Source organism: Camponotus floridanus, unplaced genomic scaffold, assembly GCF_003227725.1.
Source record: "Camponotus floridanus strain SB8 unplaced genomic scaffold, Cflo_v7.5 scaffold7, whole genome shotgun sequence".
Lineage (NCBI taxonomy): Eukaryota > Metazoa > Arthropoda > Insecta > Hymenoptera > Formicidae > Camponotus > Camponotus floridanus.
In genome coordinates this window covers 3,621,200-3,753,403 of record NW_020229838.1, presented here as the reverse complement: position 1 = coordinate 3,753,403, position 132,204 = coordinate 3,621,200, and the positions used below count along the sequence as shown (strand labels likewise).

Sequence of the window (132,204 nt, the reverse complement as noted above, 5' to 3'; positions counted from 1 at the left end):
AGTTCCGATGTTTAATGTCACTGTTATGTATGCTGCGTTGCTTTTTGTACTCTTGTCATTACATATACACATGTGTGTCTAATATGTCGTTACGATACAAAACGCAAATTTATACGTCCGATGTTATTCGCTTAACGTAATAATCTTGCTAGTAATGCTCTGTACAATAATGATTGATGTAAGTTGCTTTCATTGAAATTCAAATTTTGTTTAACACAGTTTTATATTTTTTACAGCTAGAGTGCAAATCCTGACCTTCATCCACTGATCTGCTAATCAAGATAATAAAATGAGACGTAAATTTTTCCAAATTGCAACCAATTTTTGACACGTAAGTATAAAATATAATAACTCCAACACACATACGTTTATATCTAATATATCTTTTCAATTATTTTTCCCACTGATTATGTAGATGTATATTTCTGATATCGGAAAAATATCTCTGATTTGTAAAAAATCAAAATTTAGAATATAGTTTGAATTTGTGCCAAGCAAAGAGGGCAAATGTTTTATCTTGAGAGAAAACATTTATGAAATGTATCAAAATATGTATGAAAAATATAGATTTGTCATTGAAGTCTAATTAATTTTCAAAAAATAACTTAAATATCGATGACATGAAATAGTCGAGTTGGCAAGAAAGAACAAAACGTTTAAAAAAAAATCGTCTTGCAATTTCTCGTTCTCGCGCTTCAACATCTTCTGATGCGAGGATAGAGCGAGGAGAAAGAGAGAGAGGAAAGCCAGAGAGCATCCCATCCGATCTTACACGATTGGTCCAGGCAGAACACAATGACATGGCTCTCGACCAATGAAGCAAGGTTGGGCGTCTCTGTTCGGGTCCGTTGCTTGCAATAATATTTGCACTGGCACGTCTAATTCCATTAAGGCCGCCGCCGTCTTTCGGACATAGTTTGATAAATTATTTATCGAGTCTTTTCCTCCCAGTTCTTTTCCTCTCTTTTCCCTCGTTCTTTCTCTCACGCGTAACCGCAAATGTATCCTTTTTTCTACAATCTCGTGTGAATTTTTTAAATGAATATATCAGTACAATTAATTAATTAAATATATCAATATAATTAATTAAAATCAATCAAAACATCTTAATATTTTTATAGGGCGGTGTACGACGGCTTGATTTTAAGGGAGATGGAAAGAAAGAAACATATTTGAATATTTTTTCCACCATCTTTTTTCTCATTTATCGAGTATAAAAATATTGTACATTACAAATGTGCGAGCGAGAGCGCTCGGATAAATAAGCAAAATGCATCTGAATAGCATCGAATCGACGGAATGGATATCGAGATATCATCGTCAAAAGCTCCGTTAAAATCTATCATGTTGCTATTTACAGAATACTATTTACGATCGTTACATAGTAACACAGTATATACAAATGAAAAAAAAAGATACATGTGTATATTAAGTTGTGATACACACAACACGCTCGCGAGGCTCGCATGGGAATAATATTGCATTATCCGGCCACTTGCTGCAAGTTGCACTCGCAATATTATTTTTCTACATGTATATACCTTCGTGCTATCTAGTAATATGTAAAATATTTAATTTATTTTCGAAGCGTAAAAATCGTGTGATGCTGACAACAGATTTGTAAATTTTTTTACTTTGTACAAATTTTTAAATTCTAAATACATATATATATGTATATTTTTTATTGTTATTGAAAAGTTAAAATCTATATTATTGATGTTTCGAATTGTGATAGATGATGAAGTGTTATGAATTAGAGAGTGCGCCAATTTATTACATCGTCAACTGTAGACATATTTAAAATGCCTAGATCGAAACGTAAATAATTAGTTTCATGAACGCTTAGTGCACGCAAAAGTGCATACTTGACAGAAGATATAAAAGAGCACGTAAATATAAAACAAGTGATTACAAATTAATATCGATATATCAATTAGTTATTATTAACATCTCCGAGTCGGCCTCATTCTTGCTTTTGTGCAATTAACCGAGATCTAACAGGCGCGCCTAAAATTCGCGCGATTAGCACCGGTAACGATAAGCTGAAGCTCTCCGCCGGTTCTACTAACGTTAATTGGCCCGGTAAAAACATTTATCAACGTTTCGGCCGGGGCGACAGTCCAGAGAAGGAATCCCGACAGCGGGAGAAGCTCAATGCGCGCGTGTTTCTGTCGTTTTTATTCGTCGCGTAACGCGCTGGTGGCGACCATAAATCTCTTTGAATTCAATTAGCCAAGACACATCCAACATTCGGTGTCTCCCGACGGGAGGACCTTTTCGGGAAGTCTCCCCGATGTGTATGACGTTCTATAAAAACAAACTCGATGCCCCCAAGTTGACCGCGTCTGATGCATCTACCCGATTTAAATCTGAATCGATCGCGAAAAATTCGTCTCATGAATATAATTTTTAATATGAGTCTGTCTTGTTGATTCACGAAGTAAAAAACGATACTACGACTTTAACAATCAAATGTTGAAAAATTAAGATTCCAAGTTTGCATACGTCTCTCAAACAATTTCGCTCTCCTAAAACCGATTTATTTTGACGATCGCGATCGCGATTTTCCCAACAGTTTTACCGAGAGCGCCGACTTTTTTTGAGATACTCTATGCATCCGTGATGGCAGTAGCAAAAGAAAGATGTCGAGAATGACCATGACAGCTGCTTCGTTTCGCGGAGGCCTAGACAAGAAGCCGAGCAATGACGTACACTCGTTCAAGGACGATCCGAAAAGAGCCCCTCATCTTCTTCCTCTTCTCCCATCCCGTTCCTCTCGCGTTGATATAATTGCCGGTATTCCCAAAAATAATTTTCCCGCAAAGAGATCTATCTGATGCCATTTTCAACAAAATGAAAATAGAAAATTTAACTATCAAAAACGCGTCGACGATTGTTCGATATATATTCGATATGTATTCGTATATTAGTGTAAATTATTTTTCGCTTGACGAAAAAACATTCTATTCCTTTTAAACTAATTCCGTACTTTGTGTATTTTTATCTTTTAATATAAATATGGCTGATGTAAATAATAACTATGAGATTGTTATATTTTAATTTGTAATTTATTTTACATTCACGTGCTTTTATAATTTTTATTAAGTTTACAAGCAGCTTTACGTGTTTATCGAATTTCAAAGAATACATTTATTAGCAAATATTAATGTGTTTTACATGATTAAGAACATCAATGACAGATTATCACATCGCACTTTATAATTTCTTCATCTATTTTTGTAAATTCAAATTCTGATATATATCTACTCTCCCACTACACATTTGTCATGTTTGATCACATATAGAGCGAGAAACTAAATAAGAAATGCGCGAAGGCGATATTCCATCTTGCGTATATATCATTAAAATAAAAGATTGAGGGAAGAATAGAGAAATAGCTCGATCCCGATGATTTTAAGGTAGAAAAATAGAGATTTTTATTGTTTCTATTGCGCCGAAATTGCACTCGTCGGCCGCGTTTTTTTTTTCTCCTTCCCGCCAAGATTCAGTGCTGTAATAAAGAGTCGGAGAGCGATTCTTTAACGCGGCGCGTCTTCGTTAAGCGGCTCAAAAACGCGGCCGAAAGAGTTTGCTTTGACCGGTTTAAAATAACTAACGTCATTCGGAATATTCACGGTGCCGGTGCCGTGAGTACCGAAGTCGCGACGGATATTTTATATTATACGATACGCGATGAAGAAGCCGACGATGGGGTCCGTCGGGGCGATTCTATCATCTTAGGAGAGAAAAAAAATAATATTGTGCCCGACTGATGGGCGCCAAAGTACTCGTTAACTTCTTCCCCTCTTTACTGTTTCTTTAAGACGATCTCGAATCCGGCGATTATCAAATCCGGCCGGACGCGCGATCGTCCTCTTTATTCCTGGGGTAAAGTATATTGTAAACGAGCGACGAATTAATCATTTACAAAAATTACTAATAGTATAGTAAACTGTATAAGTTGAAACTTCACGCGATAAAAATCCACTTAAGGATGTCGAATTCGAAATTAGCTCGAATATTTTAACAGAAGATCAACTATGTCAAATAATATATAATATATGAGATAAGTTTTCAGGAGTTTATCTTATATTTGGTATACGCAAAATTGAAATGCCTTGCAAAATACACATTTGCATTTTCCCCGGATTATCTTGTAATAATTTAAGTATAACTTTGAGTAAAGTTTGATATTAATACAATTTTTATACACAGATATACATGCATATATATGCATGTATATAAAATATTCAAGTTACGTTAAGAGACAATGGAATTTACAGTTTATCGATACAAGTTCGCGATGAACGCTTCGAAGGGAAGTTTAGCGAAGCTTGTAAGATTCAATAAATCAACTATGCAAAAAGATTGTTTGGACAGACCGGGTAAACGCTCGTAAATTTGGCGTTAACGGGGTGCAAGACGCGCTTTCGAAAGGTAGCCAAAAAGAAGATTAGAAACGCGAGTGAGGGAATCTCCCAGCAATAATCGATTACCCGTCGTATTTTATTGTTATCGAGATATACCCCGCGTATTATAAAGAAACGAAATATATACATTTTTTGTCGAAAAAGCCGGGGAAAAAAATATATATATCTTCATTTTCCCGCGCAACAACACCGGTTGTTTTCACTCTAATTTAAATCCACGCAAGCGGGGACAAAGATCCATCATGTCACGATCGTTGTCGGGCTCGCGAAGAGATAATTTCGTTGATTGATGCAGGTGCGTGACGCGACGTCGGTTAATAAGCACGCTTTGCAGCGATGCGATGCGGTACACGAGGAGTTGTCTCGCTGTTAATAGTCCGATGAGAAGACGTAAATGATTGGCTTGCATTATTGCGAGAACGTGAGCGAGCGGCCGGGCGGTGCCGCGAATTAACGGGGACAGAATTAACTGCCACGATTTTAGATTTCAAAGCGAGCCGGAAGAGAACGTTATTATTTCGTACGTGAGTGAGATCGCAATTCTATATATATATATATATATAATAATTTATTTATTTCCATATAAAAAAATAGTTTCCGAAAGGACCGACGAGAGTAACATTACGTACGTAGCAAAGCCGCAGGAGTGTCTAATTCACTTCCTCTTTTCTTCTCTAATTAACTCTAATATCTCTTTTATTTAAAAAAAAATTATCATATAATATTTGTACTCTAATTATCTATAGCTTTTATTTTTTCGATGAAACAGACATTCTTGCGGCGTACATTAAATTTACGAATGTCTCGCAATTTTCTCGCGATCTTACCTTATTGAACTCTAATGTAATATGTTATCCTAACGGCCACTTATTTTACAAACTCGAACTCCAATCGCCTTCCATCCGCCAAACGCTGAAAGCGTAGGATAATCTTTCATGCGCCATAAAAGTACTGGGCGACGATGCGATTTCCCTCGCGGCCAAAATCGCACTTCTGGCGCTCCTCTCTCCTGAAACAGATATTTTTATCAGCGCCTCGTTATCATCTAATGTAATGTAAACAATCGTGTATATACAATATTTTTCTCCTGTAAATTGTTAAAAGAAAAGTAACGTATTAAATAGTACATCGAATCTTTTCACACACCTGAAATGCCGAGGAGGCTATCGAGGTGAATAAAAAAATTGGAGGTTGTTATAATTTTATAAAAATTATGTAAAAACTGATCAGCACTTATAAATGAAAATAAATCGGCCTTTGTTACAGAATTTTTAAATTTCTTAAATCTCTAAATTCTTTTATATTATTTTTTCAGGAAACCCCGGTCTTTATTTCGACAAAGAGATACGAGGGCGAAGATTGAGAAGAAGAGCCAGCGAAGAAATTGAAGAGAAGAAGTTGCAGAGAGATATTATACGATAATTCTGCGCGAGTTTCAAAATAAAAGGGAAGCGAGATATCCCGAGGCACCGGATCGAATAAAAGAAATGAGCGGTACGTATTTCCGTCTCGCGAAACTCGTCGCAAAAGCCGGGAACACAACGACCCAATCGACACTGTTTCGAAGCAGTTAATGTCCCGATATCGTTAATCAGAGTTACAGATGCATCGTTGAGCTATTTGACGTGTACCGGATGATTTATGTCATTCCCCGATTGAGATAAGAATGAATTGAATGATTTATAGATCTGTACTCCACAGGATTGGTAATGAATCTTATCGCAGAATTTTAAGAGAGTTTATTCTTCTTTCGTTTTAAAGAATTTTATATAAACATTGAGTCAAAAATATTTTACATTATAATTGGCTTAATTTTAAAATGCGATTCTTTCCATCTTGGAGACAAGCTTGCGATATTACAAATATTTAATTTAATATTCTATGCATTTCATATCTATCTTACTTTAGCAAAATTAATCTCGATGAGTTTTGTCATGTTGTCAAATTTGATCACAATTTATTAGACTTTTATATGATACACTTTTATTTTCACATAAGTAAAAATTGAGTTGGAATAAAAAGCACAGCTAGCACATATAAATAAATTATATTATAATATACCGCTGACTTATTTTTAAACTTATTGTTATACATCAACAGCGAATCTGCTATTATTGTCGCGTTTAATATTTTTATTATACCTTTTAATAAATTATTTTCTTGAGTCAATGTTTATATAGTATTTATTTTTTTTTCTACTTATAAAATTATCTTACACATCGGTCAAGTTTCAATCGTTTAACTTTAGAAGACATAATAACAAAATATATATCGCGCGCGAGCTGCGTATCGTTTATTATTTTAGTTTATTGTTTGTTATCTTAAATATCGCATATTAAAATCTCTCTTTACACGGCTACTTATGACTGATTACAACTATTATGAAAACAATGAAAACATAGGCAGCAAGACGCGCGATATGAAGAGCGAGCGCCTTCGAAAACACTTACACAACGTAAGTGCTCTACTGAGGCTCGTCCGTAGCGTGTAAATTACAGGAATCCGCAGGCGGGAGTCTGTTTAATTAGGCTGCACTGTAAACAAGCCAGGGTCACCCCCAGCTCACTGGTGTAAACACGTACCTACCGCTCTACGGAAGAGGTGCCGACGGAGACAATCCTCGAGCGTCTCTCCAAATAATGTGCAGTTGGTACCGTAAGCTTGCAGCATCCCTTTGCTGCAAGATGGTTACTCACATTATACACACTAAAATAACTACAGTCGAGCCTACGTATTCTTAATATATATCGAAACACCGAACAATCCCTTATACTTCTTTTTCCATCTGATTCCAGATAATGTCATGCGCACACGACGACACAAGATACACAAAACGCACAAAGTAATAGAGAAAGAAGCGCAGAATGGGCGAAGAAGAAAGATGTTAGGAATACGAAAGTTCGACTGTAAAGAATGTTGCATAAACACAGGTCGTGTGTACATATTTTCTGAATTATGAAGGGCTGGAGCGGATTTGGCCGAGAGCTCACTGGCCCGACTGGCGCGTGAGAATGGTTTTGCTTCAGAAATAGCGAAATTATTTGTAAACATTGGATCGAAGCATGCTTGCAAGGTATTTCGGAGCGAAAGACGAACGCGTCTCGGGCTTTAGGAGGTATACGACCTATGTTCGTACACATTTTATCTTCAGTGTGTAGATCTCTATTCCCTGAGATACCACCGAGCATGCATTCTTACGAACGTGTGACCTCGTACGTATCACCACATAAACATTACGCTCGTTGAGGTAACCGTACCAATATGCTAATCTCGAAATTACCTATGTTTTCAGCGTTTTCGCTGTTATCGGTGCTATACTTGAGCACGTGGAACAGGAAGTCGATGTACCTAGCGGCTAGCTTGAGAGTCTGAATCTTGCTAAGCTTGTCGCTGGGAAGAGTAGGTATGATCCTCCTGAGCGCGGCGAACGCCTCGTTGAGACTCTGCGTTCTCTGACGTTCACGGACGTTCGCCATTGCTCTTTGACTCTGAGTCTCCTCGTCGCTCTGGCCATTCTTACGACGTATCTTCGTCCTCGTCGAGGAGGCCGCCATCGTAGTCTCGCCCTCGGACTCGTTGTTGCTAGTGCCGCTGAGCTTTCTCTTCTTCCTGACAGCCGGCCTGCCGTCCGCGGCACCGTAGCTTCTCGTCGACGACGAAGGCTCCGTCCCATGACCGAGTTCCGAGGTCTGCTTGCAGTACCTCGGGATATGATCGACCATACCTCTCTCGGGCTTGTAATCGATCACCTCGGGCTTGTACTCGATTACCTCCGCCTTGTATTCCACTACGGGAACTCCCCCATCCACAGGATGGAAGGATTGGCTCTGAATCGACTGGACGGAACCAGGAGCGACCATTTCCTCGGCTCCGCAGCCGCCGGGCGAATACACGTCGTGATGATGGTACCTCGAGTCTTCGAGGTTCTTATAGACGTGCGGGAAACTGTAGCCGACCGTGACTTGATGATGATAATCGGACGACAGGAGGTTACTCCGATGTTGCTCCGGCGCCGGGCCGCTGAGGTCCATCAGATGAGTCGCGGACGGCGTGAAACTCTCGTAACACGCCACCGGCGAGTTACTGGCGGAATTGCAGCCATCGCTGCCGTGCGCCGCGACGCTGGCATTGTCATTGCCACCGTTTCGCAGCGTGTAATAATTGCTCTGGATCGGTATGCACTGGGGCGTCTGCTGTAGTGTCGGCGTGGGCGCCGGTGCCGGTTGCGGTGCTGCTGCGGCTCCTCGCATCTCCTCGCTCGACGCTGCCTTAGCACATCGAGGGACGACGACTCGACACGATGCGGGTGACGCGACGTTTCTCTATCATCCGACACGTCGCCGGACATACGCGGCGATACAGGCTTCCTTGGTCAACAGCCACCATCCGCCCATCCACCGCTACGTCAATACGTGAATTACGTACCGGCCCATATTTGCACTCTCGAATCAACGGGATGGATCACTCTGCTCTCGAATATATACAGGGCGACGCGGAGTATTTCGAGTTTCTTGTTTTTATCTCGGGGAGAATCGACATGAAAAAAAAAAATGGATTCGCACGATCTTACGAATGTCCGGAAACTCCGTTTACGTCGCAATCGCCGTTGGCGGCGTGGGCTTCGTTCTCTCTCCTCTCTGAATGTTACTACTCGTCTGACGAAGAAAGCTCCCGGTAAGAAGGCTCCTCGTGCCGGAGGAACCCCGCCTCCGACGACGAGTGTGACTGGTCCCGATTATCACTTTGTCCCCACCTATGGAAAGAGGAGAAATACATAGAGATTGAAAATATGTACATGTATATGTGTGTGTGTGTGTACATATATTTTGTGTGCGTGTGTTTGTGTATATATATGTATGAAATAGATCAAGTGACGGGGAGAAAGAGGGGAAGCAACGAAGAGAAACGAAAGAGTTGTCTGCGATGAAGCGATGAAGATTATCGCGCGATTGCGGGAATATTGAATGGAGACATTAATTATTTCTAAAAGAATTTCCGTAAATTGTTGTTGATCGCGAAGTAATATCGACGTATCTTTTTTAAAATTTAGAAGAATTTTGTCGTCTCATTTATTTGTATTAAATTCTTGTTTTAGATACATACTTGTAATACTCTTATATCCAGTATTACACTAAGATGCTTGCACAAAATCATAGAAAAAAATAGAAGCGCAGTTTTCATCAAAATTGCTCTTATTTGTGTAAAAGAAAAATTATTGTTAAATTATCTAAGAATAAAAAATAAAGGAAGAAAAAGTTAATTCCTGTACACTTAATGTCACTTTTTGCAATTATTTTTAATAAATGAGACTACAAAATTGTGTATTATTTAATAAAGAGGATAAAATTATCAAAAGATATTGATAAATGTGTGATTATGTGTGTGATCTGTTTTTATCAAGTTTACGCGAGTCTACATTTAATCATCATGAAATGCCGGGTTGGAAAAGTGACGTATCGACATTTTTCAAGCTCCTGCAATTCGGAAGCTGAGCGAGGATGAAAAATCAGTGAGATGAGAGTTACGACGTGGCCAAAAATAAGGGAGCCCGCACAGCAACGTAAAAAGTACATTCCCGAGTGAGAAAGGAGTCAACAGGAGGGAGGAACAGAAATACTGTGAGTAGTTTATAATAAAAAGAAACGGTACGATATTTTATAAATATTTCCTTGCATCAAATTTGACAATGTGCATAAACCGCATAGACAATATATAATAAAAACGATAAAATAATAATAAAGATCACTAATTTTATCATATATATATGTCGCGAATAGAAGTGTATCAATCGAAAATATCGCGAAACAGAAAACTAGAAGCAATTATTATCTTTTTCTTTTCTTGGACTTAATAATTATGTATCAATCATGTCCCTAATAATTATAAATTTGTAATAATAAAATATCCGTGTATAATTATAAAATATACTACTCGAGAGCTGACATTGTTGCGTGCAAATTAAATAAATAACGATATAAATTGATGCGGCGGCGCTCGATCGTTTGCCGAGGATGATGGCGCCTGATGGATGGCCGTGTTAAATACACCGCAACGTGTTTGTTGTGACGGACGAAAGCTCTTTTGAGAATGTCTATAAATTCCGCGTTTCCAACTTTCTCGCTCGCTTCCCTCGCGTCTTTCGCCCGTGATTTAGAATTTCGTTCGACGTCGCGCCACGCCTTTCGGTTACGAGGGTGGCTTAGAGGGAACGAGGCCGTCTTTGTTCGCCGTTTTCATGCATCTCGATCACGAGGATCGATCGATTAAAGACTATTTCGGGTGATCGAGACAGGGTGACAAGAAAAGTGAACATTACATTATCCGCGCACTATATATAATTGTAGCTTGAATTTATGATATTTATCCTAACGTAAGACATTTGGTCTTATCCCAGTGGCTTTGTTTAAACAACTCAATCGTCATATCGCGGTATTAGCGGATGAATATTCACCGTTTGTCCGCGTTCCGGGAATCAAGACGGCCGTAAGTTGCGTCCTGGCGATGGTCCAATCGAAAATCAGATCACCAATAGGCAGGCTGATAAATAACGCGGTCAAATACCAAAATAATACCCAATGCTGATCAAAGAGGTAAAGTTGCGCTGGCTTTCTGACTTTCTAGCGAAACGCATCATTCTGTAATTTTCCAAATTTCTTCTCGGATCAAATTTTTCCGTCATTAATTAGTTTTCACGTCAATCTTGGCGTAATCATTTTCTCAGGGCAGGACTAAGCTTTATTATCGAGGAAATGAAGAGAAATCTGACAGCGCGCGAAACATATCTTCTAATTTTCCAAATTTTTCGATCTTTATAATTATAATTAATTTTTTATTTTTGTCTTATCTTGTGGCATGATCGTTTTGTTTTCTCAGGACTTTAAGCTTTATTATGATTCGAGGAAATGATTTGAGAAATCTGACAGCTCGCGAAATTTATCTTCTATAATTTTCCAAATTTCGTATTAGATCAAATTTTTCAATCTTTATAATTATAATTATAATTAATTAGTTTTTGTTTTAATCTTGTGATCGTTTTGTTTTTTAAGGACTTTAAGCTTTATTATCATTTAAAGAAACGATTTGAGAAATTTGACAATTCGCGAAATGCTCTATAATTTTCTATAATAATCTTCTATAATTTTCCAAATTTCTTGTTAAATCAAATTTTTTGATCTTTATAATTATAATTAATTATATTAATTAATTATATTAATTATAATTAATTTTTGTCTAAATCTTGTAGCGTGATCGTTTTGTTTTTTTCAGGACTTTAAGCTTTATCATTTAGATCATCAAGAAACAATTTGAGAAATTTGACAATTCGCGAGATTGACATGGCGCATTGAAGGACAAGAGCGTCGAAAAATCGTGACCCTCGATCCACTTGGTCACTCATCAAACCTTCAAAGTAGAATACTGACATTCGCCGATTCTCTTGGCGGCCACGTTTGCGCGCGATATCATCCCGGGTACGCGCCGTTTAACGATATTAACGTGGCTGTAATTGCGCGTGCCGGCGTGCAAGTTTAATCGTCGAGAGCAGCGCTTGTATCTTGGCGTTGTGGACTGTTGCAGGTTAAAGCGACCTTGTCGGTACTCTTCGGCGTCGGAAATGTGACGTAAAAAAGTCAAGGTGTTTCAGTCAGCGGATGCGACAAAGTAAACAGGCGTACCGATGAATTATCGTCGGGGACACAATTCAGGAAAACTCATGATCGGAGTGCGTACGCTTCCCGCCTCTAATATATCAATAAGCATTTCATAATGAGAAACACCTTCATTGTGCAATTTTCTCTCTGGTTTCGCATCTGGTTTTACTAATATCTGCTGAATGGCCATAACTATCATCTTAAGATAATGTCATAAAAGAATGAACATCACGAAAGGATAAACTTGGCCGTAAAATACGTGTCACAAATTAACGCGTCTATATGTTTACATTGGTTATTAATAGAAACAACTTGCATTGTGAAAAATTATTTTTGTAATCTATTTTTTATCTGTTTTCTTAAGCCTGGTTTAATAACAAAGGATTTTTATTTCTATTCATAATCGCTCATGCCGCTATTTTATAAAGCTAACAAAGCTAACATGTAATTTTGAATAATAGGATTAACTGGACAGATAATCCCATTGACGATCCAATATGGTGAAATCCAGTGAAATGCAAATAATTAGAAATAATAATTCTGAAACAAAAGAATGGACAGGTCTATTTCATATTGATTTAATTCCTCCATACATCAATGCATAAAAATAATATATATAATAATATGTTATTTTATAGAATCTTTTTTTAATTTTTACCACAATTTTTTCAACATAGCATTATGATATAAAAAAGAAAAGTGTTATTTTGAGAAAGGATTAGAAGAGAAGAAATATATATATAAAAATTACATTTGTAACTCGATTTTCAAGAATACAAATAAATTTTTATATTCTTAATATTTAGAATATTTATGAAAAAATTTGATTTTTATTTCCTATCGTAAATTTAACGTTTCTTTTCCACATATGTCTGATTTCTTTTCTTTTCCACATATGTCCGATTTCTTTTCTCTTTTCCACATATGGAAATTCCTTATTATGTAGATGTACTTACACATATGCCTTATTGTGTAGGTGCACTTACACATATGCCTTCTTGTGTAGATGTATTTACACATATGGTTTCTTTGTATGGCATTTCTATTTGATTTCTATAGAATTATCTAAATTTATCCTTTCGATCGTTTTTGATGCGTACATAGCACTTGATTCTATGTACAAGTATTATTTTTTGTCAATTTTTATATTTACTTATTATATTGGTATATTTACTTTTGTCACCTTTTCATAGAAAAGGTGTTTTTTATGATATTTATATACATTGTATAATAATTTGACGTACGTGATAGATATTTTATGTTTATGAAGAGAAGACATATATTGTCGATTGAATCGCTGAACAAATATTTTCATAAAAGAATGCAGTAAATTAATCATAAATTAACAGAGCACGATAATAATTATAATAAAAATTAATTCGAAAGACTCTACGAGAAAGAAATTAAAATAATAATAATAAAATGATCTGTATGATATTCGTTCTCCAGATACTCGATGATAACAGCTTCCACTCTAAGCTCGTCGAAGAAAATGGCGTTTCGGCCATTATTAGATAGAAAGGTGGGATTCTCGAATAGCAACAAGTGCAGTAAATCTAGCAGGTCTTTGATCATGGCGCGATTTGTCAAACTATAAGAAAAGAAGTCTAGTTGGTGCCTCTCGAAGCCAATTGCACCCTGTATTTTTCACAAAGAAAATTTTTTTCACCTGTGAACTCAGATTTGCCGGTCGCATTGATCGCGTGTTACGCCCTATCATTTTATAATAAGTTATTTTACGCAACATTTGAAAGATATATAAGATATAAAAGATATAAGGCAAATTTTTTAAATGTCGTGTTGCGCACAAAAAGTAAAATAATAAAATAATAAAAATGTATCCATGCATAATATATCGAACAGAGAAGGCTATATATCTTGAATTCTCGTAAGATTAAGATTTCGCAAATTTAATATTACATTATTTCCTCTTTTCAATTCATATATCTATCCTGCCGCAGGAATATCAATGAGATTTTCTTCGTCTTCAATAACTGTCTCCTTACTATAAGTTGTTTTAAAATTTTTTACCTCTGCTGTCACGTATGTATAGTTCTTTTACTAGTAAATGTAAAGATTCTCATCAGTTGAACAATTTTGAAAAATTAATATCATACATATTATTCTTAATGATTGTATATAACAATTATGTTTGCATTTTCGATCCCATATCATGTCAATGAACAAATTTTTTTTGCGTTTTCTGCGATTCTTTCTTAGTATTTTATCATAAAATCTATTTATTATATATGTACTTTAATCACATTTATGCAAGATTAATTAACATAAAAACTTGCCCTTGAATTAATTATTTATTTTTTAACAATAAAATTGCTTGAACATTTTATCAAATATTTAAGATATCATCTCTCGATAGATTAAAGAATTACTTTTTTTGAAAAATTAATGTAAGACTTAAATATACAAAGTTTGTCTAAGAGAAACATAATATAATTAAATTGTTGCTTATACAAGATGATAAGTATAAAATTAAAATAAATTTGACAGGGAGAAAATGTGCTTTTGAAAAATGAATCAGCGGTTGCAAAAGAACTTATTCTGGGATTTTCATTGACTCGATGAGTTTTACGATTTCGGAGTACGACGAATGCGCTCCGGATATTGCCGAATAATCGGTGCGATATTTATGTCGCAAACGATGAGGGTGGTCTCGCGATTCGAGAAACTATTTTCTTAACATCGCAATGAGAGGTGCTGATAAAGAAAAGCTGAAAACTTCCACAAATCTTCCTGTCTTTTTTGCGCTCCTCGTCCTTGCAGATATTATCACTCGTAGACTAATACTAGTACATATATTATATATGCATATAATGCTTAAAATGCTACTGCCTATAAAAACCGACTTTTTCTACTCTTTTTAGAAATTAAAAAAGCGGTAGTTTTCAAATTGATATCGAATTTATTAATAATACAGTATTTTTATTATTTTTATTAGTTTTTTCATTTTATATTTGTGGAATAATTTGATAATTCTTTTTATAAATTTGAATAACTTTTCAGTGTGTCCAGATGTAATCTTTCTACTTTATTGAAGAGAAAAAGATAAATTGTCAGTTGCAATTAACTCTTGATATGAATTTTGTGTCCAACATAATTTGTTTTTGTCCCTTTATTGCAAGAATATTAGCGACGTTTAAATTTCGCCGGATTTCGGTTGGAGAACCAATGAGAAACACGACGAGCAAGCATATACTTTTTTCTTAATGGTCAAAATGTGACAGACATGTGTTCTCCAGACGACAGTTTCTCAAGGTGCATGGGAATGAATTACATTTTATTAGACTCAGTTATACAAAGACAAAATAATCGATAAATGTCGATTATGGAGATTATGGAGACTTTGTAGAGTTAAATCGAAATCGATTATCGGTAATATGATTATTTCTTTTTAATACGCTCTATATATACAATTAAAATAAATATTTATCATCATCTACAGTTAAAATATACTTACAGCAAAACTAGATTTATAAAATATGTGGCTGAAAATTTAAAAAGGTAAAGAACTGATATTTAAAATCTAAGAAAATAAGATAAAGAAAACAAGATAACGGAAACAAAATTTAAATAAGAGATAAAAGCAAAGAATTTTCGCAGAATTTCTTTTTTATTTGAAAAAACTATTGTAACTATTGTCACACTAATCAGATATGTTTTGTTGAATTCTTCTTTATTTTATATTGGAACTTTTGAGTTTTAACAATCTGAATAGAGATAGATATATCGTATGTGAAAATAAATCTCTTTTGAAAATGGAATAATAGATATAAAAGTACATATGTGACTTTCACATGTGTGTAATTCCACATATGTGACTTTCTTTGTTCGAAATAACTCGCTTCAAAAACTTTTCTTCTTAAGCGAGAGATAAATAAAAATACTTGTATGGAGAAGAAAAGAAAAGTCAGAAATTTGCAAACTTATCCGTGTACAAAGCAATGCGTTATCTCTTTGAAAAAGAAAAATATTGCAAATACGAAATTAAAAATAAGATAATAAAATAAAATAAAAAATTGGCTCAAATAATAATAATAAAAAATTCTTTAATTAACATTGCAAATATTTTAAAATATTCCAAAAAATTAATAATTGTCAAACAAAAAGAAGGAAAAAATTTTCAGACAAATCGTATAAGAAATATTTAATATTCTCGTCTATTTTGAATTTTATTCAGTTTTACGTTATTGGAGTGGCCTGTACAGGCACAAAAATTTACAATAGATGTTAGCGAAACAAGAGAAGTTTAAAGAAACTCTCGCGTCGATGAGATGAGATCTCCTGAGATCTCCAGCTGAGGATCCCTCGAAGGATTCGTTGGATCCCTCTCTGAGCTGCCCATGAGGTTCTTTTTTTATTAACGTTTGCGCGACAGTTAGGTCGAAACTCCATGACCCATCAATGTAGAGCTTACGCCCCCCCTGAAGAAGAACGTTAATTCGAGCGTTTTAACCCGATATCTCCCCCTACGCGGACATCACAGTGGCAGAAATGGCGGCGGAACTGTGCGCATCCCACAAGATTTTTTGTTCGTCTCTTGTACCCTAATAAAACTGAAGATGCCGACTCTTAATAGATGTACGGCTCGGTGTGTGGCAAATCAGTTTTTGTGACGGTTCAGCCTTTTGCCCTAGTATTTCGTTTTGTATGGTACACGAAAGGCTATCAATTAGAATAGCACAAATTAATAAGAATAAAAAAAACTGTTAATTATTTATCAATATACAAGCTATTCGCAGATTGGAAAACGAAATCAGGTAAAAGAATGAATTTTTTTATAATACTTTAATTTTAAATGTATGCGTTCTGTCAAAACCACAAGAGAATCAAAGACAAAAACCGCATAGCGGGAAACTCGTATCCCAAAATAAATCTAGGATCTCGGATTCAAATATATTTTCTTAGAATGTAATTTTTTATAAATTATAGTTGTAAATGTTGCTAGAATAGAATTTGCCGATTGTCAAGACTTGACAGAGGAAATGACTGTTTCTCAAAGACAAAGCGAATTATGACCCGCCGTTTTTTTATCCGCCCAGTAAGCTCATTTACCGTTTCCGCCCCTCTCAGGTCGTAGGTTAGTTTGATGGTGAGCGATTGTTGATTTCTGGAAACACAAGAACGAACATTTCAGACACGCGACACTTTTCTGCACATAATGGCACACAGCGTGTTCTTTATTTTTTTTTCTCGTCCTTTCCGCTATTGAAAATTCCCCCGTGAGCTCATTCAAGAAATCCTCTCGTTAAAAGATTCATCGTTGCTTTTTCAGGACAATGTTCAGTCTCTCTCTATACGCGAATGACAGAATGATAAACGTGTCCTCTTGTGTACCAGGATTAAGGATGAAGAACAATTTCGTTCAACAGAAGCTGAAAATCAAAAATAAGAAATCGACTAAATGAAAATATGAATGACAAACAGAATGATAAACGTGTCCTCTTGTGTACCAGGATTAAGGATAAAGAACAATTTCGTTCAACACAAGCTGAAAATCAAAAATAAGAAATCGACTAAATGAAAAAATGGAGTACAAAAAAAGCACTTGAACTATGTGTTAAAGTTAATAAATAATTTAAAAAATCTCCACAATTGGAATCTTTTAGAAAGATTTTATTCGTCTAGGAAGTCTGTGATTTCACCATTTTTTCTTCAGCGTCTCCTACTCTTTATTCTGATTGGCTAAAATTTAAAAGACACTTCTTCAGCGTCTCTTACTTTTTATTTCGATCGGCTAAAATTTAAAAGACACTTCCTTCTTCAAGGTATACAAATAACGTTTGTATACCTTGATTGGTCACTTGCATCTTATTCAGCGATTGGTTACCTGTAATCACCTGTTCTGTGATGAGACAGGTGCCTGCCCAACGTCAGGTAACTCCACCCACTTGAACTATAATAGAGAGAGGGAGAGAAGCACACCTGCATTTTCTTCGTAAAATCATTTATATAAAAGTATATAAAACTTGATAGAATTTTTATCGAATTTTACATAACTATATCTATATAATTTACTATAAAATAATTTATAATCTTTAAATATTATTAACAATAAGGTAAAGATATTAAAAAGCATATATTACACGATATTTTTAAAAAATTTCGTATAAATATATCTATCGGAATAAGAAGAAAAAATCTAGGCAAGTATCTCACAACACATGAAATTAAAAAATAATATATATTAAAATATTATATTAAATACGAAAATTTATAGACAACAATAGATTTTATGAATGCATTCTCTCGATTAATGCTTACATAACAAGTTATAGATTTACAGCAGAGAAATCGATTGTGAATCGCGCGGAACCGATTGCTCGGATCACTCAGCGGCGTCGTTTTACGATATCTGGAACATCTGTAAGCAGGTGTCACCGAGAAGACCGCACTTGCACATTTGGTGCATGACGTTGACTTGGCTGCAGAGGATCACGAGGAGACAGGCGCAACCGGCTGCTGCGCGTTTCGTCGTTGCAACGAAACAGCTGTTCGCCTCTGTCGTACGCGTTGGCCTAAGTGGTCTCATGCCTATTATAATTTGCGAGAATTTATAGGAACACTTTCTCTCTCTCTCTCTTTCTCTGGGAATTACATTTTGCGCGCACAGTTATGCAAATTTTATTATTGACACCATATTAAGTTATATGATTAAATGTCTTAAAATGTCTTTTAACATCAAATAAATTTATAAGTAATTATAGTAATAAATACAAACAAAATTGTTTAATAATTCTTTTATAAATTATTAAGATTAGAAATATTAAAACAGTGTTAGTAATATTGACAATTACACTATTAGTAATATTAATAATATGTGCAGTAATATGAATAATTCGAACGCTTGCATAAAAAATGCTTCAAAATTTACTATTTTTCTAAACTTTAATTTTCTTCTTCGTGAAATCTGCTGTTCTACTCAAAATTATTTATTACAAATTGCATTTAATTTTACTATATTAATACATAATATACGTTTACGTAACGTAAAGTTTTAGTTGAATTTGTAAAATTTTTTCTTCTCTAATTCTTGTAACTTGTTGCAGTCGCGTTAAGTGCATTTGTGACCAGGAATGAAACGAGAGACTGAATCTCCGCCTACTCTTTTCGGCACTTTCGAGAGTCAAGCCAGTCCGAGTTTCGAAATTGGCACACAGCGGCTGATTTTGGTAATATTCGAGAATGGGAGAGGAGTCATCTCGTCCTGTTGGCGCCAACATGACAGAAAGCTCGCGTTCATAATCGAGCGTATCTTCCCCACCAACCCTGAAATATTATGTTTCCTGTAAGAAAAATGTCGAGCAACCCCTGTCGGCGACCAATAAAGGAATGAATTTCTCGAACGCGATTCTCTAGAGGGGGATTAAAATATAATTTAAAAAGTTGACGATAAAAAATATTTTAAAAATGATAGAAATGTTTTATTTTTTGCCGGCTGACGTAGATGGACAGATACGCGACGAAGTGAGTAAAGTCATCGTTGCCATTAAAATAGATCGGAACGTGGAAGTAATAAATTTGGCCCTCTCTGCCATCGGCGCCTCCCATGAAAACGATGGGATCGTAAAGAGCACCCGCGACTTTTTGTAGGATTTACTTTATGATACCGCGAAGGCCACTAATAGGCGCGCTCGACCGCTTCTCGTCGACAGCGTCGATGCGCTCGACGGAGCCAAGGAAAGCTCATACGTTTTCGTTACGGAAGAACAAAAAGGACACGCAACGAAGCCCTCGAGAAGATCGACGCGCGGTCATGGACTGGAACTCTTCGCCGAATATTCGCAACCTCGTTTGAATCTGTTCGTTTCAAAAAAAGTATTTTAAAAATTATTTTTCAAATATATTATTCTATATACATATGTATAGAATATTATTATTATTATTATTATATTAAAATATTACAATTATATATATTATTATTATAAAATATATAATAATAATAATTATTATTATATAAAAAATGTTATATTTTAAATAATTAGTAGAAAATGCATATCTAATTAATATACGAGAAAGAAGAATAATCTTAATTTTGTTTTCTCCTTTAGAAAAAATCGTAGACGCACCAAGCCAATTTTGAGAGACACGGACAACTAGATTAAAATAGGCTGCGATTTTTTTGTGAGATAAATCGAAAGAGACGTCGCTCTTTTTGCGCTTGACGCCGGATATATAATTTACGACGCGCATTAGAGATTCTGAAAAATTATACGCCGCGGTCTCTCTTACCGGAAGTACGGTGCACGAAGACTACGTCGGCGGCGGCGTGTGCGGCTCGTTTCGACAAGCAAAGCGCCGCCCCCTGTGCGACTGCGTATCGTCGTTCTCCGGACAGGGAGACGAGAAGGGAAGAAAAAAAAGGGCCAGTTTTGCTCTCGAGGGATGCGCTCTGCTGGTTGCGCGCGAAAAAAAGGGTCACGCACGACCTTTGTGATCTTGAACGGAGACCTCGTCTCCGCAGATTTGAACCTGGAAAAAAAGACTCACCCTGACTTTCTAGGGGATGTACACGCCTATGGGGAATAAAAAGAGTTAGTTGTTGTGTGTCGATTGGTCCATTGGAAAGATCGAGGGAGTCAACCGCAGAGGTTCGCGGATGGTCCCCTTCTCTTATTCGGATACCGAAAACGCTTCCCCTCGACCGGTTTGGAATGGTTTTCTTCCCTGTCCTCTTCGACGCAAATAAATCAAGCCTCTTGAAAAAACACCGCGAGAGTTGTTGCGAGCTGATATATGAACGCCTGATTCATTATGCGTCACCGAGATGAAGTATGTGTTAATGAAGAGAAGACGACCTCCTTCTCTCCACGTGGAGAACATTTATTTACGATACGATACACTTAATATAGGCCATCGAATTCATTAATTTAATCAAATATTTAATTTTATTAAATCGTTGAAATATTAGCTCTATTTAATTAAGTTATTAATATAAATTTTTGTCGAATAATTTTTAATTAAGATTTATTTAAAAATTATTTTAGTATAATTAAAACTGTGTAATTTGCATATATTGCGTAAAGAAAAAAATATAGACACGTATGAATGAATATAAAGCTTAAAAAAAATGGAAATAAAAGCACCGCTAAGAATCGTCCCTTTCAACAGCTGCGACATGCATCAATTTTATTATCATTTCTTCTCATAACGTTTGACTTGCCATAGCTGGCAGCTGCTTCGCTGAAGTGCTACAACCACCATTTTCGAAAAAAGTGCGAAGAGAAGACCTCGAGTCCGCGCTCTCTTTCTTCCTCCTTCTCTTCGTCTTCCTCCCTCCGACCGAATCTCATTGGAAATTCTCAACCGCTCAGGTTAACACCGCGAGAAAACGCTTGTGGCCATAGACACGCCCCCGCCAAACAGGAAATTAGCTGCCGACAGGCGGTTCGAATTATAAATTTCTTGGGAGCACTCATAGAGGAGAGAGAGAGAGAGAGAGAGAGAGAGAGAGAGAGAGAGAGAATACGTTTTCTTTCATTTCTTCCGCTACGTCTGATTCCGTTTTATCGAAAACTTCAAACGGGCCGGGCGATCATTCGGTCCTTTATTTCTTTATCTTCTTCTTATTTATTTATATTTTTTTCGAAATTAATTTATTTAATCCCGTACAAGAAAATTGAAAAAAATAGAAATAATAATAAAAATAATAATAAAAATAGAATAATAATAAAAGAATAATAATAAAGAATAATAATAAAAATAAATGTCTAATACTTTTAGATATTAAATTCTAATTTTGCGAAACAAATTTCTATTAGATGTCCTTAAAATTTATCTACATTTTTTACAGAATCATAAAATTTATATTGAAAAGGAGACAATTGAATTCAAAGATTCGCGGACGCGGACAAAGACCGATGTAACGATCCGGAATACACTTTGTGTATCTTCTGCACAGGAACAGCGTCGACGATTCGCTCTGTCAATCCTTGTACACCAGCAAAGCCTGAAGACGATGCACGCCGGGGCTCTTTTTACGCATAGGTAGGAGACTACAAAGTGCGCGCGTCAGGCCAGATGTCGGTCGAGCGGTCGTCTTTATGACTGTCAAGTCATACGTGGACCAAGACGACGACGAGAACGACGGACGGATGGCGAAAAGGAGGACTATGACAAACACAAACGAAAGGATAAATGGAATCTACGGTGACGCAAAACGTCGCGTCGTCACGTCGTCACTACCGTATCGTCTATTTCTTCGACTCATATATACGCCAATCGATGGTTTGTGAGAAATATGGAGGAGCCAAAGAAAAATAACGGCAATTTATCACGAAAGTTATGTAAGTAATAAAAAAAATTACATGAAGGTTTTTGGCGTAATTATAAGATCTTAATTTTTTTCTTTGTCTGTTGACAGATTTTTCTTGATGACAAGATGATGTAACTAGCTCATTAATTTTTTATACACAGCAATTTATTCGCAATGATGAATGTGACGATAATTAATGTGGCAAAACTGATTGAGATAGAAAAAGGAACAAAGTCTCAGGAGATAGAACATATGTATTTCCTCGAATGTAAGTCCAGAAAAAGAATGAAGAGTTTAGTGTTTTTTTATTTACTATTTATTGCCATTATTAATAGTAATACTTATTCATATATTTATACATCGCTAATAAAATATATAAAATATATATAAAAAGTCCTTGATTCATGAAGGATGCAATTCGACCATATCAAATGGAGAATGGTTAAAGAAAATGACACAAACATACATTTCTTTAAAATAATTAAATCTTTAATTGAAATAAATAAGTTGTTTACTTCAATGTAATAAGAAGAATGTAAGAAAAATATAATAGAAATAGAAAAACTGGATATAACAGATATCTGGACAGGTTTTTTAAATAAAAAATGCCGACATGCATTCAATATTTAAAGATGAATAGATTCTACAAATGAGTTACATTTTAAATAAATATTAAAAACTATTAGTTTCAAGACATACAATCAAAAATTGAAGATATTCTTTTTCTTATTTTGAAATATACAATGTGTATTTGCGTAATATGGTACACTCAAATAATGGAATATTGATGAAAGATGCAGTCAGAAATTTATTTGTGCGCGTATGCTCATATTACAAAAGCGCGAAAAAAATAAAAAATACACGAGAAGGCACATTTCTTCGCGGAGTTTATGAAATTCCATCGCAAAGATGAGAAGGGAAAGCGAAACGTCGTGTGAACCGGATCCTACGTCGCCGCCAGCTGTCAAGCCGACATGTTATCTTCTCTCGTCTCGTATACAGTCCTAATGTCTTCCCGCGGTATAGCACGAGACACGACGATTGACAAAAATGGTACTTTTAAACATCAGATTTGATACAATTCGCGCCATAATTGGAAAAAAATTTGCGCATTAATATTATACAGCAGACAAATGAATTAACGTGAAAATTAAAATTAAGAATCTCTATTTTTTAATGAAATTAATTTTCTTTAAATATTTATTAAACTTTAATTAAATTAAAAAAGTAATATACTTATGCAATTAAATATATTTCTTATATAATTTAATGTATCACAATTTTTGCGAAACTGAAAAAGTGGGTAAAAGAGAAGAAATTAAGTCGAAGACTTGAAAAAAAAATGTAGTAGCTGCATCGTGTACATTAATGGAACGCATCTTTGAAGATAATATTCATCAAGGAAATCCGTTGCACGTCATCGAGGTACCATAAAAAATGCTTACAAAAAATTATTCAATCTACGCGCGTGGGAAGCTACTGTTAAGCATGTCACACTATTGATTATTTCTTACAAGAAAACTAGATTGCAAAGATTTATTTTACATTGAACTTTCTTACTGCATATTTTTTCCATTCATTTTCATTAAACTGTTATTTACAGATGATACTCTTTCAGTAACGTATATCCAAGATCCCTCATTCTTTTAATATCATTGAAATATTTTATAATTGATATAATTTAGAATTACAAGTTTTTTATCAGCTCGTCATAAATATGATATAATTTAATTAAAATTTGTTCAAAAAAGAATTGCATAAAAATAATGCTTTTCTTTATCTTGTTAAAATATGAGTTAAAATAATGCAATTAAATGTTGCTTTGGAAAAAGCATTATTTTGTAATTTTCAGAGTAAACCTTATTTTGCTAATTAAAAAAACATTTTTGGCGTTTGTTAACAAAGCTTTTCAGCAAATTTACGTCCTGTCGTTAATTTAGCTATTATCATAATAACGAGATTTCCGAAACATCGGTAGAGAGCTCTTTTATCCTTCGGTAGTAACTAACATGAACGATCGCTTTTACGAGAATTGTAACTCTCTTTCTCTCTCTCTCTCTCAAAAAGTTTCTTTTGAAGTATGTCTCCACCGCTTGTGTATGCGTTTCTTTATGTACATGCATAGAAACTCAATATCGCTCGCGGCGTGGGACTCGTATATTTTGCTTTGCTCAGGATGACATCGCTCGAAAAAATATACGATCCATGCTTTTTAATTTCATGAGAACGACTTGCTGCGACGAAACGGTTTACTTTCGGTAGCTTTCAGATTTACAAAACCATGTGCATAGAAATGTCGAATTTATATGTTTTGCGGCAAAAGTATATTTTTAAATTGTAATAAAGCCTTGTATAGAAAATAGAAAATAAACTTTAAAGATAGTGAAATTGAAACAAATACAAAGTATATAGCAATAAAGAAATGGATTTAGATTTTTTTCATCGATCTCTTTTTGATCATTAAAATGTTTAAACTTTGCGAAATAAATTTCATTTTTAGTTTATTCTCTATTTTGTGCAAAGAGCGCTTTCTAAAGTTTGAAAAAATTAAATAATATATATACAATTATAAAATATTAAATAAAATTAAAAAATATATATTTTACTAATTAAAATAAAATAAATATTAAGATACACAATTTCTAAAAATTTTTAAATATTTTTACTTCTATTTTGTGTGTTAAATATATTATAATCTTTAAGAACATTTATATTGTAATTCTCGAAAGTTTGACGATTTATATTTATTTACATATATGTAAGGCAGAAATTCCAATGTCAATAAATTGGTCTTTTGGAACACTTGTTAACACAGTTAGACAGTAGCCACGACTGTGTAAAGTAAGAATACAATTTTATATTATCAAATGTACGTATTATTAATTAATTAATTAATTAATTAAATATTGTTGTATCTCGCAATAGCTCAAGATATGTATATGTACCACTGGAGGAAAATGGACATGTACACAGAACGTCAGTTTCAAATCGCTTAAGAAAAGCAATATTATATTTGAGGAGATAAACAACACCTCGTTACAGTTTTTAATTAAACTAGCAAAATTATTTTACATAATCATAAAATTATAAATATATTTTTGTGTATACTAAATAATTTTGTAAATCAAAACAAATCAAAGATGAGCAGTACAAATAGCGAATAACAAAATGGAAACAAACCATTTGTCAACTGCTTATTTTGTTCTGTAAATTTATTTTTATCACTATCTGAATTGTAGAATCTCGAGTCAAAATTCTCAAAATTGAAGTTCGTTATCAGTTGGCATTTAAAATGCAAAGAAAAAATAAATATTTATTTTTAAAAAGATTATAATATATTTTGAAATTTTATGTTATATAAAATATATATTGCTCATATTCTCTCTCTTTTAATAACATTAAACTGTAGTTAATCTTATGTTATTTAAACATTCTTTCCATATATAGTAAAATTTTTTTGAAAGAATGAAAGAGGAAAGAGAAATTTGAACTTTGGCATATAAAATTCAATTTCAAATGTGTATACCCAGGTAGCAAAATGACATCTAAAGACGTTTTAAAGACGTCTTAAAGACGTCATAGACGTCTTTAAGACGTCTTTAGACGTCATCTTGCTACCTGGGTAGTGGATACCCAAATCATAGACTTGTAAAAGGAGTTCTTTAAAAGATAAAAGGATATTAAATCAGTGTGCAATTTCTTTTACATGATTCTGAGCAATTCCTTCTACATGATTTTGAGACACATTAAGCAATATTCAATTTATAGAATATGCCATCCACAAATACAAGCAATTCTTTGATTCATTCCTCTTATATCTAAACTATAGATTTATATAATAGATTGACACTACGCGATGTAGAAGAAATAAAAAATATAAAAAATATAAAACGATTTTCTTTTCTGTTTCTCACTAACTACATAATCGGAAAAGAAAAGTATCCAATTTTTATTGTTTATCGTTTTTATACTTCTTACAGAAGTGCTTAATCTATTAACTATAAATCTATAGAATTATAAAGTCAACTAAATTTTCTTTAGAAAAGAAAAAAATAGAACTGTGTTGCGAGTTATCATATATGTAAGAAACCATATTTGTTCAACTTTATATTTTTAAGCTAATCTATGTATTTTATTATGCCTATGCCAAAACTCTTATTGCCTTTATATCAGATATAAAAATTCTCGATTATATCTACAGCTTATGCTATATTTATGTATTCTTAAATTGATGATTCGATTTGATACAAATTGGCAATACTGTCTTTGACTAACACAGACTTTTTCTTAATGAAAGGAAAGATAATCATCATTTATATATAAGATTACATATTTTTGTAGTAAAGCTTCTATAATTAAAATTTAGTTGAAACTAATCTTTTCATAACAATATTTATATAGAATTATATTGTTTTATAATGAAGCTTCTCACAATTAAAATCTACTCGAAAATGTATGTATAATATTTTTATGACAATAGAATTAAATGAAAATTATTGCATGGCTCGGTAAAAACACTATTCCGTTAAAAATATTATTTTTTTATGTATATATAAAGAGAATTGCGTAAATTCATTGCATCACATAAATTGACATATTTGTACAAATTTTGAATTAAATATTACATAACAAATTTTTCTAATTTAGCAATGAATCATTGCAATATTTTGATATACATATATAATAAGAATTTAATAGCAAGTAATAGCAAAATCATATTTTGCTAACCTAATATTATATATTTCTTGCATGAAAGCAGTGCAAGAAAAAATTATCTAGTAAAAAGAAAATAACTATCTTGAAAAAATGTGGAGAAAAATTTATAATATAAAATTTATTATATAAAATTCTCTTTAGAAAAGAGGAAAAGAACTGTGTAATGAGTATTCATCTCTGTTTAACAGTAGAAAATGTCTTTTCCTGTTTTCTTACTAGATTTGCTAACAATATAAACCGATGCCTTGATTCTGGATAATATATTTTTGTAAATATTGTGTCGTTTTCTCGTTTAATCCCAAGTTCGGTAGTTCCTTCTCAAATTGTTCAAGAGTACCAGCACCAGCTATATAACCATTTAACTTGGCTGCCAAAGGAGAGGTGCGTAAAATTTCTGATGTGGTGAGGCCCAGTGTCTCGATCAGCCATGGATGATTCTGTAGTCGATACTTCTGATGATAGCTGCAAAATAGTACATATATATATTTCATTGTTAAATACACCAGCTTTTGTTAAATTTTTGTAACTTAATTTTATTTATTTACAAATATGTCAAAAAGGAGAGAGATTTGTATATATTTATCATAATTATAATAAAATTCGTTATATAAAAATTAATTATATAAAAATTCGTTGAAAATTTGAATGCCACCATAAATAAAAATATTTAAAATTATAAAATTATAACTGATTCTGAATTGAATGATAAAAGTTATCTAAATTTATATTCTGTAGATTGTATAATTCTAGGCAGATAATATAGCATGCATAAAATAATATCCTATTATTCTACTAAATAAGAAAAGTAATTGTAATATAAGTATACTAGATTACAAAATATGGTAACTTACTCTTCTGCTGGATAAAATTTGGTAAACTTTTTAATCTCTGTAATAAAAACTTCCCCGCGCTGTTTCTGTTCTTGCTTGAGAGATTTTTCAGCTAATAATCGTTGCTCTTCGTTATGATACAGAATTAATGACATATACTGAAAATTAAATTTCATTTATTATTAATACGCAAATGATATATGTGGCTTATTCAAATATAATAAATCTATTTCTATTGAAAATAATGTATTATGAGATATAAATAACAAATCAATAAAATACCTGTCTCTTAATCTTCGTCGTAAGACCATACTCATGATTGTTCCAAAATAAGCTCAACAAGTGTGTATAAGACACTAATTCTGGATCATATTCGATATCAATGACTTCTGTATGGTCACCCCTAGAACAATCAAAATGAGATTATTACATGCAATCTTATACATTTTTAAACATCAAAATTGAAAATTTACATGTCTCTGTAAACGGGAGACTCCTTGGTGCCACCAGCATAGCCCACGCAGGTCCTGATAACTCCAGGTAGCGTCCCGAAGAGAGAATCCCCCGCCCAGAAGCAGCCCATGCCGAAAGTGGCACGCTGGCCCTTGATCTCTTCCAGCTGACCTGGCATTCTACTCAACAGACAAACATTGTTGCGTTCAACGATCGGACACGTGAGAAACGCGTTGCATTGATACGACGAAATAGAGCAATTATTTGTGAGAACAGCTCGAACGAGGTACGGAAATAAAATGGGTAACATCACGCGACATGATCGCAACATCCTCAGTCACCAACAGACGAGTTTGGTTACGATTCGTCTACAGATTCTCGACCCACTGTCCTCCATTTAATACTTCCACTCCACGGTATGTATCAAACCGGTACCTTGTCGAGACGGGCGATATCAAGTAAGCGTAGACGAGGACGGACCGATGAAAGCGAGCGAGAAGGAAGAAAAGCGCGCGGTTGGTGTCTTTCAACCGCTCTCGACTACACGTGTCGCATCGAACTCATTGAACGGGACACCACGCTCGAGAATCCGAGGTCGTCAACGAGGCGACATGCGCGTCACGAAACCTCGTGTGGCTGAAGCACGAAACCTGCGAAGGTCAGCTGATTCTAATGTCAGATTTATCAATCGCAGATTTTTTATCGCGATCGAATAACTTATCGTCATGGTAAGCGTGGATCGTAGATCGTCGAGTTTCGTAATTTGAAATTTTTAATTCAAAGATATATTTAATCGCGTGAACGCAAAAAAAATTGATAAAATTTCTCTTGATAACATCCGTTCTCCTTATAACGTTTAAAAATTTTTTTAATTGACGTCATAGAGTTAGCTTCTTTTTTTAAGACTGATTTTAATAAAATTGCAATTAAGGAAGCTGAATTATATTAGCAAAATAATTGAAGAAAATTATTTATTAATATAACTTGGTGAATAAATTAGAATTGAATAGCATAATTAAAAACTAATTTTCAAATGCAAAGACTAGTGCAAAATAATTCGCCCTAATAAAACTTTGATAAAATTATTGTTATCGTAATATTGATGATACTTATTGCATTATATATATTTTTATAATATTTTATAATTTATAAAATCAAATATGATGTATCGATTTTTTGTCAGATTTTTAAAATTTCATTTTTTTAATATGCAGGACTATATGGGATGATGTAAGAATCCCATATAATAAAAATAGAAAGATGAAAATGCAAATTTTACGCTTTTAATAAATTACAACTGATAAGCATCGACGTTTGTTTTATCTCTATTTTCCTCTATTTATTAATGTAAGTCGACATATATTTTTAAGATATACATATGTACACCGCATATCTTTTATGAGTATATTATATATATTTTAAATTAACATATAAAAAAAATAGCGTGACACTATATATATATATTATGTGTATATTTACATATTATATAAAAATTTAGATGCACATAGGTATACACGAAAGATAAATTCTAATAATAATCAATATTTTGAGTCTGCAAGCTTACTTAAAAGCATACTTAAGTATAGATAAAAACATTTTATCTATACTCAATTTTATCGCAATCGCAGGAGGTCTTAAAAGATGCAGCTGATAGTAGATAACATTCAGTTACTTATCAATTAGTTATTTAATCATTTGAAAGGCAAAAAGCAATTATGTACATTTCATATCACCTCGTCTATCTTTTATCTAAAAATTATCATGGAGATTTATGATTGCTTCTTAAAATCACCTACAGACGTCTATGTTATTCTGACCATTCTCTACATATATTTCAACAGTTAAATACTTTATACGTTAATAAATAGCTAAAAAAGTTAATTTGATTAAATTTATTGGACGTTGTGATATTATGGATTAAAACTTCCTCAATTGTGTGATTATTATCAATTTGAATATCTTGATACTCGACGCATGCAATATGTAGTATAGACATGTATGTACAGTCCTTTTTTTTATTTAAATTATACACAAGTTGCAAAATTATTTATAAATCAGAATATATCTCAGAAATCACTTGAAAAGACTAAGAATATTCTTTGCCAGCGGTCCTTGTACACATTACAACACACATCTAATTCTATAAATATTCTTTCATCCGTTTTAGCAATGACATTTGCAGCGTCATCCAACGAGGAGAAATATAATATAACTACGAGAGGAATGATATAACTAGATTTTTGTTGAATTTTAAAAAGATGTAACTTTTGTTTTTTTTACGATATTTAAATGTCTAAAATGATTCTAATGGATTATAATTGGGGGAAACGTAATCAAATGTAATCAAACGTAAATGAAATTAAATATAAAAATAGTAAAAAAAGCAGTAGTTAAATAGTAATAGTTGATAAATAGTAATAGTAGTTAAATAGTAGTTAAATAGTAATAGTTAATAAAGTAATAGAAAGTTGATAGAGTAATAGAAAGTTGATAAAGTAATAGATGAAAGTAATAGTTGATATCTTGATATCTTATAATATGTTTTGGCTTATTAGAAAAAAACTTCGATGAATTTATTACACAGTATAATCGAAATGCATAGAAGATTAATATGAATCTTTGTACAAGAAGAATATTGTACAAACAAAATAAAAAAAAGTTTTGTGAAAAATACACATATGTTATCATATACAAGTAATATATAAATAGACAGAACGTATATTTTATATTTATATTAAATACAATATATATATATATATATATATATATATATATATATATATATTGTATTTAATATATATTGTCAGAAAAAGTAAAAAAATATAAATAATATAGATACAATTGAAATTTAAAAACATTAATTTTCGAATTTATTCTAATTATTTTATGATTATGGAGACAGATTATTGCAGATTAATAGAAAAAATAAATTTAAATTAATAGAATTTTATATCTAAATATTATAATATTATAAGTATTATATGAAGAGAATACCTACCCTAATAACACACATGTCCAAAAGATGTCCAGAGGTCATCGAGAGGGCATCCAAAGGACATAAAATATCCTTTGGCTATCCTGTAGATATTCTATGGACGTCTTTTGGACATGTGTGTTGTTAAGGTAATAAATTAAGCAAAATGTTAATCAAAAACATTTCTACTAACAATAAGTAAAAACTTATTTTTATGCTAAAATATTATTTCGATTATAATTAAATACAATTATTTTAGATATTTTCACAGAATTCTGAAAAAATAAATAGAAACTTCGTCCGTTATATTAAGTATTACCTTGAATTCGATGCAAAAAAATTGGAAGAATTTAATAAATTATCGCTGTTTCGAATAAATCTTGTTCGAATAACGAGATCTTCCGAAATCACTCCGGATTCCTTCCTTACGGAATTAGAGTAGTACCACTTACTGCGATATGTAATGGAGAGCACCAGTTTTTATGTCCGTCACAAGCAAGACATATCTCTCCCCACCAATCATTCATTATTCTCCCACTCTGTATATTAAACGGCCATACGTCGATTCCTGTGCGCGCTTCAATAAATATTTCTCTTTTCTACATTTTGATTTTATTTTACAAGTCATTGTATGATAAAATAAAGAAATGACAAAAAAAATCGTAAGTAACATCAAATATACATGTTAATATAAAATATTATTAATTTACATTCACTTTTGTTTTATTGATCTGCAATAATAATCTGTCTTCATAAAATAGAATAAATTTGAAAATTAATTTGAAAATTAATTAAATTATTCAATTGTAATTGTATCAAATCTATATATTATTCATATTTTATTGATTTTTTTCTTTACACATTATATATATATATATATATATATATATATATATATAATATAAAAATAAAATATTATATGTGTTCCATATACTTATATATTATTTCCGTATATTGTAACATAATATAATGTGTCTTTCACAAAACTTTCACCAAATTAGTTTTCAAGTTTCAGCATTCCAATTTTATCTTGATCGAATTAATCGAAATAATAATGTATAGTTAAATGTATAGTTATCTGTATAATTAAATGATTATACAGATATTACAAAAATAGATTAGATTTTTTGTTATATCAGTTCTTGAAATATTTTGAAAATTTGATGAAAAATTTCAGTTAAAGAGAAAAAAATGATCTAAGTCAACCTATCATTATTTTTATTTACTTGACATTGAAACAATGCGTATCTTTACATAAACACACAATTATTATATTTAGAAAAAAAATATATAAAATATATATTAAATATTTATTATAATTTCAATTAAATATATATTATATATTATAGTTATGCAAGGAAGTTATGCATTACATATTGAGATGTTTAAGGAATCGGACTTAGTAATTTAATTTGTTATATAAACTTCTATACAGAAAACTCAACGAGGATACTTAATGCACATAATCTATAATAATGTATCTAATCAAATTCACTATCTATTATATCACGGAAAAACATTTTCCATTGTTCACTGTTTGAAAGAGAAAACAGAAAAAGAGTTATGTGATTATATATGTATATAAAAATATGCTAATCATTTTTATAAATTATTATAGTATTATTTTTTTTAATTATTTTAAATAATTGTTTTATTAATTTGTAAATGTTAATAACTTCTCTTTTTGTATAATTGTTTCAGTAATTTATATTTTTTATTTATAATATATATTAACATATAAACTGCATAATTAATATTTTTATATACAATAATATACATTTAAATATTGTTTTATTTATTTACTTATTATGTTACTATTCTTTTTTTTTGCGAGAGAGCTTAATTATAAATTGAAAAATATTTTCACGCAAACTTTAAGTCGCACATAACAAATTTAAGATTAAAATCAATTCTAAAAACTCACCATATCTAAATAAATATTAAAAAATACTAACCAAAACATATATATATATATATATATATATATATATATATACATATATATATATATTTTAATATATAAATTTACATCAATCAAATAATAAAAAGACTGTAATTTCATTGTTATTTGATATTGTTTATACTATATAATATAAAATATATAAATTAAAAATGTGTATAAGTCTTAACTCGAGTCTGGCAAATCAAGCTTTTGTATCTCAAATCATTTTATATTACTTAAAATTATAGCATAAAATCTTTTTCTTTATGACATACAATTATACAAATTAAATCACACTTTAAGCATAAATTCTTTTGAATATTTAGAAATCATTAAAACATGTATTTAGACTAATTATATGTTACATCTCCATAAATATAAATATAAATTATTAGTAATTAATTTCGGACAAAAATTTTATTAAAAATAATTATTTATGAAATTCAAATTATTTTTAATGAATTTTTTTTATGATAATATGTATGTGTATATAATTTATTTTACAATTATTAATTCAAAAATTTTTTAACTTTTAAAAGCATAAAAAATAGTCTTTAAGAATATGACATTTAATTTGAAAATTTATCGTTACAATTTGAAAATAAATTTTAAATACATATTTAAACGAGAATAATTTATTCCTCTGATGTAACACATATCATAAATTTGTCACGTTTGAACAAGAAGAATATGATTACTCGACGCCATTGACCTCGTAATTGTTGGATACTGGTGATCGAGGACACTAGATAAACTTCTTGCAAATAGCATTTCTTAAAAAAAAATCATGTTTATTTTTACCTTTTGTGTTTATAAAATGCTGGATAAAATGAATAGACGTTTATTTTTATAAATAATCTAATAGTTTAAATAGATCTTGATTGCCAAATTTTCGACTATTTAAGAGAAAAACAGAATTAAATAAACAATAACATTTTTTATGATAGAAAGATACGAAAAGTTTAGCTTTATATGAAATAATTCAAATGTGTATGTATATTTCAAATTATTTATTTTAAAAAAATCATATATAGATTTTTTCCGTATAAATATTTCCGTATAAATATTTTTGAAAATGGACTTTACAGACATAGATATACATTACTTGATTATTTAATAGCATGCTTTTGTTTATTATCAATTGATAACCTTAATAAAGCTGAATAGAACGAAACGCGGTGATTGCATCAGAAAAGACAAATGATGCACATGCTTGATTAATTCAGTTCTCAATTGAAAGTCGACTGATGTAATCTTCCTCTTCTGGCCGCTAAGCCATCGCACAAACTCGTATCACCATGACTCTCATCCGGCTATTATCAGCATCACTATTCAATTTCTGACCTCCTATGCGTCTGGTCTTACAAGCAGAAACATTTTCTGCTGATAACAAGACGGAATGATTCACAAAAGCACCACAATTGAAGAAGAAGGAAACCGTTTCTGTGAGCACATCATATAATGGCAAATTATATTTTAAATATACACATGTGTGTTGCAGCACGTCATACATAGGACAGAAAATTCAGAAAAAATCTATATAATTGTGTGGAAAAATATTATAAATAATGAAATATGTATTTATAATATTCCTCACAGACATTTCAAGATGGTCACATATTGAAAAATTAATTAACGTTTATAATTAGGAAATACATCGAGAACATATGAATTTGATATACCGCGTACTTGAGGATCAGAAACAATATTAAAATATAAGATAACATATATACAGTGATTTTATTTTATATGTATAACGTTATATATATTACAATACCATAACAGGTGATAGATGTCACATAAATTCGTTTTAAATACAGCCATTGAAATCAATCTTCACCATAGACATTCATATTTAAACCAAAACCAAGTATAAACAAAACTTACTACATTGGAATAATCATGGCAATATTAAAATTTTACAATCAACACAATTGTAAGATTTAGGATCATCATGAAATCATGAAATACGATCGTAGTCGAGGATTACATAGAATTTGGCAACGTTTTATTGCATCATGGAGGAATGTATGAGCGTTTATTTGTACTATTTATTCCCATCAAAAGGTTTCTTTAAAATTTGAATATTATTTGACACAGCGCATATAAAAAAATATGTCTGTTTGCCAAAAAAACGAATTATTTCATTTTTTACACATAATCCTGCACGCACATACGCGAGTGTATTTTGAAATTTGTCATTATTGTACTTCATTTTGATTGTTGGATCTGACGATACATAAATTTTTTTCGTAAAATTTACATATTTATATATTTCGAACAATATATCTATACACAATATCAAATTTAAACGCCGTAAATATCGTCAAAGGTGCAAAACAGGTGCAAGTTGTAAATCATAAATGTGATGTACGTGACTTGCTATACGCACATGCAAACGAAGAATTCGGTGAAGTCTATAGTTGTAATACAGATAAATATTACATATCAAAATTTACAAATAATCTTTAAATCGATATAAAAAACGTTTTTCACTTAATTCTCTTATAGCTAGAGTCTCATAGAAAACATTGGAAGTTTGATAGTCTTATACCTGTTTACGAAGATATTACTAGAAAAAAATTCGCATCTAAGCAGTACCTCTACAAATGTAATAGACATTTCTTACTTTCTAGACTGTATAATCTATACATTTCTTTTAATATATAGCAATAAATAAAAGTAAAAGTCTGTACAATACTTAAATGTCTTAGGCGTTAAAGAGTTGTAAATAATTTAAAGAAAAATGCAATAATATCTCTCTGCGAATGTGTAAGTACACGTTCCCTAAATTTATCGTAACAAGGTGTTCTCGTTTGTCGACATCGAGCTTATTTAAACGCTGCAATGCACGATTTCGTTCCACAATTGCAGAAAAAAGCTATTTCGTTACGAGATTTAAGTACATGCCGTTCGTGCATTATCAGAATCACGACAATCGTCTCAAATTTAAAGCTGCCAGTTTGCTTTGCACATATTATTTATGATATACATGTATCATATGTACATATATATGTCACGCTATATATAATAGTTAAAAAACATAATAAAAAATGTCGCACGTCGGAATTGGATCGAATATGTGCGATTTTCAAAATCGTAAAAATTTCAGAACACAGCGTTGAATCTCTAAAAAAATACTAAAAGATAATCGCAGGAACACATTTTCATTTTTTCCTTTTATTTTTCGCGGGAAACGCAAATGTTCAGTCTGCGAATATTCTCGGGCGCAATAGCGTGAGGAAGACGGGGTGGAAAACGAAATTGGAGGCGTATTTTAAAATAAATGCGTTACATGACGGTACAGCAGTTCTTCTCCGTGTGATTGTCGCTGACAATCTCGCTAGTATTGCCAGTGAAGCGTTGCGTAAAGTCGTCGGTGGTGAGGTCGGAATTGGAGATGGACGAGACCGGCATCGTGATACCATTTCCGTTAGCGTCCAGCGAGCCACCGGATATGTGCCGATTCTGCGCCCGCTGCTTCTTCAGATCTGACAAGGATTTGACGAAAACAACGGACACATGTATGTTGATCTTGCCGTTGGTATCGCTGTCTGTAGCATAAATCGGCGACTGCTGCTGACTGCCGACCGGCGGGTCAAGCCCTGTCACTGCTGTCAGGCAAACACGTAAAAATCCAATGTGCTACTCCCCCTCCCGCATCAAGTGTGCCGACTTTTTCGATCGACGCAATCGCCACTTTTTCGTCCCTTCACCTTTACCCAACTTTCTATTCCTATGCACTGATTACAATTAAAAAAAAGAGAAAAAAAGAAACGAGGATGTCAACTATGAATCTCATGCGCCAAGCCTCTTACATGCTCTTTTTAGCAACAAGCGTTTCGAAAACATTGCATCAAGAAGGACCACCATATGCACATCTCGGTGTGTACGTACACAGTATATTACTAAACGAAATTTATGATAAACGTGATTATAAGTGGTTGCGTTTTACGCAAGCAAACTAATAAATATGAAAGAGAGAGACAGAGAGACAATATGTATATGGTAAACACGGCTGTCACGTTACAAAGAGCAGGAAACGGTGTTTAAACGACTATGATATATCTGTATGTCATATTTTTACTACAATGGAATTTCTCCATTCATTTAACAGCTACTACAAACTGTTCTTGATCTAATTATATTCGCGCGTATTGTTGTTATAATGAATATGATGTATCATTGGGATCTCTCATCGAATGAAAAACGAAGTGATTTTAGAATATTTCATCTACAAATACAATTCGAGTATAATGTTATTATTATTTAGGAAACAATAAATATAAAGGTCCATTGGTAATTTGTTCACTCAGTGTTCGTGCTCTCACTATATATCTGATATGTTCTTTTTTATTTTTTAAATTGACTACCTCAATCAAATAAACGGTAGTATAATTCATCGCCATTTTTTTTTCAACTAAATAATATAATAGATATGAAACATTCATTAGCGGATGGTTTGCTACGTCGACTTTCAATCGACGTTCAAAAATCTGATAACGAATATACATAAAAATTCGTAGAGAATTGCGATCACAACTTCATGCTTTAGGCCCAAAATTCGCTCATTATACTATGAGCGCATTATTCGACAAAAATTTACCAAACGTGAAAATAGCAATGTTCTAAATATGTACTTATTCTAAAAAAAAACTTGCACATAATACTAGATGTATAAAGAGTATAGAATAATATATCTTTCAAAATTCTACTTATTGTGCGTCCTACTAGTATGGTATGTATAATTTTCTAAATCGATTAGGCTCCAGTTTATGTAAGAAAGTATGGAAACAATTTGACATATCTACAGTAAATATCGTTTGATTATTACTCTATATTGCGCTTGTGTATCAATGACCGCAAAGCTTTGCTAACACGCGGTCCACAAAGATATGCTAAGAAAGCCAGTATCATTTAGGCCTTATCAAAAAGATTGAATGTAGATAAAACGAGATGTGATGCGTGTATGTGTGTAAGTATATTTTAATAATTTTTTTTAGAGAGAAAAATGCGTTGTTTATGCGTAGCACACGTAGATAATGTACGTACACTATGAGCAAATAACTTTTGGCATATCGTGTGACGTGTATGATACAAAAAAGATAACATAATTAAATGCATTGTAGAAATCGTGAAATGTAATAATTAAAGAAATAGGAAAGTGACATAGAAAACTAACCTCGCAATTATTCAGGAGCACGCAATAGTGAAAAAAAAGAAAAAGCTGGTAAATAATCGAACAGCTAACACAGTGAGTTTAACACGGTACATTTATGGCGATTTTGCAATTAACAGATTAATATACAATCTATATGCTTGGGACTATTTAATCTGCCAAAACTATTCAATTTTTTCCTCTCTCTTTCTATGAATGTGTAAAATTTTGTATTTCTCGATATATATAAAGTTGTTTTTCTTTGTGTCGAATATTCACTGTTTGCTCTTCAAATACCATGTTTGTAATTTCATAATTATTATTATTCTCAGCATAAAAATAATTCTGCCTTATTTTAAGGAGCATGTGATATACAGATATACATACATCATATATATATATATATATATATATATATATATATATATATATGTTTATGTGGATTTATATAAATTTGTTTTTTAATTTTATATTCACATACTTTCCTATGTTTCCTTTAGAATTTATGGGACATAAATAAATGAGCATGATATGTATATACATGTATATATACATATGTGCAATTTTTGAATCACGACGTGATGGAAAATATATTTTCCAGAGAAGTCTCTCCGCACCATAAAAAGCTACCATTTATCACAATATTCTACTGAACCACAACCATTGCAAGTAAGAATGCATTTGGAATGTACCTGAATCTTTATCAACATCTTCATGAAGGAAAGACTCATTGTCTTTTCCTTCAGGACCTTTTCGCACCGCTGGTGTCAATGTGCTAGAATCAGTCTCATGGTCTCCTACTTCCTGTGTACTATTCTCCAATGGCGGAATACTAGGCGCAGGAGCACTAACATATGTCTGAAATATGTTTGACAGTATTATTCATTTATATCTTCAAATTTCAATATTCAGTATTAAGTTCTATATATATATATATATATATATATATATATATATATATATATATCAAGAAAAAAATTGAAAATATTTAAGATATTGTTAGGTCGCAAAATATGCCGTACCTGTTGTGCTTGTAACCTGAAACGTGCTTCTTCTTGAGCATCTTTTTTAGTAGTAAGAACTTTGTCTCGAATAGATGTCCGGCGCACACTCTGTGTCCGCGTATTTATGCTCTGTGATCTTCGCACCCTCCGTCCCTGTGCTTCACGAAGTCGTTTACTCTCCTGTTCCGTTTTCAATTCCACTATTCTCTCCCTAATTTCCGGATCTTCACATATATCTGTATCGCATATATTTCATATTAAGATGTGAAAAGAAATTAAACAAGATGTATGTAACACAAATCAAAACAAATCGGCAATCTATACCTGCGGGAGTTTCGTCGTGTTTATTCTTTGCATTTAGGTCTGCTCCATTCTGCACTAATAACTCGAGTACTTCCAACTGCAACATAACATTGTATGTAATGTGTTAAACTAATATTTTGATGTTTTATTTTTTTAACATTAAGCTTACATGTCCCCAACATGCAGCTGCGTGAACAGGCTGCCATTTATCATTATCTTCAACATCTGTTGATACATGTTGATCAAGAAGAAATTCTACAACTCGTAAGTAGCCATTTGCCGCTGCAATGTGAAGCTGTAAAAATAAAAATTGTGATATAGTTACGCAATTGTAAATAATTTTTATTAATCAATTTTTTTCTTAGTTTAAAAAATCTAAATACATACAGGTGTAGCATCTTGATGATCTTTATATTCAAGATCACCTCCTAAAGAAGCAATTTTTTGCAAATCCCGTAACATTTGAACCTCGGTTGAGGCTCTTGTTTCATCTATTAATTCTTGAGTAACTCCTCGCCTCGCCATTTCTCCTATATTATAAAAATATAATTGGTATAAATATATATCATAATGATATTTATTATTTCTACCATATATGTTTGAAAATGACAATATTAAACAAATGTTATAGCGCTTAAAATCTTGTCACCTTCAATGCAATCCAATGTTTTTTCATCTTCACAAATATCATATGGCATATTGCCATCAGCATTAACAGCTAATAAATTTGCACCCCTGGCAATAAGATATTTGACTAAGTGTAAATGACCACATGTAGCAGCAGCATGTAATGGTGTCCATTTTTCACTATCTTCTGCATTTACATTAGCACCAAATTCAATAAGTAACTTCATCATTTCTTCATTATCATCTATGCAACACTGATGTAGCGCCGTCAAACCATCTTCGTTTGTTGAGTCTGGATTTACCCCTTTCTTCAAAAGTCGTCTTACTAAAAAAGAAACAAGTGTTTTCAATATACTGACAATGTTTATTTCCTAGGTATAAAATCTCTTACCTTCATCAATATCATTTCTTGCAGCAGCTTCTAATAACATAACACTATCGCTAAAATATATGTGCCGCTTATTACTCGTATGCCTAGTTTGATGTCGTAACCATTCCTTTTCACGTTGTCTCCATACTTTTAATTGTTGTAATCTACGGTGACGTGCCAAATGTAACCGTTCTTGCGTCGTCAGTCTTTCAACGTGTACCATCTCTGCCACTAGCTCCGAGTGTTCCATTGTTACGTGTTTGTAATTGGTGCAGGTATATTTACCTGTTTATAGTAGAGAGAAAGAACAGAATATTATCAAATATGTAAGCATATATATCCGACATTTGCACATACATATGCAATATTTATGCATACACACATAATGCAACTGTATAAAAGAAATGAAAAATCTGCTCCAGAAAAAGCATGCATATAAATTCTCAAACCATGTTCAATTTTATTACAACAGCCACTTATGCCTTTGTCTTCAATAACCACACATTTAAAAAAAAACATTTAATCAGAATAATTAGAAGATTCTGCAACAAACAACGTAAACAGTTTTACCTTTACAGTTACAAAGCCAAGATCTCATTCTCAGATAATTTAAACTTTTTGGACAAATACTGGACATTATTCTGGTATCAGAATTTTCACTTATTTCAACAATGTACGCAACTTGATTGATTTTTCCGAGTTATCTGGCAGGAATGATAGCATATTTTATTCTAGTGCTTCGCAAAACTTATCAAGTACTTAGGTAAGTAAACATTAAATATTTGCACAAATGTTTATACATGCTGACAAAAAGTTATCTAGAAGTAGTAACAGTAATTTGACATTGATATATTATTTTTTTAAGATTATTGGGTTTCTTGTATGGAATTCTTTCTATTAGAAAATAAGATAATTTATCTTAAAAATTTTAAGGAAATCTCTTGTAAATAAAGTGACAATATTCAATAATAAAAAAATATGTAGATTACATTCCTGAAAGAATAAAATATTTAATAAATAATGTATCAAGATTTTTTTGCAGAGAAAAATTAGAATGTAATTAATGCAATACATGTATATATATTTTGTCGCTTTTTATGTATTTTATTCTAATATTGCAAAAATTTTGATATTTTTAATCAAACTTGAGCATAAAATTTTTATTAAATAAATAGATTGTATATATATGTCTGCGTAATGTGCATATATAATGAATTCTATCTTTAATCTCTTGATATAAGTAATATATTGCGTCATTGGAGATATAAGAGTGTACATATTTATTCTAACTGTACATTGGTACAATATAAGTTTTATATCTCTCAGAGATAATTTATAAATGATACAAACATCTTGCCTATTACTCATTCAAAATGTATAATACCACATTTATTCTTTGCCAAAGAGATAAAGAATTAACAGTATCAAGGAGAGAAATCTGCATTTGTAGTAACATACATAAAAATGTACAATTGATTTAACACAATTTAATTGATTGAAATCAGGAGCATCTCCTTTTCAATATTCTCCTACGCGATTTTCGATAACAAACCCACGCGAAAAATGCGGAAGCACAAAATGGGAAATACTTGCGGATCATTTATTAAATTGGCATCTGTTTGCGCGCATTATTTTGTCAATCATCATTACGGTAAGGTAGGATAATCGACAAGGCGACACGACGGTCTCACAGAAGAATTCATCGCACTCTTCCCTCGTTTGTTTCACGAACAACTCGACGATTCGCGCAACGTGAAAGACACGGAGCGAGAGAGCGCGGATAGATCCTACTTCCTGCCAATTATATCGTCGAGGGTACCGAAGCCATCGCGATCAAGGCCAGGACGAGCGGTGCGTATCGCGCAGGATCTCTCTTTCTCTCTCTCTCTCTCTCTCTCTCTCTCTCTCTTTCCCGAGGTGGAAAGCCGAGGATAATCGCCAGGTAGGAGAAACGGATCGACGATCGAGCGCGATTTAGAGGAACATCGACTCGGGGGAGGCGAGTATGTCATTTTCTCCTGGCGTACTTTTCTTCACACACACGCACTTTACTTACTTAAGCGAGCGCGCGGCCCGACACGCGGTGCAGACGACGACGATGGTCCGCTTTCCTTCCTCCCCCGCTCCCTCCGCGCTCGCGATCGCGCCAGCGGAATGTAACGAGCGACGGTGACGAGGCGAGCCGGGCTTCATCGCACCATGATCCACCCGCGTCGAGGACGTCGATCTGCGACGCGTCTCCGCCGCTGCTGAAAATACACTCGCACGCGCGCGCGCGTTTCCCGTACCTGGCAGCGCGTGCAGCCGCGACGGAAACGTCTACCTGTCGTCCGCCATTTTTAAACTACCTTGCGAGGGAGTGAGAGAGAGAGAGAGAGAGCGCGCGCGCGCCTCGTCCCGCCTCGCCCCTCGCCTGTTCCATTCCGGTCTAGTCTCTCCCCTCCCCGCGCCCGATCGAGGACCCCGGCCCGCTCCAGCTGGCTCGCGAACGAACGTCGCCGATCGACGTCGATCCCTCGGTCGCGAGAACCAGACGCCGTTACGTAACTGTTGCCGACGTTACCGCGTCAGCCGGTCGATAAGCAAGATATCGCTCGACTCGCGACTAAGTCGAACTACTCTCGATCTGAACGGATTTTTTTTTATAATAATAAAGAACGAGTGGGAACTTCTACGCTCCGATGAATTTTCAAACAGTTGCGATTTGGAGCTGTTTTTTTTCTCTTCTTGTTTGCCGTTTTCTTTTTTTTCTTTTTTGTGTCAGATCGCCTCGGTGATTAATATGCGCATTTCAAATTTTTAGATCGCGTTCCACATTTCGCGTCTTGTATTTCCGCCTTCGATATAACACGTATTTCTATAATTATATATGAGAAATTTAATAACAGAGTTATCGTTGTCTCGTTATCTGGATATGGATATCATGAAAATTATTGCATTCTTTGTCATCCTTCCTTCTCGCAATTATACTTCTGTCAAATATGTAAATTGAGCTTAAATAATATGCTTCAATTTATTTATATATTTTATGTGAATAAAAATTATTTATATGAATAAAAATAATTTTTTAAATATATGCAAAAATGGCAAATATCGTATCTCGTCCTTGTAAAATATGTTCCGAAATCTTTCACTATACAAGACTCGTAAAAATTACATAAATGTCAAATTGAAATGTCACGATTTAAGAGAAAGATAAATCGCATGCGTTTATTTCGTACACCTGTTGAACTAACATTTAAGCTTTCGATATATTATACGCATAAAGTATACTCGTTCTATTTTCCTATCATTTACCAGACCTGGACATAACAATAAACTGATGCACTCCGAAGATGATTTAACTGCAGACGCGCTTCCTTGGTTATCTCGATAAAGCGCATGCTTGTTCGCTGATCACGTTCATTGGACGCGTTTGGCGGAAATTACTCGGTAGTATCATCGAATCGATGATTGATTCCTACTGTCAGATCCAGCGAATCAGCGTCGAGCGTCGCAGGAATATATCACGACAGTTTTTCCCCGTTGAACGCACCCCATTGTTTCCGATCACGCTCGAAATCGCGGTCCCGTTCCAGCTACTTAATCCAACTCCGCTTCGAGCAGGTAAAAGTGCAAATTTACTGCCAGCTGTCTTCCCCCCTAGTTAACGACCTTGAGTGCCGCTCGTCGATCCTCCTCGGTTACCTGCCGATATGGAAGGATACCGCGGTAGCGGGGCGCATCTCGCGGTTCTCTCTGGCATTTTCGCGACCGGTGGTAGCCTCTTGGGAAAACTCGCCGGCGCTGTTGACGCAACGTCATTGGTGAGTTGGCGGCAGATTCGAATTTCGCCAATAAAAAAAAATAAGGAATCGAAATTAGAAATAACAAGAAGAAAATATATGAAAGGGATCTTTCTTTTTTTTGCGATCAATTTATATTCGAAAATTAAAATTAGGTCCATTTTACAATGAGTCATTAGTCGTAAGCAAACTGACCAATCACAATGGATTATTTCGAAAATTATCGACTGTGATTGGTCAATTTGTTTACGACTAATGACTCATTGTAGAATGGACCTTAAAGATAGATTAAAGATTCGAGATTGTAAGTTACTTGAAATAATTATCGGAGTAATGTAATGTATTTTTATATATCTATTTTCTCCCCTGTAAAAAGGCGACGTTATTACTAAAAGGAGTGCTTCTGGTCTTTATGATCGTGTCTAACACCGTGGGATGCACGTTTTTTGTCAAAGCGCTTCATGGCAGCGGTTCTTCTTTGCCGGGGACGCTCGCTAGTGCGGCTACAAACTATATTTGTTCAGTGAGTTGATAATCTTATAAATAATACGATTATTTTCATTGAATAACAAATTAATAAATTTAATGCAAAGTGCAATCTTAAGTTTAATAAATGAATTTTTCAAGGGTCTTAATTCAAATCTCTCTTTAACAAAGATTTTAAAATATCAATTGTTTCCAAGCAACGAAAAAAATATTTTAATGGAAACATTAAAAACTTTAGGAGCATAAATAAATAATAGACTAATAATACATTTCTCGATTTACTTCAAAAAGAGATTATGCTTTAAGAATTTTAATTTGTGGTTTATAAAAATATATAATATGTAAATTAAAAATTAATGATTATATTTTCTGATATATGATATATTATGAATTAAAGAAAACAGTCGATTGATGAATTTATCATTATAATTTCAGGCAGAGAGTGTCTTCAATGCTTATCATAAAGGAAACTAAAATATCGCGAGAAACATCGAATAAATACTTTTTGGAGAAAGTCTTGATAAAATGTAACTGGAAATGGAATGACAGAAGAGAATAATTTATATGAAAAAGAAGATTTGTCATGAAGAGAGAGACCGCGCAATTGTTCGCTTATATGTCTAACAATATAATCAGATTAATATATTTCCGAGAGTCGGTTCGCACAACGAGTGAAAGTTGTTTCGCGAACTAGACGCAATTCCGCGAGCGTGCACAATGCGGTCATAGCAATTATATGCGCACAGCTACGTGGCGATTGAAGGAGAGCTGTACACGATATGATATATGCTGTTGAAACGCAATCTAGATAGTGCACTTTATGCATACACGCCGGAATTATTACACGATCGATAGAAATATTATATTCATCGTCTCTCTCTCTCTCTCTCATTGAAGAATAAATATGTTCGATTTTTCTCTCGTATTTTCTATAAAAATTACATTCATCTCTTATTTATATACGTAAAATTTTGAATGAGTTATTAGCCTGTTGAATAGAAATAAAAGAAATTAGATATATCTTTCACGTTTTTATACAAATTGTAATATTTTTATAATTCTCTACGGAAATGGATTTAATCCACACTCTGTCGATAGCGTGACCGCATATTGATTGTGTCGGCGTGAAATTAAACATTTACGAGATTAAGTTTGGATTTGTGGGGATATAAGAGCGTTACTGACTGAGCAGTCTTTGAAAAATAACGATGAAGTTATATATTTATTATATAGTTTGTTCTACATATCATCTATGTCAAACACGTAGTTCGTCAATCTCATTAATCTGCAGTACTTTTTTCAACTTTTTTCAAACGATATTCAAATACAAAAAATAAGAAAATTTTAGTTTTATAAAAAGGATAATTATTTGCTCCTAATTAGATAAAAATTACAATGTTCTTGTAAAGACATATATCTCAGAAATAATAGTACTCATTTAATTTGGAATCTAATTGACTTAAAATGTAGCATTATTTTATACATTATATAAATTCAAGATTATTGGCGAGATATAATTTTATAATTTTTTGTAAATGGTTAAGAAAAAACTATTTCAAAATAATACAATAGTTAAAATAAATTTAAATTTTCATTTTTACTTGGATGAACTGTTTTAATTATGTTTTTGCAAAAAGATACAGATCTTTCAGCAATGACTTTTTCTCTCTCAAAATTTTGTATTATTAATTATAAACTAAATTAAATACCACAATGTATAATGCATTATGTGAAAATAATTATAAATATGTTACAGTATTTATATTTAATTTTTAGATCGTAAAATAAGAATATAAAATTCACGTGCCAATATACATCTTTTTTTCTTATATAATTAAAACTATTAGGAGTTCTTTAAAAACTTTAAAAACGTAATATAAATATATTTTTTATCTTAATATCTCACTATTTTCTCTTTCTCAGATTTTTCAAAATATAGAACTTAACTGTTTTATTTTCTGTTGAAGGCTTTTGTAGGCTTCATCGTATTTGACGAATCTACATCATTGGCCTGGTGGTGTGGGACTTCCTTAGTACTTCTCGGCTTGATCTTGATATGTTACGTTCCCACTGAAAAGGATGCCATCGAGAAGAAATTAAAGTAGCAAAAATCAGCCGCGATCTCTTTTATATTAAAAGTAGCGAAGTATTACGACAGTACGATTTATTCTTACTTTTGTATTGATATTGCAGATCTCTCTATTATATATCCTTATTGGAAATTTACTATATATTTAATATATTGAAGGATAAACTATATTAATGAATTCCATTATTAAAGTATTAATAGAAAAATATTAATAGAAATTAATTACATATTATAATTACATATTTAAATGATATATTATAACGTATGTATATGTATGTATATGCGTAATTAATATATAATTATTATACATTTAGTTCAGAGAGCACTATAATAATTTGATAATAAAAATTTATTGCAAAGAAATTTCTATATTTTTTTATATTTTATCTATTTATAATGATTTTTCTCTACGTAAATCGATGATTATTTTGGAACGATGTAATCGATATAATTGCCCAAGTAATGAATGACGTACAATATATACACACATACATACTTATACATGTCTGATACTATATTATTAGATTGAATAGCGTAATGGACGTCGGATGTAAAATTTATACGTGATAGGAAGACAGAAATATTCCATTTGTTCAAATAAGGAAGAAATATTCTCTATATTTTCCTTCTGGTTTTAAATTATTTCCTTTAGGATAAAATATTTTACATATATTTTTCGATCATTTTATTTTAGTATTTTTAAATATAAGATACAAATATGTAGAAAGGAGTTAATAAATAAGTAATTTACTTAATAAGTTTGTTCAAATGAATACAAATGCATTTTATAAAAATTATATTTATTTAAAAATTATATTGCTCTTTTTTATATGAAATTATATAATTTTTATTTAATTTTTTAATTTTTTAATTTTTTAATTTATTAATTCTTTTTAATTATCGTGCTATAAAGATATAAATATAAAATATATGTGTATCTGTACGTTTGTGAATTATTTTAAATTATATTAGAATATAGGATATACAATTTTAGATAAAATAAAGAATAAAAGAATATTTCTTGATCAATCGAATATTTCGTTTTCCCATCAAAGTAAATTGAGCAAGTTAATATTGTGTGGATTGTATAGTAGAATGGATCTCCGAAAATCCGCGTCTCTCGAATTGCGTTTGATGGCACGGCAGAGTGGATCTCCTGTTTCTGTAGCAGCGTCGGATGAGAGATATGACAATGATGAGATGGTATATGTTTCTTCTAGTGCCACTTAAAATATACTAATAGGATGCTATCCTCCCTCATTCAGCCATCAAGTGGATAACGCTTCACATTGACGCATTAATGAGGCAAAATTAGCGCAACGTGAGAATTATACGTCATTGTTACCTCATGATAACAGCCTCCAACAGCGTTGGTGTAACGCGTAACGAAGACGGATGTATTTATGCTCCCGGATGTAAATATACCACGCGAATGACTGTGCGGCGTTTGATAATGAATATAATAGGCGTTGGATGAATCGATCTTCTCTGACATTAATTTGCTCACAGGGTTTATCGAAATAATTATCCGAATGATATAGCAAATTTCTCGTTCAAAATTATATTTTAAAAGCTGTCATTTCACTCGCGATGCTATTTTATCGAAAATTTGACGTTTTATTAAAGTCACACATGAAAAGTAAATTAATACCATGTATTTGTAAAATGTTTCTTTTGCTTCTCCATTCGAGACTTTAATATCTCTATCACATAGTAGATTATATCATTCCCAGCGAATTTATATTATTGACTTTTCTGCTAACATGGAATTTTATTGGGCAATATTTTATACATGTCATTTTTCATGACTTTATCCATTTATTTAATTATCGACGAGATATGTTTCAGATATATAAATTACACATAAATATCAGTAGTTTAAAAAGCGAAAAATGAGTGCATAAATAAAAGCAAAAAAAGGAAGAAAAAATACACTTATAGAAATCATAATATCACATATGAGATAACATTTTTTAAAGACGATGAGTTACATATATTAAAATATATTGAGCGCGATAAATAAAGCAAATCGGTTTTATCTCAAATATATACAAATGTGTACATTTATTAACGTGTAGTAATTAATTTGCGCGGAAACATAGATTGATGATCAATAATTCTTTTATTTGCATAAAAATCGATCGAATTCATCGTGTCTTATCTTGGTGTGACACCCCAAATTTTCCGTCCCAAGTAATCCGCGCGGATTTCTGAGTTAAATCTCACTCCACGTGGACTCGCGATCGATAAGCGAGCCAATAATCATATTCTCCTCGATTCTCAATCCAATAGGGAACTCGGATCTCGTCGACTTGCGAAATGTCCCGCGTTTTATTAGCGTTCTAGACTTTCTTCTCGCATCCTTATTGCATCCTTCTCGCGTTATTTTACTTGTAATTCCTAAAAAGACACGCTCGACCGAACACAGCTCTCGTCTTGAATTCGACATTTAGATAAAAAAACTAAAATAAAAAAGAATACCGCTATTTTTTTCACATCTTTCAGCCGTTTAAATGTCGCGTATTATACCAGAAATGTGAAATGAAAATGTTTCTTATCGCGCACAAGTAATTTACGTCTCAATTTAGTTACTCACACAAATTTATTTTATCTACTCACACGATTATAACATCGCATCGGTATAGTTTCGAGTGTTTTCTTAAAAGTCAATTTATTGAGTCACTTGATATATTGCAATTAAAGCAATTCATTTGCATAAGAAGTAAATGTTTGCAAATTGTTTATATTCTTTTAATTCTCCGTTATAAAATGATGTTGCAATTAGTGTATGTCAATATTAATTCATTCATGATTTTTATTCATTTAAAGTATATTTAAATTATTCTTTTAGAAAATAATATTGTTATAGATTTTAAAAACATTCATATTTATATCTGCAGATAATGGTATAACATTTGAGATAAAATAAATGAAATCTTAAATGAAATCAACGGATCTATCTAAAATAAAATCTTGTATCACTGGTTTAATCAGTGATATTTTTACTGATTTAATTTAAGAAAGCATGTTTTACGCAACAACAGGATGTCTATAATAATTTTAATATCTTTTTGTAAATAAATAAATATATATATATATATATATATATATATATATATAATAATTTAACATTATGGTTAAAATATTTATGAAATATTTTGATTACTGACATATCATGATATATATGTTATTGTATGTAAAATATTTGGGCAATATAATCATAATAACATGGTGTTCGATCTTTGCGATATACGTACAACGCCCTAATATTTACATTCGTCGGCTCTGTAATCATTCGCGTGTCAACACTCGAGCAGAAAAGTAGCGGTACAAGACGCTCCGTCAAATTCCTTTTTTCGCGATCACGACCAATATCGGAAAATTATTTGTTATGAGAATATGATTAATAAATAATTCTCTTATAAATAACACGTAGCCACATATTTCGCGACGATAATTTACAAAGTGCGTACATGTCGCGTAATTTAATCACAAATAAGAATCAAAGTATGTGTGACAGAAATTCATATTATAAATTACCGTTTTATTTGTGATCTTTATGAATAATAATTATTTCTTTAATAATACTTGTTAATATCAAATTTCATTCGATTTCGCTTTATTGTTTGATTTTTCGACGATGTAAATATAATTCGATTTGGGAATACGCGGTAAAACAATCGAATCGAGTAATTAACGGGATCGAGTAATTAAATGAAAGGTCTCGCGATACATGTATCATTTAATGAATAATTAATCTATAATTTAACACTTATACTTTTATAATTAATATATATACCTCGTATATATTTATGTTTTATATTTTATAGCGCGTAAAATACTTCAACAAGGAATTATCAATAATATGGTATTGGGCGATGGTATTTAACCTTGCCGGTATAAACGCGCTAATGTGTCATGGCTTTGTTATCATTAGCATGGCGACGTTCTAATAGTAAAGCACCGATGCGAAACACTTCTTATACCGTCGAATTCTTTTTCTAAACGTGACCGCGACTAATATCAGAACTTAATTCGTTACGGCTACAATTAATGATTATTAAATTTTTGATAAGCAACTGATGAAACTGTATCGCGACGATAAGTTTTTATCGAATCACGATTCATTCGTTATCGTTTCATTACCTTTGATTATTCTTTCGAATAATAATTATTTCTTTAACAATATTTAAAGAATCAAATGTATATATTTTGTATATACTTTAAATTTTCTTAAAATACGAATAAATTAATTATTAATTGAACAATTATTTTATAATAACTTTAATCTTTCGATCTTATGATTCATGTCACTTATACTTATTCTCTCTTACAATATAATAAAGTGCATATCTCGTTTAACTGTTTCGTGATCGGAAATACTGTGCAAAATGTGTCTCGCCATCGTTCCGACTAATCGTAATTAATCGTGTTTCGTGAGTAAGTGTGAGTGCCACAAGGAAACAATCACGGATGAACAAGAAAGGAAAAAGAGGACGACGAAAATCAACGAGAGAGAGATTTGCGGTAAGTAATTTATAAATTATTTATTATTTATACATTACTTTCAAAATAGATGTTTGTTCTTTTATCATTTGATTTTAGACCATCCAAATGTAATTTAGATTGAAAATACGCAATGAAATGATAATCGAATTCATGGAATTACATAATTAATTAACTAATAATTAATTAACTAATAATTAAAATTAAATAATAATTATTATCACATGATAATAAGCTTCGTAATACATCAATTGTTTATAAATAATTAAAAAAGATTACAAGTAATAATATACTTTAAAATATTTAAATATTTACTTTAAACGCTTGTATAATTTATTATTTCGCGTATATGTTATTTTCCGTTAAATATTTAAGCAACAAAATAATAATAACAAGATGTTTGGCCTTGGCAATGTATAGCGCTTTATTATTACGTATGTCTCAGCTCTATTATCATTTATGCAACGACAATCGAATAGAAAAGAGTAGTAGTATGAGACGCTCTCCATCAAATGCTTTTTCTAAACGCGATCGCGACAAGAATCAGAAAATAAGTTGATTAATATAGTTAATTAATAATATAATTAATATAATTAATTAATATTTATATTTGTTAAATAATTTTACATTTGTTAAATAATATACGTAATTACATCGCAACGATGGATTTCGAAGTGCGTATTTCACGTAATGTATATAATTTAATTAAGAATCGAATTATGTGTGTGAGACAGAAATCAAAATAATAAATCGTCAATTTGTTACGATCTTTATGAACAATAATTATTTCTTCTAAAAATAGAATGTTTGCAATTTTATTTTTCAATGTTATTCAAACATTCGTTATTATTATTTATTTAAAATTCCATACACATATATCACAGCATCGAACTATATGAGGATGTGTCTAACAGATGTACGATCTCTGAATCGTCAACATGAAGGAATTTTTATTACGTGTGATCGTTGAATAATTTATTAAACGTTTGCATGTGACTGGTCTCTCCATTTATTTCCGCGAATGATTGAATCAGAGTATCGCGGGAGTGAATTTGCGTTGCACGAGTAATCGCGATCGATCCACGAGCATACGAGCGATTATAATTTCCTGTATGAAGTGTGTACGGGGGCATAGTTTCTCATAAAAGAAAAAAATACTTTACTTTTCTTTGAATCTTCTGCCATGCATACGCAATACATCTGTTCAGCGCGCTATAAAGGAAGAGGCGCGCTTCTTGGCAAGATGTTTCAGCGGGGTACGAGCCCATTCAAGATCATGTTGTACATACACATACACGCGCACACGTATTAGCAATCGGTTACGACGCAAGCGTAGCCCAGTAGCCGTGTGTGCGAGTCCTACTACACCAGATTTGCCATTTGTAGGGCAGGGTCGAGGGGTGACGAGGGGTAAGGTCTTTATCGAGCGGCTTCTGCGCGAACTCGCCAACGCCGACGTACACAACGCCTTAGTTTCAGGGACGGATGACCCCCTCACCCTTTCCGCTAATATCCGCGCGATGAAAGATTTTCCGTCGAAGGGTGGTCGAGAGGAGTCATCGTTCTTTCATCGAAGGTAGAACCGTGGGCGAGGATATTTAGTGAATTTTACCGCGAAAAAATTAGAATTTAAAGTTGCAAAAAAATTGGAAAAAAAGACAGGATTATTCGAGCCAGGATCTGAACGGCCTTCAGTCACCCCTGTTGATCCCCTCCGCGTTTCATCCCCTCCCACCCCCATCCTCCCGTCGCGGCAAATCTATTACGAGATTTCCATCGCCATCCTCGCCCTCCTCATGGCAATGAATTTGAACGGGCCACAGATTCCCGCGGACGTAGTGAGAAGGAGTGTCCGTGCACGTTCGGCTTTTAAAAAGAGAGAGACATGATATTTTCACGCGGCGGCCGAGCGATCATCGATATCCAAATCTCATATCATAGAGACATTCAAAGGTGCAACAAGCGAGATTAAGCTTCCCCGAAAGAGGACCTACTGCGTTACAGCAGCATCCACGTAGCTACTAGGATACATCCGGGTGATCCTGAATCGGACATCGACCATCGCGGCGATCGATCGCAGTGCATCGAGTCGAGGGCTCGCGTTTTCCGAGTGTCGGGCTTCCCGGAGGGTGGGTTATCATCGATGAATCATCGTCGTTTCCCTTTCTTCTCTCGCCGTCGTCGGGGCGATGATCCGGGATGATCCGGAACGGATGCGAGATCCTGACGCGCGGAACAAAACTGATGAAACGTGCGTTCGAGGATTCGTAGGCAGGGCCTCGAGTCGCGTGACGATAGGATCTACCCCACTATCCTGCACGTTACCCCTAGCCGTTTGTACCTCTCCCTCTTCCTCCTCGCCATCGTTGCGGTTTAGTTACCCCCACCTCACCCTGTCTACGTCGTCTCCCTCGCTCTCGTTGCTGCTTGTTTCTCTCACCCCTGTTCCTTGCTCACCGTGAGCAGGGTAGTTCTCGTACGACGCGCCCTTCCGTCGAGTCGTCGAGGAAAGGAGAGAGAGAGAAAAAGAAGGAGAGAGAGAAGAATGCACACGAATCGCAGTGTAATCTGCTGCAACGTCTGTGTGTGACAGACGGGGCTGAAAAGTGCAACCCGGCGATGGGATTAGAAAGGCACGATTCGTCGGCCACCTCGGGAATTCCTTCTCGCGGCAGCGATTGAACAGAGTGCGCGAACGAGCCCCTTCTCTTCTAGCTTCGCTAGTCTCCCCTCGGAGAGACGAGCAGCATCCCGCGAGTGCGACGAGCTAATTCGCGATAAGGGAGAGGTATATCCTCCTAGGGCAGGATATAGGTATACCTTCCAACCGTGTCCTCGTCGCGATATCATGTGGAGTGTGGATTTTGCAGGTGCGTCTCGAAGGCTCTTGGATTTTTTTTTTATTTTTCTATCGAAATATCGCTTTGTAGATTTCTCGTATGTGTAATTCGGATATTGCTTTTGCGAGGCGAGTGATGAATTTCACGTTCATTAATTAATCCTTATAATGCTATTTTAATTTCCAACGTAAATAAGTGCTCTATTTTCATTCCTCTTTAATTTATCTCGTCTCTTTGTATCGAGAGATATATCCGTCAGACGTGTGGATTATTGCATAATTTATAATACACATCGCGCTTTTAGCTTGATTACGAGTCGGATCCCGATACGTATCTATTTTATGAGAATCGATGAATAATCGGAGATCCGTAATCGATCTTTGGACGGATAACAGATGAAGGGATTTTACGAATGCGTCCTCGCAGTGTGTATTCAATTTTAATGAATTAATTTTACGCAAATTGATTGGATGTGCATGAGAAAAAAAATTACTGTACAAACTGTTTCACGCGTGACAGTTTTCAGGTCGTTGGATATGATTGGTTTTCGTTGAATTTATTCGAATATATCATCGTTTTATTTTAAGAGTAGGCCAATACTCGTCAGACGCATTGGTTTTATGCAATTGCATTTAATCTCAATAGCAAATTGATAGATTTTACAATAATGGCAAATAGCAATAATACTAATAAATATTCGGAAAGCTTAGCGATATTGAATATCTGATAAAGATTTAAAAATATTCATCGGATATTCGATAATATAATAATTGGTAATATACGGATATATTTCAATGGCGTTACTTAAAAATAATGCGATATATGTACCGTACGTAATATAAACGTCAAAATATTTTAATCAGTTATTCTAGTATTTATCGAAGGTCTCGATTTATTAAATATATTGATATTTTATAAAATATTATTTTATTAAGAACAAAAATGAATTGCGATTATCTTTATCAGCGATTATCGATTATAATCATAACGATGTGAGAAGGAAATACTGAAAATTTATTTAAACTTAATTCTTAATTATTTTTTTATTAATCTTCCACAAATATTGGAAAACGAAAGACATTCTTAGCGAAAAAAACATGTATAAGTATATTCACAGGTTGATCGTATGAGAACATTTTATTTTTTTTTAATCATATTTTAAATAATCATTTTGTAAAAATAATTTTAAATACTTTTTTAAATTTATATTTATAGGTTTACTATTTTTTAATATATTAATAGTACATTTTATTATCGACAATTTTGCCATTCTTATTATAAAACAAATGAGTGGGTATACAAGTGAAAATTAATAGATATCTGCAAAATGCAATATTCAAGAATATATTGCTTTACAATTTCTAAAGATTGATTTTAATCGAATAAGTTATAGAATAGAGTTTGAACAATGGTTGTACTATGTAATACCATTTAAATTAATGGCTAATTGAGAATCGCAATATTCGTGAAAATGCATTAGTTACGTAGGTTAATTATCGTTAATTGTAGTAATCGTAGATAATGGTCACATTTCAAAAGATAATAGAATGACGCTTCGAACGCCTTGCATCGTTTCCGCACCTTCCCGTGCAAATGACAACAAGACGATCGCGTATAAACAGTAGCAACATGTCGCACAAAATGAAGATCGAACACGGCGTGATAGTTAATTATTATAATTACTACGTTAAGATTTTTTAAAAAATAATCAGACTTATTTTTTACAGGTAACAAATTCAAAATTATAGGATAACAATTAATTCGAGAAATATTTTAATGTCAAGTATTATTAAGTTTTATTGGATCATTTTACTATAATTTACTATTTATAGTATATTAACAAACATTACTTATAAAAATTTTAGAATCTTTATAGAATTTTTAGAATCTATTTTCAATTCGCATATTTGAGAGCAGTTAATTAGCAATTAATTCTATTAAATTTCTTTTTTATTTATCGATCCACTGTGGAGATGCTAGCCTGATAGTAAGATAAATCCCTTCCATTTTTAAATATAAATTTTCTGCTAATTGACAGAAAAAATAAATTCGGGATTGGAATTATAAATGAGCAGTAAATTAGCATCAATTATGTCACTCAGATTTGGTTTCTCGTGATAGAAATAATAGGAGGTATTTTTCGTTCGTCGGATAAAATCGGAACGCAAGCTTTCAAGTTGCATCGCAATCATGTTTTGCTGCCAGAGAGAACAAAATACGTTGGGTTGATATCGTGCCAATATATCGGGGGCTAAAATTTACATAGACGCGTACAGTCTTGCGCTGCCATATTTGCGAGTCCGCAATAAAAACATATCTATTTCTATGAGCCGCTTCGAAATGTGGAAGCACTATTTTTCTGGCTGGCAATAGCGATTCGTGTCCTTGACAACGTCCATAGCTTACACATAGTCACGAAATTTTGTCGCAGAATTGATTTTACGCTCCATGAGGTGCTTTAAATCAATTGTGCTTCCTTTTAACTACAAAAATTTTTTGACTAATTTTAAATCATTCTTTTCTTATTTATAGTAACATTTTTGAATAATTTCTTAATGTATGTTGCTTATAATTAATGCTTTGATGTATCCATTTAAAAAAATGAATATATATATGTCTGAAAAGTTTATAATTAAAAAAAAATATAATATTTTATATTTATATATTTATTTATCGAAAAAAACATACATTTTTTATTATTTAATCTAAATGATTTGCATGAGCTTTATATAAGTAATTACAAGAGAGTGGTAGATATACAATCAGGGATAAAATTTAATATTAGTGTCTCTGCACTCGCTAGATATTTTAAGACACGCGATTCACCGATTCTTTTTGTTTTTCGCGACTGTAAAACAATAGAATCATGCAATTAAATAACGCAAACAGGTAATTTCTAAATATCACACAATTTGAATTTAAATTTTTGTTTGACATGATTAATGCAGTCAACTGTAACCTGCTAATAAAGTAGGTTAACATACTGCAAGGTAACGGAGTCCTTATAATTTATCTTATTGATTTTAAAATAATCGATAAGCCGCACGTTGTTTAAACTCAGAGACCGTGCATTCGTTTTCTGAAATTACGTCAGTTTTATTTTCCCCTTGTTGGAATTTATTGCCACTCGTAATGCACTTTTCCCGCGACGATCGACCGTATCTATTTCTCGATGATGCAATTGCCTCAATTGTAACGAAGAGTGTCATTCTCGAAATACTCGAATTGGTTTGACTACCGATTTTTAAGGCAGCTCCCAAGATCATACATGCAACACATGTACCTAGGATGACGACAATTTATCAATAACTTGTCCCACTTTCTCGAAAGAACAAGCGCGCGTTTCCTCTTTCGAGCGATGCAATTGTGCCGCGTATCGCTAATCGATATCCAAGACAAATTCTTCCTATTCCTTCTATTTACATGGAATCTCATCTTTCTATAACTGAGAATTTTCCTTCTTTTACAGAACCAACGCGAGTCGCGATTGCGGGTGGCCTCCCAAAGATGGTTCTGTCTTTCGCGACGTATTAAAATGTCGTCTATTTTCTTGCGTCCGCCCGAGAGAGACCGTAGAAATCCACGTATAAATGGAATCTCTCCTGGGGCGGCTACACGAGAGTTCGGTAAAAAGATATCCGCGGAAAAATATTCGTGAATATAAATGTGCCCTCGCAAATCGAGGACACATCGGTTGTCGTCCTCGAAAAAGGCGCGATTGCAAGAGCGCAACAAAAGTACGAAATAATTTCACATTCTCACTGCTTGTTATCGCGATCGCTAATTATATCATTTATCCTCTACAGTAATAAATTATCGAGATAACAAATGAGAGAAGAGAGAGACAGAAAGAGAGCAAGATAGGTAGAAGAGAAGATCGAGAGCCACGTGGCTCACGTTGAGCATCATCGATGATAAGATCAAATACGCGGCGGCTTGATGGAGTCTCGCTTCTATACTTTGATGATGATGCTTGACGAACAATACTGTTACCTAACCGACGAGGATCGAATCGGATCGTCGAGAAATAAGCTCAAGAGACTGAAGATGATGGCGAACGAACAAAGGCTCGTACGCGACTCGCGCTTTTAAACCAGCAGCATCAAGCACGCGCTCCTCATCGCACCGACATCATGGGGAATGGTATGAACAAGGTGAGAAATTGCTCTGATTGGACAAATTTTTACTTTCCGATCGATATTTTAGTCGTTTAGCTAAGAAAAGGAACAGATATATTTCTTACGTGTCGACAGGAATATATATATTTGGGGAAATATATACAAGGTATTTCTCAATAAGTGCGAAAAATTTTAGGAGATGATTCTTTGTCAAAAATTAAGAGGGGTTTTTTATATAAACAAAGAGATATAATTAAAAAAGTTCTAATAAAAAATTGAATAGGGGTTGCTAGTTTCATTTCCTTATAATAATATTTTGTAAGCTCAAAAAAATATTAACAAATAACTTTTTTACTAGTAGAAAATATCCACCTAATTTCATTTCTTTAACTTGTTCCAAATTTGAGAAAAAAATAAGAACCTAATTTTTACTCTTATTTTTGGAGGAGTGTAACTTCACAGGAAGAGATGTAGGAGTATACGTTTATATGAAAAATCCCCTTAATTTTCGACAAAGAATCATCTCCTAAAATTTTTCGCACTTATTAAGAAACACCCTGTATATGATTATAAAATTGCACTAGAACGTCCCGTTTTTTCGCGTATTAATTCTCAACAACAGATTTTTTAACTAATTAAAAATAAAATTTTCCTTACTGAAAAAATTTAGAAAAGTAATTATTAACCACAACTCTGCTCAATTTTCAGCATCCCACATATACGTATATCTAATTTTAATTTAAAAACCTAATCGAAATAAACTGCTAAAATTGACTAAAATGTAATTTTGTCATCTACGCGCATTATTGGCTTTTCAAAATATTTATCAAATAATTATATTTATCAATCGTACGTAACTCGAGAAGTGACAAGCTATAAGTTATTAAAAAAATAATACGCGACAAACGCGGGACATCCTTTGTATAAATTTTCAATTTGTAGCTCTTTATATAGGGACTATAATGAGAGACTAATAACGGCGCGCCGAATAAATTACTCAAAGGTACAGTGAACAAACGTAAATTAAATACCAAACGTTTTGATCGCGCTTTATATCGTTTTCGAGCCCCCTTTTAGTAAATACAATAACAGATTTAAAATGAAACGCGTTTAATAATTAATTTGCATTTAACAACTTTGTATAATTGATTTGATAAGATTATGGAAGTTTTACATTGTAGTAATCTGCAAGATTTTAGGAGCACACGAGATAGAGTATCTGAGAGAAAAAGAATAAGAATCTATCTGTTTTATGCAAGCTATTTTAAAAAAGTTAAAATTAATTTTTCTGTATGTAAAACATTTAAGATTATCCTGAGTTTCTTTAAATAGAGTCATATAATTTTTTCATATAATATTGCAGAGGATATCAATATTATTTAAATAAAATGATTTTGAATTATCTATGAAAAAACTTTTGTCTATAACTTTTTTTAATTTGTCGCCTTAAAAATATTGCGGATAATTATAATCGATATCCTATTGCATATAAAAAACACATATATAGCATGTCCTTTTATATTGATTGAATATTCGAGCTTTCATCATTATTTATTCCTATCATCTCTTGCTAGCATTTTTTTATTACAAAAGACTCGACAGAAATATCAATTTAAGTTATTTAAATGAAAAAGTCTTGTCTTAACAAATTTAATAATTTGTCTGGAACAACCGAGAAATCAAAGAATTCAAATGAATGTTGATTTAATGAATGTTTAATTAAAAGATTTTTTTAATATAAAATAGTGAAAATAATTTTGCCTAAATTATTTTTTTTAATCAATTTATCTTATAAAAAATTAATTACAGCCATGTACATTTTATTTTTATTGTTCCGAGTTTTAAGTATAATTCGATAACGACAGGGAATCTTCGATAAAAATATCTTCTTTTTCACTGCAAACGTATAAAAAGGTCTTTATAGCGCACAATACGTTTTATTCTGACTTGGTGCCTTTACCACCCGATAACTTGTTTAAATGTATTTCAATATAACGACTACCTGACGGTCGTAACCTCGCGCTTACAACCGATAATACGCTTGATAAAAATAAAATTTTATGTAGCAGCAACGCGCACTCGTAAGACGGAAGCTGAAAAACGGAACAGAAGAGATGAAACTGAAATCGCGATGAAAATCTTCACCTACGATATACTTTTCGCAAATCATCAAATGATTAATCAGATTCGTTCACGTATTCTCATCAGCATATTTTTTCTCAAGCAACGTCATTGATTTCATTAATTCTATCTCTCTTTCTCTTCTATTTTTATATGCAAATTTTCTGTAGGAAAAATTAAGAAAGCTTCTGCAATTATTCTTTCTGTTAATTATTTAAAAAAAAGTATCACATATAGATGTAAACTTTTATATAATCATGAGAAATTAAAATTTTATTGATAATTTAATACACACAAATTTAATATATTCAGCTTTTTCGAAGTGAAGACGAAACGTAATGTTTACAATCAATAATCGTCTCAAAATTTTACGTAATATATTTCTCCACAAAGTTTCTTGTGCGATGTATACCGTTGTACATCAAAACAACATTATACATCATATTCGTGATTATCTTGTCGCGATCTATCTCGCAGTCGATGTGATGAGCTAGAAGTGCACGATGAACTCGACGATGTTTGCGATGTACTCGATTTCCCAACATTAGGTGGGAAAAATTCATCTTCGAGTACATCGATAATCCTCGTTTCTTCTTCTTTACAGTTTCCCGCACATTTAGCTCTCCCACATTTCTTGTGAAAGGGATTTCGCTGGGAATTTCTTCTGCGAGTCGTATCGTTTTGTACAACTGTCGCGGCGACCCTCGTCGACGAAACGACGTCGGTGATTGTATCCGCGAAGTGTATCGTTGAAGATTCCGTCGTTAATTCCAGCGTAGGACTCAGAGTACTCGTGGGAGCATTCTTGGTGGCGTCAAAAGTGGACGAGCTTTTCACAATACTAGACGACTTCATCGAACTCTTGGATTCTTCGATCTCGTCCGCGAACTTCACTTTCTCCGCTCTCATCTTTCTCCGATCGTCCTGCTTTCGACGACTGCATTTCTTTCTTCGTTTACGACGCGGGGAATGACGCTTTAAAACGAAACGATCGACAATATTCTCGCGATCATCCGTCCCCGATGTCGGAAGGGATGCAACCGACGATTCCGAGATACCTCTCAAAGATCTTCGACGCTCGAGGAGGACATCGGGAGGGATCTCCACATCGCTGAGCGGATGACGAGAGGATCTACGCGATGTCTCGTCCAGCGATCGATGCCCCGACGCGGCGGTTGACGTTTGCACGCTATAGTAAATCGCGCAAACACACCAGGAGATCACGAGCGATCGAAATCGCATATTCGTCGTCGACGACGTGATAGAGAGTTGTGTGTTTACTGTCGCTCGTTTTGCCCTCCGAGAACGGTATATCGCCTCCCTTTTTTTCTTCCTTCGTGATCGATCGATCACGAGACGGCAACCGCTTGACGCGGTCTCGTCGAGCCCCGAGCTGGCTCTCCTCGTTTCTTCTCATCTAAAATCGACGTGGACGAGGGCCGCGCAGAAGGGGGAGCAAACTCGACGAGGGTAATCGCGATAAGAATGGTTCGAATGAAATTAAATCGCGAGAACTAAGACTAACGACCGGAGAGTGTATATTTTCGAGATTACGATAATTAAAATAAACGTCATGCACGCGCGAGCTATTAAAGAGATCGCCCCGGGATCATTTTTCGCCATACGTCTCAATTTATCCTCGTCATCTCGATCGTTGATGTATATTTTTAATTTAACGCGCGAGAGGAAGAAAAAAAAGTTCCCTCGGCGTTTTTTCGAGCCTTCATTAAAGACTGAATCAATATTGGCTGAAAGAATGGTCGGGTGAAAAACGCCATTTAAATTAATGTATGCGGTCCTCCTCTCTTCCCCTCTTGCGTCTCGCTTAAACGCTCTCTTTCATCAAGGTTCAATATTTGTCAAATGGTAAGTTAATCTAAGATTGCGACGCCAGTCGCGCGCGCGCGGCACATCGCGGATTCATTCCGTGGGTTTGCGCTTCTCCCACCAGCTGACCTGGATTTCTTCATCGTCTAATCGTAAGTAATCCTTCGCCAAATAGACGCCGAAAGTAACGCGGTATTTTAAATGAGAACCGCGGCGAGAGGGACAAAGAGGCTACCGCGACGTCTCTCGCTTTGTATTTTCAAAATCCGAGGTTTGACAGAAGCGCGATATTTTTATATCACATCTTGATTATGTATTCTATCGTAAATTAAAGTACGCTCTACGAAATGTCTCGTCTTTATACTATACTTTGAATTATCCTTTATTATGTCGGCAGGTACTTTCTGGACTTTACGTAGGCAATTATCAGGACAGCAAGGATGCCGATCAATTGGAACGTTTCGAGATCACGCATATTCTGGCCATTCACGACACGGCCCGTCGTTTGCATTCTGTAAGTAGGGAAAAGATAACGCGAGAGATAAGTTAAAGCATCTTTGAACGAAATTTTCAAGTAACGATCAATAAAGGGATTCCAATTAGAAACCTATCACATAAAAGATTTGGCTTGTAATTAAGGATGTTTGTACCTATTTTCAAAATATTGAGAATTTAATGAAAATTGTACAGAATGTCCTTCATATGTTTAGAATCTTCAGTACAATTTTTAAATCGATTCACTAAAGCGTTAACAAGTTATAAGGATTTTAATTTGCACCGAATTAACATGTATTCTTATGGGAAACGTATAAACACGTCGATTCAAATGACAAAAATACATGGAAATAATATTCAGAATTTGTTTAAAATTTGCAAAAGTGTAGTTTAGATACAGAGGAAATATTTGGTCAAATAATATTATACAAGTATTAACTGATTAAAAGGGTATTAAATATAATTCAATGAAATTAGCCATGTATCTGTCACAAGGCGAAATTCTCTGCCAAAAGTTAATCATTTCGATTAACAAAATTCGGAATATTTTATTAGAAACGCAATAAATTAAAAAATAAATTTCCACGCAATTTCTCATACTCAAAATACACCAAAAATAGATATATTCGTCGATATTGATTTTCCGCTACTTTTTGCTGGGATTGTACATATAAAACATCCTTAAAGAGAAAACTTGTATTGCATGGTGGGAGAAAACATGCTTATGACAGCTTCGATTAGGCCTCGCTTTTAATTTTCTCAAAAAATATATAATCGCGATCTGTCTTCTATTTGTTGTATTTATTATATTTAATTTATTTATTTTATTATATTTAAAAATCTCTATTCATTTTAAAGTCTCTATTCATCTCTCTCTGTTTCCCAATTTTTCCTTCTTTTATTTTTCATTTATTTTCGCTAACATTTTTCTTCCTCTTTTACTTTTAATATTTTTATTCGCAATTTAAAATTCAATAAAATTTCCAATTTAATCAATTTCTTTTTATATGAATAAATTTATATTTATAAATGCCTCTCCCAACTTTTTTACTTCCTCTCTACTCGTCTCGTCATCTTTTTTAATGTAACGTTTAAATTACGATCGATATATCTTTTTCCAAGCACCTATGAAATTTTGCTATAAAATTTTGATAAAATATGACACTGTCAGAATCGAAATAGTATCTAACTTGTCTAACGCTATTCGTTTTTCTTGCACATCAAAATTATCAACAGTTTTATAATACCAGTGCATTTCCTTCGTCATTATAGCAATCATCACTTGATATTTGATTTGCAATAAAAGTCAACATGTGAATAGCGCGAAGAAAATTTGAATTGTATCGATAATAAGATCAGCTTAACAATAAGAAAATATAAATGAAATTTATCGATTCGAAATAGGTCGATTTGTCATTAGGCAGATATACTTGGTTCGAAATAAAACCTCTACGGCAAAGTTATGGCTATAATATTTGGATTAAATCTCGATTGCATTTCAGGATAAGCATTACCTGTGCATCTTGGCCGCCGACAGTCCTGATCAGAATTTATCGCAATATTTCTCTTTGTGTAACGACTTCATTCATGCCGCTCGTCTTCGCGGAGGAAATGTTTTAATCCATTGGTAGATATACATTTGTAATTTGTTGTTATATATTTGTAATATAATTTCATCAGATGCTTTTTTTACTTTAGATTTTTCGATTTGAAATTTATTCTTCTTTAATGAAAATGTCGAAAAGCATTTATAAATTACTGTAGACAAATAAAATGAAAATAATTAGTAAAATTTAAACTAAAATTTAACTATTAATAAAATTAAATAAATTATAAATAAATAATATAAATTTATGAAAGAAATAAGTATGAGAAATTAAACTGACAATGAGAGAAACGGATGAAAGAGAAGAAAGGGAAGGAAGAAAGAGATGACATATGATAAAAGTATTATTTATTTAATAAAATTGGTAGAAAAGATCTTTTGAATATAAAACTTGATTACAAAGATATACAATTTCTTTCAAACATTTTTTAAATGCTTTTTAAATATATGAAAAGTGTATGATATTTCAAATTTTCTTTTTAAAAAAATCATTTATAAATTGGACAAGGAAACTGGGATGAAGAAAACATGTTAGTCGACAAAATTACCTTAACATTGAATGTCGACAAAATTGCATGAAATTTGCGATTCATAGAAATAAATATAAATTTTTGTGAATAAAAATAATTTCTTTTCAGTCTGGCAGGAATGTCGAGGAGCGTAACAGTAGCAGTGGCCTACATCATGAGCACCACTAATTTGTCCTGGAAAGAAGCGCTCAAAGTCGTCAGGGTTGGTCGTTCCATCGCGAATCCGAATGTCGGTTTTCAACAGCAGCTCAAGGACTTTGAATCCAGTCGCTTACAAGACGTAAGCGATACCAATATAATTACTTTGCTTTGTAACTTTTCTTTCTTTGCTTTTTCTCTGTTCCTTTTAGTAGTGCCAAGCTTTTGTCACTTTACTTTTCTTTCTCCCTTTTTAAAATCGTATATTTATAAAATCGTATACTTTTCTTTCTCTCTTTTAAAAATCGTATATTTTTAGAAAAGTTATTATAGCTGACATAATATTTCAAATTATCAAAAAAAAATTACAAAATTATTATTATTATTTAATGTCATAATTTTAATGCAGGAGCGTCGCAGATTAAAGGAGCGATTTCCCAGTCTTGCTCTCGCCGAATCGGACGCCGAGGCTTGCAGGTCCACCTTGAGAAATTACGAAACACTGGCCCTAGCGAAAGAGGTGTGCGAAGGCAAATGCGCCATGGGACGCACTTGTCCGACTGGCCTTTGTCGTCAACCTACTAAAAGGTAATTACAAATCTTTGGCTATAAAAGACAAGCTGACTGAATTGACATTCAATTGTATTGGTATAAAAGTACTTTCCAAAGAGTTATATCGGACACACAAAAAGTAAGGTCAACTGAAGAAAGGAAATGGCAAAGATCCAGACGAGTGAAAGCAAATTTAAAAGATTATATTGGCCGTTGATACAATGGTTCCAATATTCTAGCAATTTTCTTATTGTGATAAACGATAAAGAATAAATTAATCAACAGCTCCTTTTTTTAAAGCGGAATAAAATTTGCATATCAAAAGTTCTTTGCCGGAATAATTGGAATAAATTATTCCAAAGTATCCATTCCTCGCCCGCGCAAACGCATCTTGATGTACACGATTATAATTTCGAATTTATTTTAAGCAGGATTATCTCTCCTGCTGTATCGCCAATAACTGACTTTCTTATCTATTATCACGACTGATTGCAGGACTGTGAGAAGAAAGTCGTCTACCAGCAGCATCGGAAGCGCATCTGGCCGGACACCCCCGCAGACGCCACGAATGCTACCATCTGCGCCGCCTTCGCCGGCTTTACACAGGTCAACGAGTGTTATGTCCACGTCAAGACCAAGAAGTGGTCCAGCAGGACTGCATTCTTACACCGGAGGTTCCGCTCCGCCTTCCAGGTAAGTCGACCTTTTGAGAAAATGTCCTCTTTCGTATGGAATTATTTGAAATTATTTTGTCAAAATTACTCGACTCACTTCAACTATATATTTTTATTCCTTCAAAAAAATGCATGATCCTTTCAATTCGAATAAAAATTAAATCCTTTAAATGTAGTTTGATGATTCGGTCCGACGAAATATCCGTAGAAATTGAGATACATTGTCCGTTGAGCAGAAAATGCTGCTTTGCAACTGTTGTAAAGTTCGTGAATCTGATTGTGTGCTCTTAGATTCAGCCAAAATTAGAAACATAGACCAATCAGGTGTAGCCATTACATCTTGATTAAGATCTTGAAAGGAGATTAATTGATGCACACAGGACCGTGTCGAGGGTGGACCTGTCGGCGGCGGTCGCTTGCAGCAGCAGCAACGCCAATCTCTCTGTCGTGGGCAGATCGAGCGTGCTCTCCAGCAGCAATTGGCGACTGACCGCCGGTTCCGCACCGAATACTCCACGACCGACGCCGCCAGTTTCGCCGCAACGTTGGCCTCGACGGCTCTCGAATCGGCAGACGCAGTTGCCGGTGCCACCGGAATCGCATCCTTCGACGATGACGTAGCATCGGGAAAAGCTCGGTTCGCTCTCGAGCTTGGTGGAATAAGAAACCTGGAATAAGAACCTGACGATCGGCGAACCGATTCTCGAAAAAAATCTCGTTGTTCACGTGCCCTTTATTCGACGGGATAAATGATTAAAGTCATGGTGCGTGCAGGCTGCATTCGAAGACGCCCTCGATTAAGGAGAGAGCCAAGAGAAAGAGATGCTTCAAAGATGTATAAATTTTATACGAAGATGTGTGCCTGCTAATGTCTCGCTTCGGGACGCGATCTCGAATGTCTAATGTTCGTTCGGATGAACCTATTAGAGGTAAACGATCATGTAGGTGATCGGGCGAGGTGTGATAGCCCGTTGGCACGATTCGAACTTGACGTGCCAGCGATAGAAACGTCGACACATCATACGCGCATATCGCATAATGTTGGGAATTGCTGGTGAATTTTGAAGTGTACAAAGTTGTTATAGTTGTTGATTATATCTGACGAGGGCAAGTGCTTTTATCGAGGGAGAGGAGCGGGAGGGGGACTCTCTCTTCGCGTACAGTTGGGGCACAAGTTGGTGCGTTTTATAATTAATAAACGAGTCGATTTTAGCGATTCGAAACGATTCATCTCAATCGGAGAAATCATGAGCAATGAGACCTCTATCGCTGACAATCTGTCATTTAGACGTATTACGGAGCTCGAGCGTCGATTTGATGCAGTCGCGTAACGATCGATCTGCGAGTTGAAGTAATAAATTGGAAAGATTGACGCATTCGGGACGTGGAATTAATCCTTTGGGGCTTTATCGGTTACGGCGATAATTGCTTGCAATTAAGTGCGGCAGGTTATCTCGCGCTTTTACAGCGCCGTTCAATCGCGCTAATAACGGCGCTTGTTAACGATCTCTGCGTGCCGCAACAACAATCCCTCCGGCAAAGATAATGCGCGAATCCGAATTAATTAATCGGTTATGAAAAAAAGTACGCCACGCTCGAGGTAATTACGTGATATAATTAGCCCAAGGATTAAGGAAAAAGAAAAAAAAATCATATATAAATACACATATATACGTAATCGACCGCGCGATCGTAGCTTGTGGTAGTTTTGAGACAACTGACCCAGAGTAGAGAGAATATTTTTCGATATTTAGGACTTATGGCGTGAAAAAGCGAGAGAGAGAGAGAGAGAAGGAAAATATACAAGACGAATAGCTCGTGTAAAAAGAAACGAGATTGTACAAAACATCGACACGTTCCCGGTCTCGGGAATCGTCCTGCGGGAAGAAGAAAATCGGTTCTGTTCCAACACTCGCAGGCAAAGTGACCGAGCCTTCGTTTTAGCAAAACCTGTTCCAATTGATTTCGTTCGCTACCGTCCATACGATTGTTGGCTTTCTAGCGAGATCGCACTATTTTACCGCGTGTTGTTGAAAGGCAAAGAGAGAAAGAGATACACATATTATCTATACACGCAACATACGCATACATACGTCGGCGACACACGTGTACATACAAATGTAATACCTTGTTGTGCGAGAAAAGCGGGCTTTCAGAGAATTTTATAAACGCGCGATCGATGCGATCGCGATTATATTATTATACATGAGTAGAGTGGTAGGCGTAGATAGAGGAAACCTTGTTGTTGTTGTTGTTGTTGTTTCGCCAGCACGTGCACCAGTCGCAAACGAGTCGAGATTTATGATAGCGTCGCTTCAATCGTCCTTCAGTATTACTAGAATACGCGATAACGTAACGTAGATCGTTTTTTAATCGTTTTCACGTACAAGGCTGCGCGTGTAAACAAACATGTGTAAAGCGTCGTCGCAAATGTAGTGTCGATGGTATTAAACATGCATTACGTGTCACAAATTCGCGACATTTTCCGAGGAAACTGATGTAATTGATGATGCGAGCAGAATTGTAGGGTGAAAAAAATTGTTACGAGATATCTTTTTTTATTGAGAATGTACGTAAAGATTTTTTATTTTATTGCGTTATATTTATAGCGAGAATATCGCGTTTTAACTTTAAGAGACGGGGATTCTTGATTGAATTTGACGCGATGAATTTGATGCCGCGTCAAATTTTATTACATCAGATGGATTCGTAATTTATTTATAGAATAACTGAAGGAAGAAGCAATATTTTGTGAAGAAATATTTTGTAATTTTGACGTTCAAAGTTAAAAAAAAAAAATATTAAAGTTGTATATGAAAATACAAAGATTAGAAATGATTAATATAGTTTGTAAAGACATTTTGACCGCGACGTAAATTTCGTTACGAAATACTTTACTGTCTTTTTCTTAACACATCGCAAAGCAGTTTAGGGTGAGAGAGGAAGCAAAATAAGTCACAATTTGAGAAGCAAATGCGTTGATTGATATTTTTCGAGAGTGTCAATAGGATTAATTATTTAATAATGTAAAACACACACATACACACATATGTAAAAGGCAAGTTAGTGGCATAAAAAAATGTCTGACCCGGAAGTAGCGGATTCTCGATCGCTTTGTATATCGTCGAGAAAATAACGCGGACTTTTCTGCGCGATATAACAACCGAGGTTACGAGTTTACGTTTTACGAGAGAATTGCAAATCCCGTGGAAAACGGGATACTTTCGAGTCGAATGAGTCTACCGTTAAGATCGCGATCCAACGTGAAACAGCTGTGTTCCACGTGTCTGAGATTAATAACAAACAGGTCCGTTATCGGCGCGAAACGGTTTCAATCGTAAATCCGCCCGTATCGTCACGTGCCCTCGTTTAATGTCGCTCATAAAAACGCGCTAATTAACCCGCAATCGAGTTACGTTTCAACAAACGACGATCGATTGTTCGCCGAGCTTGGTGAACAATATTTTAGAGAGAGGAGCATTCATACATATCGCCTGCGTTTATATAAATCATGTACCAGACATGTAGCAGACTCTCCTGAAATCACCGGATGTCCCTTTAATTAATAAATAAATTCTCTGGCCAATTTGAAGGCAATTTTTCCTGGGCGAAAATGTCGGAAAAGATATTATTTCGACTCTACAATTTTTGCCACTATATATCTTTATAGCTTTTAAATTAAAATTCCGTCAAAGTAAACTCCACCTGAGATTAACTGAAAAATATAATCGCTCGTTAATTAAAAATTGTCTGCAAACTGGTCAGAGAAGGTTTGTTGTTGAAAGGATATTCAGTGATTTCGGGGTACCCTGTATATTTTAAAGATACGACATATATACCACGCCGGTTATTATATTCGACAGAGTTGGCACGAAGAATGAAAATGTCATTTAGCGATCTACGGTCGCATGGAGCGAATACGCGACTCACTCGGAAGAGAGAGAATCTAAATTGGAATTTACATTTATTTTTAATCTCCTCCGTTGATCTTACAGTCGCACAAAGTGGTCCAAAAATTATTCGGGAATATAAATCCGTAGTCGCTATATATTTTTGAAAGGTGTGATTTTAGAACACATTTGCTCCATGTGACGACTTCCCATAGATGACATACATCCACAGACGGTTCTACTTTTTTACAATGTCAATGTTAACGATCACACTAGATCACATTAGATAATCGAATAAGATAGAGACGCCCCTACGGAGCATTGAACGGTATCGAAGTAGTTTATTGATTTATAAAGCATCGCTAAAACAGTAGCTAAGTCTTCAGCGATGTGTAATGTGCTTATCGCGGCCGATAAGCGAAAGAGAAAATCGATGAAGAAAATCGCTGGACGATACATACGACGTACAGTGATGATTAATTCCAAGAGGGATTTCCCGCGGACAGAGAGATTAAATCGCGACCCTCTTTGTTTCGCCAGAGATTACAAGAATAAATACGATACATTGATAAAAAGAATCATTTCACCGTGAAATAGAGTCTCTTGGAACAGCTCATTTTATTATTAGAGTATCGCCGATAGATTGCAAACGGATTGTTTTATCACTCAATTTACTTAATTTTGTTTGCCGATTATAATTTTGTTAAATCTGCAAAGGGAAACTTTTTTACTTCCATTGTAATAATTATTCCGCTGCCGGAATTGCATTTGCCGGAGGTGGACCATTTCAGCGACGCATTCGCGTTTCAATGAACAAATTCACTCGGCAATATATTTTTCGATCCAAATCAAATCTCGCAATATCCAATAATCGGTCATGTTAGCGAAGTGTGATTGCTTTCGCATGAAATACTCGATAGTGGTGATGATTTTGTAAAATTATTTGCTCCCGTCAACTTGACATACTTTTTGCTACAATAAACACGAGTCGGACGAGATGCGAGAAGAGATTGCGATAAAAAAAAAAAGAAAAAAGAAAAAAAATACGTATCAGAGATTTCCAGACAACTTGAGTATTTTCCAGAGTACATTTCGATTTCTATCGTAAATGTCGCGCGATATCGTTGTTATCCCCATCCGATATTGCATTTATTTCGTCCACCTGTTAGCCGTCACTGTGCGACGAAGCATCGCGTCGTACAATCGTGATTTTCTAGCAATAAGCGGAGATTATCGACGCTGGCGCGAGCCGGCAAATTGCGAGGCGCCAGTTATCGCTCTCGTAGATATTAGCGCGAGCAAGCTTGATCGTTATTACACACATTCACGTACGTATAAGGACACCCGTTATATAGAGGAGACTCGCGATAATTTATTTTTCTAATGCCTATAGCGTTCATTCGATCGTAGACGATATCTGATTGCGATAAGAGGGGGAGAAGAGGGTGACAGCTTTCGATCGGCGCGATGGATATCGAGATGATGGAGATTCTTGATACTTTCATCACACACGTACATACATCGACGAGAATGTATAACACGATAAATCGTTGTGTCGCGTGATTTTAATTATTGTTGCACCGATAACGTTACTTTATTAAGGCCACCATGTGATATTTTTGTAAGCTGCAGAAAGAAAACGTTTTGGTTCACGCTAAAAAAAAAAGTGGTCGCTGAATTACTTCCCTTCCCGAGCGAGCGAGTGTCTTTCCTTCCCATCGATTTCCCTTCCTTTCATCGTCATAATAACTATCCGCGATAACTAGTGAAAGTTTCGTTAATTTAATAACTTTAATGAGTTTGCTCCGACTCGCGAGATAATTTCATCAGCAGCTTTGATGCCTGCGCCATCATCTTTTTTCTTTTTGCTTGATTTTAGAAGATTGAATGCAAATCCAGGAAAGATTTGCGATTTATTAATTTTAGTAGTTTTTCGTTTTAAATACAGCATTATCGTTGTTACAATCAATCTCAAGTCCTCCCACGCTGTATTAGCTAGAGAAACCAACTCATGTTAATATCGATTGATACATTTGATTGATGGGCTGTTTATACAGGTATTATACATAAGGGATATATCCAGCGAGGAGAAGCTAATGCTTGCAGAGGTAGAAGTTTCCGGGAACCGCGACAGTCAATTGATTGAAAGTGAGAGACTAGATAAATGACGTATAAAAAAATTCCAATTCCGTACTGATAATTATCGGTAGCGGAACAAGAGAGAAAGAGAGAGAGAGAGAGAAAAAACGAGTTGTAAATTTAAATGTTAATTTTAGCAAACCAGTGACTTTTTGTCGCGATTATCTGCCTCGATTGATCTACGTCTGTCGTATCTAAAAAAAGAAAAGAAAAAAAGTATTAAAATAATCACAAATTTTAACCCACGCGATCGCTCTCGTATTTATAAGAGGCATTCGGTACGGCTTTCCCGAGAGACACCCTGTAAATGGCGTGTAAATTCGTGTCTATTAGCGAATTGTTCGGGCTGGTGCGAGACACGTAACAAGGTGAGAAAACGACAGCGAGGACGATCGATTTGCCTTGTTAATTATCGCATACGAATATGCAATGTACACATATTGGCTGTACGTTTGTATACACGGGGGGGAGATCCTCGTAAGCAACGTGCGAGCATAGTTCATATATTTGTATAGGACAGAGTCGCGCGACATTAATTATCCGATCCCGGCGACCGAGTAATTTGCCCATCTGCCCATCCTTCTCTTCACCCCTTTGCCCTCGCCCCTTTTGTTTTCACTTCTCTCTCTCTATCTATCTATCTATCTATCTATCTCTATCTCGCTCTCTGCCTCTAGGCGCAATCTGATCCAACGATAACCAGTAAGTACAATACAATACACGGGGACCTTCGGGAACAATATACACGCGATACAAAAGAACCGGTGGTTAACTGTGTACAATTTGCTGCACAAGAGCGTCGTTTACGTATCTCGCGAGAGAGATTATTATTTCGGAAGAAAAGAACCGCACACGGTGTACGCATGTACACTGAAAATTATAATAAGCTTGACACATACTATTATGCATTTTGTCAAGCTTCTAATCTTTATCGTTGTGGAGGATGGTCTCTTTTAAACGTGGAATTTCGCACAACTTTGATCAATCGATTTCCAAAAATTTGCAACGACTTAATTAAAGATTTATAAAGACGCACGCATCTTAATCGTTATCGGAGCAATAAAGATGAGAAGGTAGACGTATTTTTGAAATGGCGTCCTTTCTCGAAATGATAATGCTTCTTCTCGACAAACGCTCTTGCGCAACGAATTAAAGCTCCGGCGAAAGAATGCAAGGTTTTAAGTTTATTCGTTCCGAGTTCCTTTTCATTAATTATACGTTCAAAACATAGTAATTAAAGAGAGCGCTTGATGCAAATAATAAAATACCTCGTTATTTGTTTTCGAAGGCAAGCTTTTCAGTGTTAAGTCGCTCAAGTTTTCGCCACTTCTTGTTACTCCCTTACTTTGCTCTCCCGCATTTGCTTCAACTTTACTTTGGTGTTTGCGCCCGTCAAGATTTATTTCGCGCATATACCTTCTCTCAAAAAGCAAGAGAGAGAAATAGAGAAAGTACTGACAGAAAGTTGATGGAGGAATTGTAGAGAGAAACCGTGTACAGCTGTCGAGCAGAAACGAATGCGCAATGACGTAAAAATTCACATTTCGCAAAGTGACACACGACAAGGCTCCGTTCCCTTAGATCACCCCTTTCTTTCTCGCGAAATAATTCCAGTCCGACAAAATATTGTAATATTAACCGCCGCACAACGATAAATTGCAACTCACGCGTGAATTATCGGTCCACTTATTACATATATTGAAAGAGCCGTGTGTGCACATGCATTTACGGTGCCAATTAATTGCAATCGCACAACAGCGGGCGCGCGCTATTCGCGTATATTTGCCAGCCATATGTTAACGATCAAACGTCAAATTGATTTTCCGCGATGTGATTGGCGATATTGTCGAGATCGAAATTCGCACGCGTGCGCGATGGGATATTTTTCGACGAGTGCGTGGTTAATTAACTGTGTCGATTAATTAGATAGCTATATATATATATTCCTGAGATATATATATATATCGTATTGGCCAAAGCATCGAATTTTCCATCCTCATTGGTCCACTTTGTATTTAATTCTCCGCACGTTTGTTCGCCCGTCGAATAATTACAGGGTCATAATCACGGGGTGGATTTAGAATGGACTCTTCGATTTGGTGCCGATTTCAAAATTTGATTGCGAATTTATCCAACGGGGAAAGGAGGAAGGGAGAGAGGGCAATTGAACGACTATCCGCGGACGATGCGTATATACATCATCGAATATTGACAATAGTTTTCGTCGGCGATCGATTCCCTTCAATGAGTATATGATTAAACGTTGGATAAATAAAACGGAATTATTTATTCCCGCGAGTTCATAATCCCCCTCGTCATCACTCTCCAACCTCGACGAGTGAATTTATAACTAGTATTTGTCATTTGTTGTCCTGGACAACCGCGATCTGCCATTGATCGCGCGACAAATAACAATGGGACCGCCATAACATTTTCGATGTCGATGTCGATGTTTGACAAATTGAGCGATGCTCTTTGAAACTGCGGCAACCAGGTATCTACGGGACTAACGAAGCGTGCGTGCATCGTCGATATTATACATAATTCAACGAAGAGAATCCGTTCTTAAAAATTTGCATATTTATCGAAAGATGAGCTAAAGCAAATAATAAACCCCGTCGTGTTTTTTTTCTTTTCACCTTTTTCAAGTATCGTTGCACCGATCGTAATTTTCGCCCCGCGTCGTTTGTGCGTGCGTACGTACGATATTTTTGGTATTATGCAAAACCTGCCTGGCCTTTTTACGATGCAGATATTATCGCGCAACATTTTCCTCGGCCTTGTACTCTCTCTGTTTATATCCGGCGCACCGCATTAATTTGGCAAGCCAGTTTTTAGTGGCGAACCGGGAAATAACAATTTTGCATTCCCACCCTTGCCACAGATGAATTTTGTATAAAATTTCGAAAGCTTGCATACACCTACGCTACTTTGTAGGCAAAGAATTAATTACTTTTTTTTCTCTGATACAATGCGGTAAACAAAAACAGCCGGTGTTAATCCTCGCATGCGCTTTTTTTTTTAGAAAAAAATACACAGGTATCTTCGCAAAAATATTTACCGATCTCGCATTTATTTAATTAACACAATCTATAAAAGAGAATACGTGTACAAATAATCCTTTTATTATTCGATTTCATATAGGAAAAATCTTTAAAAGTATCAAAGAGTGATATTTAAATTCCGATAACCGAATTCGCGTCGCTCCCGAAATACCCGGAGCGGATTGAACGCGACACTATTAGATTCGTTAAAGATTTTGCGTAATCAGCATCCGATTAGGTTGTTGAATCGAGGTAGAGAATCACCGTGTAATTTAAGAAAATTAGTAGACATATCATCCTAACATGACATTCAAAGCGAATATCGAGATTCATCGGGAGCCAGTCGAGCCGTGAAATTTAATAGCGCATGAATCGCCATTCGAGATTCGTGAAATAAATTCATAGAGACGTAAAAGTGCACGCTCCGTGTGTATTTATAGGCAAACGCGTTATTATTGTCAAGCATGCGCTATACATTTTGCCACGGTGCAAAAATTAGAGCGTCGTGACAGGCGGTAACGATATGTCGAGAGCACGCGAATGTCGATTCAAGGCTATCGCATGCGTGAGAGAAGAGAAAAAGAGAGAGAGAGAGCGAGAATATACAATATATTTGATGTTTGGACGATATCGCGTCGTATAACACGTAGAGAAAATCAGTTTGGCGTTTATTGGGGCGTGACAGGCGAGCCCGCGCCATCTTGAATAACATTAAAACGATTTGCGAGCGCATCGCGTTATGACACTTTTTCTCATTAAAGCACGGGCTCATAATTATTTCCGTCAGATCGAGAGCGAGAGAAGCGAATTCATTTCGCGGGACGCGCGAAATGCGATTCCCGGTGGGTTTATCAAGTATCCAAATTGGTAACTTACAACCCTCGCAGAAATAGCTCGACCTTAGCACGCTCCTCGGAGAATAACGTTATCTATCGGTCCGCGATGGCGATAAAATGATTGAAAGGTTAAGCTCTCTCGCGCCGCCCGAATAATACGACTGGAATGAAAATATGACATTTCGATTTGTCACTTTAACGCGACAGGAACGGATAAATTCTCATTTATTGGATCGTCGCACGTGCTTTCGTACAAGATGGCAATTAAGAGGCCTCTTCGTTAGGAGAATAAAGCGTCGCAAAAGCGGCACTTTGCTCTCATGTCGAGTGATTTCGCAACTGGAGCGAGATCAACCGTATCAACCGTAATTGTATTAAGAGTCAGTGCGGCAATCCTCGTTATCGTCGCGACCAGAGCGATTCCAGGACGATCTACTGGGTGGTCCTGGTCTATATCGCGATGGAAAGAGAAAAAAAAAGAGCGCGCGGATTAAGCTCCGGGACTCGAGAGGAGAGAAAAGATCGTCTCGAGGGAGCGATCGAATTATCGGAAATCGTACTTCAAAGGACCAGTCCTTCAATCCAGTCTCTCTCTTCGCTTCATCAGAGAGGAGAGACTAAATTGTCGCGAGCGAAGCGGATGGATCTGGATAGATGGAAGTTTGCAAGGGAGAAATTTATTCCAAAGATATTTCACGTGTTAGTTGCGTGAGTGCATTAATGAAAATAGCCGGGAAAAAGAGAGAGAAGCAACGATAAGGAGCATCGCGAATAGCGATGTTTCTGGGTCGGAGCAATAAATATATAAAAATATGTTGCAAAAAAGTTGATATTTTCTTCTTAAATCTTTCTTCTTCGTAAACGTACATTCTAATATGCGACATACGCTGCACATTTTGCAAGAGCGAAAAAGGAAAAACTTGTAGAAAAAGTTATTAAAAGCTATTACGCGATTTTTCGTTTTGCTCGAGCTCTCGGAAACATCCTAGTCTTTTGTCGATGCACGTTGCAGAACGGAATGGTTTTTTTACAGGTAAATAGTTTTGCACACACCCATCTTCCTTCCGATATTTCCGATGGCCCGACCTTTGTTCAATTGGAATGTTAATTGTAACGGTTGATCAAAGAATAAATGTCGGATAATTTCATAATACGCTCGAGCTGATCGAAGAGCGATAAGTATAGCGGTTCTCGACGACATCCCTTTATATACATCGCGAATAAAAGAAAAAAATATATCGTAGAAATATCGTGCCGAGATGGGGGAAGAGAGAGAGAGAGAGAGAGAGAGAGAGAGAGAGAGAGAGAGAGAGAGAGAAGGAGCGAGGTATACATCGATACGTAACAGGTTTCGTATTCGCTTAACGAGTAATTTCTCTCATCAATGTTTCATTGTTTAGTTAATTTACCGGAACAATTATAAAGTCGCGAGAGATTTCATCCGGAACGTTTCTTTCACCGATAGAACCGCCGCCGTGGACGGAACAAAGTCAGAATGCGAGGTCGCGCGGCGGACCCGATCGAGCCTCTTTCTACTCGCCGACGACGGGGTGGGATCCCCGCGCGAAGCGCGACGGGAGAGACGACCGCGATCGAGAGCGGGGATGGAGGAGGGATAAACGGAGCGCCCCTTGGCGGCGGACGAGGGAAAAGGGTAGCCAGGATAAAGGGAGGGGAGGAGAGGGTAAAACGAGGGTGTAGTCGGTGCGCGAGGAGGGTGGTTGGAAGAAGCGCGGTAGGATATAGTCGGGCGGAATAACGCGGAGGAGGGGTTGTCGGTGGTCGCAAAGGGGGTTGGCGGCGAGGGAGGGGGTAGCCGCGAGTTCGGTGAGCCCGCAGTTCTCAGGGTGGCTCGTCAGTTCGGCGGACGACCGTGCGAGAGCGCCGTCGTGGCGGCGTGATCGATCCCTATCGCTCTCTCCGCGACGGCATTCGCGCGCTCGCACACCCGATAAGCGGTACGTGGAGGCCGCCGCGGCGTGGAAACTCCTCCAGGAGAGAGAGAGAGAGAGAAGGAGAGCAGGCTGCGGTGCGCGCGAAGGGCGTCACGGATCGCTGTCGTGGCGATGACGTCGCGCTGCCGACAGAAGCGGCGGTCGCCGCGACGTCGCCAGCAAGCGAGTAGTAGAAGCGCGCTATAGGCGCGACGAGACGCCGAGCGGCCTTCCTTTGGACGGCGCGTGGACGCGGCGACGGCGGGGAAACCCCTATCGACCCTATCCGCGGCGGCTGGTTAACCTTGCGGCCCGTCTCTAGACGTCCCGTCTACGCGGCTACGCGCTCTGCTGGATCTCTCCTTCGTCGTCGAGGATTAGATTCGTGCGTTTAGCCGTCGCGTACGCGCGGCCGTTTGTCTCTCTCTCTCCCGCCTCCTTCCTCCGAAGGACCTTGATCCACGTTGACGCGTCCAACCCGGTCAATCACCCGTGCTTTGGCACGCGCGACCCGTCGAGCTTGTGCCCGTCAGCTGGCCAACGGTCGACGTCGGCGGTCGGTGGTGTCGCGGTCGAATCCGTCGAGTGCCGGTCGTGCCTGGTGGAGAGCCTCGACAACCGCGCGCGTCCTCGCGGGACGAGTGAAGTCGAGTGTCGGGTCTGCTGCGGTTCGGCCTCGCGGCAGGTGTGCGCGCGGCAGGTGTAGACGACGACGGAAATGCCCGCGCGCTCGCCGAGACGGCATCGGTCGCGTTAATTACGCTCGCGAGGGAAGTCGCGGACTCCTTCTTTCCCCTCGAGTCGGGTGAGCGCGTGATCTCTTTCTCTCTCTCTCTCTCTCTCTCTCTCTCTCTCTCTCTCTCTCTCTCTCTCTCCGGCACGCCGATTCTAGCGGGCGAAGAGGAGTAGGAGGAGGAAGAGGAGGAGCGGGAGGAGGAGGAGGCAGAAGATTACATTCCGCGCTGGGTCCCGCGAGGATCTCGAGGAGGCGCGTGACGATTGGTCGGCGCGGTCGGCACGGATCGTAATTAATTTCCCCGCTGCTCGGGGAATTACTGCTGGCCGGTCGCCGATATTAGGCGGCCGAAGGTCGACACCAGAGAGAGAGATAGAGAGAGGGATGGCGTGATATACCACGGGGGGTGGCATATACGCGGCGAACAATCTTTTCCCCTCGTGCCACGCGCGCTCGGCGACGCTATCGTAATCAGTTAATTTCCGGGCTCCAAGCGGCTTCGTCGGGTCCGAATCGGCGATATCGGGGGGATGCGGCGCGCGAGATACGCCGCGTATGACGATTCGACGGCCGCAGGTGTGAGGGATAATCGCCTCCCCGAGCGCTATCCGCGAGATCAATTCCTCGCTCGCTGGGGGACCGCCGGGGCATTTCGTGCCTCCATGGGCTATTACGGGATCCGCGCGGCACGCGAGAGCGCAAGAAGAGGAATCAAGAACGATTACGGATCGATACGGTAAGTCTCGCTTTGCGGTAGACTCGTGGACCTTGTCGTTGCGCGCGCGAGAGAGAGAGAGAGAGAGATTGGAATTTCGCTGCAAATTCGATAAGATCGCAAAGATTCGCACGGTCGGAATTAGATATCCGAGAGAGATTTACAGCCGTTACGCTCGTCGTGGAAACTTGGAGACTCGATCTTGATAAATTTGAGGAGCGAAAAAAGCTTCCCAGGTCGAAATTGCATCTCTAGATTTATCACCGTACGCATTGTGCGGCCACGAGGCGCGAATGCGTGGGAATTTGTAGCATTGTACGGGAAACGGGCGCTTCGCGAGAAAATTTGACGCCGCTTCATAATTACGACAATAAACGTGAAATTTGATTTCGCGCACACATATACGTATCCGGAAGAGTAAAAGGATTAAAGCCGTAATTCAGTTTTGCGGTCGTTGACACTCGCACGCGTGCGGGCGCAAAGCCTCAATATTTACTTTAATTGTATTACAATTAATGAAATTTCGCATTATCGCGCCACTGCCGTCCTCGCCCCCGCGATATAATACGATACTCGATTAATTTCCGTAACGCAATTAATGCAAATGCAGAAGCTTCGCCTAGGCCGCGATTGCGAGCGCGGACGTATCTTTGTCGGGATGTTTTATTAAATTTCACAGCGAGTCGGCCGGCGAGCCTCGCCGGCCGATGATCGATAGGTAACGCGTGCTCTACCGGCGAGAAATGAAAAATAAATGTCACCTCTTTAGACGAATGTCCTCGCGATCAGACGCGAGGAACGCGCGACGCGTAGGGAAAGCGAGATTCCGTTTTTCGCTAGAGTTAATTAGAGAGGAACGCGCGCGTACACGCTTTCAATTCTATCTGTTTAATCTATCTAATTACTTCATGACGAAACGTAATGAAATTATGAATGGATTAGGTAGCGGGACGTTCCACGTCGCTTTAATTAAGTCGCGTGACGCGTACAAGTCCCGTACACCTGCTTTGCTTTCGTCGAAGAAGGGGCAGGAGGGGAGGGGGGGGAGAGGGACTTCGATCCGTTATCGATGCGAGGGAAAGGAGGGAAATTGACGAGAAAAACCGAATCGCGCTTTTATACTCGTTTACGTTATTTTTAAACGCGACGCGATATCTGCGCGGATGGATTTTTAATATTCGCAGATTATCTTAATCTCCGCTCTTTCCCTTTTTTTTTTTCCTTCCTTTCTTCAATCTTCCCGACGTTGAGTTTATCTCGCGCGACAAGAAAGCCTCAATCAAGATTTCACGGTTACGGAAATTCTGCTGACTTTCATGAAGGCGTTATCTTGTGTATAATACTGGAGGAGAGAGGTCGAAGAGCGAACAATCGCGGCTTCGACGCGCCAAGTAGTTTGATACCGTTCGACAAGTGTATTACGCTCGCGATAAGTCGCAGAAATCGAGATTGCCCTGAAGCTGTTCTCCCGTTCAAGAGAAAGAGAGAGAGAGAGAGAGGAAGAGCGAAAGAGAAAGAGAGAGAGAGAGAAACGTACATGAATGCCCATTGTCCGCGATATCTATCTTACAAACGATCACGTCGACGAGGATCATTCAATGCTGCCCCGACACTTAAACCCTACTCGATCATGGACGTACTTTCTCTCTATTTGCGATGGGCAAACGTATAGCTTTAAAAATTATGGCTTTTTTTATCGCTCCTACTTTTCTCTCCCCCTCGGCTCATCTATATTCCACCTGCTCAATGTGGATTCCGCGCCTTGTTCGATCGGGGCTAATAAATAATTTATTCTCGGCGGCTGAATCCTAGTAAAAAAAAAAAAGCGGAGAAATTTGGAGAAATTTACGAAGCGCGAGAGATAGGACCAAGGACGTCTCGTATACCTGGCGACGGTATCATCCGTCGAAAAATTCCCGGGGAGATTCCCGGCGGTTTTACGTGTCGCGCGCACAGAGGCTATTCGCGAAGAATAGAAATTGTTCTTCCTATAAATAGAGGCTCGGGGAGAGACAGCCGAGGGGTTAAAGCGAGCGACGCTAAGCTAAACGTTGACGCGCATGACTGGCCGGCACTGATGTGAGTAGAGAGAGAGCGTCGCCGGCGCACACTTGGTCAATTTTTTACAGTCCTCGGACCGTGTCCCCGAATTTGTTTTTGGGATCGATAGAAGGGAGAGAGGGAGAGAGAGAGAGAGAGAGAGAAAGAGAGAGAGAGAGAAGGAGAGAGCGTCCCCCGGCGAGGGGAGGAGGAGTTGTAGGGAGCAGGGTTGGAGGAGGAGAGGAAGGGTTATCTCGGGTAGATTCTTCCAGACCTACTTCCGGATATAAAGGGTGAGAGGGAGAGACGCGCGTCGCGTCTCGTCTCTCCTCTCGCGAAGAAAACAAGTATCCCCGAGAAAGGCGATGGCCGAGGCGCGATCGCGTGAAAAATTGACAAACTGCGCCGTGACCACTGTCCGCCACCATTTTTCAACCTGTCCCCTTCTCGTCTCCCCCCCTCCCCCCCGGCATCCCGTCTTCTTCTCCCCAATCCGCCCGACGATTCAACAATTAGCTAGTTTTATTTTTGACAGTTTCCCATTCGATATTGATTCGTCGCCAAACGAATAGTGCGGTCGCGCCGGCCGGTCCAAACGAGATTAATTATTTAAGGACAATCGGTTCTCGGAGGCAATTTATACCTTCCGTACGGCCGAGAAGCATGCGATATGCATGCCGTGTACAAAATGTAGCGTATGGAGATCGCCGGTACACGCACACGTACCCTTCTTGCGTTGCGATCGGGGCGTTCGGTTTGCGCGAAAAATTTGTCAAATTTACCAGAGAATATACAAATTATATTCTCGGATTCGCGAAATTAAGAATGCTTTGTACGTACAATTCCAGGAAAAAGTAGCAGAAAATCAATATTGACGAATATATCCATTTTTGGTGTATTTTGAGTATGAAAAATTGCGTGGAAGAGATGTATTTTTTAATATTTATTGCGTTTTTATTATTTAAATATCCCGAATTTTGTTAATCGAAATTATTAACTTTTGGCAGAGAATTTCGCCTTGTATCAGATACATGGCTAATTTCATTGAATTATTTAATATTTTTTTAACCTTTTTAATTGAATTATTTAATATCTTTTTAACCTTTTTAATTAAATTATTTAATATATTTTGAAAAGTTAGTACTTGTATAATATTATGTGACCAAATATTTCCTCTGTATCTAAACTTTTGCAAATTTTAAACAAATTCTGAATATTATTTCCATGTGTTTTTGTCATTTGAATCGACGTAGTTATACGTTTTTCATAAGAACACATGTTAATTCGGTACAAATTAAAATCCTTACAACTTGTGAACGCTTTAGTGAATCAATTTAAAAGTTGTACCGAAGATTCTAAACATATGCAAGGACATTCTGTACAATTTTTTACATTCTCAATATTTTAAAAATAGGTACGAAACATCCTTAAAAAATCGTGTTTCGCTTATTCGAGGGAGAGAAATAAAAGGAGGAAAATGTGTGTCTTTAAATTCATTTCGAATACATGAATATCCTCTTCCCTTTTACTCGCGAATACGAGAAACGCGCGCGGTTAAAATTTCGACGTTTTATAGAGTCGGATTTCGTGCGCGCGCGAAAATTCTTTTGCTCGTTTTTTTATCGTTTTTTTTAAAGCGATATCGCAACGGTAGAGTCGCGTTTTATCGAAACGTCATCGTATTCGAAATTTTCGTTTCGAATATAATACTCGCGCCCCCGCGCGGGGCGCGGACCCGGGCCCTCCCCCGCCTCCCTCCCCCTTCCCGAGTATCTAAACTCGCTCGCGTTCGATATCGCGATGGCGGTAATAAACACTGTCGAATCAAATTGGGAAAATGATATTCCTCTATCCACCCCGGCGAGCTCTCTCGCATCATCGGGGGTTGGAAAAGATGTCTAAAAATGTTTACGCGCGCCCTAAAGATCCCGGCAGCATTAGACAGAGGCACCTTCGCCGAGGGTCATACCCTCGGTTGAAGTGACTGTGCGCGCGCTGGAGAGGATCCCCCGGAGGATCGAGCTAACAAATTCCCCTCCCTCGTTCCACGAATGAAAATGGTTTGAATTGCCATGCGAGGAGAAGGAAGAAAGAGGAATTACTCGGTCGGAACGAGAAGTAATCGTTGTCGGCGCGGAGATAAAAATAGCCTCCTCGCCGAGAGGAACGGCACGCTTTTCTGAAAAAATAGAGGGGAAAAAAAAAAGTCGAGACACAAACGAGGGGGATGCGCGTTGTATTAAGGCGAGGAAATCTCGCGGAGGAAGAAATTGTCGGTCTCCGGTTTTTTTTTTTTTTTTTTTTTATTATTATTATACAGCGAAAAAGAAACGCCCTGAGGGTTTGCGTTGTTCGAACGGGACAGCGCCCTTTATCGTCTCGGGGCAATCCCGAAGGCTCTCTTTCCGGTATTTCGCGACCGGAAATTGAACATGACCGTTTGCGACTATGTAATAATTGGCTTCGTACCGGACCACTTAAACAGCAATTGTAGGTCATCTCGGCGAGGTACTTGGCACGACACAATACCGCTTCCTCCCTCCCCCCTTCTCACTCTCTCTCTCTCTATCTATCTATCTATCTATCTATCTCTATCTCTATCTCTCGCTCTCTCTTTCCGCATAGAATGTCGCTGAAGCCACCGGTTTCGAGATTGTTGACAATGAGACTGGAAAGTGGCTCTCTCAAACGAATCTATTGAGCGTTAAATGCCGCCGAATAACGATTTGCTCGTGAAACGGGAATCGCGCGATGGCCCGAGCGATACGCGATTAAAAATGTATCGACGTTACATTTAACCTTTAGAGGAAGAGAGAGATCCCCACGGGAGATTTTGTAATATCCCGTTCTCACGCCATCCTATTCCCCTGATTCGGCATACATTTTATCCTGCGAATCAACAGATTTAATCCAACTCTGAAATAACTTAATGAATAACGTAATGAATTCTCGAGAAAATTCTTACGGTATAATTCGCGTAATTGCATAATTATCCTAATAAGTCTTCTCCGAAGAGTCCTGAGGCAACGAACCGAGGACGAACAGGATGTTGAATTATTTCGGGGCCACTTCCGTCTCGTTAATACCAACGAGGTCGGTGATGTTTGAATGGACCGGACGAGCAACTTACTTTCAGTTCTGTATTAATATCGCGCTCGACGAACAGAACCTTCTCGGAATTCTGATTAGATCCTCGTCCGGAAAGTTTAAATTTCATTGCGCATCATTGCAGAAACTCCGGACGAATACTGCTCTAGGCGAGGAACGCTTTAATAAACGTCGCCGTTCTACGTCCCGTTCGAACGATCGACGTTTCTAAAAGGTAGCAAGTCAACTGGGAATGCATCGATCGTCATTTCAAGTACTGCACGAGGTCGTTCTAGCCATCGTTCTTGACGCAATGGCCAATCGCGATCGAAGCGCGATTCAAATTTCATACTTCTAATCTCGCGGAAAGTCTGATTGCCTTGAAACGATTCCCTCTTTTTATTCGATTTATCGTCAAGGGATTTAACAGAGTCTTGATTTTTATTAAGTCTGGGGAAACGATGAGAAATGGACCAGGAAAAATTGCGCGAATGAAAAATAAAAATTAGAATTAATCGCAAATAAAAATTAGGAGATAATACAACTCTTTCTCTCTCTCTCTCTCTCTCTCTCTCTCTCTCTCTCTCTCTCTCTCTTTTTATCTGTTTGACTGTTTATCTGTCTAGTTTTAGTAGGGTTAAAATTATTGTCGGGTGTGCAACTTTGAAATCTCGCTGAATGAAACGCTTGTTCCGTTAACGTTACCATGCGACCCACCTAACTTATCAGATTCAACATAGTTTTGAAGAAAGTTTTGTACGTATACACTCTTTCGCGGTTCTCCTTGCAACGCATACATTCTTACGGAAGTTTTTCGTCCAAATTTAACGAACGAACGCAAAGTCTCTCGCGAATGTTTATCAAGTGCACGGGAAGTTTGTCCGGGATAACAAAAGTCGGCAACTGGAGAAAAAAAAAAAAAGAAGAAAGAAGAACGCCGAGAAATTATCTCCGAGGAAAACTTGGGGATATCTGGCTTCCCAAAGTTGAGCAGTCATGTTGAAAATAAAAAAGGCATATCCGCGTGTAAATTTAGTAGAGCGAATCGCCTCCGCAGCCGTTGACTCTCTTTCCGCTACTTTTCTACCACCCTTCCTCCCCCTCTTGTTCCTTCTTTTTTTCCGGCGCCGATCCCCATAAAAAAGTTTCCAACCTCCGCCGTTTCCGCCATTTCCGCCATTCTTCTCAATTATTAACAACAGCGAAATTTCTCTGCTTACCGAGCATAATTTACCTTGTAGTTGCATCGCGTTGGCAGATCCGTTTCACACATTCCCCAAATTCCACGTTTAATCTCTCCCCTTTCTCTCTCTCTCTCTTCTCTCTCTCTTCTCTCTCTCTCTCTCTCTCTTCTCTCTCTCTCTCTCTCTCTCTCTCTCTCTCTCTCTCTCTCTCTCTCGCAACCGTATCAATTTTGAATCTATGTCCATTATGGATAGATTCCTAGGCCATTAACATCCCTACAATCTTACCCGATTTGAACAACGCCATCAATCCTCTTTGCCCTAAACCGCCCCTTTCAATCTCCATTTTGCCCATCATCCCTCGCGCGATCTGGTAATCTTGTAAGATGATCATGCGACATGCCGTTGAATCCAAGTAAAATAATTGCGCGACATTATTAATTAACTCACGGGACAGCTTCATGTTTTCGCTGTCCATAACTGAAATATACAGGGTGTCCCATTTTAAATCAACGCTCAAATATCTTCGAAACGGTGCATTAAATAAAAAAATGTCTCAAACAAAAGTTGTATAGCTTGAAGGGGGCTATTATAAGGCTTGAATCATTTCTTAATTTTACATAAACCGTAAAATATCTTGTAAAATATTTATTTTTCGATTATCTTACCTTAATACTTTTATGTACAAAAATAATGAGAGGAATCAATTGGTATAAAGAAAACACATAGTTATTTTTAAGAAAAAATATGTAATTGTTAATTGCAAATTACATATTTTTTTTTCGAAACAACTATGTGTTTTCTTTACACCAATTGATTCCTCTCATTATTTGAGCGTATTATTTAGAATGGGACACCCTGTATATTTTATCCCAACGTAAGAGATCCTTTCTCTCCGCGGAAAGAGCGACGGTAATTTTTTATCGAAAGGAGAAACGACACATTTTTCGCTTCTCGCGCTCGTCGCTGGCGCAAACGTAAATAGATTTATTTGATTTCGTCTCCCCGTGGGTCGGAAGTGTTCTCTCTCGTTTCGAAGAGACACTCTAGAGGAAGAGACTCTAAAGGAAAGGGGAAAAAAAGTGAGAACCCACGCGCGACGACGTGTCATCGCCAAACATCCGACGAACGTCATCAGCTGCGAGCGCTAAATTTGCGCCTGAGGATATGTTATTCTTGAAGGATCAAGCACCGCAATGATGGCGGAAAAGTGGGCCAGGTCGGAGCCGATAACTTAATGACGACAATGTAAAGCGCTCGCATCCCTTTGCCCGGCTCGATAGGCGCTTCGGATTAAACTTTAGATAGAATCTCGAACTTTATTTATTTTACTTTGATAACGTGAGGATGGGATATCGCGTCCTTAAACACTTCGCCCTCTCTCGAACGAGGATGACGCCAAACGAGATAAAGCTTTAATTTCGGATATGACGTTATGGCCCGACCGTTAATGGGTCGACACGTATCGTAACAACGAGAATAACTCGAGCGACTTATCTCGGAAGAGGATCATCGGGGCGATTTTAAGGATGTCACGTATTTTCAAAATATTGAGAATTTAATGAAAATTGTACAGAATGTCCTTACATATGTTTAGAATCTTTAGTACAATTTTTAAATCGATTCACTAAAGCGTTCACAAGTTATAAGGATTTTAATTTGCACCGAATTAACATGTGTTTTTATGGAAAACGTATAACCACGTCGATTCAAATGACAAAAACACATGGAAATAATATTCAGAATTTGTTTAAAATTTGCAAAAGTTTAGATACAGAGGAAATATTTGGTCACATAATATTATACAAGTACTAACTTGTTAAAAAGATATTAAATATGATTCAATAAAGTTATCCATGTATCTGTCACAAGGCGAAATTCTCTGCCAAAAGTTAATCATTTCGATTAAGGATGTTTTGTAGCTATTTTCAAAATATTGAGAATTTAGTGAAAATTGTACAGAATGTCCTTACATATGTTTAGAATCTTCAGTACAATTTTTAAATCGATTCACTAAAGCGTTCACAAGTTGTAAGGATTTTAATTTGCACCGAATTAACATGTGTTTTTATGGAAAACGTATAACCACGTCGATTCAAATGACAAAAACACATGGAAATAATATTCAGAATTTGTTTAAAATTTGCAAAAGTGTAGTTTAGATACAGAGGAAATATTTGGTCAAATAATATTATACAAGTACTAACTTGTTAAAAAGATATTAAATATGATCCAATGAAGTTATCCATGTATCTGTCACAAGGCGAAATTCTCTGCCAAAAGTTTATCATTTCGATTAACAAAATTCGGAATATTTCATTAAAAATGCAATAAATATTCAAAAATACATCTCTGCACTGTAGCTAAAATCAAATTCTAATATTTCACGCCATTTCTCATATTCAAAATACATCAAAAATGGATATATTCGTCAATATTGATTTTCAACTACTTTTTGTTGGAATTGTACATACAAAGCATCCTTAAGCGAGTAATCGCGATAAATTTGCATCGCATTCGCATTTGTCTTTTTTTTTTTCGAGCGAGTGGGAAGAATCATCAGGAAGAAACGAAAGGGTGTCGAAAATAAAATGAAAGTCGACGATTATACTTTGCGGGTGAGAGATTTGCCAAGAGTCCAATTTCTCATTAATCTCATTATTCTTCGTTAACCTTATTCTTGTTCTTCATTAATCTTCGTTAACTCTCCGGGAGGTTGCTATTAACTCTGCTTGTCGGAAATGGACGAAACAATGAAAAACTGATACCATTCTTGATTTACCCGTCGCGAGACTCTCGCTCTAATCTGGCAAAACAAATAACCAGTTGACTCGTGTCTGTTTGCAGATGCAACCAGGGGATGCCAGTTGCGGCGACGATGAAACACGAGCGACGTTAAAGTGCAATCGTCTGGAATGAAGCATCGGAGATAAAGGCCTCCGTGCATTATCGAGGCGCGACATTTATGACGACGTCTCGCCTACTTGTGGAACACGAAATTCAAACTCGCGAATAAAGAAACGCGTCTTCTCCGACCATGCCCTTTACGGAATATCGACAATTTCCGTCGCCGCCGTATCGAAGCGCACAAAGCCCTTTCGAGGCCATCTTTTTGCTCCGTTAGACCCGTGAAAACGTTAAAAACGCCGATGTCGTCCCAGTCGTCGACGTTTCCAAATCCATTATCCAGTTATCGAAAATAATGACGATGACTCGACGCCGGGGTTGATCGACGTCCCTCGGAGAGCGATCGTCGCGACAAATCGATCGCAGGCCTGCGGAGAATCGCGTCCGAGTCTACTTCCGGTGCGTCGTATCTCGTCATGAGAGCGGAAGCCGATGGACGAGCGGCGACGAGCGTCGCGCGGGACTTACGCCTAGTGAGCCGGAAGGGCGCGAGATGAAAGCGCGCGCGTCGCGAGATGTCGTCGGGGCTGACCGGATGAAGAGGACGGACGGGACGGGGATGGCCGGGGAAACTCCCGTGGCGACGACGATCGGCGACAGGGCGAGCCGCTCGCCGGCGCTGCTGGCCGTGGTCGCCTGGTGTTCCTGCTGGCTCCTGCTGATCGGCGAGTGCGCCGGCCAGAAACCGATCAATCTTGGCGGTAGCAAGAAGCGCGACGTCTACATCGCCGGCTTCTTCCCGTATGGCAACCATGTACCGGAAGGTCACATCGGGCGCGGCGTCATGCCCGCGGTGAAGCTGGCCGTGGAGCACATCAACGAACATCCGACGATACTCAGGGACTATCGGCTGCACATGTGGTGGAACGACACGGAGGTGAGTTCTCTGGAGAATAGATAATACGGGGGGGATGTTTGGAAAGCTCCGTAAACTGACGTGGAGAGCAATTTTTTTTCACCAAAGCGGAAATTCCCTTTATTTCTCGAGAGATGTAATTGCTTTTGAGACCGACACGGTTGGCGCAATGATGCCGGGATACAATCTTTCTCATAAGCCGGCTTGTCGAGATCCGCAAAGATGTCTTTCGTTGCTACGATTGTTTTATTCCGAGAGGGAAAACTCTCTCTTCTTAGGTCGGGAAATGTTCAAGCTGTAGAAAAAGAGAATAATACGAATGTTGGGTTTAATTTTATTTGAAATTATATTCTTTTTATGAATTTAACTACAGAAGCTCGAGATTTTTAAGAGCACACTTGACACGATTATCTCGACAAGTTGGCAAATGAAAATTATTCGATAAAGAGATTAGAATATGGCGCGTGCACATATTTATATTAAAGATGGCAAATTAAGATGTCGTACGAATTGGAGCGACGAAGGCACCATCTCTGTGTGCGCTGAATTTTTTAAATACTTTTCATATGTAGCACGAGCATAAAAGTACCTAATTAATTAGATTCCTTCCTTCTTCTTTCGCTTTTCCAACATGAATATTTCTTCGTTTTTCTCAAACGCAGTACCACACTCTTTCCTTCTCTCTCGTCCTTTTTCTCGTTTTCTTCGATTATTTCCCTTAGCGTCGAAGATGGATTTCTTGGTCTTGGTTGAAGACGAATTCATTATCCGATTAATCCAGATACTCGTGTCAGTCTTCAATTATACTCTTCTCAATCTTGCAATTAGATTGAGACCAATGATTGATCTGAATTCCTCCGGCTTTTTACGTGACTTTTCACATAGCTTTTATGTATTACATGTACATTTTATCTCCCTTACCTTTTTCTGAAATGTAGAGGATAAATTGGTAGAGGACTGGTTGGCGCAATTTGAGAAAGAGAGGAGTCAATTATTAAATAAATAATGAAATTTGTGTAGTGATGTTTAAAGGGATACTTTGGGCCGTTGGAGACGCTCGGGTTACCTCACCGTATAACTGAAATAAAGTGACCGATCGAAAATTAATAAATTATTAACACACTTGTGGACTCACTTATATCTTCTTTCGTCATTCTCTAGATATAATTTTGAAATCTGCATGAAAATAGTGCTTGATTAAATTTTCTAAAGATTTTTCACACGATTTTTTTTTATATATTTCGTCATATTTTTTTACCTCTCTTTCTGACTGAAACATTAAATTTTAACAGCTTGAAGAGAAAATATTATAAAATACCATTTTATTTTTAATTATGTACAAGCCTTCAATATCAATAGATACTTTTACAATATTTTCATTTGAAATTTAATGTATATAGAATGAAGTGAAAATAAATTTAGTTTTATAAGAGTTTTTATATATATAAATTTTATTTTAAAAGGAAATTGCGCAAATTATTTTAAAAATAAATATTTCGGATAGTAAAGATCGCTCTGTAAAATCACAATCTAAATGAATGTTTTAAAAAATATAATCATCATATACATATAAAACTGTGTGTATGTAAAATATTTAAAAATCAGAACTATTTTAATTATAATATATTATTTACGAAATTTATAAAAATAGCTCTCTCGCTCTCTCTTTTTTAAATTATTTGTTTAACAAAATTAAATATAATACTGTGGATATATCATTATGAGATTTTTAAATTTCTCTCTTCTTATTTTTGTATGTTTATTAAAAATAATAAATTTAAAATAATTGTATTTATTAAAGTAATTTACAAAAAATGACTTATAAAAATATAATAAACCTCTTGAATATTAGACTATCTTTTCCGTTATGTCTAAAAAAGTTTCTTAGAAATATATATGATTAAGCTGTCATAAACATAACTAAGTTATAACCATGGAATTTTTATATATATTGCTGGGAAAGTCCCTTTGGAAATACGTAACGTAACAAAACTATGTTTGGCGCGAGCTAACTAATGCTATCGAGGGACCCGACATATTCTATCGGTGCACATAAAACCCACATATACTCGTGTATACGAATAGTCATGCGGCACTGAAAGAGAATATAACCCACCGATGAATACGCAGACTCTTACAGAAAGAAAGACACATCCTATCGAAATACATATATCGCTCAATGTATTATTCTTTCGCATTTTGTGAAACTTTAATAATACTATTTTAATAATTTACTTATTATTACATTTAGTTTCCTTATATTATATATAATTTTATAGTAATAATACAAGAGAGGAAGAAAATGTATGATATATAATTAATTCTTATATATATTTTATAATAAATAAATAATTAATTAAACTATTAGAATCGTAATGATATCGTCACAATAATGCCTATAAATTTCTGTTGATACAAAAGGAATAACTATTTTTTTGAAGTCACATTTTAATTAAGCAATCAAGTATACATCTATGCATATTTTTTTATATACTTTATCAATCTGTTCGAATCAATTTCCAATTTATAATTTCAATAATAATATATAAATCTTTTCATGTTTTATCTGAAAATATTCTTGTGCGCATATATCATATCTATATAAAAATCGCAAAGATAAAAGCATCAAATTCTATCGTAGAAGACACAATCTGAAATTCGGGACAAGAAATATGAATCAGTTTTTATCGATGAAAAATTTGAGAGAAACGAAATACGAAAAGATGGAAAATTTATTGGAAATATTATATATATAAATAAGAGAAATCTCTTATACATATTCATAAACATTAAATAATTCGATTATATCGCGATCTTCGCGTGTATGTAAAATTTGATCGCCAAGTTGTTAAGCAAGTATATCAAATCTGATTTGCATAGATTGCCACAAAAAGAGGCAGCCCGATATTAGCGTTATTATGTTTTGAAAAGTTATTTTGCTACGTTATTATTATCACGCGGTAGCGTCTCGACGTCAGGTGCATAAAAATAGCGACAGGCCACGTACGCGGCCATGCTCATGTCATTATCTATCGTTAAGCGTTCTTCTTTTCTGAAAAAATTTCGCGTCTCGGATTTTGCCATTAAAATTTTTTTTAGAGGATAATATTGCAACGAAAGAGAAAGAGGGAGAGAGAGAAAGAGATCCGCAATGAAATTCTTCATTATATTTTTAATAAATTAGTGGATCAAAAAATATTACTTATTAATAATATTTTCCACTTTTTTTGCAATATGCTAAAGTATGATAAAGTTGAATTTGTAGACTCTCATATATTCATATATTCATTTGTTTGAAACAATATTAATTAATACAGACTTCGTTAATATAATCATCAATTACTAATATTTTCACATTTCCAATTAATTAAATAATGATATTAATCTTTTGTTGAATGATATTAATAATTTAATACGATTAGAGTGAAAATGGCTGAATATACCTCTAAAATATTAAGATTTTAATTTTAAACGACAGCATATTCTCTCCCGCGTAGAACTATTCATCGTGTAATTTAAAACAATTTATTAATTAATAATTTTTTATTTATATTTGAAATATCGTCGTGCCACTTTATTAAAAAAAAAAAAACTATATGGAGTGCGTATAACTGGGCTAATTACTGATAAAACTTTTGTTGATATTGAGTTTTTCGCGCCGACTTTTTCAGTCTGATGCATTATGCATTAAAATACACTCGGAACCGCTAAATGCATCAAAGTTGTAACGCAATCTCGGTCATTCCGACTGTCCATATATCGCAGGCGCGTCAAAATGATCTCTGTTGGAAATAATGGTAACGGGGACGCGCGAACGCGGTACGTTTTTTCCCCATCTACGGCGGATCAAGAATTAAATTCGCAGCAAAATCACGGCAGCGGGCAAAATTCGTCGCGCAGATGCGACGCGGCGCATTTGGATCTGTCGAATATTTGACGGGTGAACGCATTGTCCCCCGAGAGAAAGAGAGAGAGAGAGAGAGAGAAAGAGAGAGAAATGGACGTAAAGGGGGAAGGGGCGAGAATCGCGAGGCTTTGCCTTTGCCAGCCATCGCGACCGATGTTGCGCATCGCGTCGGTCGATACATCCAGGCAGCAACCGCCACTTGTATCTCAATTTCCGCTGAATTAGGAGCTATCGACGCGGGACGATTTATCGTGTTGTTTACCGCCACCGCGATGGCTGCGATCGCCGCGAATTCCGCGGGGATTTTCTCGCGGGGGCTCGCTCCCTCGCGCGCGATTTTTCGCAGAAAGCAGCCGCGACGAGGAATATCGAGCGCAAAATTGCGCGTGTACACTTTTACGTAGACCTTTCTCCTCGAAAATACGGACCTTAAACGTCGAGGTTTCCCGAGGTTCGCGTACATACATGTATATATGCGTCTATACGCGTACGCAGAGACGCCTCCGAGTCTCGCTTCCCATGTAGACGTGCGGAAATTGCAGAGAAAACTTGCAGAAGTAGGAGTGCACACCGAGTCAAGGATACGCGACCGCGACTGCAACTTCGAGGGAGAAACTTTACGTTTACCTTTACACGTATATAGTCGTCTGGCGCCTGTATATATGCGGCATCCCACATACGAAGTCTCGCGGAATTAGGTCTGCTCCCCTCGTCTGCATTCGAGGGAGGCGACGCGGATTCACGCGCGCGCTTTAAATTATGGATGGGAGTGTATGCGAACGCGCGTTATGGGCCCGCGAGATGCTTTTGCTCGTGAAAAACATTGTATATATGCGTATATTAGTTGTCGAGCCGAGACAGCGGTTCGGATTGTGAATCAGTTTTCTCATTTCGCCAAACCGAGAGGATTTCCAAAGGGATAAACAACCGAATACAATATTCAGCACTTGTACGCTCCTTCTCTCATTTGTACAATTTCATGTAAGAGAAATGTAATTCCTTTATAAAATAATCGTGTATATTACACACACACATACACACATATGTAGATATATAATGCACGATTATTTCGGCATAAAAGAAATTGCATTTTTCTTACGATTCAGTTTTACAAATCGGAGAATAAAAATTGCACATTACATATAAATATATACTCCTACATTTTTCCCTATTATAGAATTATACTGCTCCAAAAACTCTAAAAATTAGGTTTTTATTTTTCTCTCAAATTTGGACCAGGTTAAAGAAATGAAATTAAGTGGATATTTTCTGCTAATAAAAAGGTTATTTTATTTAATTATATTAATTAAATTATTTAATTAATAATATTTTTTTCAGTCTTTCGTATTGTTATAAGGGGATGAAACTCGCAATCCCAATTTTTTATTACAACTTTTTATGTTTAGATGAAAAATCTCTTTTAAGGATGTTTTGCACCTATTTTTAAAATATTGAGAATGTAATGAAAATTGTACAGAATGTCCTTATATATGTTTAGAATCTTTAGTACAATTTTTCAATCGATTCACTAAAGCGTTCACAAGTTATAAGAATTTTAATTTGCACCGAATTAACATGTGTTCTTATGGGAAACGTATAACCACGTCGATTCAAATGACAAAAACACATGGAAATAATATTCAGAATTTGTTTAAAATTTGCATAAGTTTAGATACAGACGAAATATTTGGTCAAATAGTATTATACAAATACTAACTGGTTAAAAATATATTAAATATAATTCAATGAAATTAGTCATGTATCTGACACAAGGCGAAATTCTCTGCCAAAAGTTAATCATTTCGATTAACAAAATTTGAAATATTTCAACAAAAACGCAATAAATATTAAAAAACACATCTTTGCACTGTAGCTAAGATCAAATTGTAATATTTCACGCAATTTCTCATACTCAAAATACACCAAAAATAGATACATTCGTCGATATTGATTTTCAGTTACTTTTTGCTGGGATTGAACATACAAAGCATCCATAAATTTTCGACAAAGAATCATCTCCTAAAATTTCTCGCATTTATTAAGAAACACCCTCTATATATAAAAGTGTAATTATAATAAATGTAATAATATATATAAAAGTGTAATTATAATAAATGTAATAACTGTATATTACATATATATCTCGCTCTCTTTTTCTCTCTGAAAAAAAATGTACGAGTTATATAATCGATGTAAAAAGAGAGACGATTTAAACTCTCTCGGGAAACTAGCAGCTCGAACGGATCGCAAAGATTAATCCGTTGGAAATGTTGTATTCACGTGCTTTAGATCCGAAGCGTCCGCTGACCGGAACGAAGGAATGCAACAAAATTATACTCGATGTATTTTTCGATATAAAATCAGCCGTACAGCGTGCAATGTACATATATTTAACGCGCTGACCCGCATAGTCGCGTATTATCCCTCCCTTTCCTCGCAATGGAAGGTAAACAGCCGTAAAATGACGTTTCTTCTCTCTTTCTCTTTTTTCTCTCTCTCTCTCTTCTTTTTTCTTCCCTTAATATAATTTTTTCGTTCGCTGAATCCGGAGAATCGGCGTCGCAATTTACGACACGGTTCGCGCGCTCGGGAAAAATCTGCTGAGGCATCGGGACATCGAATTATGAGAGTCCGTAGACTTCCCGAAGGAAGCTGACGGCAAAAAGAGGAGCAGCTTGTAGCCAAAGACGGCGAGAGATTAATCGCTTCCGGTTACTCGCGTCGAAAGGATATTGTGTGAGAGATTGTGTACGATCGCACAAAGTACACGCCAAGACCACGAAGACCACCAAGACCACCGTGTGTACTTTGAAATATACTCCGGCGCTGCCAGAGTGTCGTTACGATAAATACGCAGGCAAACACAATTCCAGTTCTTATACACGTGTGCATTTCTCACCCCCGTTTCCTTCTTATTTACCTTGTGCGACACGCGCTATTCAATTTGATTAATTCGCGACGATTATAACGCAATCAAACGGTGAAGGGGCGGGGGCGGGGGCGATGTTGCTTGAAATTAATTCTTCCCATTCTCACGCGAGAAGAAAACCGACGAGCTTCACTTCCGAATGGGCGTTTCGCGACACGCAATCGTATGATTAAGGAAACTGGCCGCCACTGTGTTTAAATCGATATCACTTTCCTCGATTTAACCCGAGGCAGGTCCGAGCGCAAAAAAGCGAGCCTCCCTTTTCTCTCCTAGAAGTGACGGATCATCCTTCTTACAATACTTTGCTGCAACAGATGTGGAAGCCCCTATTGTTCGGCGTCGTTTTGTTAAAGCGGTGCGTCTCTCCTTATTCTCGTTGCGTTACATTTCAAACGGAAGATCGGCTTTACTTCCTCTCTTCCCTCTCTCTCCTCCTCCGGCTTCCTTTCAAGTCTACTACGGTGATTGTCGAGTAGCGACTAATAAACTTAGAGTTTCTTTCTCGAGTTACGCGATTCTCTTTTGTAACGTAATTTGCCGAGGGCGGATTTTTATCTCTGCTGTGATAAGCAACCAACGTATCGGAAATCAATGCAAAATAGGAGGAACGTGCAGATAGACGCGAGATGGAATTATCTAGATGACGATAAATGTAGAGATCATTTCAAAAAATTTTGAACAAATCGCATTTTCTAATTAATTAAATATAAAAATAACAATCGGCGTACGATAAAATTATGAGGACAAGATGAGAGGGGGATAACGGGGGTGGTTAAAAAGAAGCAATTGTTGCCCGAGCGAGAATAAAAAATTGTAGTTCTTCCCTATTTGGAAAAACAATCTCAGTTGGATTGCACAAATATTTCAAGCTTTACTTTTGATAAATTCAGTGTCTAATATTCGGGGGAGAAAAACGCCGTTCCATTTCCGACCAATCAGAATTCCTATTTTCATCTGTATAATTATATCTACATCTTGTATCCGTTACATCTTGTCTTGGAAACGGGGTCATCCGCTCATCCACATGTCGCGACGTGCGCAAAAAGAAGGTAACGATAGGAGCGTTGGAATCAATTTCCACGTGAAAAAGAACACTCGAAAAATGGTGCCGATATCAAAGGAACGTGTGGACTCGAACGGAATACGCGATGTCGATATCAATGTCGAATGTCCGTGCAGATCATCTCTTCCATTCTGCTCGTCATTTTGATAATTATTTCAATCGCACGCATAAAGAACGCTAATATTCTCTCTATATTCTCATGTTCAATATTTATTTCTGCGAAAATTCCACTTTCGAGAACGAAATTTTCCCTCCGCCAGAATATTTAAAATACCTTTCCTGTTTTTTTTTTTTTTTTTTTTTTTTATGAAAGAAAAACCCATTATCGTATTAATGATCGAAATTCCTCTCCGAAATAAATGAAATCGGCAGATTTGCGCGCGTTTATTAATATTACGATTTTTAGTCTTCCCGAGTTTTCGCGTTAATCTCTCGATAATTGAGAGATAATGCCGGGCTTCTCGATAATATTCACCCCCTGCCGATTTGGCATAAGTCCTTCGCTTTTCTCTATTTTCGTGGGCTGTACCCCAACACAAACACTTGTTGATTCTGCAAATATCAAAGAGAGTTTTCGATATAAGAAACGATCACTTTCCATCTCGATGCAAATACACCGTGAGAACATAAGTGAGAAAGCATATACACTACGTAAAGGATATTTTACACGTGATATTTATGTTTAGTAAACATTAAATAGAATTAATTTATTAAATATATTTATGTGAATTTTTTTAAATGGTTAAATATTTAGACACTAGAGTTTTTCCCTGATGAGAGCATCTTCGAACGTTCTTTCAGACTCTGAAATTGCTTTAAGGTTTCAAACTCACCTGCAAGATTATCCCGAGCATTAACGCGAGAAGATTGAGAGCAATAAATCACGTATGTTGCAGTGTAGCGCCGCAGTCGGGATGAAAGCCTTCTTCGACATGATGCACAACGGGCCGCACAAGGTGATACTCTTCGGCGGTGCTTGTACACAAGTCACGGACCCGATAGCGAAAGCTTCGAAACACTGGCGCCTTACGCAGGTAATGCAATGGTAAAATGTCGTCGTAAATATTCATGATGTTCACGAGAGAGCGTCCTCTTTCCATCCTCGCTTATTTGCATACACACACACACACACACACACACACACACACACAGATAGGTACACATGTATGCATAACATGGAAAAGACGCAAACGAGATTTGCAAGAGAGATGTGATTCTTTATCAACACTCACCCTTTCTTTCTCTCCTGTTGCAGCTCAGCTACGCAGACACCCATCCCATGTTCACGACCAACAGCTTCCCGAATTTCTTCAGGGTCGTGCCGTCCGAAAACGCCCTGAATGCACCGCGAGTGGCGTTGCTGTTGCACTTCAATTGGACGAGGGTCGGCACGATTTATCAGAACGAGCCCAGATACGCATTGGTAAAACCAATCTCCCGAGCCATTTTCGCGATGTAAAACAGATGGAACACGGAGCGGAATTAAAAAAAAGGGGGAAAAATCGAGAAGATTAAAAATAGAATTTCCTCCTCTTTAAAATTGCAAACGTAATTAAAGTTGCTAACTTATCCCGACTTTCCACGAGAGAGGAAGGGCCTCGATGTGTCTTACGAAAAATGGGAAATTTTGCAAAAAATTGCAAAACTTTTCTCCCCTAATAAAACTCTCTCTACGTATTAAGTATAATTCAAGGAGGTAAAGGGAAAAGAAGGAACGGCGGTTCTCAACAATCGGAAGCGTTTCGGGAAAACGAGGGGGTTAGTTAGCGCGCCAGCTCGGCTGATGTATATGCAAACGACTGTTTCATTTACATTATAAATGGAGATTCGTCGTCGCTGTAGCGGCTCGTTTGAAACGAGCAAACGCGCGAATTCGCACGCGTAATAAGCGTTTGCAATTTCGGTCAAAACAGTGACGCTTTTTGTTTTCGCACGCTGCTTTGCAGGTGCACAATCGGCTGGTGGCCGACCTGGACGAAACCAAGATGGACATCGTGGAGACGCTGAGTTTCGCTTCGGAGGTGAGGACGGCGCTCGGGAAGCTCAAAGAGAAGGACGTGAGGATCCTGCTGGGTAACTTCAACGAAGCGTGGGCCAGGCAAATATTCTGCGAGGCCTACAAATTCGGTCTCTACGGCAGAAAGTATCAGTGGATCATCATCGGGACTTATACCAGGGAGTGGTGGCTGCGTCCCGATGGCGGATGCAATCCCGCCGAGTTGTCCGAGGCGCTTCACGGTGTCATCCTGACGGATCTATTGCCGCTGACGACCGAGGAACAGCATACCACGTCTGGAATCGTAAGCGAATCGTACACCAAGAAAAAAATCTGATTGCATTAATTAGAATTCTGGTAGATTCGACCAATATGTCTGTGTTGGAAAATGGACGAACCAGAATTCTTGTAGGAATTACCAGATGAATTTGATTAATATCTTCCTGTTAAATTTACCAAATTTTCTAGTTAATAATACTAAACTCGCCAGCACCAAGTCGTCTAAAATTTTTGCCATCTAATCTCAAAAGTCCGTTTAATATTTTGAATTCCAACAAGATTATTGGATAAATGCAATCCAGATTATTAAATAAATTATTTTAAATTCAGTTTGTTAGAAATTAAACTGATAAACAATAATGCAAGAAGAGGATGCAGCTCAAACACACACAATCAGAGAGCTAGCATCCTCTTTCTGGCACTACTGCTCGTAAGAGAAAAAAATATATTTTGGATTTAACGTTAATACTAGTTAATACTAGTTCTTTATATACATTTTATGGCAAATATTGAATACGAGTTAAGTTAAGAGTGGTCTCGCCGCCTCGGCAAGCAAAGAAATTAATGTAACAAGAAATTTTATAGATCCAATCAGAAAATACTAACCAAATCCTTATAGTTAAATCTATTAAACGTTCTAGTTATAAAAATCGAGTTTTATCATGATAACTAAAAATTCTTGTTTGATTTAACCAAAATGCCTTCAATCATACACAGAAAAAAAGAAGTGTCAAATCAAAACTTATATACTTAAATTAACGCGTTCATTGTTTCGTATATACGCAACAATTTATAGTCTTCTTAAAAGAATTTAATAATTTTAAATTTCAACAATATTATAGTCTTATTTTAATATTGTAATTGTCACCTTAAGAATATATAATTATTTAATTCTATTTTAAGAAAATTATAATTTTTGATTTAAAAATGTTATTTTCTATCCAATATTGTTTCTTTCCTATTCAAGAAAATTAAATCTTAAATCATAAGAATATATTTTTCTCGATTGAACTGTATAAAATGGCTTCAAGTAAGCAATTATTCAAGCATTTATATTTTTCTTTAATAAACGCAATATAATCTCATTTCAAGATTTCCATGTTAAAACTAAATATATTTTTAAAACAAGAATGTCCTTTTTTTCTGTGTATACGTCTTGTTGGTACAATCAAACGATTTTTCTCAGTGTATATTGTCAAGTGTCGCGGAAAATTGCTCCGAAAAATTGCTCCAAATATCATTCGATTATTTATTTATTAGGATAAATTAAAAAGAGACTTTTTTGTTTCAACAGATGGTTGATGATATCGACTTTTCTATAATTTAGTATAATAAGATGTATTTGTGTGTTGTCTTTGGAGAGACGGTTTGTTGCATAATTCTCTTTCATTATGATTTCATGTCAATTTAAAATGAGTGCTTTATTGTCCGACTGCATCAAAGAAGTACGAGCAGTGATGCGTTTTCTTCAGAGAGGGTAAAATCTGCAGAGATTATTCAAAATGTAATAACAGTATAGTGACAATAGTATTGTCCAAGTTGTCACGGTAAAATCTACGAGTGGATAGATCGTTTGAAAAATTTAATTCGAGTGAACACTCTTGATCGCAGATAAAAATTCCACCGTTTTGAAAGCAATCTATCCATTCATAGATCTTGCGGTTGATATAATTCTCATCACACTGCTGCCGAATAATTTCTGTAGATTTCATCATTCCTGACATTTCTTCTTTAATACGCTTGTACAACGGAGCATTCATTTTAAATTGACATAAAATTACAATGAGAGAGAGAAAACCACGCAACAAACTTGGAACGCACAAATACACTTTAAAGTTATGATAAATTACAGAGGAGTTAGTATTGTCAGCTCCTTGTTCGGGGAAAGAAAAAAAAAGTCCCTTTACTTTTTGATTTACTCTGGAAAGTACAATCAAAATTATAGGAAGCCGGGATGTGTTTTTGTCCTTTTTAAAAATATCTTTCAACCTCGAGAGCACGGAAGGACGGAATATTACGTCTTTCACCGCGTAAGTAGACCGAATGCGATCCTGAAGGGATTACGGAAAAATCGACTCGGGATTGGCGGAAGAATCCGTAGATGAAGCGTAACGCGATGAAGTAACGTAGTGCACGTATCGAAAGCACATCTCGAGCGAGTTGTCGAAAATTGCGTTTAATCGCGCCCGGAGCGATCGGAAATGCCATACATATATAATATACGCGTCCCTCTTTGAGACTCACTCTCGTCATAGGTCTCGCCTGTTGCGTCTCGATATGCATATTTCGAATCGCGTTTTCTCTCTGATGCAGACTCCGGACCAGTACCAGAACGAGTACAACTCGAGGCGGGGTAGCGAGTACTCCAGGTTTCACGGATACACGTACGACGGTATTTGGACAGTCGCCCTGGCTGTAAAGCATGTCGCGCGCAGAATACGGCACTTTCATCGTAACCAGACTATATCCGACTTTCGGTATAGGGACGTATTATGGGAGAAGCTCTTCCTCGATGCCCTCAGGAATACAAGCTTCGACGGTGTTACGGTAAGCTGGCCCCGCCTTGTTGCAATTTCGTGCCCGGCCATCCCGAATGCGGGTGCCGGGTTAGGTAATGCCGTTTGACATAAAACCCTTGGTGCTAAAAACAGACGTTGTACAAGGTGTCTCTCGTAAGTCTCAACGAGTCGTAAGAAGCTTTCAGGGTTTTTCGCAAACATTTGTTTTTTTTTCATAAATAATTTCGTATAAGATATCAAAAGTTGGACATAAATCTATATAAATCTTTTCCAAATCTTTACAATTTCGTTTTGTCTTAATTTATCGATAATATGCACAGAAAAAAAAATAAGTGTCAAAACTTATATGTTTAAACTAACGCGTTCATTGTTTCGTATATACGTAACAATTTATAATCTTCTTAGAAGAATTTAATAATTTTAAATTCCAACAATATTTAATAACTTTAATAATTTTAAATTTCAACGATATTATAGTCTTATTTTAATATTGTAATTGTCACCTCAAGAATATCTAATTATTTAATTCTACTTTAAGAAAATAATCTTTGATTTAAAAATGTTATTTTCTATCTAACATTATTTTCTTTCCATTCAAGAAAATTAAATCTTACATCATAAGAATAGATTTTTCTCGATTGAATTATATAAAATGGCTTCATTCAAGGAAGCAATTATTTAAGCAATTATATTTTTCTTTAATTAACGCAATATAATCTCATTTCAAGATTTCCATGTTAAAACTAAATATATTTTTAAAACAAGAATGTCCTTTTTTCTGTGTGTACTTTGAAATTGTAACTCTAATCCATATAGTTTTATATTTACTCAATATTCTTTTTTATTTTTTTGTAATTAATAAACGAGGAAAACTTTCAAATAAATTATTGTAGAAATATTTCTTCTGAAACATTATACAGTTTTATAAAATTTGGTCGTCAATCTCTCAAATTCCATTTACGATGAATAATAAGTTTTCACAAATTGATTTTGAAAAAAATAATTCTTTTTAATAAATAGGTTAAATAGTTCTTTCCGTGATAATTAATCAATTTTCACAGATTAATATTCTTCTTCTGAACATCAAACTACCGGGAATTGATGGAACATTCTGAAAATATATTGAAGAAAAATATAATTTTCTTTTGATAGATAGGTTCATAAATAGTTTTCTTATTAATTATAAATTTTAATGAATAAATTTTTATAGATTAATATCCTTTCGATATCTTTTTTTCTAAATATCAAACTCTGAGACATTTTATATTTTCAGAAATATATATTAAGGAGAAACAATTTTTCTTCGATTTCAAAAACATTTTATGTTGTTTTCTTAATAATGGTTCACTATATCTATACAGAATGATGAAAATAATAGAATATTTCTTTTTTAATCATTTTACATACATGTTTGGAGCATACTCGAGTATATAACATTTTTAATCGATACAACAGTCTCGACAAATCGTTTCCAAAATTTGTTTATTTACGATACGCACAATTCTGTATTTCTCGTACAGGGGAAAAAATAAAATTTCACCAAAATTATCGCCTCGCGCTTCAGTGTCCTTTTAACGACAACTTCCGTATAGCTCGGAGCAAAATATTTCTCTCTCTCTTCGCGGTCGATTGATTCGCGTCACTTAAGTTTCAAGTTGCTGTCTCTTGGTATTCGTGTCGTGAATACCAAGAGAGAATACCAAGGAAACTTCACTGTTGCCGCACAATCGCCCTCAGGAGAAAAAGTCGTTTAAACGAACGGAGAGAAGAGAATGAAGACGTTTATAAAGAAAAGCAAAGATTGGAGAGCGGCTCTTTACGCTCTCTCATTAGACGAGCGACAACTTTTGCCTCCGATCGGGTCGGTCTCGACGACGACAGCCGCTGACACTTTACGCCCGTTGTCTTTACAAAAGAGAAAGAGAGAGAGGAAGAACTTGCGTTCTCCAGCCATAATCAACACCGTGGCATTCGCGTGCTGCTGCACTTGACCGTCTTTTCGCGTCCGAGAGTCTCTCAAGAACGCGCATCATTTTTCTACGCGCGCCTAACCGTACCGCCGTGAATTTAATGAGTCTCTCTCTCGTTTCTCTAATTTTTTTCTTTTATACGCAGTACACACTTTGCCGCAGTCGAGCACGTTTTAGCGAAAAAGGGATACATACATACGTACGTACGTGTAACGAGTAGCAATAACGGGAGCGGGAGGAAAGAACGAGACCGATTCTGGCGGTTGAACCGAATTGGAATTAAAACGAAATCAAAAACATGACAAACCACCGGGCGAGTTAGCGGGGCAAATTGGCATGAACCGATGGCGTATCGGTGGAGAGCGGGCTCTTGTTTTAAAATCGGATTCGACCGATCTGTCTGTGGTAGAACACTATTCTGTATGTGTGTGTGTATATATATATATACACACATACAGAATATATATATATATATATATATATATATATATATATATATATACACAGACTGATTCATATAAAGTGACCGATGTGAATATTAGCTAAAGTTGAAGAGAAAATATAAAAAAATTTTTATACCAAAAAATGTTTGACACAGAGAGGGACATCGTATGGTACAAACGATATTTTCGAAGAAAAAATATGTAATTGTTAATTGCAAATTACATATTTTTTTTTAAAAACAACTATATTTTTTCTTTACACCTATTGATTCCTTTCATTATTTTGTATATAAAAGTGTTGAGGTAAGATAATCGAAAAATGAATATTTTACTAGATATTTTATGGTTTATGTAAAATTAAGAAATTATTTCAAGCCTCATAACTCGAAAAATACTCAATGAAGAAATACTTTATTATAATGTTTTGGAAAGCTCTCGAAATAAGCTATAAGAATACGTAATAAAAATAGGTTCTATTTAAAAAAATTAAGTTGATCTTGAAATCTCCTTAATGCCTTCATATATAAAAATATCATTTGTACCATACGATGTCCTCCTCTCTGTCTTTTGATATAAAAATTTTTTCATAGCTCTTCAACTTTAACTAATATTCACATCGGTCACTTTATATGAATCACTCTGTAGATATGTATATGTATGATAACGCGAAATGAATGTGAAAAATGTGAAAATTTGCAGGGGCCGGTTCGCTTCTACGATAACGAAAGGAAAGCGTACATTCTTCTAAAACAATTTCAAAGTAAGTAAGTTACTCTTAGATATTGACGTAGGAATTTTAAAGGTTACAAAGGTTACATTTTAAAAGTTACAAAGTACCTGCTTCAAGCTTTCCAAAATATTAAGCCGTAGCTCGATAATTATTACGAGAGAGCTTCGAAAGAGAGATATATATTTGAACTTTTATTCAACAAAAACTTTTTATTATTATAAATTATTTTACGCGAAATATATAAGAGTTTTAGTTAGATTGTTAAAAATTATTAATCGGATTAAGCTACTTGACAAATCAATGATGTAACTTACGGGACAATGTATACCCAGCTCTCGCGAATTTGCGTCCAACTTGTGACGAAAATTTGTGATAAAATTAATTATAACAATATACCTGAAAGATTCGAAATACGACAAAGATATATACGCGAACGTGGAGAATAAAATACCGCCGCTTACTTACTTGCCTGACGCGATTTGTCTTCATGATCTGTCGGAGCGGCAATTTTATAACGCCAGCACGTTTCCTTCGTAATCAGCATCTGGCGATTAAATTGCTGGAAAAAGCACGGGGCGGAAAAATTAAAATCGATCCGATTCGACAATGAAAAGCATGTGCATGAGAGCAATTTTGCGGAAATGGGTACTTTAATTCGAAGATGGAGAAGCATTATTTTAGCGCGCCTCTTCTCATTCAACTCACTCGACTCGTCCTTTTTAGACGGCCACGAAGTAAACGTAGGCGAGTACGATAGCATAACCGGTGTTCTGGATCTGACGAGAGGGCAGCCGCTGTGGAACGGAAGGCCGCCACCAAAAGACCGGACCGTTCACATCATCGAGCACTCGACCGTGGACATCACGTTATACGCGGTGCTAGCCTCGGCCGCTAGTGTCGGTATCGTCTTGGCATCCATTTTTCTCGCCATCAATATCAGATACCGAAATCAAAGGTGACGGCCCTACACACACACATCGCCGTAATACGTAACAATTAGCGAGCTCACGCATATGTATAACACGGATCTTCCATTTATGGAAACATCCGCTCCGATTACTTTGCCGAGAACCAACACGCTTTCACGCGCGAAACCCCATATTGCAGATACATCAAAATGTCATCGCCCCACCTCAACAATCTCATCATCATCGGTTGTATGCTGACCTACAGTAGCGTTATCTTCCTCGGACTAGACTCGCAATTATCGAGCGTGGCGGCTTTCCCATACATTTGTACGGCCAGAGCGTGGTTGCTGATGGCCGGTTTCTCGTTGGCCTTTGGCTCCATGTTCTCGAAAACGTGGCGCGTCCATTCCATATTCACCGACGTCAAGCTCAATAAGAAGGTAACGCTTTCGCATCGAGGAATTCGTCGCAATTTTTTGATTCGCGAGTTGAACGAGTTGTGTGTCATTCAGGTGATAAAAGATTACCAGTTGTTTATGGTGGTCGGGATACTGTTGGCCGTCGATCTCACAATCATGACGACGTGGCAGATAGCCGATCCGTTCTATCGGGCGATCAAGCAGATGCAGCCTTACGTGAGTAAGATAGAAAAAAAAATGTGATCGCGTGAGAAAAAAATAAGCAATGCCGAAGAGTATAAATTCTCGTTTTACCCGAAAAACTTGTCTCGATAACTCGCGAGGTCGCCTCTCGATTGCAGCATGATCCCTCCAGCGAGGATATAATAATCATCCCGGAGAACGAGTATTGTCAGAGCAATCAAATGAATATTTATCTGTGTTGCATATATGCATATAAAGGCCTTTTAATGGTAAGTTGTTGGGCTATATGTTTATATACAGGGTGTCGGTGCTCTTGTAATATTTTTTCATCGAGTACTTTTCGAGTTATAAGGCTTGAAATAATTTCTTAATTTTTACATAAACCATAATAGTAAAATATTCATTTTTCAATTATCTTATCTTAATACATTTATGTTCAAAATAATGAGAGGAATCAGTTGGTGTAAAGTAAACACACAATTGAAAAAAAATTCGAAAAAAAATATGTAATTGTTAATTATAAATTGAAAAAATATTTTATTATAGTGTTTTGAAAAGCTCTCTAGATAAGCTACAAGAGCTTTTTTGGGGGAAGAGATTGTGACACCCTGTATATATTATATATATTCGCCTCGTGAATGAAAAGCCGACAGACACTCATTCGATCCTATTCGAACTTTTAGATATTCGGTGCCTTTCTGGCATGGGAAACGCGACACGTTAGTATACCGGCATTAAATGACAGTAAATACGTGGGAATGAGCGTGTATAACGTTGTTATAATGTGCGTCACTGGCGCGGCTATAAGCTTCGTGCTGACTGACAAGCAGGACGCCATGTTCATAATGTTGGCGGTGTTCATTATATTTTGTAGTACAGCCACTCTTTGTCTGGTTTTTATTCCTAAGGTACGTTCCTATTTTACTCTTATGTCTTTGCATGCTAGATAAAAAGCACTGCCCGACCTCGGATAATCGAGAAAATTATTTAAACAATTAGATGCTTCCTCCATTCATTAAATTAATATCGTATACTTGTCGAATAATAATAATTTAAATCTTATACGTTTTATTCTATCTATTTTATTTTATCTATTGCGTAAACTTTTGTAAAGTTTTATTTCGAAATCAATGCATTTATCTAAAGGAAAACTTCGATTATCCATATACATAGTGTAAATCTCGAACATACACATTTCTTTACATTTATACAATGAGTTTAGTTAAGGATGCTTTGTATGTACAATTCCAGCAAAAAGTAACTGAAAATTAATATATTGACAAATATATCCACTTTTTGTATTTTGAGTATGAGAAATTGCGTGAAATATTAGAATTTGATTTTAGCTACAGTGCAGAGATGTATTTTTTAATATTTATTGCGTTTTTAATGAAATATTCCAAATTTTGTTAATCGAAATTAACTTTTGGCAGAGAATTTCGCCTTGTGTCAGATACATGGCTAATTTCATTGAATTATATTTAATATTTTTTTAACCAGTTAGTACTTGTATAATATTATTCGACCAAATATTTCCTCTGTATCTAAACTACACTTTTGCAAATTTTAAACAAATTCTGAATTATTTCCATGTGTTTTTGTCATTTGAATCGACGTTATACGGAATCGTAGTTATACGTTTCCCATAAGAACACATGTTAATTCGGTGCAAATTAAAATTCTTATAACTTGTAAACGCTTTAGTGAATCGATTTAAAAATTGTACTGAAGATTCTAAACATATGTAAGGACATTCTGTACAATTTTCATTAAATTCTCAATATTTTGGAAATAGATACAAAACATCCTTAATGTTTCACACATTCTTTTTCCTTCTTATTCATTCGCGTTGTTTTACTATAAATATATGTTTGTTGTATGTTCTTGGAAGGAACTATAGAACGTTAATAAACGCGTCTATCTATCTTATCCATCTTCGGAATGAAAGCGGTGAAGTCGAGTACGAGTAACTCTCTTGGGATTTCCAGGTAATAGAGTTACGCAGAAATCCGCAAGGGGCAATAAATAAGCGGACCAGGGCGACTCTAAGGCCGATGTTAAAAATACGGAGGGACTCGACAGTCAGCGAGATCGACGAGCGTTTGAAGGAAGCGAAGCTGGCGAATAAAAAATTCCGGAAGCAACTGTTGCAAAAGGATTCTGAGCTTCAGGTAAGCTCTTTCCGTCCATCAAACTTTCAAACAGTATTACAGTAAATATTACTCCGCCGGGAAGTTGCAAAATTCTAACGCGAATCGAGCCACTTTACGCGGGTCCGTTGCACGGAATTGTCTGTTTCCTCAAACTTTGCGTCAAAGTGATCCGGATAATTTATTTTTTTTCTTCAATATATTATTTTTCAGTATGTAACGTTATATAAAATTAAATTTTTCCGAGAAATATAACTTTATGCACCTCGTAAAGTTTGCAATTTGTCGTTCGCGCATGCATATGTACGCTTTCATAATATCTGACATACGTTTCATTTATTCATTATGTATGCCATTTATTTCTATCTATTAAATAAATAATATTTGTATTAATTTATAATTTTCTGGCGAAAAAAAATCAAAATCAGTCACTTTTACCGTTTATTTTTCTTTCGAGTATACATTTGGAAATTTATAACACGGAAAATATATTTTAAAATACACAAAATGGTGTGTTTGACATATTTAAAATGATATAATTATTAAAATGTTATAGTATCGGAACACAAATAAGAGATATCGATGCTATAATTAGATGTCATATACGTAATATAAAATATGCAAATAACATATAAAGCAGAATTAATAATTAAACAAAGATGAATCAACAGTAAGAATGACAAATATTTAATAGAATTAAATAAAGATAATTTATTGATCGGCAATTAATTTATGTATTTATATTTTTTTAATCAAGTCAGGTTTTATTATTATCAAATGACTCGGTAGAATAGATATTCAAAATCAATTGAAATGACACTTGTAGTGCGCAAAAAGTTAAATTTTGAATAACAAAATGAAAATTCAAGCATCTCGGGTGAAAATTTATTTCATAATCAATTGTGCTAAAATTCACTTGATAAAAGATATGCCGTTGAATAAAATAGACGTCCGTGCATTCGACTGAGGGAGGGTCGATGTCGGTCTTCGATTAACAGAAAAGCGAGCGACGTCCCCCACAACCTTTCTTAATTCGGTTATAAATAATCATGACGTCATTGTGCTCCGCAGTTTGCCCTCTGAGGGTAACAATTTAAAATTATTCCAAGAAATGGTATGCTCATTTACGTTTACGTGTTACTTTATCCATCTTAATGTGTTGCGTTGTGTCAAACGTGCACGCTTCGACGGAGAGGAAAATACTTACTTTATTACCTCGCGCATTACTTTAGGGATTTTTAAGAAGAATGGGCGAGGAAACTGCAAGCGAAACGCAAGAGGTGGTCGACACGTTGCCTGTTCCAAAGCCAGAAGAGGCCGTTAAAAGGGAAGGTAAATATTGCGTCCGATATTTTTCCTCGAAATATCCTGTGTCTCTATTTATTTATAAATCTAGGATACTGTTTCTATTAGTTTGACGCAAAATATCATTTTTGTCGAATCTTTATTTAAATAGAATAAAAAAAAGCGATACATCCATATACAATAATATCATACACAGTTTTTTTGTCGAAATAACTTATTGATTAAAATAGTTGTAGGCTATCGTTTCGATATATTTTTTCCATCTAGAAAAAAAGTTTTTTTAAACTTATTTTTTTGCGTACACTATCGACTTCTAATTTGATTTAAAATGATTTAATGGAAAAAAAGCGTGTGTATCCTTCCCTTTAAGCCTCAATACGAATAAAATAATTAAATCACTATAAAGCAATAATTTTGTTTTATTTGACAGGACCATCAATAACCACCGAAACGACTGATGTTTCAATGTCCATATGCAGCTTGAACTCATCAACTGTTTCGCAGCCGGAGGGCGATTACGTCAACGTGGATCAAGTAACAAAGTACGTAGCTACGTTTGATATTAAACCACCTTTAGATTTCAACCCCTTTTCCGGAATACGGAATCAATCATCGCATAGAGGACTCAAAAGCGATAATTAATCGCTTAGATATCCGAAAATGCAATATAGTACCGGAAACAATTAAAACTATAAAATTATGAGAATTAAATTAACATAATTATAGTTCTCGAAGACGTATTTAATTTCATATTTTTTGACCAAATAGAAAACTTGAAAATTCCGTTCAACTCCAAGCCAACTTTCGCCGTCTCGATAAATTCGTGCATTCTTAGATAAAGAAAATTAAGAAATTTCAATTAAACTAGAATAGCCGAGAAAATAATTCGGTGATGATTCCGTCTGTCCTCCTGACCTCGTTCCCAAAGTCCCCGATTCACCCGGTCCGCCGTCCATCCTCAAGGTAGTCGCGTGGTGCTCGTTTTAGGAAAAGGACGTCCATCACGAAAGCCACGTCAATCACCATCGACAACGAACGAGTGGCTGTGACGGCCCAGATCGAGGAGAGCTCTTCTCCGGGCGTCGAGACAGCCGCGGACGGGTTCCCGCCGCCGCCCCTGCCGTCGACGACGATGACAATAGCGATGACAACGACGACGATGACGACGACGACGACGGCGACGGTGCCGACGACGACGCACTCGAGACACACGTGCGTCGCGGACGCGCCGCAACGCAGGAGCGTCTCCGACGAGGCCGGCAAGACGAGCGAGCCGACGTCGCTGATGCGCAACAGGAGCCAGGAACCGTTGCCGAACGACGCCGCGACGACGACGACGACGCGCTACGACTTCGTGCCGCCGGTCGTCGAGGAGAGCGACTCCGTGATCCTCGAGGAGACGGAGATCGCGAGGCACGTGTGTCGCGTGAGGAGACGGAGCAAGGACGAGCGCAGGGCGAAGCTGTCGACGCCGCCGCCCACCAAGAACGTGTCCTTCGGCGAGCTTCACGAGCAGAGCTACATCGAGCAGGTCATCATGCCATTCCCGTTGACGCAGTACGTGCCGAATCATCGGCATGCCGGTAAGACTTCGACGAACCCCGGACTGATAAGTATCATGTAAGAGAAGTAAAGATACCGATTTTTAAATCTATAATTATTTCAAGAAATAAATATGCAGGGTGGGCCATTTTAATCCGTCTACGGGAATATCTCCTCAGGTACGGGCGATAGCGGAAAATGTTTCAAATAAAAGTTGTATGGCTTGAAGGGGGCCATAAGATGGTGTCATTGGTTTGATCTTGAAAAGTCGTTTAAAGATCATGTGAAAGTCATCTTCAATTTTTTAAACGGAACTCTATTTTTTATTGCATATTCTTGTAGCTTATCTCGAGGGCTTTCCAAAACACTAGAATTAAGTTAGTTTTTATTAAGTACTTTCCGAGTTATGAGGCTTGAAATCATTTCTTAATTTTACATAAATTATGAAGTATCTAGTAAAATATTCATTTTTCGATTATCTTATCTTGATACTTTTATGTACAAAATAATGAGAGTAATCAACTGGTGTAAAGAAAACATACAGTTGTTTTTAAGAAAAAATATAGAGTTGTTAATTGCAAATTACATATTTTTTCTTAAAAACAACTATGTTTTTTCTCTACACCAATTGATTCCTCTCATTATTTCGTACATAAAAGTATTAAGATAAGATAATCGAAAAATGAATATTTTACTAGATATTTTATGGTTAAAATTAAGAAATTATTTCAACCCTCATAACTCGAAAAATACTTAATGAAAAAATACTTCATTATAGTGTTTTGAAAAGCTCTCGAAGCAAGCTACAAGAATATGCAAAAGTATATAGATGTCCTGTCCCATTTAAAAAGTTGGAGGTGATCTTTAAACGACTTTTCGAGGTAAAACCAATGGCCACCATCTTATGGCCCCCTTAAAACCATACAACTTTTGTTTAAAACATTTTCACCGAAACCGCCATGGTTTCGAGATATTCGAATGTGAATGTTAAAATGGAACACCCTGTATATATATTATAAATAAATTTAAATATATTAGAAATAAATATATATATATATATATATATATATATATATATATATATTTTTCTTGACATTCTGCGCAAGAGTAAAAACTTGCCGCACGAAAATAAAGGATGCGTAAGGATGTGTGAAAGTCGCGGGATCTTTCTTCTCGACCCGAGGCGCGGGCGCGATCGAGACAATCGAATTTTCTGTCGGCAGAAAAGTACGAGGAGTCGATGTCCAGCATCATCCAGCGCTCCATGTCGGAGCGCTCGCGGGAGAAGTGCCTGCGGCTGCACATCAGCGGCGGCCACCCCATCGTCGAGTGCTCGCACCGGGTCGCGCGCCGGATGTGCCGGCACGCGGGCTCGAAGCTGCGCCACCAGGCGCGACTGGAGTACGTGCAGAGCACCCCAAACGTGGCGACGATGCACAACGGCAAGCACGTCGCGGCCAACTCGCGCGGCGGAACCGCCGACGTCAACGGTATCGCAAAAGTGTCCTGATACTTTCCATGCAACGGCAGCATTCAAACTAGCAGCTAGAAATGTTCTCTTACGAAAGATCGCGGTTGCGTTAACCCTTTCGCTGTTGGCGTCTTTAGGCGTTATTTTTATTATTATTATTAATTATTATTAATATTTAAATATCTAATATTTAATATTAATTATTATTAATATTTAAATATTAATATTATAATATTTAAATTTATTATTAATTATTATTAATATTTAAATATCTTCGTACTAATACGCGACAGTGGAATTTTATAAAATTTTATAAACTTTGTCGTGTATCGGTCAACGGCTAAATATGTATCGTTTATCACATGCTCTGCATTAAATTTTACTGTAGCGAAAGGGTTAATATATTTGAAAAATATTAGTCAAAAATCCATTAGTGGGATATGTCTTTTGATAAGAGATACCGCAGATTTTTTTGCCGCAAATACTGTTGCATTCGCGTCGAAGTAGAGCGAAAAATATCCGCAGGTTTCATTACCATAAGAGAAAATATCTTTGAGGCATTAGATTAATGACACGAAAAAAAGAATCAGAAAACAATTATATACACGTTACGTCTATATTAATCTTTGGGATTAATTTCGTTATTAAAATGAAAAAAAGAATTATTAGTACGCTTCAAGAGATCACATACCTGTGCCATCACAGCGCACTCGGATGAATTAAAGGGATATATTCTAAAGTGAAAACGAGCATTTAATAACGAAATTCAGTTAAACAGCAAACTAATCAGATCTAAATGGCGATATAATTGTAACGGCAAAGTTATTCGTACCTCAAATATATAGTAGGTTAAATTGATACAGCTTAAATTAAATTGGATGTAATTGTCCGATATTTCAGATTTTCATTATTCGGATGAAATATATGTATCGAGGAGCGTCTACGTGTACGTCTGTAACGCATATATATCGTGTCCTAAATATTCGTGCCTCGGATATGGCAGACGCGATGCAATTTGCTCAAAACTTGTCCGTCTTCGCGAGCAACACGACGCCACGTGTGCTCGATTTTGGCGCGGATGCAACACAAGTCAGAATCCGTAGAATCGTCCACGATCGATCCCGACGTCCTTGCTTGCAGGTGATTCCGCGGTGAACGTCTCCAAGATGTACAGCGCCGTATCGGACGGCGAGCTGCTGGATCTGACGATCCTGCCAATCTTTCAAAAGCTCCTCACCGAGCGGCACAAGAGCACTGCCAGGCGGGGCTATCGCTCGAATATAGCTAGTTGCCCGAATATATCCATCAAGTGCGACATCGTCGAGTATCTCTAACACGTGTCCATCCGGCGACCCGATCAGCGGCATCACCGACACTCGCTCACGTTTCCTCACGTCACACTGGACTCACTATCGGTAGGGTGTGTTAGATCGGTTGTCTAAGTTGATTAAAAACGAGTTAATTGATCTCGCGCGAGCGACGATCTATGACAAATCATTGTTAAGTTGAAGATACTTGGTATATCGAGTGGCGTTTATGCCGTTCCGTTAACTCATTTATAAGAATGATGACGTGGGCACCGTCTGTCCACGTGGATTAATCAATTCGCTCCGTCTCTCGCGTTCTCACTCGGCATTTAATATTACGATAAAGCGAATGAAAATTAATGAAAAAAATTAAAGAAAAAGAGAAACGCGTGAATAATGCAACGCTCTAGTAAAATAATAATAATAATAATTGTCTCGAATGTCTCGTACAATTCTCATCAAGGGGTGCAAGAGAGACGACGGTCGACGATTAAAGGTAAGACTTTTTCTATAATACACACGGGATATTTTCTAACGCGCGACGATGATTATTTAAGCGTAAGACTATATAATGGATAAAAAAAAAACGAAGAAAATAATAGTGAAAAATCGGTGAAAATCCTCTCACGAGGCACACACAAACACACACATACGCACACACATACACCCTTGGAAGTCTCACCGAAATTTCAGTCTCACTCGCGTTGCTTGGTTTTCTTTTTTAAACGAAATAAGCGTAAACGGATTCGCGCGCGATACTATCGAGCACACACACACACACACTTAGTTAAACGTCAGTCAATAGGTCTCTTGTATCTCATTAGTGACACACGCGACGTGTTATACGCGACGTGTAACAAACACTGCGGGGAAGCGCAAACGAGGGAAAAAAAAAGAAAACTTCATGTATAATATCCGTGGTATAATGCATACACGCATGGTTTTTGGAAGCGAAGTCGGGATGAAAGGTAGGACATTGGGGGTCGTCTATGCAATCGATATAACGTATTGCTTTCGGGGGAGAAAAGTGGGGGAAGAGGCGAGAGGGAGGAAGGGAGGAGGAGGGAAGAGGGAGGGAAGAGTAAACCCTAGCAGCGAACAAATATTGTTTAAATATTTCTTAGTACGACCGAAGAATATTTTTGTGACGCGACTTTAAAACATTGAACTAGTTCTAGTTGATGCGATATCAATTAATGAATAATATACCTTCGAGATATTTACAAGACGAATTACAAAAAAAAAAAGAAAAAGAAAAAGAATATTCGTTAGTCGCGGGGATGGGAAGGAAGATGACTCGACACCGTTACAATGATTTTCGTCTTCAGGATTTCATCTCGTTCATCGATCGCGACGAGGACGAGAACACGGCTCCCGAGGAAAATAAAAGGAGGTCGCGTCTAAAGCGTCGCCGTCGGCTAACAAATGTTCCTCTTCTTCTCCAATAGACATACATATATCTATATAAGAATTGTTAAGGAAAAAATATCGAGAGTATGTTAATTAGACGCGTTCTCTCCTTCGGACGCTCCATTTTCACGAAAAAAAATCTCGCCAAAATCTCAGGCCGAGGGAAGGCGGCGGAGAAAAGCGCGACACTTTACAAATACTACTAAAGTAAGTTTCCCCTCGCGTACATTTCTAAAATGAATAACTATGTGTTTGTAAAAAAATATATGTTACAAAGTAATATATTCATTGAATATTTCCTATACACGTGTATATGTATATATACATATATATGTATATATATGTATACAGGGTGTCCTATTTTAATCGATCACCTCGAATAACTTTTTTACTTTTGATTGTAGAAAAAAATATTTCAGACAAAAAAAAACAGTTATTTTTAAGAAAAAATATGTAATTTGCAATTAACAATTACATTGAGATAAGATAATCGAAAAATGAATATTTTACGGTTTATGTAAAATTAAGAAATTAATTCAAGTCTCATAATTCGAAAAGTACTCAATGAAAAAATACTTTATTATAGTGTTTCGGAAAGCTCTCGAGATAAGCTCTAAGAATAAGCAATAAAAAATAGGGGATTCCATTTAGGAAATTAATGTGTCCTTCACATGATCTTCGGACGACTATCCAAGATCAAACCAATAACACCATCTTATGTTCCCCTTGAAACCATACAACTTTTGTCTGAAACATTTTTTTCTACAATTCAAAATAAAAAAGTTATTCGGGGCGATCGATTAAAATGGGACATCCTGTATACGCATACACACACTTAACTCGGCGCATCTAGCCAATCTTAGGAAATAATTACATAACGATTTCATCAGGCATATTTCGTTCTCCGCTAGGGTGCTGTGTTCAAAAAAATACATACCTCGAAGAGAGTGTGGTGGCGGAGCATATTAATATAAATACCTTCGGGTACATTTCTAGAACTGATAATTATCGAATCGAATCAATGCATGCATTGTCAATTGCCCCATATCCTTTCGTTTTCTACGAAAAGAACATAATAATAATAATAAAAAACCAGGATTGTTATCCTGCATCGGCGAAACATCCAAAGATCCTCTCGCGGAAAAGCGAGAATCGAAAGCCCCTTCTGCTCTAAAACGGGGTCGGATCGCATCGGCGGGAATAAAATGCGCGCTTGAGTGGTAAAACGGATACCATGCTCCTCTTTACACGAGTGAGATCTAGTTTTTCTAGTTATTTCAACTTGCGAGTGAACTCATTAAAGGTAGAGCCTCAGGTATTTCTGTAAGAAATTCTTGAGTTCTTCTTGAATCGTGGGATTTTGCAGACGGAACGAGCCGTGACATATATTCACGACTAAAGTGAAAGAAATTAAAGAAGTTCAAGAGGAAAAAAAAAAAGAGATGAAATCTTTTTCAACAGGATGCGCAGTTAGACGTTCTCTCGTGTAACGCTACCCCGTTTTACGGTATGAAGATATCATGAAAGATTTGCGATGAAAATTTAGAGATTATAACGAGATTTGAAGTTCATTAAGGACGACATCGCGACTTTCTCTCTCTTTCTCTCTTTTTCGATAACGTGACGTTTCTTGAACTTTTAGTACGGCATTTTTGGTGCGAAAAAATTCAAGATGTTAAGGTACAAATCATTTCCGGTCGATATATTTCCGGCCGATACGCATGACGGAGCATTCGACGAAGCGTTTGTACTCGTATTCCTACCATTAGACTCATCCTGTAATAATTACGTAAGCCAGTGGTGTCGCCAATGGATAAGCCAAGCCAAAAGTTTTTTATAAATTATTGCGAGGAAGAAAAAAAAAAGAAGATAATCCAGTACACATATATGCGACTATACGTTTGCAGAGAACTCGAAGGCGATTAAGTGAGCGTGACAATGGAAGAACGCTCTCCTTTTTTTTCGAAATTCATACATCACTGTGACATACGAGGTGTATCTCTGTGAAAAATGGACGAATTAAAAGCGATCGACTGGAATTTGTTCTATAAAAATCCAATTGCTGCTCTACGAAGCTAGAAATACCGGTGTTAAAAGTTTGTACTCCGCTCTCTACTTCTTCTTGTCGTATAGATCTGAAAGTTTTTTTTTCCGATTCTTCTGAGAAGAAATTCACGTGATTCGAGCAATCGAATTTCTAACGAGAAATGAAACCAATTACACGAATTGAGAATCTAATTTCGCAAGAAATCTATTCCTGCCGATTTCTTTTAATTCAAGTATTTCTTACAACGAGAACTCGAAACGGTTTAATCATCAGCAAGCATTACTAGCAAGATTACGGACTTTGGCGAGACGGGGAGGAGGGGAGGGGGCGAGGATTTGTTAACATTGTTACCAACACTTTTGTATGTTATACTACTTACATTTCTACCTGTATATACATATATATATTTTCGCAAGAGACAATGCATGTATCGTCAATTATCATGCGTTCAAAGTATCCCACATCATACCTCCATTTTGAAAGAACTCTGCAAAAAATAAGTAGGTTTAAAGGAATCGGGGGAGGGAAATTCATTTTGCGAGAATGAAACTAAGCAGCATGTCCCGTTCTTTTAGCTTGCCTATTTTTTGCAGCAGAAGTATAAAGTAGTTTACGAGTGCACTTACGAGACGATCAGACTTGTCGTAATGTGAGAGATCGATAGAGCATACCGGATAAAGATACGATTCTTACCAGTTACGAGGGCACGTGTGATATCTTACTATCTAAAGTCTATCGAGGTAATTGCGCAAGGCGATCTTAATGTTCACCGCTGTCTACTCTCAATAAAGTGGCTGTCATTCAATAAGTATTTTGCGTTTTATATGTCATTATTCAGTCGAGATTATCCCGATTAATTAGTCGTTAAATTTTCCGTTTCTCGACTTTGAAAATTTAAATCAAATTCATTTAATTTAAAAAATTATATTAATTTAAATTTACTTTAAAAGCCTCCGAAGCTCATTGGGCTTTATTGAGATTCTTGCAAATTCTCTTGGATAATTTCAAAACGCGACAAAAATATAAATAAGATTCAAAAATACTAGATATATCAAAAAAATCTTTAAAGAATGCTAGTATTAATTAATCATATAAAAAACAAATAAATATTGTTAAATCGCTCTTTAACGACTGCATCTTTAAATCATTTATTATTATTATTATTACTATCTTAATTTTTAATCATACACGCGTGAAAGTTAACGGCTCAAAAAGAGAAAAACAATTCTCACTCGAAAATCTTACATTTGACGTTAAGAATTGTATGTCTTTTATACATTAGATTAGAACATAGGATGTGATTCTGTTTTAAGTACCTCAAAATTGGAAGGTCTGGAATCAGGAGAGTAGCTTCTATCTAATCGAGTATTAAATCGTTTAGTCGATGCAAACCACTCAGATGTGGTCAAACGAGAAGAAATAAATTGTTAATTGAAAACGAGATTGAATCAATTTTCGTTTGTATATATAAAGAATATACAAGGGAAAAAAAAACGTTCTAAGTCAGGTTTACCTGATATTCCGAACTCTTAACGAATTTCGGGTTGGCTGCATTCTGAGTAATGCTCACTGGTGCGTAAAAACTACTACTTTTTTGCACAGTGTCAAATAAATGCGTAGCGTATAAAACGCCAATAAAAGCAAATCGGATTCATTCTACGCGTGTTTCAATGGTTTACAATGGTTTGCACATGTTTAACGCGATACGTATTTCATAAATGTATGTCCGTTGCACCTGAGTGGCCAAATGCATCCAACTGAATTCGCTGTCAGACTCTTAAATTTTTCGAGTTTTACACCGTCAGTTTACAATCAGAGTATTCTCGTATATTGAACAGATATTACTCTATCATTCAATATATGAAAATCTTCATTAATTAAGAATTTTTCTTATATAATTATCTAGATAATAACTAATAATGATTGCAATATTTCTTGCGACAAGTTTGGCAGCAGATCGTTCGATAATATTAACTATATCTGCAGTAATTATTTTTCAATAATTTGTTTTAATAAAAATGGCAAAACGCTTCTATATTTTATCTTCTATCTCATGTAAAAAATAAAATTGATATATTATAAAAATCGAGATAAATTAATAATGATAGATGAATGTGTCATTTAAATAGCTTCAATAAATGATATTATGAAAGTATATTATTTAAATTATAAAATGACAGATCTTTTTGTATTTAGTTTTTGTCGCTCAATCTGCTATCAAACTATTGCAAACTTTGTTTGATCTCTACCATTAAAATCTGTCGTCATATTTTGTTAGTAGATTTTTTCAAAACTGTTAAAAAAATTCTATTTTTAAATTATTAAATATAACAATTTTATTTCAATTGTATCCTGCAACAAAGTTTGTAAAAATCTATCCTCGATACATTTCATTAGATATATATAAATCATGAATTTTTCGGTTATTATCATATTCTCGCTCTCTCGAGGAGGTTGAATTTTCAGGCTGAACTAGAGTGCATTGCACAATTGTAACTGTATAGCGATCTAGTATTGTCTAGTCAAGAGAGAAATACAAGAATCACATTATACGCAGTAGAAACAAATTGTATACTATTAATAAAAATAGAGAGAACCCGTGTGATTGATCTTGTTTCTAATTTTGAATTCTTGCGAGCAGGGATATTCGCAAGAAATACAGTAGAGCTTCCTTAATCTGGCATTTTTTCATGTATTTTCACAAACACTAATGTCGCGTCCTTTTTACGTCAATAAGCTAATCAGAGTAATAAACAGTTAGACAGCTTCATGTGCACAACTGCGTTCGTACAAATATTGCACAACGATTAGACAGTTCGTATTATAAAGATGCCAATTTTGTTCCAAAAATTTTACGCTCCTGTCCTCCTAGAAAGCTACAATTAACGAGGCTCTACTGTACTGATTAAAATAAGACATTTTCAAGATTTTCTAATTTTGTCAACGTTCTGTTATTATAAATAAATTATTTAATGCAACAAAAATATAATAGATATATAAATAGACGGAGCTGTTCAGTCTCTACAGAACGCGAATGCCAAAAGAAGAATGCCAGCGAATATTGAAACTGTAATAGTACAAGAAATACACGATTTTCTTTGGCTTTTTATTTATGTACAAATTGTTAATTATATCAGTATAATGCAACCATAATACAATTCAATGCAATTTTAATTTTATATAATTTTCAAAATAGCACATGCGCAAAGAGACAAAGAGAATGTCCGTGCACTTCCTGTTTTGTCAGAATTCTATCATTTGTTAACATTAGTTCAGTAATTAGACATGCTCCGTCCACTTAGATTGCACCGATAAATTTAAAACACATTAGTTTTTCAGCAGAAAACACATATAAACATAATGTCACATAATTGGTTATCAAAGAGAATAATTTTCAAAATTTAAAAATTTTTTAAATTCTTATCTATATTTATTATCTATTCTATATCTGATAATTGCGTAACATATATCCACTTATGTTTTCTTGCCGAAAAGCTTCTATTGATAGAAACAGGCATTGGGCAATTATCCTAAATGCAACTATATAACAATTTTCTATTTTTAAAAATTTTTCTTTATGTTGCAGATATGTGAGCATTTTTTTATACAGCATATTTTTGTGTTTTTGAAAGATTTTTCTATATAGTAATTAGTTTTTGGATATTTCCAATAAATGTGTTACAAAAGACAAAATTCAATAAAAAAAATCAATTTATGAACTTCTCTAGTATTCTTATACTTCAATATCATATCCAATAAATTATGTATATATTAATAATTGTTAATTTACTTAAAATCCATACAAACATAAAATCATCTTGATATTCCTTCAGAAACTGCATTTATCTATTTTCATTGAGAAATAAAGAACAGCCATAATTTACAGCCTCAATAATCTGAGCACAATTGAAAGATTACAACAATATCAATCTGAATGTGTGATATAAGAAATTAGATCACATGCACTACTCATTTCTGTATTACTATACATATCTACTCACACTACTAATTTTTCAATTGCTGTCTATCAACTTGAATCTCCATCATTTTGCCTTCTGTAATATACATATATTTTTGTCTCTTCTGACTTCAATAGATTTTCTCTTAGAATTGAGGCATCTATTTTTTTTTATTTCCAAGGAATAAATTCCAGAATCTACTATTGAGGCAAAAGGAATATCTATACCTAAGACACGTCGATGCCATAACAATAGCTATATTTCCTATTATCAAGTTATCCAGCCAGCAAAATCAAATGATCTGCTGTTTTACAATCTTTTATCATCTCCAAGATAATACCGGCAATCTAATTACTGTAAACTGGCCAACCACACTTTGAGATACCTGATGTAGTATATAATAAATAATATAATTACAAAATAATTACAAAATTTAGATTATTTTATCATTTGTAATTAATTAAAGTATCTTTGGTTAATGCAAAATAATTACATTACGAGGCTCTAAATTATCATTTAGTCCTACACCTGTGATATAAAAATAAGCACCAACTTTAATAAAGTAATTTCATAAACATCGTGGACATTGGTGACAATCTGGAATAGAAAATAATGATACATAGATACATGACAGAAATTTAAAAATTTGCATACTTATTGCAAGTTATACATTGTAGTAAAATTGATTAAATATTTGATTGTTACTGATTGTAAATATTTGATTATTGTATATAACAAGGATAAAATATATCAATATTCAAGCTATTATATAGAAAATTAATTAACACAAAATATGTAAATATATTATACAAAGTGTGACGCAAATGAAACTTATTCAAAAAAAAATAATATATATATATAATTTATCTTAAACAAATTATATAAATTATTTTTAAAAAAAGAGGTATAGGTTAATATCCGGTTCCGAAAATAAAAATAAATTATTTGCTGCACTAAATCTATAAGATCATGAAAAAAAGATCGCCTTACATTAGAAACTTATCTTTACTTAAAAACAAGAAAACTTACCGCTATGCTTATTAATAATTAATAATACATATATTTATTACTTATCATACATAGTTTATTATACCGCGTTTGACATACGCATGCGAAAACAACCTACGCCCTACAATGTAAACATAACCTGTACATACATGACAATCGTGGCATGAATTTGTTACAAAAATATTTCGATTGATCCTGAAAAAGATACAATTATGGCAAAACTTACGAAGCGCGTTAACATAAAAAAGTGCACGAGGGAGCAGTTGGAACAATTTGATAAATCGGTATGTGGTTGGTAAAGTCATTTATAAATATATTTAAACTTAAGATACTTATACATACATCATATATATGGGTGTGTGTGTGTATATTTTAATAAAATAAAAATGTACATACAAATATATATATGATATATTTTTGATTATATATGCTGTTATTTATGTATATATATATATATATATATATATATATATATATGCATTGTTTATATTTGTGTGCATACAGATAATTTGGTTTACAGGAATTAATCGACAAAATATTACAATTAGAGGCTCACAATGAACAACTCAGAGCATTAATCACAAAAACTACAGATTCTAAATCGGAAAAGAAAGAGATGCCTGATAAAGTAAGAAAGTCATTTGATTTCTCACGGTAGGTTTGTATTGGTTTTCCATTATATTGTCCTTTTTATTTAAATAATATCTTGTGCATTCGATCACAGATACCATAAGAGGCACATTCTTTTAAAATTCTATTATCTTGGTTGGGACTATCATGGCTTCACTGTACAAGAAGATAACAATGACACTATTGAGCATCATTTGTTTACAGCTTTGTTAAAAAGTTGTTGCATAGAATCACGTGAGAGTGCCAACTATCATCGATGTGGACGAACGGATAAAGGTGTTAGCTCATTCTCTCAAGTGATCTCATTAGACATTCGCAGTAGGTTGGAACCAGAAAATCAACATAATTTGTCAGAGGAATTGCCTTATTGTAAAATATTGAACAGATTACTACCAACAAATATAAGATGTATAGCATGGTGTCCAGTCTCACCAAATTTCTCTGCGAGATTCGACTGCAAATATAGGACATATAAGTACTTTTTTCCAAAAAGCAATTTAGACATAGATGCTATGGATAAATCTGTTAAATATGCTATAGGAGATCATGATTTTCGTAATATTTGTAAAATGGATGTAGCTAATGGAGTAATTAACTTCAAAAGAACTGTAATTGATGCAAAAGTCTCCATGAGCAATCAAAACGTAGAAAAAATCACAGGTAATTTTTAATTTCTTCACTAACTTTTAATTTCTGCTTGTTGCTCTATATAATAAATTTTTGTTTTAATATACATATAATTTTTTTTTATTTTAAAGGCTATAATATGTGTGAATTAGAAATAACAAGCCAAGCTTTTCTCTGGCATCAAATACGCTGCTTAATGGGCATTTTGTTACTGGTGGGACAAAGAAAAGAAGAGCCTGAAATAATTTTAAAACTTTTAAACATTGAGACTTGTCCACAAAAACCACAGTATAATATGGCTCACGAAGTGCCATTAAATCTCTGGTATTGTGATTATGAGGGTATAGAATGGTTTATTGATAAAAATGAGTTAATAAATACTATCAAGACATTACAACAAGATTGGGCTCTCAGTACTATAAAGTATATTTGAATGAAAAAAAAAAATAATCTATATATATAATTATACATAATTAATTTTTTCTAATCAAATTCTTTCTTCAAATGCAGATCTACAATGATTAAAAATATGTTGACAAAATTGGAAAATTTGGCCAATTGTGCAAATACTGATTTTCAAAGTGATTGTCTCCTTCTTGGAGTGCGATCAAAAATATATCAGCCACTTATGACACGAGAAATGTGTGGTTAGTATACATAATTAATTTTGGATAAAAATTTGTTGATAAAGTCAAGACTTCATTTCAAATTCATCTTTTTTAAATGTTCAGTCCATTGTTTGAAAATGTTTTATTATCTTATTATTATCATCATATATTTATCTACAATATGAATTGTTTCTTAATTTTTAAATGCTATGGCTTCAAATACTATTGAAAATCTATTAATATGCTTTATTCCATTATATGATACATTCAAAATTTTGATAATCAGATATACTTAATTCTTCACTCTGTTTTTATGCTACTAAACATAATGTCATCACTTTTGGACGTATTCTATATTCGAAATTTTTTAAAATATGCATTCTATCAACAGTATACAACTTATTAAATTAAGCCTGTCCAAATTTTGATTCATGAGCAAAACGCTTTTCCGTCTTTATGTTGTTGAAGATTATCTTGAGACAGAGAATACAAAAGCACAGAAAATAAATCCAAATCATTATATATATATACGTTCGTTGTATCCGTGCGTTGCAATTAATTTAGAAAAAAATTGCTTGAGAAAATTACGACAGCACGAATAGTTGAAAAATATAGAATGGAATATAGGAAAAAGAATGTAGAGTGATATATAAAAATAAAAGAAAGATCAAATATTTAAGTTCACGAATAAACTTGAACAGGCTTAAGTAGATTAAATAGTTCTTAATTGATAATTACACGTTACACAAATTGATAATTTTGTTACATGCTGCTATGTATATAATCTATATTCGTTTTCTTTTATAGAAAGTTTGGAAAATAAAATCAAGCATTATGAGAAAAAACGAAAGTTCGACGTCATACATTCGAATGTTACATAGCATATGCCTATGCTAATAACAGGACATGTATTCTAACATTTTTAAATACATACGTACCTAAAAAGGTACATACATACATGATTGTAAAAATTACATATGGCATCTTAAATTTTCGCTACACATGAGAACGCTTTGTTCAGCCTTATTATTCGTCGAATTTTGATACAATGATCAAGAGAGAATCCCTCTGCAAATTTCTTCCGAGACATTAAATTTTACAAGAACATTATTGAAATCAACTCTGTAAAGTATAGGCCTGTGACAACATGCGAGACGACGAGCAAAGCTTTTACAAATCGCAATCTATATGAATCTACACGGTCATTAAACACGTTGAGTTTTGTGCACAGTTTATTAATATCTCTGAATTAAATTAGTAACAAAAAAAAATTTATTTATATGCTGTTACTACTATTTTATCTATGCCCTTGAGAAAATCTAACAATAGATTATTCTATAAATATTCAGGTTTTTAAAATATTTATTTACAGAGGGTGAAGCTGTTAAAGCTATATATACAGGATTAAGATGCGAGATTTTGTGTATATGTATGTGTTTGGACACTGTATAACAAACATTTTAATCACAATAGCGTTAAATGATAAAGTAGACATTGCCACCAAAATTATAACTGATGAGCAATAAAAATAAAATTACTAATCAATACTTTTTATTTTTTGTCACTTCTATCACAGGACGGCATGCATTTGAAGCGAGTGTCAAAGTCACTTTCTTCCTCTGATGAATTTTCCTCATTATTTTTACCTTCTCCATCGTCATCTTCTTCTTCTAATTCATCTTGCTCTAAAAGTCGTCTTGCCATTTGTACGGCATGCCATTCTCGATAGTGGCCCTTCCTCTTTGCCTCAAAAGCTCTCCTCCTTTCTAAAATTGAATACATTAGTAGGAAAGACATTTATATGTAAACACATACATTTCAGCATCAAAAACGGTTATATCTAAGCACCTTTTTCTTCAGGAGTCTCTTCATCCTCCTCTTCTTCGCTAGATTCTTCGAAAATTTTGGGTTTGCTACTTCCAGCTAATCTAAGTTTTGATAAACAATTGATATCAAATTTTATTTTTATATCAGAATTTTTTACTTTACCAACAAGTAATCTCAGTCATATATTGTGTATTACAAATTAAAATTATATAGTATTATCACTATTGCACTCACTTTGCTGCAATAGTGCTAGCATCTAATTGATCAAATTCATGTTCATTTTCGAGGCCTTCGAAGTTATATGGGGTTTTTGGTTCTTCGATCTTCATATGACCATAATCCTTGTCAGCAGGATGAAGAGTAGCGATAATATTCATTTCATCCCATGTTGTTTCTTTATTTGGTCTACGAATCAATTTATATAAAGTACTTTAAAAAAGAGAAAAATGCTTTTCTCATTGCTTCATGTTTAAAAACAGAATCTGTATCACGTAGCCTCAGTTCATATGAATTAATTTATGATTTTTGCAAATATTCAAAAATCATTCTTCCAGCTTTCATCCCTCTTTAAATAATAATACTGAAAACATTTTTAATTTATTCTTTGATAAAAAAGGAGGAGAGACTTGCTTCTTGGTGGAAAATTCTACGGATGAAAAGCTTGTCGAAAGAATGCATATAATTTCAAGATATTCACACAAACACACCATAAAAAATTATGTACCGAATCGAATAGATATATACATGTATATGTCGAGAAATGATATCTACGATTACGTTCGTCTCTCTCATCTCAATGAATTTACGAAAGCGCGTCATCGTCTTTATAAATATCGGATTATTAAGCGACTTTAATAACGATGAGTCGGAATAAGGGATGCACGTATCAAGATTCAATTAACTCACCTAGGCGCCTCTGGATTATCAAAACTGCTGGACGTCTTGAGAATTCCCTTAGAAGGCCGTTTCGACAGATTCTCTGCCATTATCGGATGTTACAAGTCGACGGTCACTCACGATAATATCACGGCTGCATGTTTACTAACGAATCGCGCTGGCTCCGGCTGAATAACCTGCACTTAGGCGTCAATCACTCATAGAACATGTTGGTGCATTTGCATTCCTCAGCATCGGAAGCGATCTCTACGACAGCCAAATCGCGGGATCGTCGTCCAGAGCCGTATCGAGCCGAACCGGCTCCCCTAGACACACATTCCTCGCATTCCGACCTCTTAACTTGTGTATTATAGGCACATCTAGATCTCTAACCGGATTTACATATAACCGCGTGATGCATACGCATATTGAAAAATCAATCAATCACGCAATCTAATCTTAGAATATTATACCGGGTGGGGCATGTGTGAGGGCTCTGTCGCTCGATATCTGACATTATCGCAAGAGACAGAAGATATCTCACGTGTTACAGAGTGTTTCATAATTCACACCCACGAAATATCTTTATATACTCCTGGACAAAATTAAGGCATAATTTTTTTTCTTGGCTGATATTTAAATTTTAACGAAAAATTTTAAAGAAAAAGGAAAAAAAAATTATGCGTTAATTTTGTCCAGAAGTATATAATTCTCTTTATATAATACTTTATATAATCTTTATATAATAAACACATTATTGTTTCTACATGAAATTAGAATTATTATTCTTGAATAATTAATCATCAGAAAATGTCAACGATACTTTCAATTTATTTGAATTTAAAATTTTTGAGTCAGACGCATCGCATCTAGATATTCACGCATCATGACCGTTGAGTCTGAAAAGTATTGGCAATATTCCCATGCAGCACAGAACAGTAATATTGCAGTAATATTGCGGCAATATTGCAATATTGCTGTAATATTCTGTACTGTATAGGATATATATACACACACACAAATATATTATATTATATTATATTTATTGTAAAGGATAAATAATATTTATAAATAAATTGATCATGTCTTAAATCGTCTAATCAATCTGTTAAGCATAATAATAAATGTTTTTATAAATATTAAGTATTGATCTATAAACTATAGTAGTATTGATATATAAATATAAGATATTCAATATTTATTTGCATATAAATTATTAATGCCACAAATAGGGAGTAAAACATAAAATATCTTAATTGATACAATAAATATAATTTGCTATACTTATATTTTATGTGTACAATAAATCATTGCAAAAAGATGTTTCAAGAATCATTGCAAGAAGATATGGTTTATAAAAAATAAAGAAATTATAAAATAAATTATAAAAAAGTTGTTTTAAATAAAAGCTTTATAAATGAAAACAAGATACAAAGATTATATACTAAAGATAAGTATATACATATTGATTTCTTAATCGATGAAAATATATTCTTTTGTTATGTACGAAAAAGCTGATATTTACATGACACGTATCTTACATACTTTACTACGGGTATGCTGCCGACAGCACTATCAGTTAGCCTCTCACGTCAAGGTCGTGATTGAATGTTTGCATATTTCAAATTAAATTTATGGTTACTTTAACAAATAAGGTAAGATATTACCTTAAATGAAAATAAAGAGTAAGTCGAAAAATAAATTGAAATATCAAATTACAAAAACAAATTCTATATTTGTGCATTCTACATTAGCAATTGTCTAAAATTAGTCCTTAGTTAAAGCTTATCGTTAAAATGTGGCAGGTGGTTAATCGCAACAGATATCCAAACAAGAGACAAAAACACATATTCCCGTTTTGAAACAAGCCAAAATTAAAAATTACCTTTAATATTTCCATAATACATCATCGAAGATACAAAGCTTTGCCGATATAAGAATCTAGATTGATAGACAATGATATGATGTAGAGTCTGCCAGACGCAAATGATAGTTTTTCATACGGAAGGCCAGTCGGAAGCCAGCATGTACGCGAATACCTCCACCGGCACTTATTTGGTCAGCGAGCGACCTTTCAGGAATCCTCCATGGCAATCGGCACATTTGCATCCATCGAGTGAGATATCAACATCGCTCTGGAGACGCGTATCACTGTGTTAAAAAGCAGCATTGGTGTGAGGTTTGGATAGCTCAGTGATTTAGAGCACTTGCCCGGAGAAAGAGAAAGACTCGGGTTCGATTCCCGATTCAGCTACTTGCGCCTCACATGTTTTTCTAGTCTGCGAATATTGTTTTCTAACAATTTCTAGCCTTATTCGTTAGGCTAAAAAGTGGAATGCTCTCTCCACAGAATATGCGTCCATGCCGTTGCCACGGATGGATTCTGTCGCTCGTTGATCAAATGGACGTAAAGACACGTTCGACCTCCTCCCACATACATCCCTATCTTTCTCTGGAAAGCAAAGCAGCATATGTAGCAACACTTTCGATAACATGCTTTGCAAATCTTGCAGTAACATTTGCGGTCTGCACCACATAGTAACGGTTTTAATCAAGCTGATCTGATGAAAATTGGACACCATAAATGTTACATCATTTATAGAAATCAAAGCAGTCTTAAAATATGTTTGCATCACATATGTCTGCAGACATATTTTAAGACTGCTCATTGATTTCCACAGATGTAACATTTACGGTATCCAATTTTTATCAGATCGGCTTGATTAAAACCGTTACTATGTGGTGCAGACCGCAAATGTTATTGCATGCAAGATTTGCAAAGCATGTTATTAAAAGTTTTGCTACGTATTTGGAAAATTATTGGAATAATTCCAGAAGAATCCTTACTTTTTTACTTGAGAGCAAAGTGGATCATGTCGCAATCCCTAATTTACAAGATGGAATCAAACAGGTTTTGGGATTCGTCTTTCACAGATAATATATATGATTAAAGATATATACTCTATAATATATGTTAATGTATTGAAATAAAAATTATATTAATCCAAAACTTTTCATACATTAGTATACATATTAGTATAAATATTTTTAGAGAAGCAGATATCATTTATAATGAAAAATTAGATCCTGTCGCACGTAAAATGATAATTGCATTCTTAGTAGCACGTAGGATGATACAAAAAAGTATTGGCAATCTGTTTAATCCACCTTATTGGTTGGACCTATGGTTAAATAAAGGTTTTATTATATTTTTCCATATATTATTGATAAGATAGGTTTATCTCTAATTTTATTCAAATATACAATGAAAATAATTAATAGTTCAATTGTACATTAATAGTACAATAATCTGAAAGTTTTTAAATATTTGTGTAAATTATTTTTTAATATTTCTTTCAATTGAAAACTATGCTAATTCGAGTCTTATGATTGCTCGAGTCTTTTAAATTCTTATAAATCCATTAGAGAAATTCAATGTATATATTTCACAAAATAACATGTATTTTAAAATTAAAATTATTAACACAAATTTGAATTTTACAACGAATAAAAATCAGACGCAGATGATAGTGCTTCACAAGCCTCTTTGAAATATTAATTGCTAATAATTATTAGTAAGAAATATTTGTAGGCAAAATGAGAAACATCGAGATGTGATGTCTTACAATTAGTGGTAAGAGCAGTCTTTAGGTAAAGACTCATATGATTCTCTATATCATTTGATTCTCGATCTCTCGACTTCGCCCCGCCATTTTTTCGTCAATGCTTCTTCGAGATATTAGAAGTGTTAAAAGGTGTTGAAAATGTTAAGAGAATTTTATAAAAACTTCAAATTAAGATTTAATTATGCACTTGATATATGGACAAAGAAAAATTTATGCCCAGTATACAATTCAGTTTCACCAAAAAATTAATTTCCGATGACTCTGATGCACAATCATCCGTGTCTAACTCTTATTTACTGCCAAATTCAAATTTTTATTATTCATATTGTGTTATACATGAGATCTTTTTAATCTTTAATTGTTAAAATTATTAAAATGGTTAAAGAACTTTCAACTTATAAGCATTTAATAAACATGTTATATATATATTTTTATATAATTATAACGACATTCAATTTTTTAAACTAACTGACAAACATTAATATAACATTAAATATAGAGACATATTTTACTATAGTTTCAAATCTTATAATATGCAAAATATTATAAATTATATTTAACAGCATGATTACACAGCGATTGATTACACAGACCTGCGACATTT

General features: G+C 35.3%; 8 protein-coding genes and 2 long non-coding RNA genes across 26 annotated transcripts; 5 read left to right on the top strand and 5 right to left on the bottom strand.

Annotated features, from left to right (window-relative positions):
• Positions 1-1,126: 1,126 nt before the first annotated feature.
• On the bottom strand, positions 1,127-9,117 carry LOC105251717. Of its 3 annotated transcripts, none has more exons than XM_011258699.3 (3): positions 7,711-9,117; positions 7,017-7,107; positions 1,127-5,439 (listed from the first exon to the last, which is right to left on the bottom strand). In XM_011258699.3, exons 1-3 carry the CDS (start codon positions 8,678-8,680, stop codon positions 5,364-5,366), a joined length of 1,137 nt encoding a protein of 378 aa, XP_011257001.1. In that variant the 5' UTR covers positions 8,681-9,117; the 3' UTR covers positions 1,127-5,363. The 3 variants fall into 3 exon arrangements, with proteins under 3 accessions (XP_011257001.1, XP_011257002.1, XP_019883226.1); XM_020027667.2 differs by having other exon boundaries at positions 5,288-5,439; positions 7,013-7,107; XM_011258700.3 differs by lacking the exon at positions 7,017-7,107 and having other exon boundaries at positions 7,711-9,115.
• A 186-nt stretch (positions 9,118-9,303) lies between these two features.
• Positions 9,304-22,651, top strand: LOC112639526. 2 transcript variants are annotated; one of them, XR_003123553.1, is made up of 4 exons: positions 9,304-9,449; positions 9,832-10,048; positions 21,996-22,380; positions 22,458-22,651. It is a non-coding gene; the product is annotated as an uncharacterized LOC112639526 (long non-coding RNA). The 2 variants fall into 2 exon arrangements; XR_003123552.1 differs by lacking the exon at positions 9,304-9,449 and having other exon boundaries at positions 9,817-10,048.
• Positions 22,652-27,203: 4,552 nt separating this feature from the next.
• LOC105249159 (peptide methionine sulfoxide reductase) lies at positions 27,204-31,790 on the bottom strand. 3 transcript variants are annotated; one of them, XM_011254430.3, is made up of 5 exons: positions 31,642-31,790; positions 28,369-28,527; positions 28,178-28,298; positions 27,917-28,053; positions 27,206-27,527 (listed from the first exon to the last, which is right to left on the bottom strand). In XM_011254430.3, the coding sequence occupies exons 2-5, from the start codon at positions 28,524-28,526 to the stop codon at positions 27,290-27,292; spliced, it is 654 nt and encodes a 217-aa protein (XP_011252732.1). In that variant the 5' UTR covers position 28,527; positions 31,642-31,790; the 3' UTR covers positions 27,206-27,289. The 3 variants fall into 3 exon arrangements, with proteins under 3 accessions (XP_011252731.1, XP_011252732.1, XP_011252733.1); XM_011254431.3 differs by lacking the exon at positions 31,642-31,790 and adding an exon at positions 28,784-28,971; XM_011254429.3 differs by lacking the exon at positions 31,642-31,790 and having other exon boundaries at positions 27,204-27,527; positions 28,369-28,762.
• A 2,603-nt stretch (positions 31,791-34,393) lies between these two features.
• Positions 34,394-43,205, bottom strand: LOC105249157 (protein phosphatase 1 regulatory subunit 16A). Of its 5 annotated transcripts, none has more exons than XM_025413648.1 (9): positions 41,297-41,430; positions 40,748-41,011; positions 40,379-40,681; positions 40,117-40,259; positions 39,899-40,024; positions 39,751-39,826; positions 39,445-39,662; positions 39,115-39,280; positions 34,394-34,707 (listed from the first exon to the last, which is right to left on the bottom strand). In XM_025413648.1, the coding sequence occupies exons 1-9, from the start codon at positions 41,361-41,363 to the stop codon at positions 34,535-34,537; spliced, it is 1,536 nt and encodes a 511-aa protein (XP_025269433.1). In that variant the 5' UTR covers positions 41,364-41,430; the 3' UTR covers positions 34,394-34,534. The 5 variants fall into 5 exon arrangements, with proteins under 5 accessions (XP_025269433.1, XP_011252726.1, XP_011252725.1 ...); XM_011254424.3 differs by lacking the exons at positions 34,394-34,707; positions 41,297-41,430 and adding exons at positions 35,266-36,878; positions 42,783-43,205; XM_011254423.3 differs by lacking the exons at positions 34,394-34,707; positions 41,297-41,430 and adding exons at positions 35,266-36,878; positions 42,320-42,769.
• LOC105249158 (transmembrane protein 42) lies at positions 42,563-47,240 on the top strand. 2 transcript variants are annotated; one of them, XM_025413650.1, is made up of 4 exons: positions 42,563-42,577; positions 44,373-44,532; positions 44,888-45,034; positions 46,965-47,240. In XM_025413650.1, the coding sequence occupies exons 2-4, from the start codon at positions 44,422-44,424 to the stop codon at positions 47,100-47,102; spliced, it is 396 nt and encodes a 131-aa protein (XP_025269435.1). In that variant the 5' UTR covers positions 42,563-42,577; positions 44,373-44,421; the 3' UTR covers positions 47,103-47,240. The 2 variants fall into 2 exon arrangements, with proteins under 2 accessions (XP_025269435.1, XP_011252728.1); XM_011254426.3 differs by lacking the exon at positions 42,563-42,577 and having other exon boundaries at positions 44,199-44,532.
• A 4,172-nt stretch (positions 47,241-51,412) lies between these two features.
• Positions 51,413-72,165, top strand: LOC105249156 (dual specificity protein phosphatase 22). 7 transcript variants are annotated; one of them, XM_025413640.1, is made up of 8 exons: positions 51,413-51,613; positions 57,902-58,586; positions 62,896-63,012; positions 64,496-64,620; positions 65,238-65,409; positions 65,677-65,855; positions 66,315-66,512; positions 66,874-72,165. In XM_025413640.1, the coding sequence occupies exons 2-8, from the start codon at positions 58,566-58,568 to the stop codon at positions 67,112-67,114; spliced, it is 1,053 nt and encodes a 350-aa protein (XP_025269425.1). In that variant the 5' UTR covers positions 51,413-51,613; positions 57,902-58,565; the 3' UTR covers positions 67,115-72,165. The 7 variants fall into 7 exon arrangements, with proteins under 7 accessions (XP_025269425.1, XP_025269427.1, XP_011252721.1 ...); XM_025413642.1 differs by lacking the exon at positions 51,413-51,613 and adding an exon at positions 53,339-53,721 and having other exon boundaries at positions 58,239-58,586; XM_011254419.3 differs by lacking the exon at positions 51,413-51,613 and adding an exon at positions 53,339-53,721.
• Positions 72,166-89,300: 17,135 nt separating this feature from the next.
• On the top strand, positions 89,301-116,696 carry LOC105249160 (gamma-aminobutyric acid type B receptor subunit 2). Its single transcript, XM_025413714.1, has 17 exons — positions 89,301-89,882; positions 98,657-98,794; positions 99,016-99,183; positions 99,707-100,060; positions 102,349-102,582; positions 105,667-105,727; positions 106,421-106,652; positions 106,805-107,045; positions 107,118-107,240; positions 107,366-107,476; positions 107,891-108,115; positions 109,196-109,378; positions 110,590-110,689; positions 111,093-111,204; positions 111,650-112,245; positions 113,428-113,694; positions 114,816-116,696. The coding sequence occupies exons 1-17, from the start codon at positions 89,499-89,501 to the stop codon at positions 115,007-115,009; spliced, it is 3,723 nt and encodes a 1,240-aa protein (XP_025269499.1). The 5' UTR covers positions 89,301-89,498; the 3' UTR covers positions 115,010-116,696.
• Positions 116,697-122,062: 5,366 nt separating this feature from the next.
• LOC109610115 lies at positions 122,063-123,453 on the bottom strand. Its single transcript, XR_002192630.2, has 3 exons — positions 123,428-123,453; positions 122,892-122,995; positions 122,063-122,783 (listed from the first exon to the last, which is right to left on the bottom strand). It is a non-coding gene; the product is annotated as an uncharacterized LOC109610115 (long non-coding RNA).
• LOC105253097 (tRNA pseudouridine(38/39) synthase) lies at positions 123,323-126,266 on the top strand. Its single transcript, XM_011260892.3, has 6 exons — positions 123,323-123,690; positions 123,927-124,060; positions 124,131-124,696; positions 124,795-125,086; positions 125,174-125,310; positions 126,079-126,266. Exons 1-6 carry the CDS (start codon positions 123,619-123,621, stop codon positions 126,150-126,152), a joined length of 1,275 nt encoding a protein of 424 aa, XP_011259194.1. The 5' UTR covers positions 123,323-123,618; the 3' UTR covers positions 126,153-126,266.
• LOC105253096 (protein phosphatase inhibitor 2) lies at positions 125,492-128,404 on the bottom strand. The gene is made up of 4 exons (XM_011260891.3): positions 128,005-128,404; positions 127,333-127,503; positions 127,120-127,199; positions 125,492-127,037 (listed from the first exon to the last, which is right to left on the bottom strand). The coding sequence occupies exons 1-4, from the start codon at positions 128,082-128,084 to the stop codon at positions 126,823-126,825; spliced, it is 546 nt and encodes a 181-aa protein (XP_011259193.1). The 5' UTR covers positions 128,085-128,404; the 3' UTR covers positions 125,492-126,822.
• Positions 128,405-132,204: the final 3,800 nt, after the last annotated feature.

Coding starts and splice junctions, on each gene's coding strand:
- LOC105251717 (XM_011258699.3), bottom strand. CDS start 8,680: ATGCGAGGAGCCGCAGCAGCACCGCAACCGGCACCGGCGCCCACGCCG. Junction 7,108..7,710: donor CGAAAACGCTGAAAACATAG/GTAATTTCGAGA, acceptor ACCATCTTGCAG/CAAAGGGATGCTGCAAGCTT. Junction 5,440..7,016: donor GGCACCTCTTCCGTAGAGCG/GTAGGTACGTGT, acceptor TATCTGTTTCAG/GAGAGAGGAGCGCCAGAAGT.
- LOC105249159 (XM_011254429.3), bottom strand. CDS start 28,679: ATGTTGCGATCATGTCGCGTGATGTTACCCATTTTATTTCCGTACCTC. Junction 28,299..28,368: donor TCTCCCGTTTACAGAGACAT/GTAAATTTTCAA, acceptor TGATTGTTCTAG/GGGTGACCATACAGAAGTCA. Junction 27,528..27,916: donor AAATTTTATCCAGCAGAAGA/GTAAGTTACCAT, acceptor ACTATTTTGCAG/CTATCATCAGAAGTATCGAC.
- LOC105249157 (XM_011254422.3), bottom strand. CDS start 41,363: ATGTCCAGTATTTGTCCAAAAAGTTTAAATTATCTGAGAATGAGATCT. Junction 40,682..40,747: donor AAGAAATGATATTGATGAAG/GTAAGAGATTTT, acceptor TTTCTTTTTTAG/TAAGACGACTTTTGAAGAAA. Junction 39,281..39,444: donor TCAGGTTACAAGCACAACAG/GTACGGCATATT, acceptor AACATATTTCAG/ACATATGTTAGTGCTCCTGC.
- LOC105249158 (XM_025413650.1), top strand. CDS start 44,422: ATGGAAGGATACCGCGGTAGCGGGGCGCATCTCGCGGTTCTCTCTGGC. Junction 44,533..44,887: donor CTGTTGACGCAACGTCATTG/GTGAGTTGGCGG, acceptor CCCTGTAAAAAG/GCGACGTTATTACTAAAAGG. Junction 45,035..46,964: donor CTACAAACTATATTTGTTCA/GTGAGTTGATAA, acceptor TTTCTGTTGAAG/GCTTTTGTAGGCTTCATCGT.
- LOC105249156 (XM_025413640.1), top strand. CDS start 58,566: ATGGGGAATGGTATGAACAAG. Junction 63,013..64,495: donor CGGCCCGTCGTTTGCATTCT/GTAAGTAGGGAA, acceptor ATTGCATTTCAG/GATAAGCATTACCTGTGCAT. Junction 66,513..66,873: donor GGTTCCGCTCCGCCTTCCAG/GTAAGTCGACCT, acceptor TGATGCACACAG/GACCGTGTCGAGGGTGGACC.
- LOC105249160 (XM_025413714.1), top strand. CDS start 89,499: ATGAAAGCGCGCGCGTCGCGAGATGTCGTCGGGGCTGACCGGATGAAG. Junction 111,205..111,649: donor AACGTGGATCAAGTAACAAA/GTACGTAGCTAC, acceptor TGCTCGTTTTAG/GAAAAGGACGTCCATCACGA. Junction 113,695..114,815: donor CGGAACCGCCGACGTCAACG/GTATCGCAAAAG, acceptor CCTTGCTTGCAG/GTGATTCCGCGGTGAACGTC.
- LOC105253097 (XM_011260892.3), top strand. CDS start 123,619: ATGGCAAAACTTACGAAGCGCGTTAACATAAAAAAGTGCACGAGGGAG. Junction 124,061..124,130: donor AAGTCATTTGATTTCTCACG/GTAGGTTTGTAT, acceptor ATTCGATCACAG/ATACCATAAGAGGCACATTC. Junction 124,697..124,794: donor AAACGTAGAAAAAATCACAG/GTAATTTTTAAT, acceptor TTTATTTTAAAG/GCTATAATATGTGTGAATTA.
- LOC105253096 (XM_011260891.3), bottom strand. CDS start 128,084: ATGGCAGAGAATCTGTCGAAACGGCCTTCTAAGGGAATTCTCAAGACG. Junction 127,504..128,004: donor GATAATCCAGAGGCGCCTAG/GTGAGTTAATTG, acceptor ATTGATTCGTAG/ACCAAATAAAGAAACAACAT. Junction 127,200..127,332: donor GCTAGCACTATTGCAGCAAA/GTGAGTGCAATA, acceptor ATCAAAACTTAG/ATTAGCTGGAAGTAGCAAAC.